This window comes from Solanum lycopersicum, chromosome 1 (assembly GCF_036512215.1).
Source record: "Solanum lycopersicum chromosome 1, SLM_r2.1".
Classification (NCBI taxonomy): domain Eukaryota; kingdom Viridiplantae; phylum Streptophyta; class Magnoliopsida; order Solanales; family Solanaceae; genus Solanum; species Solanum lycopersicum.
In genome coordinates this window covers 2,297,569-2,414,571 of record NC_090800.1, presented here as the reverse complement: position 1 = coordinate 2,414,571, position 117,003 = coordinate 2,297,569, and the positions used below count along the sequence as shown (strand labels likewise).

Below are 117,003 nucleotides of genomic sequence, written 5' to 3'. Positions count from 1 at the left end.
TTTTCAAGTGTCGGAGCCACACAGGTTTAGTACCCTACTCCTGAGTGTTCAGGATCCAACACGCACTTATCGAAATTTTTGAAGAAACCAAGCAAGATAGATTATTATACCTCAACTCTTGAGGGCTCGGGGAATTGAGAAAGGCAGCTTGAATCCTTTTGCAATCAACCAAATAAGTGAAACCATAAGCTAAGTTCTTCAATGTAGCATCATGCAGTTCTGCTGAGGAAGTTGCAGTTGCATCTGTGGAAAAGAAGACTCTGAACCCTCTAATAAATGCCTCTCTGGCTGTGGTCTCACAGCACACATTGGTCATTACTCCAGTCACTATTACCTCCTTTATCCCCATTTCCAACAGTTTCTCCTCTAAGTTTGTATCTGCAAAGGTATGCAAATATAGTCCTTATAAAATTACCTTTTCAGTAGATAAGGTTAAATTCAAGTCTAATATTTGCTCGTATCTTGAATAACTTTACATACAAAACATTAGATTGTGATCTAACATGTACAATAACTTACAAAATATAAGATTGAGACTTGTATTCAGTTTACTCAAAAAAATATCCTTAGATGGTAGTTTAAAAGGTCCATAAGATTATTTGCTAAAAGAGTAAATGGTCAATAACACACATTAACTATCAATTTTCTCATGAGTTACGTCAACTATTCATTGTTCTCTTTATCTACCTAAGTTGTCGCTCTTTGTATTAAAAGACGCGTGGATGTTGAGTTGGCCAAATATTATTTCCATAAAACAACACGCGCATGTAACTCAACTCATTATCTAAGTGTGTTTAATACAAAAGAAATTTAAGTAGATAAATAGAAGAGTGAAGGGTCAAAAACACACCTGAAATATCCCAATAATTCGATTTTCCTACTTAAACTATTTGTTTTCACTTTTCCTACCTGAAGTATCACCAAATATTTACCAAAACAGACCTCAACTATTTGTTGTTCCTTGTCCTACCTGAACAATAGTGATATTTTAAGTATGAAAAAAGAGAACAACTTGTAGTTAAAATGTGTTTTGATAAACATTTGGTGATAGTTCATATATAAAATTAATGAAACTCGAAAAAAACAAATACTTCATGTGTGTTTTTAAACCTTTCACTTTAAATAGAACAATATCTAGTTGAGATCTCAGATTGGCATAATACATAAGCATGTCATTTATCTTGACCTCAGTTAGCATCTACGTTCCATAACTTTCTATGCGCACAAGTAGACACTAAAAAACTTATATAAAATTGAATAAATAGACACATGTGGTACGACATAATACAAATCAATTTCCATGTAAGACGAGTGTATTTCACGTGAATTACACTCTAGGATACACGTATCTAGGACGAGCGTAGTAGGATGTATATATCTATTTGTTCAATATTATACAAGTTCAAACGTCTTACTCATCAAAGCTCAAAGTTGGAGGACTACATTCATATTTTATGCCAATGAAATTCACAAAATGTAATAGTTTAACTATGCTTTTGACAACTCTTAGCTAAAACAAGCTAAAATTTCACAAAAAAATGACTGTAACTGAAAAAAAAAAAAAAAGTACCTCTGAAGGCACTGTAAGTGTGTTTTTCGACCACCAAATCACCGTCTCTCCGATCTAACTCCGGTATAAGTTCAGCTTCAACGGTTCCATCTCTGATAATATCACCGTTCCACCACTCGTACATCATGCCGTAATCGTCCGGTGACTTATGACAGTGGCGCGTGAATATCACCGGCACGGAATTCCGCCGGCAGAGATCGATTGTGGTTTTGATTGCTGGTAGAATCGGTTTACCCATGGAGTAGAAGTAGTTCTGCATATCAATCACCAATAGAACAGCGGATTTTGGATCTGGATCTCGTTTTCGCGTCTCGAATTTTTTGTATGATGATGAAGAAGCCATTGTTAAAGAGAATTTTGGTGCTCTAAAACAGGGGAAGTGAGTTTTATCCACTTTCTAGTTTCCACTGCCTTCTACAAGGAACAAACAAAAAGGCAATTATACCTAAACTATCGACTAACTATCGTAAATGATATGCAATATCCTTTGTTATCGTGTTTCTATAGTTCAAAAACTAAATCGTATAAAAGATTCTAACAGAAGACTAAATAAAAACACATAGTGCAATCTTATTTATCCATACGATGTCATTGAATCAGTGGATAAAATTATCACACGTGTATTTATGTTATTATAAAGGATATATATATACTCTAATTTTTAGACGACATGTCTTTAAAGTTTGACGAAAGATATCTGCATATCATTTACATTAGTTCAGGCTATATTTATCCTTTTTTTCTCTTTCTACGTGCTAGTGATGTTTCATTTATTTATTTGAATACTTTTGTACATGAACTCAATAATGTACGAATTTTTTATTTGAATTATCATCTATTATTTATTAGAAATATCTTAATTATTCGTTGTTCTCTATCATTGTTTAGGTGGAATTTCTTACCTATAACTATTTATTAAAATACATTTCTAAGTATCCATTTTCTCATTTCTTATCTGAATTGCATCATTGTTTAGGTAGGGAAGATGAGTAATTGATAATTTATATGTATTTTGACTAATAGTTGATATACTTTTTATGTGATATATTTTGAAGTTTTAAGTTCAAACAAATCTATTTTTGCCATAAGTTTTTTATATATATCTTTTAAATTGTCAATTATTTTCATTTAATAGTACTTTTTAGTTTTACGTAGTTTACAATATATAAATTTCATTTTTTTTAAAAAAAATGAAAATTTCATAAGCATATTCTAGGTCAAAACTGAAATTGTTTGACTTTCGAAAAATAAAAAAGTGTCATATACATTGAAATAAAATAGTAGTTCATGCACTCGATAGTTCAAATCCAAATCTCACATCTCTTAAAATAGATAGTAAAATCTTTGTACACAATATCCTCGTCAGAATTAATTGATGAAATTATACTATATATATATATATATATATATATATATTTTGAATGAAATTAACATTTAATTTAAAATAAAGGTAAATATAATTAACCTATATTTGTTGCTAATAGAACATTTTAGTACACTTTGCTCTTCCTAAATGTTTTTGGACCAAACTATTAATGGTAGAGAGTGGTATTTTTATCCAAGTGTCTTTAGCCATGTGGTTTAACATGAAATTTATTAGGCATAATACATAAAAATATCCTTTAACTTGATTTTGAATTGCATTTATAACCTTTAACTTTGAGTGTACTCAAATAAACACTTAAACTTGTATAAAGTTGAACAAATAGATACACATATCCTACATGTCATTTTTTATCCTACGTAGTGTCTTACGTGTATTGTATTATGTATTTATTTATTTAAAAGTTGGATAGTTAAAGTGTTTGTTTGTGCATTATGAAAGTTGAAGGCCAAAGTAAAAATTTAAAACCAAATTTAAAATCCAAAATATATGTATTATGTCAATTTATTATATAGCAATTGAAAGCCAAAAGAGCAAGGATAGAAAATAGCAAATCAATGATTAAGGATAATAAGAGTCTTGTATTATGAATTTGCTTTGGTCCAAAAGCATGCTCTCAATACAATACAAATATATATGAATTTGCATTGTTGCAACATCTTGTCATAACATGAAAATTCAGACCTAAATAACAATAAACCATCACAGTTTATTGAATGGTTCTTGGATAATATTTCATATCCATCAAATTCTCTTTGTTATTATCTGCCAAAAATGGGTTATGGTGGTGTGATAACAGGGCATCATAATATCGCGCATGCCCGCGAACAAAACAAGCAAAAATAAATTTCAAATGAAGAAATTGTTGAGCCATAGGCTTACACAAGACCCCTCTGTTTGAACACCTCAAGCATTGAAACTCCAATTTTCGCGGGAGATTCACACACTGTAACTCCAGCTTCTTTTAGTGCCTTGATTTTGTCTTGGGCTGTTCCTTTTCCCCCCGATACAATAGCTGCGATTCAAAAAAATCAAGGATTAAACCATTTCTCTAGGCGTGACAGCAGGTAAACTGAAGCATCTTTTTATAGTTCATGCAATATTCAATCATCGACGTGATAATGCAGAAAAGCAACACAGTAGAAGAGCGACCATGCCCCTTCCTGGTAATTTCGAATGGGACGAGGGAAAGAGAATGAAGCCAGGTATCACACAAAAGTATCCTCAATAATTGTGGATATCAATAATTAGCAGATAGTTTCCATTTAGTATCAATAACAAGCAATTCTGATGCATTCTTTTACTTTTCTTCCATTATTTTTGGTTTGAGCGGCCATGGATATGGAAAACATAGTTCATTATTCAGATAGAATCCCGTCATATGACCTTCACCAAGTATAGATATATAAGAAATTCGACAACAAAACTTTTGATCGGACATTATAAAAGGACAAAAAATATGGAGGGGAGATTTTTTTAAAGGGCACATAGAACAACATAAACTAAACATGGAACATCCCCTAATACTTCTTTGTATGGAACTAGAATGGATTTAATAAATCCCAGATCGTTATGGTTCGCCCGGGGGTGGGGGATGTGGAGGGTGTAATCAAAAGTCAAAATATTTTACGAACAACAAGTACCTCCAGCATGACCCATTCGCCGTCCAGGTGGAGCAGTCAATCCAGCAATAAAAGCAACTACAGGCTTTTGAGTTCCACTTTCCTGTTGAGTAGCAAAATACATAAACAATAGTGAAAACTAAACATTATTCAGCACAGCTTAAAATGCTATCAACCTCAGAAACATGGCTACGAACTGGATGTTTAGAAAATTATGACATGATAATCTGACAAAAGTTCTGGATATCCTCTCAAAAATACAAGCAGCTAAAGGAGCATCTTGTCCTTACTTTGGGGCCACAACAAAACTCTTTTAAATTCCCATATACGAATCATAGAGCAGTGCCAGCAGATGCAGGATCAAAAGCGTAAATTAAAGACATGGATAATATCTGAAACACTGCTTTTTCGTGGAACGAAGGTCTGATGAACCACAAAACAAGATTCAACAAAAAGAGCCAGGCAAAGAAAGCGAAAATACATCTGGTCTAAGTGGTCTTAAGAATGTTCTCTTTTTCACAGGTCGAAGTCGAAAACATAAGGCGTAGAATTAGAATTCCACCACAAGAGGTACTTTATCCTTTTCAAGGGGAAGTTTCAAAATCCAAGTGGAGTATATAAGAAGTATAATAAGAAAAAGTCAGAGGGGAATCGACATTACAAATAAAAGTGGGACAACAATCTTCAGTCAAGAGAGTAATGAGCTTACTGGTAAATTTTACCCAGTTGGGAAGGTAAACCTATAACTAGGGAATATATTTTTGGGGAAAAAGTGACAGCTGAAAACATAATAGGTGTGAGTTTTTGGGACATGGGAAGGTCAAAGGTGTCGAATCTCGCATGCAGTTGTGGGACTGAAGCAAGAGATCAAGAAGAATGATAGAGGTGCAGTTCTTTTACTATTTTTACCTTGACAACAGGTACGGACATAACATACCTGCCAGAAGGAATTTTTGTACCTATTGGAACAACTACCATCTCACCCAGTTTCTTACAACACTGAATTTCACTAGATGGAGTACAGCCTTGACATGGATAACAACAGATCATGCTTGTCCAAAAGACGTTCTCTTTTGAAATAAAACAAAGATCAAATAACTTGTCAAAAAAGAAAAAATATATATTGCACTCCTATTCTACAAGACTTATCTGGCCATGAAATAAAAAACTAAAATAAATATACTGCCTAAATTTGATCAATTGTGGAATTTTGATAAATAAACTATCACTAATAAATATTTCAACAAGTAAGATTAAACTTTAGTAGAGACAAAATATAACCCCTATACCGCATTCCCTGACTGATAAATGTCCTTACCCAACATCAAAACATGCCTCATTTAAATTTTATAGTGCCATATTTGAAAGAAATTATAATATTACTCTTGACTGTATGGCACTAAAAATACAGATTGGACTCTATCATAACAATTTTCCAAACCGAGATGGAGAGAAATTCACATCACCACAAAAGAACTAAACAAGCGGTCTTACACAATAGTTTAAACCAGAATTGTGGAATACTTTTTTCCGACATAGGTATTAAATCATCACGAACCTTTATGAGGGCTGCAGCATCTTCTTCTGCTGTGCCACCAATTTCACCAATAAGAACAATACCTGGCAAACAAGCACGTGTATTTAGATAGGATGTTCTTAATCTTCTTTCAAGATGATGCATTGATCTTCTAACTTATGTTATCACCTCATTCCCAATTCCATACAAATGGACTCTCTATAGTTCAAGTCTAGGAAAAGCAGGCACATTTGTGAAACGAACAAATTTCAATAAAGAGTAGAGACTAAAGTAAGTAAAAAGTCTAAAGGTCCAACAACGATATTGACAGAAGGAAGTATCCATTTCTGGAGACGGTTAATCAGATAAGAAACTGCAAACAGTTCTTTCCTCGGTTGGATACTTGGTGGAAGGTCACCAAGGTAAATGGCAAGAAATTTGTGTTCTTCCCATTTTTTGGTGGCTTGGCAGGCCCATCTCCATTGATAGAAGCCCTTTAGCAAATTTTCTCTTACAAAGTTTTGCTGTTTACTACACTGTTGCACTATGGCAGTAATAAATTTTAAGTAACTTAGAAATCTGATAATTCTTAAATAGATTAATATCTTTTATTGTCGTCTATTAGTACAAGTTCACCACAAACACACAGAAGAAAAAAATGCCATTGTTATCATGTTCTACACTAAGCTTATCTAAATTAATCCTTCAGTAAGATTTACCTTCTGTTTGTGGATCAGCAATAAATTTCTCTAAGCAATCAACAAAGTTTGTACCATTGAAAGGATCACCACCGATCCCTACACAGGTTGATTGCCCAAGGCCAACAGCAGTAGTTTGGAAAACCTAGAAATCACAGAACAATAAAAGAATAAATCAGAAAAAAGAAAAGAGAAATTCACAACCAAACTTTAGTGTATAGCAAGCAAATATTAACACCAAAGAACATATATAAAGTAGATACTATTCCTCAGGATTCAGATCTGATCGTTCCCAGTGACATATTTTAAGAGGAAATATCTAATTTATATGAGACGCAGGAACCAGATTCAAGAAAAAACTTTCTGACTTCTATATCTTCCCAACATTCATGGTGTCAAGGCGCATATACAAATTCATAATTCAATGATAAGAACTTCAAATCTCATCACTGAAAAAAAAACGTAAAAAAATAACAAATTAACCTGTGTATAGCTAACACATAACAACAGTATAATTGAGTCAGAAAGTATATTCAAGGATTGATTTTCTTCCTAGATATAGCAAGCCTATTAGCATTTCAAAAATTAAACTTCTAGGATCAATGTGGTTAAAGGGGAAAGCCATAGAAATGCAACAACAATAACAACACACCTAGTGTATTACCCTACCTTATGAAGGCAGAGATCCATAGAAATACATCAAGTAAAAAACAGAAAAGGTCTACAAATGTGGTGTTACAATGAACAGGTAGGGTTTTGAAAAAAGGAAATATTTAATTGAATCCTTTTCTCGCCAGATGTATTCATGAGAATCTTCTAAGCGTCAAAATCTTTAGTGGCTCGCCATAAATATGTAAAAATTTAAACAAGTTTTATGGACCACATGTTTCCAGGGAATAAATCTTACTGCTTCATATGTCAGTGTGCCAGATCGAGAAACAATTCCGATACGTCCTGGTTTGTGAATGTATCCAGGCATAATACCAATTTTGCACTCTCCTGGTTTTATGATACCTGGACAATTCGGACCAATCAGCCGAGTTCTTGATTGCTTCTTAAGAGCAGCTTTTACACGAACCTGTATTGCATGGGGAAAAAAAAAACAAAGAAAACAAGCTAGTGAGAAAATAACGAGTGAAAACAGAAAGGTGCAAGTTCACCTAACAAGCTTATCCCAATTGTAACATTTATAGAATCAACGCAAAAACAAAGGAAAGAAGCACCCGCCCAACCCCCCCCCCCCAACCCCCAAAAAAAAAACTCATTTGGGGGTTTTCCCACTATACCTTATCTTTTTGTTGGATCGAACAGCTCACAACTAGAGTTTCAACCCATGTAATAGTGCTAGTGCTACAATTCAAGTATATTCTCATCCATTTAGGTCCAAAGTTTACTATTACACGAACTACCAGGAATGTGATACAGTGATCCAGTTGTCATTTCCATCTTGATGCATTCATTACCTTGGAATGCAGTTCCCAGGCTACAAGATCTCAATATTGTTGACTTAAAACAAGCTTGTTGAAAAATAGCTGGAAGACTTATGTAACTATGTAGGCATAATATGGAATATCCATTTTGAAAAGCATATTATGAAAGAAAAGAAACGCAGATCATGACTAATTTTCAGCAGAATCTCTAGAAGATCTAATGACCGAAACTTCAATTATAAGATTACTCTGTCCTCGAATTACTCATCCAAAGCTCAAAACATTTGACGCAACAAAAGCAGGAATTGACACTTGGTAGATAGCATAAAACAAATATTACAAATGTCTTATGGCCAACACATTTCTTTTTAAATCTTGAATGGACAATCTCAGGCTAAATAATATTATTAAAATCTGACCAAAAGGTTCTTTTAGAATTTAAAAGGTACATTTTAAGGGCTCTAACCCCTTGAATCATTTCATTTCTGCCAATGGAGAAAAATATCGTTCTTGACTATGACAATAAATAAATAACAAGAATCGTACAAATGTCTGACATATAATACACAAGCAAAAAAACGAGTAGCCTAATAAACAAAATGGAAGGAAGGTGAATGTGAATGCTAACGTGAGAAGTTTCTTTTCATTTTGACTGTAGATTTAAGCCCATATGCTCACTTTAACACATCCTTCATACCTTTAATGATTTGTAGCTTTTATTAATACTCTTTATTGTTGATCCTTAAAGTTGCGGCAGTTGTCTAGTTTCTAATTCATTCACCCCTTCCCACATTTAATAGATGAACACTTCTGTGCTGGTCATTGATGCATTTAGTCATCAGAAAAGATTTTGCTCAACTACTTACAGTTACACATGTATGAGTCTTTTCTTCCACTTCATGCTTGGATCTTTATCCCAATGTATTTTTTCTTTATTGGGGGGAGGGATTGAAAAGTTACTTCACAGACCAATAGAACAGCTTTCATCTATGAGATACTTTCTCAAAAACTCACTGAAAAAATATGATTCACTAAGAAATCCCTCTTCCTAAAGGGATAAGGATCAAAAGTGAGAATATTCCTTTAGCCATTTCTAATCAAAATGTTTTAACAACTGTTTTGAACTTCATATATTTAAAGATATAAATTACTCATTCGATTTCATTTACGTGTCTTAGTTTGTTTGGGCACGAAATTTAAGAAGCGGTGTACAATTCTCCAACCTATAATGAGGGGAAAACGAGAAAATTCCAATAGAAAGGATTTGTATCTTACCATATCATGCTGAGGAATTCCCTCTGTAATGCAAACAATTAAGTCCAATTCAGCCTCCAAACCCTCCATAATAGCAGCTGCAGCAAAAGGAGGAGGTACATAGATCACTGAAGCATTAGCTTTCGTCTCTGCTTTTGCCTCTTCAACAGTGTTGAAGACAGGAAGACCTAAGTGTTCTGTTCCACCCTTCTTGGGTGTCACTCCACCAACCTATTTAACCAAATGAAAGTCAAAATGAGAAACAGAAATTATCTCTTTTCAGATGCCTAACATAATGCCAAAAGAAAAAAAAAAGAGCAAATCTATAATGAAAACAAGAACAAAACTTTCCAAATAAGTTTTACTAAAGAGTAGACTTTTTTCAATAGGAGCATATCATACAGAAATTAGCATTTTCTTCATAGGATACAAATAGAGAAAGAACACAACATAGAAATGAATGCAAATACTTGTTCAAATGAAATCAACTTGATGGCTGCAAATAGCGACAAACTCTAAAAAAATTCGCAGCATTACTGGCAGTGACAATTTTAAGGAAAATTCAGAAAACAAAATATGTAGAGAAGACCTTGAAGACACAAGGAGTTCAAAACATCCGAAAAGAACCTTTTTGGGTAATGGTGTCATGTAAGTTGGCTTACCCACCTCAACTATACCACCAGGTATCGTTATCTGACACATACCAGATATAGTATCCCCCAATATATAGATACGACATATAGGAATATATTACCACCATAGTCTACTACTACCGGGAATTGAAGCCTAGTTTCTCATGATTTTCACCACCTCATTGACCACAAGGACATACCTTTGGGTGCACATCATACAAAAACTTAACATGAGTATTAGCAAAAGAACTATTATACTAACATATGCAATAACTATAAAAGCAGACATATAGGGGGGAATATACCAGCATTTACTACCTCTACCGAGAAATGAAGCCTAGTTTCTCGTGATTTTCACCCACCTCATTGACCACACAATGACATACCATTGGGTGCACATCATACAAGGACTTTTAACATGAGTATGAGCAACAGAACCATTATGCCAACATATCAGTAACTCTAAAAGAAGCAAAACACGCATACCACTGTTATCAACAAAAAAAAAATTACAGCCTAACTTAACACAAGCAGTAGTAGCTATTCCACCTCTCAAACTCATGATATACAGATCATATGGAAACAACTTCTCCATTATACCATTTGTAAACATATACAAATGATTATACTAAATACAGATGTATAGTACGATGCATCTACTAGTCTAATATTTTGGATCCACATCTATTACCAGAAAAAAGCATCACTTACCATTTTGGTGCCATACTCGATGGCCTGCTCGGTATGGAAGGTACCGTTCTTCCCTGTAATGCCTTGACAGATGACACGTGTGTTCTTATCAACGAACACAGCCGGCGGAGGCGGCGCCGATCCAAACAGTCTGTTCTGAGCAGCGAGTGTTGGATTGCTAGAACTCAGCTTTTTTGACAGATTTGCGATCAGTTTGGTCGCTTGGCGAGCCATTTGATCGATGATTCACCTGTATCTCTACTAAATCCTCTCTATTTCTCGGCGACTTACAGAGGATTTTCCGGTGGCGTTCGGTTTGTAGTGTAAAAAGCTTGAGAGCGGCAAAAGTATGAGGAAAAGTCTTCTGAATCAGAAAAGTATGAAAGGGCGAGCGAGGAATGTTCGTCGGATTCGGGCCGGAAGTGATGGGTCACGTCAAATCGGGTCATGCATTCGGATCAACCCAAAATCATCAAAAATCAAATTTATCATCGATAATGATTGTGGAGTGGAAAGTACTCCGTCATCCTTAACCTAGAGGTCTTAGGGAAGAAAAGAACTTTCCGGCTCCAATGTGGGACTTCCAAGCGCGAAACTAAATTTAGCCGGGGTCCAATGTGAGTATCCAAAATCAGATGAAAAATTAATAAATAAAATAAAATTATCGAATTGAGATAGCATAATAAATAATTTAACTTTGTATATGCATTTAATAAATTTGTAAAAGATTTATTTCATTTCAAACTAGCATAATACATAAACGTCTCATTTAACTTTGCATATGCATTTAACAAGTGTGTTAGGAGTATTTAATTTGGTCTCAATATAAGATGAAATTAATGGATATCAATTTTTTGTGGGGAATATTTTGTTGTTACCAAATTTGGAGAGTAGTTTCACAAAATTCGTTGACTTAATTATGATTATAATATTTGTTATGTAATATAATCTTAACCTTTAAAAATTAAATAGAATACATGTCTCTTATCTAAATTTATACTTGATAGAATGAAGAAAAAATGTAATGGAGATAAATTGTGAAATTCTTTTGAGTTTTAGAATCTCCAGCGATCGGATAGGCGGAGATGGTACTAGACCCGTCGGAGAAGGTGGTATACCATCTAAATGAAGCAAGCAATTGGGGGGAACTATTATTGTTTTAAGTTAAAATGAAAGATATGTGGATCGATTTCTTTCTTCCGACCTTGTCAACAAGGTAGACCGAAATGAATGTGCTTCCAACATTAACAATTCCAATAATAACAGAGGAAAAAAGCAAGGCACTGGGCTTGAATAGTATAGTCTGAAATAGAACAGACGCGTAAATATAATAGCGTTGATTCCAGTGAATTACTAAAAGACTTGTAATAACACACCAATCACAAATAGCAGAATGCTAGAAGGCTTTAACAAACATCAGTTCACCAAAAGCACCAAAAATCCAACAAGACACCACGTATAACGTGATCTTAGAATTATTCATATGAACGTTCAACATTTTCTTTATTATAAAGAAAGATATTTTACTCTCTACTGTTTCTCGTAATAGAAAATAGCTAAAGAATTATCTATATTTACAACAATGCGAAATCCTAATCCTATATTATTAGACTAAAGTTTTTATTAGTTGATTTCTTCTCCTAATGCATGAAGGACATGGGTTTAAAAAAATCGAACATACCGATAAATCGAATCGAAAAAATGTTATTGGGGTATTGTTATTGTGTTATTGATTTATTGGGGTTTAATGAGTTTATAAAAATAATTTATTAGGTTATTGGTTCGGCATCAGTTTTTACTATTGGATTATTGGTAAATCGATAACCCAATAAAATGGTAATAATTTATTATTTTGCCCTTCCTAATTATTAATATTAATACTTTAATATATAATTAAACACTATAACTATATCAAATTATTAGAACTCTACCAACTTCACCGTATGCCATTTTACTAGCTTTTACTATTTACTCAAAACCTAAAGATTAAAGTAAGGGGTTCACAATTGAAGCTATTTGATTTTAGTTTTAGTTTTAGCTTTAGTGTTGGACTAGTTTATTTTAGTTTTAGTTTGTAATTGTAGGTTGTAGCATTTGCAAGTTTGTGAAGGTTCATAATTTGATTAACATAAAAAATTACATACTATGTTTTGGCGATAACATGTAATTATAACCTTCGAACTATATATTCTCTTATTGATGTAATTTCTCATTATCTTTCTTGTTTCACTATATCAAAACATCTAGAGAAGTGAAAAGACATATAATATTTCACGGGCATTTTCTTATTGGATAAATCGAAATCGAACTGATAATGATTAAAAATCGGTACATCGAAAACCGATAAAGAATATCTTATTGGTTTGTTATTGGATTAGCATATTTAAAAACCAAAAACCGATAATCCGAACCGAACCGACCGGTGCACGCCCCTAATCAAGGATATATATATATATATATATATATATATATATATATATAGGACAACATTACCCCTCTAAACGTTTTTTTTAATATTGTATTTGTTTTTATATATAATAAAATAATACCTTTTTTTTCTAGCCGTCCATTTTGAAAAACAAAAGAAAAAAAAGTACAAATTTAAATAAACAAAAATAGTAAATGAATTTTTTTAAAAATTAATTTCTGAAAAAGGTAGTTGCCGATTTTGGTGTTTGATTTTTTTTTTGGGGGGATTTTGAAATTGGTGAGTTTGATTTTGGAATCTCCGGTGATGGGACGGGCGGAGATGGTTGTAGGCCCGTCGGAGAAGGCGGTGGCGGTGTTGGCATATCATCTGAATGATGCAATCAATTGGTGGGACGATGTGAACAGATCTCTTGATTGGCAAAACCGTATATTCCATGTCCTTGCTGTTCTCTACGGCGTTGTCGCCGTCGTTGCTCTTGTAAATTCTGTCTCTCTATCTTTACGTCTCAGCGTTTGAGTTTTGAATTTTATGAGTTAATTTTAACATAATTGTTATGTTGATTGGGATAAGAGAGGTTCCATCAGGTGGTAAGCATCCTTCCTTGTGAACTAGAAGAAAGGAGGTCTAGGAGGTAAGTTGTTGTCATGTTAGTATGATGTGACAGGTTCGAGCTGTGTAAATAGGCTTTTTGCATCCAATAGACCTATGTGGTTCAGTGCATAGTAGGAGCTTAGTATAGAAGAAAGGAGGTCGTCTAGACGGTAAAGATGTTGTCATGTTAGTAGGATGTGACAGGTTTGAGCTGTGTAAATAGGCTTTTTGCATCCAATAGAGCTTTGTGGTTCAGTGCATAGCAGGAGCTTAGTATACTGGGCTGCTCTTTTTATATTGTTATGTTGATTGGTAAAGTAAGATTGGGCTCATATATGTGTTGGAGATGTATGAAGAATCTGAATATTTGTTTTATGTTGCTTGTTAGTTGTTTGAATTGAATGTCATGTGCATCATGTAACTCCAAACTTTGATGTTTTCGTCAAGGGAAGAATTCTAGGTGGAACTTTTGAATTTGAGGCATTTTAGACTTGTTTTTGATGGTCCTTGAAACGGGGATAGATAACTCATAGAGTATGCATCAAGCTTTCAAGGGGCGCTTACTAGAACTATCACTCAGCAGAGCTTTAGTTTCGGCTCATATCAGTGTTTTAGACGGCAAAAGGCAACAAGGGTCTGCCTTGCCATAAGGCGAGGCGACCGGCGAGGCACTCACCTTTTTGAAGTGTGGCACCAATTAATACCAAAAAATTAAAATATTGAATTGCATATGTAAATAATAAAAATCTCAATAGCAATAACATATTAGCAAATAGTTTAATTCAAAACTAAAAATAGATAGTACATACTATAATTCTAGAACATGAATGAGAAAAAAACAAAACAAAAGTCAAAACAGAGGTAGAAGTGACTCTGAAGTCCGAAGAAGAAGGAAAAAGAAACCAAAAAAGAAGAAGTTTGAAGAAGAAAAGAAGAAACATGTCTTGGTTGGACTTTCGAGTAGCCGGAAAAGTTTGCCTGGTCGTCGAAGGAGTCTAATCGTAAGCCCTAAAATTACCTTTTAACTTTTAAAATCCTAAATTGGTAGTCTTTTTTTAAGAATATACAAAAGGTGACGCCTTTCTTGCTTTTCTTGCATCTCACCTCTCGCCTTTTGTCGCCATGGCTCGCTTCGCCACAAAGTTAAAAGGCGATGAGGGGTCGCCTCGCCTCTCGCCATTGGCGACGAGGCGATCGCCTTTCGCAACACTGGCTCATATGGATAGGGATAGGAAAAAGAGAGATTTTCGTCGTTTTGGGATCATTCGGATAAACACAGTAATTTGCGAAAGTGGAGTATTCTATAGTTATAGTAGATTAATACACAATTTGTTCAAGAGACAATTGCTTCTTAACCGGAAAATACTTGCTTAAATAGATATATCAAATAGGAATTGTCTTTATATGATTTCGTATAGACACTTGAAAGTTATTAAAACTGAAATTTGAAACTAAAAAGGGAAGTTGTTGAAGTAGGTAAAACTTTTAAAGGATTGCATCTTTTCCTCCCTGAAAGTTCATGATTATTATTTCCGGTATGGCGGGTGTTGTTGTTGGTGTTCAGGTGTTTAGTCATGGCAAAACTATTATATGTTTCCAGGGAGAATATGCACTTATAGTATGTATATTTTTGGCAAAAGTTGAAATTGTCTAATTTCCACTAATTGGTTTATGTATGCAAAAAAGAGGGGGCACATGGCCTGGAGTTTGAAATTTAAATTTTGCCAATTGGTTTGTTTGTGTCTCATTGATTGATTTTGGTATACTTGTTTAAATTTTCATGCATGTTCTTGCGCATTGGATGATCATATTGTTATTCAGTTATTGCTCTACAAAATTATTATTACCAGTACCAATACTTCAATTTATGTGCGGCTCTGGAATTTGTTTCTTACTTTGCAACTTGGCAATCAGGTACAATTAATTCGCATTCAAATGAGAGTTCCTGAATATGGCTGGACCACTCAAAAAGTCTTCCACTTTCTCAATTTCTTTGTGAATGGAGGTCAGTATCTTTCTTTTCTTTACTTCTAATTATTTTTTGAACATCCTGATGGGAAGTTCCATTACACATGCTTTTCAAATGATTGTTCCTGTACACTCCACTTTGTTTTGACGTGTTGTCTTTGTTATTTAACTGTGTCTTCATGTTCTTGGCAGTTCGCTCGCTAGTTTTTACATTTCGTCGGGATGTTCAGAAGTTGCACCCGGAGGTTAAGCAACAGAGTATCTTGATGTTTTTTGTCTTTACACTCCTTTAATTTTTAACGCTTTATACTACATTTTTGCAGATTGTGCAACATATTATGCTTGATATGCCAAGTCTTGCATTCTTCACAACTTATGCTCTGCTAGTATTATTCTGGGCTGAGATATACTACCAGGTTCTTGTGGTCTGTCTCAGTTTTGTGTAGATATATATCTTCTCAAGGTTAACATATTTGTTTTTTCCATGACAGGCACGTGCTGTGTCCACGGATGGGCTTAGACCTAGTTTCTTCACAATCAACGGAGTGGTTTATGCTATTCAGGTAAATATGTGACAGTTATGCAATACTTATATAACCTGCTTGTTTCAATTTATTTGTCTTTCTTTCCTTTTTGGTCCATTTCAAAAGAATGCCTTGGCAGGCGCATCAATTTATTTTGGTGCTTGCTAGAAATAAACTCTGGTCTGGGAGTTTTGACATCAATATATTTCTAAAAGTGACAACAAGTTTCATCTGATCAGAATTTTTCTCAACATTCTTAAACATGTCGTTCATAGGGTACTTCACTCAGTACCCCGGCCATCCTCTCCAACTCCCAAACGTTAAGGATACCCTCCACCTGAGCATCAGCAATTACTACAATTTTCCCTTCTTAAGGGTATTCTATTAGCAGAAATGAGAGCACAGTGCCTAATATTTCACAAAATGCTGAGACCACTCATAAATCTTAGGGATATATCAAACGAAGTGTCATTGATAAGGAAATATGTTTCTGTCATTTGGAGATACTTTATCAAGACTACATTTTGTTTGATGAGATGTTCAGTGCCGCAGTTAGACATGTAACTTTATGTTTTCTCATGAAACTGTTGCATGAAACATGTGAGACAAGGGTTTACTCTTTTAAATTGCTGTACCTATTTGGTGGATGTTCATTGCTGATTTTCTTTGTTTCTTATATATCTTGCAGATTATATTATGGCTGATAATGTGGTGGAAACCTATTCGAGTACTCTTCATCTTATCCAAGATGTTTTTTGCAGGTTCTTGTTTTAGATTTAACTTATTTTTAGTATTGCATGGATCTGTTGCGAAGTATTAACATAATGTACTTGCAGGTGTATCCCTATTTGCAGCATTGGGGTTTCTCCTCTACGGTGGAAGGTAAAATTTGATTTTTAGTATCAGTCACTTTGTCACTGACAGGAATTACCGAATGTACATTTGTTAAATCGCATACAGAATGGGTATAAATCAAGCACATAAGCATAAAGCTTAGCACTTGTTTCTATCGTTCGTTAAAGGATGTTTTATCTTCTGATTCGTTGCTATTCTTAACACTTCTTTAGAAGGTAGAGATGGATATGTAGTCAATTGTTGTTTGCTTTGATCAAAAGCCAATTTTTTTGGACGAAAAGGTGATCTGCTTCCTAGCCTATACATCCACAGATCTAAACCTTCACGAGATGACTTCTGTTGTGTCCTAAGCGTCACCATTTTCTGAAATTAAGTATCTTGTATATTGGCATGTATCTTATGCGATCATCGGTTACTTTCAGTAACCTGTACTTCATTAGTTTGATATTTGATACCAGGAGCACACATTGACAAAGAGGACATAAGTAAGAAGAAGATGTAGAAGGAAGGAGGGAAAAGAAGGAGGGGGCGGGGAGTGAAGAAGGAAAATGAAAGAAACATACCCTAATATGGTGAATTAGAGAAGAGAGGAGCAAAAGATTGAAAATTGGAACCTTCGAGAAATGAATGGAGAGCTCATTAGGAGGAGAGATGAGTGGAGGAGTTTCCCATTCTTGACCAACTATTTTGACAATGCAACCATTAACCTCTGTTTTGCCCTTGTCGCATTCGACACCTGCTATATCGATCATTTTTATCCTCCTAGCTAAAAAGTGGAAGATTCCCCATTGAAGTCTTCCCTCATCTCTAAAGAGTACTCTAGAGTGAAGTTCCTAATACATAGGAAAAGAAATTGGCAGGTGCTAGATTGAATGAACGCAGCAACCACGGCAGTAATAGATGACAAACATATAAAAGAGTAAAATATCTTCAATTACACTTACTTTTAGTGAAAGTTCATGTGACCTTTTATTGCCCTGCCTAATGAAAGTTCAAAAGTCTTCTCAAGCATTATCTTAGTTTGTCGGCACGGTCGTACAAAGATGCATAGTGTTGTTGAACGTGCTGCTTAAAAATAAAATTAGTAATTTAAATATTAAGATACTGCAAAAAAAGTTCTTACAGCACTGCGTATAGCACATGTTTGTTTAGTTTGTGGATTGACCTTTGCTATATCACACTTGAGTACATTGTTTACTCTTATGTTTGAATAATTGGGTCCCTGCAACTTGTATGTCATTCATATTCATCCTTCAATATCACCTTACTGTTTGGCTTGATATTCTTTCACTTTCTTCCAGGCTTTTTCTTATGTTACAGCGGTTTCCAGTAGAATCAAGAGGGAGACGCAAGAAGCTGCAGGAGGTATGTTATTAGTACTTCTCTTTCTTGGTATTTCATTCTTATTAGGTCTTTTGACTTCTCCGGCATTTTGGCTTCTGTAGGTTGGTTATGTCACGACAATATGTTTTTCATGCTTCCTCATTAGATGCATTATGGTAAGTCCATATTCCTCGTGAACTAAACATTTTTTAGCTGATCATAACTAACCCATGTTTGTAGTGTGTCAATGATATCTATATTTTGCTTTAGATGGTTTCTTTTTTGTCTAAAACCTTTCTTGATACAATAAGTTACTCTTAGCTGAGATGCGTGAAAGCTGGGCCAGACACCCTTTTTTCCGGAAAAAAAAAAGTCTTAGCTGATGCATTGATTTTCTTTCTATAGGGCATCTTTCTCAAATTTTTTCCTTTCTATCTATAGGGCATAAAGCCTCTTTGGTTATTCTATATGGCTTAATGGTTAGTCACTCTATTATTATCTTTGCTACAGATGTGCTTCAATGCATTTGATAAAGCTGCAGATCTTGATGTTTTGTATCATCCTATTTTGAATTTGATATATTACCTGGTGAGTTCCATATCACTGAACTTCTATTAGTACTTCTTTAGGTAAAATATTGGTTGCTGCGCCATAATCAAAAGAAGTATTGGCAGTCAGTATATTTTATATAATTATTGCCAAATCACGATAAATTGGATAATTCACATGATATTTCAGCTTGTGGCATCTTACAATCAGTTTTATGCGCCAAAATTCTGTTTGGCTCCTTTTCTATGTAGCCTTTTGAGTTGGGATGGGGGTTTCTTACTTGTGCCATGAACTCAGGTTTCTTTCTCTTCGTTTGACATTTTGTTTAAATTGAAAATTGGATTCAAAATCTTAAGATTATGGTGAAATATTTGAGACACAGGGAGTGGAAATCATGTTCTGAAATTATAGCATGGTTATTATTTTGGCACATACATAAACAGACACTTAAACTTGGCCTCAACGGGCATGTAAGCATTGCAACTTTGAGAAAGCACATCTAGACACCTCAACTAAACATTCCAACTCATCCCCACTCTATATCTTGTGGACACTCTGATGTGGCTCATAAATTTTGGAGGTGTCTAGATGATCATTTTGTAAGTCGGAGTGTTCAACTGACACAATGGAGACGAGTTGAGGTGTCGTGTGTGCATACTCAAAGTTGGAGTGGTTACTTGCCAGTTGAGGCCAATTTTGAGTGTCTGTTTATGTATTATGCCTATTATTTCACTTGATCGTGTCCTATCCAAACCTTAGTTTCATCCAAATTTCAAATCATGAGTATATACTTAGACATGGTGTTTTTTACTTTGCGCTTTGGGGGGTAGAAAGTGGAGAAAATGGAGTAATATTTTTCTGTATGTTTTGAGACTAAGCAAACTTTTTAACCTCTTCGCAGTTAGTGGAGATACTGCCTTCTTCTCTTGTCCTTTTTATTTTAAGGAAGTTGCCTCCAAAGCGAGGGATCACACAATACCACCCTATTCACTAATACATTAAGAGGGTAGATAATGATGAAAATCAGGCTCCGGGATCAGGTATTAAGTAAGTTGGCTTTTACCTGGATGTGATTTGCAAGCAAGAAATACGAGAGGAGTGATAATGTAAATTGAAGTATGGTTCGTCTATACTGAAATATCCGTCTGTCCTCACACTAGGCAGATTGTAGCTCTGTTTTGTACCACTAGTTATAGAAGGAATTGTGAAGTATCTTACGACCTTTAGTGTATTATTTCGCCTTTGTATGTGTCAGATTTCAATTGAATTCATTATTTCTCCTGAAACTTCACGTTGTTCTCAGTTCGTGTTCTGTAATCATTTGGGTCGGTTATGAGTTAGTTAGCAAGATCAATATTTGTTCTTGTATCCTGTATGATTCATAGTAGACAATGTTTTACTGATTCATCGAACGAGTAAAGATTTCATGGTACATACCTGAGACAGAAATGTTGTGGTTCGATCTCGTTTATGTACAGTCGTGCTTGCTGAGTTCTCGATTATCGATCGAAAATATAGCTTGGTTGAATGGCTGGATATATGTCCTTTTTGTTCTTTTAGCAATTCTGCATTTCCAATATTTGTTTGCAAGGCATTTCTGACTGTTAGTTATTAGTAGAAAGGTTGTTGATAATTTGATCATTTCTGGGTAATGATTTTGCCTTTAATTTTTGTGACTGTCTTTAAGTTAAGATTGCACTTGATTAGGGATTTGAGACCCCCAACAACTTCGACATATTTCGTGTAATTTTACGAGTACGGTATTATCTGTCTGAACAATGTAGAGTGTACATAAATATTATCTTTTATTTGAAATTTGCGTTTGTTTACGAGTACAAAATATAACTCCAAGTTCAAATTTTTGTAAGATTTCGAATTTCATGTTATTATTTCAATATTTTTTAAAGGGATAATGCCCAAGTACCCCCTCAACCTATGCCTGAAATCTCAAAGACACACTTATATTATACTAAGGTCCTATTACCTCCCTGAACTTATTTTATTAATAATTTTTTACCCCTTTTCGACCTACGTATCACTATCTTGTGGGTCCAACGATGGTTGACTTTTTTAAAAAAACTAGTGCCACGTAGGCTAAAAAAGGGTAGAAAATTACTTATAAAATAAGTTCAGGGGGTAATAGGACCTTAGTATAGTATAAGTGTGTCTCTGGAATTTCAGACATAGATTGAGGGGTACATGTGCATTTTCCCTTTTTTAAATTAGAGAACTTAGACTCATAAGTTTATGTTTTATAAAAAAAATAAAAATATAAATTATGCTCTGACGTGAAGATATTGTTGGTATCATGTGGAAGAATATCTAATTACTAATACTATTGTTGATTTGTTGGATTATGAATTACTATAAAATTATGTGTATTTGAAAATTTTGAAATAACATGTAATCGCAATATTGATTTATAAACGGATCATGGAGATATGTTAATAATTATGTGTCATAGAAGTTAGAATATTTCGATATTTTATTTATAAATCATGATTTATTTATTTGGTAAGATTGTATGAAAATTGAGAAAGTTTGGTAATTTTCATAAGTTATGAAGTTTTCATGTTTATGAGAAGAAATACGAACTTAATTTTTTTTATAGCCATATAAATATTATAATTTATATTTAATATTAGTAATTCGGAAGTTTTATAACCAAATAATCACTATGATAGATTCAAAATTACAAATTTTACTTTTTTTGTGTATCAAATTTGTATTGACCCAAATTATATAATATGAACAATAATGGAGAAAGGATAACTTACTAGTGTTTTTTTCCTTCGATTCTAAATATTTATATTAGAACACGACTAATTTGGACATAGGTTATTAGTTGGTGTGGTGTATGTTAAGATGCATGCATCTTTATTCTTTGCTAGTTTAATTTAATTTTCTAATTTGAATATGATAAGATAAAAGGATTTCTCACTTTTTTTTAAAAAAAAATAATGTGACATTTTTTTTAAAAATAAAATAAAATTGTTTGGTAGGACATCTTTATTAGGAAACCCTTCATGAATTTTCCACTAAAAGAAAGTAAGGACCACAACTCAGAGTGGATTTACACAAGGAAAAAAGTTATAATTATATATATATATATATATATATATATATAATAATAATAATAATAATTGTACTATATAACCAAAAAGATTGTTTTTATTTTAATTTTTTATATATAAAAAATAATTTTGAAGATCAATTGAGAGAGACACTTAATGGAATAAATTCATTCGATTATAATTTTTATGAAAAAATTATCTAAAATAATTAAATTTTTTTCTGTTATATATCACATGAATCTTTGTCTTAATATATATAATGTATTTTTCGTTTTGATCTACTTCGAAAGAACATAACTTTTTATATTTTTTAAAAATAAAAATAACTAGAACCTTCTCATAATTCTATCTATACCTTTACAAATGAGATGATTCACAAATATACAAAATTTAAGACTTATTTTGAGTCTTAATTCTTTTTTTAAAAAATCTTTCATAAATTATGTGCATGCAATAGTTAAATGTATAATATAAAATGTGACAAAATCTAGTATGATTTTAGTCGAAATTCAAGTTAGTGTTTTTGTTTTTGTTTTATCATAAATGTATAATATGCTTTTGGCAAAAAAATTCCTTGGATTTTTAAATATAATTTTAGATGTTAAATAATATAAGCACTCTTCATTCACTTTTACGATTTCATTATATAAAAAATAATTACATTGTATATAATATAAGTAAAAGTGAAAAAAGAAAGTATAATTATTACGAATTTAGTAATTATATACATGGACGAAGCCACCTTATGCATAGGGTTTGTCTGGTATACATTCTTCGTTAGAAAATTATATGACATATTAAAGTTATATACTTACCTATTACAAATGAATTTACTTTTACATATTTTCAATATAATTTTATAAAATTTAAATATATTTTTTATTCGTTCATCAAATTTCTGATTTCGCCGCCATCAAAACCGCTCCAATATTTTTCTTGATTTTCCTCCTTTCAATTACCGGCCACCCACTCAAAAGACAAAATATTAAAAAGGTCAACATCTATATTAATTACTAATACTATATTTTTGTGGCCACTCAAAAGACTACTTATAAAAAGTAAAATAGGGTCAACATCTATATTAATTTAATATATTTATGTGGTTATTGCTAGTTTATATGTTAACAAGAAAAAAATTCCCAACTTTAGTACACAACTTTCCACATAGTATACAAAGACAAAATGATCTCTTATAATCACTTATAAATTAAATCAAACGAAAATAATTTTATTAATTTTTTTATAAAAAAAATAACAATAATATACCAATCTAGTCTTGCTAGGGTTTGAACAAGCTGATGCATATACAGTCTTACTCCTATCTTATAATTATACAGAGATTATTTCATGCGTCTTACTCCTATCTTATAATGATACGGAGATTATTTCTGATAAATTCATCGAGACCATGTATTAATTGTTAATTAGATGTTTTTTACCATTGGATATGCTTAATCTCATAGTATATCCATTTTTCATAAAAGTATAAAGTTTGTGCACATTCTTTTGACACATGTCTACAAAGGTTGTACTAATAACTAAGTTGATTATAATTTTCTTGCAACTAAAGAGGCATATGTTATATGATTGGACAGCAATTCCACTAAGCTAATGGAGGGATAAATTTGTCTTATTGCTTTTTTAATATTTTAGGTTTTGATTTATTTAAATCATATATATATATATATATATATATATATATATATATTCACCTATTTTGATATGATTATATTAATATTGTATCTACGGTGTTCTGCTCGTGAGGAGAAGAATGCTAAAAAGTGGAGTCCTTTTATTGGTGAGAGTTCAGCATTTGAAAATTTAGAAAAAAAAGTCGGAATTTAAAATCTATGAATTCGTGATTTTTATCTCGTTAAAGTTATTGAACTTGAATTTAATAAGTTCAAAAAAATTCAAAAAATATGAATATAAGACTGCAACTAATGCTTTTGAGTTCAGCCGAACTTATAGTCGAAATACTACTCCGATACTATTCATGAAAATTTTGAACAAAATTCGTACTTTTTTTAAGTCTCCCATTTTAACATGACGCATCTTGAATAAAGAAAACTAAAACAAACATGTTAAAAAGAGATAACTATAAATATATTGAAATAGTGAATTTAATAATCTCCTCCCTTGAGGAAGGCCATGTTGTGGCAATACTACAAGGTGAAATTATTCTAAAAATTAGCATTTACAAAAATAAGTAATTATTTTCTTATGAATATATATAATCGAATCATAATACATATATCGATCAACAGAAATAAAAAAAAAACATAATATAAGCAATCCTAAAACACTTTTTGGAGAAAGAGGGTTTCGTCGATAGGGTATAAATTTTATTTATTTCACTTCTTTTATCGATTTTCTATCGAATATATTTAAATTAAGTTATAAAGAAAATAAAGTATGTCATATATTTTATTGCATTCCACAAATTTTTCTCCTTCTTTTTGTCTTTTGGAGAAAGACGAGCATAACCTACTAATTTAGTCGTTTTAAAATATTTATCGTATTTTAAAAAATATTTAATCATTTTATTTTTACTTATATCTTAAAAATAATCTCTTCATTTAATATTAAATATCATATATTAAGGTAAGATGGCGAAAGCTAATGGAAAGAAATGTGTAAGAAAAAACATATCTACTATCGAAGTCGAATATGATTAATCAGTAACTAGGGACAAGATACAAACTATAGAGGGTCAAGTCGTATACAAATCGAAGTGACACGGAGTTGGAAGACAATGCCAGTATATTAGTTCATCTTGATCAAAGGTCGAGATCTCCATTAATTTGATTATTTTGCTTATCTTTACTTTTGAGGTAATTTCAAGTTTAAGTTGATTCTCGAGGTTAATTACCCACTAATAAATAAGTTTTCTTGACGAAATTTGGATATTTTTTTGTATTTGTCAAATTAAAATTTTGTTACTAAATCCACTTAATACAAATATTATATTATTAACTCAATTTATTATCAAATAATACTCGATCTCCTTCTATGATTTGGATTACAACTCAAAATTGTTATCTCACTACTAGAAATAGAGGTTTTTTCCACAGTGAAATAAATTTATAACATAAAATATAATTTTTTTATTTATTTTTCATCGAACAAGCTCATACGAAAACATATACATGCCATAAGACTACCCAACTCTCTTACCCTATCTATAGTGGAGTCACTTATACTTAACGATTGTCAACCTAACACCTTTTGTTGAATAATTACACTCTGTAGTCAGGGGAAAATATTTTTTTTAATATGTATATATTATAGAATTTCACTCCTTAATTTCTACGTAATTTTACTTTTTTATATTTAATATCTCTTAATTAAAATTTTAGCTCTGTCATCGATCTTTTCCAAACTTCTTGAAAGGTCAATGGACTATTACATTAAATTACCTTTTTCAATTTAATTAAGAGTTACCTAATTATCGCAATTTTTATTAATATTATATAATTCATACTTTTATAAAAATACTAAAAAAAGTATATATAATATTCAAAGAAAAAAATTGCCCATTACTGTAGAAATAAAATATTGATTAGACAGATGGCTTCCAAATCGAAACAAAGTAAAGTGGAAAAACTAAAGGCTGAAAGCAACATAATATTTTTTTTTTAAAAAAATAAATTAATATATATAGCACAAAAGTAATATGAAGTGTATTTTATTATTTTAATTTTTGATTAATCAATTATTTAATTATTTAGGTTTTTCCTTTTTTGGATTTATATAGACCACAAAAAAATTCTAAAACTATTCCACCAATAATAAGTCAAAATTGGATGTCTTACTATGTTTCTAATTTCAAAAATTCAGCATTTACAATATTGTTACTACGACGTGGAGTTCAGAGCCTAAAGGGTGAAAAATATTAACAAAAATTTTAAAATGGTATATGAATTTTTTTTAGCTAAAACGATAAAATCACTCACGAAGCAGCAATTTTATTAGCGGAAAAAGCAAAATCAATTATGTGCCCACGATAAAAGTTAACAGGTAAAGTGCAAATCGAGCAAAAAAAATATGTAAAACATTTATAAAACGGGCACATTTGTGATTCTGAATTTTTAAAATAAATCATATTTTTCATGAACGCTTGTTAAGACCTTAGCTATGGATCAAGTTCGTCCCGCGAGAAAAACGAGCGCATTTTTAAGTTCAAAAAAACCCCAAAGCAGGTAAATGCATCTTTTATTGATTTTTTTGTATTATAATTCATGTATTTTTTGTGATCCGAAATTTCCGTCATTTACAATTAGGAAATTTTTTTAAAACTAATGATGAATCTTGTGGCTGCAGTATCATAATTTAGATTCAAATATCTAAGTTGTTTTATTGCTAATATTAATTTAATCTACTAATCAATTTCACATTTGAGGAAATGAATCTCATTTGTGGACATAAGCTATAAAACAAAATGTAAAACATGTCAACTTTTTTTTATAATGATATTCTAAACATTATTTTATAAGTATTTTAATTATAAAATAATGATTCACATACAATACTTTTTTATGTTGTCTTATATATCATAAGGAAAGGAGTTTCATATATATTTTTAATTTTACAATTTAGAATTAATATATTCTTTCTCTGTTAGAAAAACATTGATGCATTCTTTGTTAGAAAAGTGGCTTGTATTTATTTTTATTATAATAAAAATGACTTATATATATATATATATATTATTACATAAATGATTATGTTTTCTAAGATTTTAAATTATAAAAGGTGATTTAATGTCAGAAAAATTAGAAGAAATTAAAGAGGGTGAAAAGTAATTAAAAGGAATATGAGGACTAGGGTTAATTACAAACCACAATCAAATTATAATCATTTAATACTTTGGATAAAATTTTAAATTAATTTATCTTGCATTCATTTGATTAAAAGTTTTTATTAATTAATAATAAAATTATTTATTTCACTATTTATACTATTAATAGTAGGATAATGATTATTTCATATACATATAGTGGGATAATTGATCTCATTAAATATTCCTATGAATGAGATAATTTTTTGGTTCAATTAATCTCCCATACCAAATGACAATAACTTGACTGTGGTGGAAAACTAAATTCTAATTTATCTTCATCTTATTTTTAATAAATAAAATTTTTGTTTTGTTTATTTTTATTTGTCTATTTTAATATTTTTTTAAAATATTATTTTAATTTTATATTAATTTTAATACACTTAGGCCTTAACATCAATTATTTTTAGAACGTTCATTGAGACTGTATTCTTCAACACATCTCATCTTCGTGTTAATTTTTGTAGCCCCCATTCCCATCTCCTCATACATATAACATTTGTTGATGACATATAAGTGTCTTAGAATAATATTTTCTTGTTTACAAATAGTTTCAACAAATTTTTTATATTTCTCGAGTCGTTGTGTGATCACTTAAGGTAGCAACATTTTCCAAACTTTGAATCAGAAGTGTCTAATATAATACTTTCTACGTCCCAAAATAAGCAAGACAAATTTTTCTAATGTACTTTCAACCACACACTTATACCCCATTTTCTTAATAATATTTCATTTCAAGAAACGTTTGTTAAATATGAGTATAATTTAATATACATTTATATTTCTTGATTCCTTAATTAGACATGATGATTTTTGCTCAAATAACACTTATTTAAGATGATAAAATTAGAATATAAATATAATTTATCATCTATTCAGAGATCCGTCGATATATTAATTTTTTTTTTTAAAAAAACCTTTTCATGTCAGTGGCGTAGCCACATACTATCAAGGGTGTTCAATTGGACACCCTTCGTCAGAAAAAAAAATTAGCATATATATAAGTAAATTGATAAACGAAAAGATTAAATAACCTATTTTAAACACTCTTAATATAACAAATCGTTATTTCTAGACACCCTTTAAGAAATTTCTGACTCCGCCACTCTTCGAACCCTCATCCCCTTTTCCCCAACTATATATATTATAATAATTGCCCACAAACTCTTAGTGCTAAAAAGCTATAATCATTTAATATTGTCCACCCCAAAATTGTTCTAATACCTACCAAAATACGTCACAAAAAAAAAAAACCACAAAAACACCTCTTTAAATTCCATTCATTCCCCCATTGGCCTAAAGAAAGAAAAAAAAAAGTTTTAAAAAACATTGTCCACACATTGTTAGAAATCGAGAAAAATTCAAAGCATATAGTATAAACTATGTCTAGTGAAAAATCTATTCTTGAATACTCCAATTTAGCCAACAACAATAATCCAAATTTCTATTTGATGTCACAAAATTGGTGGTCACAAGTAGACAATAATACAATTTTTCATCCAATTTCTACTAATTCATCTTTGTCTTCATGTAATACAAATAGAAGTTCATCATGTGAAGAAGATGTTATATCTATTTCTAATAATAATAATAATAATGGAAATAGTGTAACAAATAATAATAATAATAATAATAATCTTCATCAATATCAATTTCTACTTGGTGTTGATGAGATTAATAATAGTTCTTTGATTAGTGGAGAAAATATTGCTGCTAATTCTCATGATCACAATCAACATATTTGGAGCCAACTTCTCTTGTGAGTTTTCATTATCTCTATATCTATCTCTATCTCTATCTCTTTTACGATAATTATTTGTAACTGATCATAATAAATAGTAAATTAAAGTCGATTATGTACCTGAAACAATTTTATTTCATATTATTCTGTCATACCCATACTCGAGTCGTCTCGTTTTATTATAATTACATGTTAATATAAAGTCGATTATGTACTTGAAACTACTCTATTTCATATTGTTTTTTGTTAGACAAATCATTATGATTATGTTATAATTACTTGATTCACCTTGTTTTATGTCTTAATTTAACTTTGGCACAATATTTAATTACATTAAGTGAACTTATAATATCGTGTGCTTTTTTATTAATGATTTGTATATATAACACATATGTTCTTAAATCATATCATTTCTATAAGGAATTATAGCATTATTAAGGCAAAAAAAAAAGAATGTTGGAATTAAAACTTATTAAATGTAGAAAGGTATATTCTTTTTGCATGCAAATTTTAAATTATTTAATTTTGTGCACACAATGGTTAGTGTAAAGAAAACTTGTACTCTATTGTATATTCGGTAGCGGAATCAGAAATTTTATTTAAAAAATTTAAAATATGAAGAAGTAAATACAAAAAGAAAAAATCAAAAGAATTTGACATCTACTTATATATAACTCTAAATACACTTTCCACTAAAAAGGGTCGAATGAACTCCTTATTCTTACTTGACCCCGTCGTTGACTATATTTATCTTGTCGGGGTATAGGGAGTGTTAATAATTAGTAGAAGAGAAATTTTAGTTTACCACTTATCTCAAACCTAATTTGTTTTTTTAGATACCTGATATATAAAAAGTAAGATCATCGTTGAAAGTGGAGCACTAATATATAATAAATATAATAAAATGAGTTTTTGAAATTTTTCATCGATTGCCACTATATTCATGTTAATGTCTGATTAATTTGAATTTGTGCACAACTATTCGGAAACGACTCCCTATAGCTACCAAAAAAAAATTCCATACTCAAAACTCAAAGTCGTAACCTCTCTTTCTCTATTTGTTTTCTCAATGGAAACTAGTCATTTTTAAAACACTTCATACATAGTTAGGGAATAACATTTATGTAAAACCCAACAAGTATAGTTACATGTTGTATAATTTTGATGTATATATAATCACATATCATGTATAATTTTTACTTTTTGTATATTTTCTTACTCATTTGAATCAATTAATTAAATATGCAGAAGCAACTCTACTACTAGTGGATCAAGTGGGAGCATTAATACTAAAAATCTATTGGAAAACAATATGGAGATGAGTTTATTAGATCATGGATCAACAACAACCTTAACCACCTCTAAATCTTGTTTTGATCAAAATCAATTAGCTAATAATCATGATGATGATGATGATTATACATTTCATCCTTATAGTAATCTTCTTGGAAGGCCACTAAATTATTATACAAATAATAATAATAATAATGATGATATGGACTCTATGTTTCCAATGAGAAGTGATCAAATTGCTCATCATGAAGAAGTGGATAATTCAAGAAACTTGGCTAGTATTTGTTTTGGTGATTATTTAAACAATAAGCCATTGGTGGACTTTAAACCAAGTCTCAAAACTTTGAATTTGGGACAACATAAGAAGAATGGACTCCAACAACCTTATATAGTAAGAACACTCTTTCTCTCTCTCTCTCTCTCTAAAATTATATTACTTTAATGAAACTGGTACTTTCGCTGTTTCAATTTATGTGACACTTTTTATTTTTCGAGTGTCAGATATTTTAAGTTTGACTGACAATTTGTGCAATTTTCAAACTTTTTAAATGAAGTTTATGTATTTATAAATACGTAAAAAGTATTATAAGTCACAATAATTGATAATTCATAAAATGTGTGAAAAATTTACGATCAAAGATAGACTTGTTTGAATCTCATCTAAGAAAAATGTCACGTAAATTGAGACGGAGGATATTAAAGACACATTATTTGGATAAAAGAAAAAATGTTAGTACAAGTTTTAGGGTAGAAACACTAAAACAACACTAATTAGTGACAGGCAACATCTATTGCTGAATTATGAAATGCATCACTAATCTATTTAATCATGAATTATAAAAAAAAAAAAAAAGTTATCTACGAGCTATTTAGCGATGAATTGCATACGTATTTAATTATGTTTCTTAGTATAAATAATAAAGGATTTTTGCGTTTAAAAAGTGTAATTTGGAAATTATGTTAAAATTAGACGTAATAACAGTCTCATACGGAAAGACGATAATGTAAATCTACATATATACATAAGACCTAAGGTGAATTGTTGTATGGCTCTTCCACGAATCGCACTTCACACATAAATAGGCTAAAATTTAGTGCATCATACTGTCTTTTTACTGAAGTTTTGAGTTAAAAACCAATATTTTCATAAAGTTATTTATTTTCCTTTTTTACCCCTATAAAGTTTCATTTACTCAAACTAATAGTTTTAAGTTAAAAAACAATATTTTCATAAAGTTATTTATTTTCCTTTTTTACCCCTATAAAGTTTCATTTACTCAAACTAATACTACTTGTTTTTGTTCAAAGAGCAAGTCTAGGGTTACACTATCAACATGCAACACATTGAAGAGATGCAATGGAAGATCACAAGAATATAATAATCCAATTGATGGAAAAAAGAGGAAATTAGAAGATAATTTAGAAACTAATTCAAAAAGGCAAAAGAATGAAAATTCTGATGTCACATCTACAAAGGTATGAGTAAAATAAATGTCTTAGTTTTGATATTATTTCGATTTTAATACTATATGTTATTTTCAACGTTTTATTTGTTATTGCAATTTATTTTTTCTCTTAGTTGATTTCATATTTGATTCTTATTACGTATGAATCAAGAGTCTATTGAAAACAGTCCCGATCTCTATCTTCACGAGATAGGGTAAGACTACGTATCACTACGTATCGTATCTTCTTATATCCCACTTGATGAATTGCAATGTGTATGTAGTTAAAGATTTGATATTATTTAATTCCTATTAAATTATTTTTCGTATACATATATTGTAAAACCATAATATTAATAACACAAGGTACCATTCATATTTTTATATACTTTATTTCTGTTTTTATATATAATAAATTAAAACAATTGTTCTCTATTCTCTATTTTAATTTGTATAAAGTTCTATTTTTATTTATTATATAGTTTTTATAATAACTATTTGATGATTTATAGACACAAATTCCAAAAGTGAAACTTGCAGACAAAGTTACAGCTCTCCAACAAATTGTCTCTCCATTTGGAAAGGTTAGTTTTTTTTTTTTCATCCTAAAATTTCGTATTCAATCAAACAATCCCCGAAATTTAATTATACTATTAAATAAATCAAAAAATAATTATTTATTAACTCAAGGGAGAAATTTATATATTTTTTTAAAATAAATGATTTAAACAATTCTCTTCAAGAATATATTAATATATTATCATATGTAAAATGAAAAAAAAAAAACAAGTGGCCATATTCCACCCCATTTTAATACTTTTCTTTTTTTTGCTATTTTTATGTTCATTGTTACTAATAATAAAAAATTAATGTACTAAATACATAAGACAAATTATATATATATATATATATATATATATATATATATATATATTTTTGTGCGGATTTTAAAATTAATTTATATATTATTATAATTAATATTATCAGTATTGTTATTATTTTAATTCGAGTATTAATTATTTTTAATCGAAAAAATTGTTCTTATTTGTGTATAGACTGATACGGCATCTGTTTTGTGGGAAACAATCAACTATGTTAGATTCTTACAAGAGCAAATACAGGTATAATTTAATTTAGATCACAAATTTAAATATTAAATATATACGATACACATTAATTTTATTAATTGACATCAATTATCGAGAAAAATTTTCATATGTTTGTCTCATGAAAAGAGTAGTCTGATAATTGAAAAGAATTTTATTATGTTTGTTCGATGAAAAAGAAAGAATTAACTCATCACGTGAAAGGATATGTTGAAAACATAATTCAGTCGAAAAATATATGTTTTATATTAGGGAAAAAATTTAAATATATCTCGAAATTATTGTATATGATATGTAGATATTCTCCGTCATACTTTTGGGACATTGATGTCCCTGCCGTCCAAAAACTAAATCGTATATGCCCTTCATTCTAACGGAAGACTAAATAGGGACACGTGTCACAATCTCATCCATCGATCCGATGTCTAAATAGGGACACGTGGCACAATCTCATCCATCGATCCGATGTCTAAATAGGGACACATGTCACAATCTCATCCATTGATCCGATGTCTAAATAGGGACACGTGGCACAATCTCATCCATCGATCCTATGTCGGTTCGGTGGATAAGATTATGACACGTGTATGTCCGTTAGTATAAAGGGCATATATACTCTAGTTTTTGGACGACAGGGGCGCCAATGTCCCAAAAGTATGATAAAGATTATCTCCATACCATTTGTGATAGTTCAAAGATATATTTATCATTTTTTCCTTTATAATATATAATTAAATTTTTTTACGTAAGATGATCACACACGTCAAATATTTCATTTCCCTTATGCTTAATTCATATACTATATAATATGAGGTTTTCATTTACTTTTTTTCTCTTTTGTATCCTATGCAGCTACTAAGCCATGCCTACATGAAGAGCAATACATGCAAGGTGAGCTATTTAACAATTTTAAATACAAGTATTAAAAATGTAAACATCTTGTAAATTAATTATTATTTTGGTTAATCATATGAAATTAATATGATAAGTATTTTATAAGTAAATTCTAATAATTTTCAAAAAATAGCAAACTCTTTGCTTAATTACATAACATATAGCAATATTTTGATTTTTAAACATATCAAAATACATTTTATCCGAGTCCATAATAGTAGTGAAATATATTATATTCATACGCCATAATAAGTATATTCATGCATATATAATATTTTTACTATACTATACTATACCAAATAAAATTCTCAAAAATATGTTGATTTTTTGTTCTTAATTTTTTTAGATTCTTGTGTAGTGTAAATATCCATAATATTATAATATAATGAAATAGTGGGAAAATGCATAAGTATCCCCCAATTTATTCCGAAATTTCAGAGACATAATTATACTATACTAAGACCTATTACCCTCTGAACCTATTTTATATTTTTTTACCTCTTTTCGACCTACGTGATACTATCTTGTGGGCCCAGCGCGTGTTAACATTTTTTTTCAAGCTAGTGTCACGTAGGCCGAAAAAGGGTAGAAAATTATTTATAAAATATGTTCAGATGGTAATAGGACCATAAGATAGTATAAGTGTGTCACTGTGATTTCGGACATAAATTCGGAGATATTTATGTATTTTTCCTAAAATAGTAAAAATATTTATTATGCAAAGTTAATTCTAACAATTTTTTTTTAAATTTTTTTTGATAATTTAGGAAAGGTATTGGGGAGGATTTGATAGAAAAGAAATTGATTTGAGGAGCAAAGGACTTTGTTTAGTTCCCATTTCATGTACCCCTCAAATATATCATGAGACTAATAATGGATCTGATTATTTAATCCCGTCATATAGAGGGTGTTTGTATAGATAATTTATTAAGTATTTAAGTTAATATTATATCGTCAGTGTAACGAATTTTTATATACTATGATCAGATTATGTAAGTGATATTTATAGCTAGGTAAGGTTCTTTAAAATGTAAGTTCATTATGTTATCTTGAAAATGAATTAGATTAATTAATTATTTGTTATGGTTATGACAAGTAAAGTTGATGATAGTGATTTTTTTTTTATAATAACGATATATATAACTTAAATTTAATGTATGATTCGCAAATGTATTCGATTTCCTTTTAATGTTTTGTGGTGGATGTGATACGAAAAAGGAGTATGTATAAGTTTTATGAGAAAATAGAAATTACTTAGCAAAAGCGAATTCAAAATTGAAAACTTATGAATTTCAACACTGATTTCAAGTTTCATTATATTGTAAAATTAGGTTTCACTGGACTCTCGATATATATATATATATATATATATATATATATATATATATCTGTTATTCATCGCTTGTGCAAAATTTTTTGGAATTGTTTTTTGAGATGTATATGTTATACATATTCCTAGATCATGGAATATGTTGGGTACAATCTAGTCAAATTTTTATCTCGTTATTATCGAAATAATTCAAATATATTAATGACCTAAAATCAAAATCAAACAGAATTTTTAAATCTTTTTTTAAGTAAAGTTTTAATAGTCAATTTTATTCATTTTTTCTCAATTAATAATATAATCACTTCATTTAATCTTTTATTGAGACACAATACTCCAAATTTATTAAAAAAAATTTACAATAATTCTTTCTTCTTATATGAAAATTTCACTTTTCTACTAATAATCTTCAATATATTGCGCTATCAAGTCATTTAAAAAATTAAATATATATAATTATTCATGAAACACGATATATAATTTAAAAAATCAGTCACACACCAAAAAATTAAAATAAAAATATATACTCAAAGGTACATCATATGCAATCTTTCTTGGACAAAAGTTAATGACAATAGAGATATAAAAACAAATTTTACATTATTAAATTATTTAAAAGATAATTATACGTAACTGTTCATAACTAACAATAAATAAAATTAGCTACTTAAAAAAAATTATTAAAAAAATTATATTGAAGTCTTTTTTTGACAAAAGTAATTGACTAGCATACGTTACAATATATACAAAAAATTAAACGTCAATGAGACCGTCCAATCGTTGACTTGAAAATAGGTCTTTTTTGGCAACATCCAGAAAAAGTCACTTAAAATATTAACGGGATATTTGATTCGTGAATAAAGTTATCTCGAGATTATAAATTTAAGATTATAATTTTTAGATAAATTTATATTCACCTGAGAGGTAGGATAAAATAATGGAAAAATTATATGAAATACACAGCTCATTACAACAAAAATGACCATTAGCAGCATTTAATTCTTAATTGTTGCTAAATATGTATTTTTAGCAGCAATTGTCACTCTTTGTATATGTCCCTAAAGCCTTTACCAATACTGGTTCTAATGACACTTAACTAATGTCGGTAAAGACTTTAGCACTCTTTATTAGTGTCAATATTTAATGCCGCTAAAAGTTATTTTTGTTGTAGTGGGCTTAAGATGTCGTAATCTCGAAAATATCCTATCATTTAAAAAAATTATAAAAATTTCCTCTCGTATATGTCCATCTCCTCTCGGATATATCTCTATCTTCTGTCGGATACATACTTATCTGCTTTTGGATACATCCCTCCTTTGCAATGTATCGGGCAACCGAAAAATGTATCCGACAGCAATGAAAAATTTACAATTTTTGTAATTGGGAAAAGTTCTGAGATATGATGTAATTAGCCTCCAAACGTATAGGATTTTTGTACTTTATATTAAAATAATATCAAGTTGAACGAGATAAGATGAATATTTATAATTAAGGCTGACATTAAATGTATATGTTGACATTAAAGACAAACAAAGAGAATGGCATAGCAAAGCTATTTCGACGAAATATTTTTTTCCATAATATTCTCACGTATATACAATGATGTAATATAAATTTTAACAAAGAAATACGAAAATTGATATAATTGATCCCAACTTATTTAGAAATTGAGAGTAATTATCATTATACACCAATTTTGAATTACAAGATGAATAATTTTATTATATATAAACCTAAAAATATCGCAATATCGTCCATATCATGTGTATATTTGTAATACAAAGTTACAACTTTTAAGTAATCACACTATCAATTAGTTATAAATTTTGTCATTAATTCATTGCTAAATTTCTTAGAGTTTATCAAAAAAAAATTATAATTTATTATTAAATAATACTAAGAACAAATTTAATTATTTAATTATAAAATTTATCTATCGTTAATTTTGATTAACCCTATTGGGCTTCCTCCTATGATAGACATATATGTCCTTTATTAAGTGGATTGTCATCAAAATGACCAGAAAGAGCAATTTGTTATTTTTTTTCTTTTAATATATTTAATTGTTCGATAAAAAATAATTAGATCTAAAATATATTAATTATACATAGTATATATTAAAATAAATATATTTCTTGGTCAAATTAATTAACTACAGGTGCATCATCATTTTGTAAGTGTAATCTTTTTTTCTTTTTTCTTTTTTGATTTTAATAAAAAATTATTGTTGTTTTTTTAATTTTGAAAAATTCATAGATAATCTATTCATGAATCTCTCTCTTTAACCATCTACACATAAATATAGAATGAATTTTATCTGCCAAGTTTTATTTATTCTTTTGGGTTTATATATATATATATATATATATATATATATATATATATATATATATTGGTTGTACGATGTAATTGTAACTTTCGTACTATACTTTAATTATACAATTTCTTATTATATTTCTTGTTTTACTATATCAAAACATCTACCGCTGATTTGCTAGTCTCATTGTATTGCATCAAATTGTTAGATAAGTGAGAAATCATTTAATTATTTTACGAGTATTTTCTTATTGGGTGAACCGAAGACTGAACCGTTAATGACCAAAATCCAGTAAATCAAAAATCGATAAAGAATATCTTAGTGATTTGTTATTGATTTGGCATATTTAAAAACAATAAACAGAACTGGTAATACATAAAATCGAACCGAACCAACAAATATTCGGTCTTACTTATTTAAATTGAGCACCTTTAACACACAACAATAAATTGTAGTTTTCTTTTAAGTACTCTTGAACATTTTTCATTTGACTTGAAAATGTATTCACCTTCTTGTTGTTAGATATATAAGACAAATTGAAGGTCACTTTAATAAAGTTGGATAAACAAGATATTAATTCCAAAAATTGCATTTCAGAATCTTGGGTGGTCCTTCACCACTAATTACTTGTTTAGGTAAATTAATCTTTTAGTTCTTTCATCTATATTTTTACTAATTATTTTGCATAATAGTAATTGCTTTGGCAAAATAGTGTTAGGTTTTATAGATTATCACTTCGTAGAATTTATCTCTAAGTCTTGTTGATTGTGCTTGTTATATAGCACTGTCACACAGTATCTAAAAGACGAATTTCCACTTTACCCCATTATCTAATTATAATTTGATATGTGATATTATCGTTAATTATCATGTCTCCTTGAATTTTAATCCAAAATACTTGAAGTTTTTTTTCTCTTAATGCATCGATCTCCACTTCCACGTTCGCGACATGCATCATGTCAATGAGCTTAAATTTCAATGTGCTATATATATGTCTTAGTTTGCTTAACATGAAACATATAACACGTCTCTTCAATTAATACTATATCATCTGAGACTAACATACACCACAACACTTCATCTTAAATATGTCGTGTCAAATCATTCATCACTAAGGTAAAAAAAAGTTGACCTTAGTGCAAGCCCATCACGACCAGAAAGTGTTATGAGTCTTCTCCAACTGCTCATCTCAGATTTTAATATATCGTACATGTCCTTAATAGTCCTAATGTAAGCCACATACACGTACACCTCTATACTCCAAACATCTCCGGAGGACGACATTCCCAAGGACTTTATCATGTCTTTTTAAGGTCAATAAACATTGCGTGTAAATCCTTCTTGCTGTCTTTATAATTACCTTATACTGATTCAATAATCTCTCTGTAAGACATATCTGACATTTTAAATTGAACGTTCGATATAAATTCGAATTATTTTTCAAAGAGAGACACGCCTCTCCTCGTCTTTATCTTAATCACCTTTTTCATACTTTCATAACTGATTTAAAATCTCGATATCCATATAATTATTACAATTTCAAATATTACAATTATTGGTGTACAATTCATGCACCATAGTACTCCATCTCCATTCCTCTAATATTTAACCATCGTAAATATAACATTAAACAACTCAATCAACCACTATACATGCCTCACTTGCATTCTTCCAAAAGTCCAATCTATTATTTTTTAAAAAATAATCAAACATAGCAAAAACAAAAAACAAAATGGTCCAAATTCAAGTATATATATAAATAATTTAAAAACTAAAATAAAAAGATATAATTTATTAGATCTTTGCAAACTATATGGCCTAGTATTTTCTGGTGTATTGTTAGGATCGAATTCACACACACTTGATGAATGAAGAACACAAGAATTTTAGAGAGAAAGAGATGAGAAATCTAGAGAGAAATTAATATTTCGTGATAACACCCTGTGAGTAAACTTTCACAATAGTGGGGTATATATATTAATTATTCAGAGTATTTTGGATTGCAGAGAACATTAATATATGACTATACATCAAATTTTAATCAGGCTTCACAACCTAACGGTTTTTTTTACAATAATAATTAATAAAAGTCTATGTGACAAGTTGAGATGTCATTGTTACATTCTTTTCTTCAAATGAATAACCAATATAAAGCCTTTGCCATAATAAAAGCTGGAAATCAACTTGTTTCTTCTATTCTTTTAGAATGGAAAGTCACAATCATAAGATTCAACTAAATCATATAAACTAGTGACATGTCACAATAGTTAATGTAACTTTTGATAAGTAAAAACATGTTGCTAACCCCCCCCCCCCCCTTGAAATAGGGTGGGTCAAAATCAAATTCGAAAAAAAATTATTGATTTATCAGTAATATAAGTTATTGGCTTCGTAATTATTTTTTTTTGGTCATGAAGTTATCGATTCTTAACGGTTTTGAGATTTTTTCTTAACGAGTTAATTGATAACTCGATAGTAAATTAAATAATTATATTTATATCTTCTGTGTATAAAGTCCTTCGCTTAAAGTTTAGTTTCCTATTTTTATTTCTAACTGTCTCAAACTCTTGGTTATTCTATAATGTAAAAGTGTTTGCTTTTGAGCAAAATACAATTTGTGAACTCATGTGCATGTTTCATTTGTTTTTTTCACCTTGTTTCTAAGTGAATTTCAATGATTTATTTTTTTTTTGTGTAAAATTTAAATGGTTAAACCAATAACGATCAATAAACGATAGACCAATATCAGAATGCACTACATCAAAAATGATCTTTAGCGGCAAGTAAGACAATAGCTCGATTGCCGCTAAATATGTAGCACTCTTTGTATATGTCCATAAAGCCTTTAGCGACATTGGATCTGATGATAAATAACTAATGTCGGTAAAAACTTTAGCACTCTTTGTTAATGTGTCTATCTATAGCGTCAAAATTTATTTTTATTGTAGTAATGATTCTATAACAATTTAGTATCTCTATAAATCGATAACCAATAAATCAAATCGATGATAGTCTTACCTTAAAAAATATTAATTTATTATTGTTCTTGTATTTCTGTGTAGATAGATTTTTTAATCTGATGCTAAAAGGGTAAATTTTTAACTGATTATTTAATTTAATTTGTTGAGAATAAAAGTGGATGCTAAAAGTGCAAATTTAGGTCATTTTCGAGGTTAATTTAGTAACCATTATAATTTTTGTTAAAGTATGTGACTTTTAGCACGATTTAAATATTTTTTAAAATGAATTTAACAATTATCATAATTATGAATAAATAATTTTCGTTGAAGATTATAACTTTTAACGGCATTAGAAATCACCTAATGTACAATAGTCAAAATTTAATTTTGCCGATAGATACTTTTATATATCAACAATTTTTACTGACGTTAAAAATCTTTTATTATTATCGCTAAAAATCATATTAGCTTCATCTTTTGTCAGTAATTTCTATTTCTTGTGTATGCGTCTCTACCAGTGAAATATCACTTTTCAGACTTAATATATAAATTTCACTATATATCAACTAAATTCATATGCGCGCTTTGCGGAGGCGACACTCTCAATTTATTTTTTTTCATTTTTAAGAATTGAAACTCGAGACTTTTGAATAAAAGCGGAGAAATATAGATTAAAGAAAAGTCCATTATAATCATTCCATTGATTGCTCTAATGTTCTTGCATGTCTTGACCATGCATGATGATGATTTGGTTGTCATTTTACATTATAAATTCAACCTATTTTCTTGCTAACTTTTAGTAACTTTATAGAAAATACCAATTATTTAATTTTATGCCTTCTTAAGATAAAGTATGATTGTTACATACTAATAATTTATTTATTTATTAAAATTCTAAGTGGTTGGATTAGGTCTTTTTAGTGGGTCATATATATGATTGTGATATCCACTTTCTTTATATTATATAATATATAACATTCTTAACCTTTTTTATTCCTTTGATGGGACTCTCCCACCATAACACAAGCTTCTTGTTGGTTAATTTATATACATTATAACTATTTCAAGATTCTCTTCTATTTTTCCTCTTCCTCGGATAATAACGATAGTAATATATTCAGTATAATTTATGTACTAATTTAGAAATTTATGATGAGTTTCTACGGACGTTATCTTTATTTTTATGGGTTAAAAAGTTATTTTCGACAGACAAATTTCTTCATCGGCCTTAATTAATTAAAGTGTGATTGGTGAATTTAGTAGGTGTTTGATATCTTTTTTGAAAAATATATACTTGAAGATGAAGTTGAAAAATAATATTTGAAAATTAAAGTTATATTTGAACTCTCACGCATTTAGAAAAAATATTATTTTTTCATTGAAATATGTTTAGTGGCTATTTTCGCAGATATTTTGATTGAATCATTGAAAAAATAGTACTACTGTTTTAATACGAAAAAGGTCCTATTCCCTCCTGAACTTATTTTTTTTGTAATTTTATACAACTTTTGTCTTAAGTGACACGCTCCGTGACTCCACACAATTGAGATGTGTGGGAGATATTTGGATGTCACGTAAGCGAAAAAGATGCTCAAATTTATAATTTTAAAGGACAAATAAAAAATATATAAATCATAATTTTATGGTTTAAAAATATAAATATTTAGAAATATATATTCTCAATTATTAATTTTAATTTGTGTATTATGGGAGGGGGGTGGGTCATGGAACTTCAGTAGACCCATTCTTATCCAACAATGGAAAATATGTCCTATTTTATGAGGCGAAATTCGAATTTTTGAAAATAAAAATCTTAAATTATAATGAAATATGTGATCGTTTTATTTGGTCAGAAAATTTAAAAATCTGTAATATTTTTTAATTTAAATAAAACCATATCTTTTTTTTTCATTTTTAGTTAATAGTGTAATATTTTTTTAAATTTTAAATAAATCAATTTTTTTTCATTTTTAGTTAATAGATAATAAAATTAAAATGGTAAAAATATTCAAAAGAATAAAATAATATAGGTAAAATGTCATTCTGGTCAAATTCCGATCATATTTTCTGACCAAAAAATTTATATATATATATATATATATTTGTTACAAATTACAATAAGAAAACAAAAAAATTGAAGCAAAAGTCATCCTTCTATCTTGGAGAACGTAATATAATTTTGTAACTGATGAGGTATGTGACTCACTAAATTTAGTCGGTGTGTTTGATATTTTTTTGACGTTCGATTAATTTAAATTCGTATAAAAAATTTTATTTTAAAAAAAAATAATATTTTTTATTTATATTAATTTCATATCTAAAATTCAATTGCGATAAAAGAACAAAAGAAGTATGTAAACATATGATATGTTACTTGCATTATTTACTCATATATGAATAATTCATTAAATTGTTTTGTTCTTTATACTATTAATGATTCCACAAAAATATATAGCCTCCTCAATTAAGTGAAATTTCTTAAAATATAAATTTAAATTTTAATAAGAAATTATTAAGTTCAATCGAATCAGACATTAATTCGATTTTTTGTTTCTTCTGTTTTTTCGTTTTAAAAAATTTATGTCGATAAAAAAAAAAGATTAGAAACAGAAAATAGACAAGAATATTTCTCAGGCTCCACATAACATATCTTAAGAAAAAACTCATGTGAGTTCAATGACATAAAGTGGAAAATGAAAATAGACAAAAAAATTTATATATAATATATGCATTTGGAATATTTATTTTTGACTATTAGCTAATTAAATAAAAAAATTTATTAAAATATAAGGAAAAATATTCTATATATAGTTTGCACTGCTAAAAATAGGCTTTTTTCATTACGAATTAATAAATAATTTATGTTATAAAATATAATTCCTCTACTCCCCCCCCCACCCCTCCCCCCCCACCCCTTCATTTTTCAGCTGATTATCTCAATGAAAAAATAATGGCGGAAAATAGATTTTCGCTGAAATGCTTAAAAGTTTTTTTTTTTTTGAAAAATATTATTCCAAATTTGCGTGAATGATCGTCACAACTCTTCAAATACTATTCAGTCTAATTAGATATGTCACTGAAACAAAGTGATTCTGTTTTGTCTCTCTTTTCTTTTCAGATTTCGAGAATGAGTCGGTCGATCCTAACATCAGAGCCGGACGACGAAGCCTCCTCCTCAGATAAGGATGTCTCTGGCGCTCAGAGGCGGAGCCACCTTGTAAGAAGGGGATTTATTCGATTTCCCTTTGACGAAAAATTATATTATCTAGACATAGTTAAAATAATTTTATATGTATATATAATAGATATCGAACCTCCTTCAACTACTTCATGTGTCTATTTTACAAATTTTGAACCCCCTTATTAAAAATTTTGGCTCCGCCTTTGCCGACGCTACTCGTCCAGTAAGAAGAACTTTTCTATTATGATTTTTTTGACGAGTTCGATCAAGAGGGACAAAAGAGAGATGCTTTCTATCGAGTTCGATCAGGAGGGACAAAAGAGAGATGCTTTCTATCGATCAAAAACATATATCGCCTCCATACTCTCACGATCCGCAAAAATATGCAATAAACATGATTGAATCAAAGGTCTTAAATATGATTTTCGTCTTTCATTTGGATGTGTTTCTCCGTTAAATAATTTTTAAATAACATATATTTAAATTAATCGAGACCTCAATACGAATACCAGACATCAAAAATAACAAAAAGGTGACGAAGGAAGGGTTTTTGGCATGAAGTGATTAGAAGGATACGAAATGAGAGAAAGAGAAGCAAGTTGGTGGGCCCAATCCGACGTCGTATATGGACACGTTAAGGGTTGTGGGCTCCATTGACAGCACCATCATCTTCCTCTCCTAACCCCCTTCCTCCGTCATACGATATTCGAAATTCACTGACCTGACTAATCTACATTATTAAAAATTCTCATTAATTTTTTTTTATTTTTGAGATGGTTCGATTTAATTTTTCTTTTTTGTTTAACTTATGAATCTTTTTATAACGTACAATTTAACGATTTCTTTAAATCAAAGGAAAAACAGGATTTTACGATCTAAGATTTTATAAATTTGATCAAATCTATGAGAAAGCATTAGAGAATTTAGTTTAATGTTGTCCGAAAGAATAATTTTCAAAGACTAAATTTTCACAATTTAAAATTGACAAGAAAATAAAATGATGAAAAGTTTTCTTGTTTAGCGACAATTGAGTAAATGTCATTGTTTTCGAAGTAGCTAAGCCTTAAACGATTTTTATATGGAGTGTTGATAATAAATATGTATATTTATTGTTGTCGATATATATAATATAGCGAAAATTATATTGTTGATGCTAAATAACGTCGCAATTTTTATTTATTTATTAGAGTGTTGCATAAATTAGCTGAAATTTGTATTGTATAAGCTCATTTAAAGAAAACTCGTTTCGTATGAGAATTATTTTAATTTTCAAAACTCGAACCTAAAATTTATAATTAAGGATAAAAAAATTTATCATATATCTCACTTTGATGGTCCCTTCCTCTACTTCCACCTCTTCCCCTTTTGAGAATTTTTTTAAAAAAGAAATCCTTTTGTGCAAATTTTGTAAAAAAAAATTAATTTTAATAGGAAAATTGTTTTAAGTCATCAACTTTTGCTATAAAATTGATTAACTTATATTTGCCTCAAAATTGATTTAAAACATACAAAAAATATATGAGAAAATTATGATAAAACAAAAAAATGCTACCTATTTTTCAAGAATATATCGAGCTTTAAGTTAATTGTAGTTATAATTATTTTGTCTATTTAGAATTCATTAATAATTTTTACAATTTATATCATTATATTATTATACTGCGTATAATTAAATCGTAAATCATACTACCCCTAAAAAAATTTTAAAAAGTTTAAGTCCCCAACCTCTTTTGGTTATTAATTGTTTTTTTAGTTTTACAATCTCTTAATGATAATAATTATTTCTAAATCATTATTCACCACATAAACAATTTATTTCATTATACAATTTGTATAGTTAATGTCCCCTAATCTCTATATAACAATCCTTAAATTAGTATTCACCATATAATAATATTTATTTATGTATTATTAAAAATAATTTATTTATTTTATAAATTATACTCTTTTATAATCAAATGATAAATCATATCATCCCTAAACATAATCTTTAAAAGTTTTTTTCCCTTTTTTGATAATTAATTACCTTTTCATTTTTTTCAATCTTTACATTATAATCCTTGAATTATATTCTCCACTAACTAATTCATTTCATTATATATACTCCCCCTGTAGTTATATATTATAAATGAAAAAAAAGAGATAAATATACCTTTAAACTGTCGTAAATGGTATGCAAATACTCGTTGTCATATTTTTGGGATATTGGTGCTCCCGTCGTCCAAAAACTAGAGCATATATACCTTTTATACTAATGGACATACACATATCATAATCTTATCCACCGATCCGACATTTATTAAATATCGAATCGACAGATAAAATTGTGTCACTTGTCCCTATTTAGCATTCCGTTAGAGTAACGACATATATGCTCTTTTCAGACGACAAAGACACCAATATCCCAAAAATATGACAAAGGGTTATCTGCATATCATTTACGATAGCTCGAGGTATATTTATTATTTTTCCCTATTATAAACCACACTATCCCTAAACTTACCCTCTCAAAGTTATGATTCCCTCTTTTGACATTTATGTTATCTTCTTTCTCTTTTTTTTTTTTTTTGGCATTTAGACTTGGGATATAGGTGGTATAAATGAGATTGAAAAATAGTTATAGAGAGAGAAGAAAACCAAAAAAAAAATAAAAAAAATAATAATAAAAAAAAAATATATATATATATATGACACCTAGAAGAAACATAGAAGAAAAAACCTCATTGGCATCTTTTTAGAAAAAATTTCATTTATAGCAAGTAGCTCTCTCACCATGGGATAATTCTTAGCTCTCTCTTTTTTTTCCTCTCACTCTCACTCACTCATTCACTCATTTTCATTAGCTCAAAAAAAAAAAGTTTTGCTAATTAATTAGCAATAATTTTATTTTTTTATTTTTGTTTTTGAAGATAAGGTTTGTAAGGGGAATTATTTTTTCTTGAATTCATTTTTTTTTGGGTGAATTCAAGAAAAATGTCAGGAGAACCTTCATCAATTATGTTTCTTGCAATGAGAGAAGAACAACAACAACAGCAACAACAACAACAACACGAAGTTCTTCTTCTTCAACAACAACAACAACAACAACAACATGGCGAACCGCCTTCTTCATCAACAATTCAATCACAACAAGCAACAAAAAAGAGAAGAAATCAGCCTGGAACACCAAGCAAGTATCTTTTATATATATATATATATACTAAAAGTTTTTTTTTAATAAAAAATAATTTTTAAAAAAGGGGGTTTGAATTTTTCCTTTTTCCTTTTTTTTCATGAAAAAAAGAAGGTGATTTGATAGTAAATTCAACTTTACAAAGAAGAAAAAAGAAACCCTAGTCAATCTTTGAAAGGGAATTCATGAGTTTTATGCAAAGGAATTAAAAAAAAAACTTCACTCATTTTTTGATCTAATTTTTATATCTTGTTCAGACTCTTTAAAAGTACTACTACCAATTCATATCGAATCCTCAAAAAGCTACTCATTTTTTGAAGATTTGTTATAGTGGCGGCGCTATTTTTTAAAGAATTCCAGCAACATAAATTTTCTAGATATATGTTACTCGAAATCTTCAAATCAATTTTTGAAGAATTTGATATATTTATGTCAAACTTTTTTTTTTTGGTTACGGTGGCGGCGCTATTTTTTAAAGAATTTCAGCAATATAAATTTTCTAGATATATGCTGCTCGAAATCTTCAACTATTGAAATTTTTAAAGAACTTGATACATTTATTCCAAATATTTATTAAAGGGTTCGAACAACAACCTAACAACATAAATTTTCTAAATATATCCTGCTCGAAATCTTCAACAACAAAAATAGTTAGAGTGTAATTTGTTGAATTAACCCTCTAAAACCTTAACCTTTTTTTTTTAATCAATTCGATACACATATGACAACATTTTTTTCTTTAAAGTATCTGAACAACATAAATTAATTCCTATTATTTGTTTTTTTTTTTTCAGATCCAGATGCAGAAATAATAGCACTATCTCCCAAGACCCTAATGGCAACAAATAGGTTTGTATGTGAGGTATGCAACAAAGGTTTTCAAAGAGAACAAAATTTACAACTACATAGAAGAGGACATAATTTGCCTTGGAAATTAAAACAAAAGAGTACAAAAGAGGTTAAGAGAAAAGTTTATTTGTGCCCTGAGCCAAGTTGTGTACATCATGAACCTTCAAGAGCACTTGGTGATCTTACTGGGATTAAGAAACATTATTCAAGAAAACATGGTGAAAAAAAATACAAGTGTGAGAAATGTTCCAAGAAGTATGCTGTCCAATCTGATTGGAAAGCTCATACTAAGACTTGCGGTACGCGCGAATATCGATGTGATTGTGGCACCCTTTTCTCAAGGTATGTAGTGATCGTCTCGTCTTAATGTTTTATATGCTGATATGTGGTTGTGGCACCCTTTTATGTATGTAGTAATCGTCTCGTCTAAAAGTTTATGTATTTATATGTGATTGTGGCATCCTTTTCTCAAGGTATGTAGCGATCGTCTCGTCTAAAAGTTTATATGCTGGTATGTGATTGTGACACCCTTTTATGTATGTAGTAATCGTCTCGACTAAGAGTTTATGTGTTTATATGTGATTGTGGCACCCTTTTCTCAAGGTATGTAGCGATCGTCTCGTTTAAAAGTTTATATGTTGGTATGTGATTGTGACACCCTTTTCTTAAGGTATGTAGTAATCGTCTCGTCTAAATGTTTATGTGCTGATATGTGATTGTAGCACCATCTTTTTCAAATTATGTATGTAGTAATCGTCTCGTTTAAAAATTTAAGTGTTGATATGTGATTTGTGACACTTTTTTTATGATATGCAGTAATCGTTTTGTGTAAAAATTTAAATGAAAGGACATACATATATATATATATATATATATATATATATATATATATATATATAGAGAGAGAGAGAGAGAGAGAGAGAGATAAAAAATGAGGTTTTTTTTTACCCCCATTTTGGTACTAATAAACAATCATGTGATATAGTATTAACTGTCTCGTTTAAAAGTTTTAATTTATTGATATGATGAATATGAATAATATAAGTTTTTTTTAAAAAATAAATTAATTTATGGATATCTATTTTGGTTCTACTTAACAATCATGTGATTGTGGCACCTCTCTTTCTCAAAGTTTGTGTATATATTAGTCATTTCATCTGAAAAATTAAATCGTACGGTAGATAGAGTTCAAGAATACGTCATCACAAAAATCGTGCGAAATGTGATAGGAATTTATACGAAAAAAATCGCAAATTTCTAATAGTAAAAAAAGGGTTTCTTGATTCCTGTTTGTTTTGTATACTTACGATTTGTGCTACTAAAATCAATTTTGTGATACATACGATCATTTCGTTTAAAAGTTTAAATTGTTAGTGAAAAATATTACGATCGAGGTTAAATTTTTTTTTTAATTTTTTTTTTTTGAATTATGGCTACACACCCAATTTTGATACTAATAATGATGAGGATTATAATAGCTCAAGTGAAAATATATAGCTATTGACTATCTTCTTTGATTTTAGGGCTTTTAGATTCCCCAAAAGTGATAAAAGTTTTTTTAAAAAAAATACTTTTAATTAATGAAAAAAGTTATTTCCAGCTTTTCCAACAGTTACATATTCTTTTTGGACTATCAATTTATTTTTTTTATTTTACCTTTTTGTCTTTTTTCTAATAGGTTTTGTTTTTGTCTTTGGATCTTTTTATTTGCTTGTACTACTACTAAAGTATTATTATTATTTTTATCTCAATTTATATTCATATTTTTCATTACCCCTTTTTTCAAAAAAAAAATAGAGAATTTCTCGCTATTTTACCAAATTTTTCATCGCGTATTTTTTTTAGTGTTGGTTATTGTAGAAATAACGTGGGAAAATCATGTTTTATCAGACGATTCTCCCATTGAATGGTTTTGTTTAATTGCTTCTTAAATTTTCTGTCAAGTTAAATTGTGTGAAAACTTAAATTGAGACGGAAAAATAATAGAAAATAATTATAATGGTACAAATGAAGTAATACTTATTTTTTATTTTTTTTATTTTTAAATCTGAATTTTTCAGTCATTTTTTTTCCTAGGAATTATCGTCCTTTAGCCGTTACTGCTATCTGTTTTTTCTTATTCACGTGTTGCTATGCCATGTAATTTTATTATTATTTTTTTTGTCTTTTTTTCAATTTTTTTTTGTTTGTTTTTTTGTCTGAGTTGTATAGATGCTTTTAAATGTTTTTTTTTAGAGTTCTTTCAACCACACCCCTTTTCATGATAATGTTTTATTTTATCGTCGATATGATTCGGTGAATGAAGTCGTTTTCTATTTTAATTAGAATTTTAGAGATTAAATTTGAGTATAGAAAAAAATTTAAGGTTTTATTTGGTGCAAATTCGAAATAGTGGACTCTATTACAGGGCTGACATGGAAAATTAAAAAAATAATATTTTATTTATATTTTTAAATTAAATTAATTATTATCTTAGAATTTTCTCCTTTTTTTCACAATCACTATTATTTTTTCAATGAAATTTCACTATCATATGTGGTATTTTCGATAAGCTAAAATGGTCTCATACTTCTGATTTTATAAAGTTTTTTTTTTTTTGAATATCGGATTTGTATATTGTAGTCGAACTTCATTATTTCATAAGGATAGAACTAAAGGTTCGTGTATTTGATTCGCCGTTCTTAGACTCTATTTGTATATGTAATTGTTATTGAAGTTGATATAAACGTTTTTTCCATTATTGATTATATGTTTGTATTATTATTATTTGATTCTTAATTGTCATAATCATCTAAGTATGGGACCACTTTGTACAAAATTGTATTATTCAACTCATTTTCAAGTCCATATTTGTGTTTATTATTGACGTTTTTGGTAAGTTTCAATGGTGTAATCAATTGTCTAAAAAAAAATTCTACTCTCTACTTGACTAAAACATTCTTTTCACAAGACTCTACTTCTTTAATAAATAGTCCAAGTCTAGATTCATTATTTTTCTTTTTGAATTGATCATAATATATATATATATAAAATACGATATACTGACAGTATATATAACTTAAATATGCAGGCGTGACAGTTTCATCACTCATAGAGCCTTTTGTGATGCATTGGCACAAGAAAGTGCAAGAAATCCACCAAGTTTGAGTAGCATTGGGAGTCATTTATATGGAAGTAGCAACAACAATAGTATAAGTTTAGGCGGCCTCTCGAAATTAAATTCCCAAATTCCAGATCATCATGAAATGCTTCATTTCGGAGGTAGCAATAACAACAACAACAACACTAGTGGTGGGGCCCACCACCATCATCATCAGAACCAGTTTGATAACAATAACAACAACAACCTCATTGGCTCGTCAACTTTTCGTCCTTCAACTTCCTTTTTCCAACTTCCAGCAGATCAAACAAGTCATCAAGATTACGGGGTGATCAATAATAACAAATCATCAATCCATGGACTAATGCAACTTCCCAATCTCCACAACAACAACGCGAGTGTTGCTACTGGTTCTTCTAGCATGTTTAACCTGAATTTCTTCCAGAATAACAACAACAACAACAACATCGTTGATAATGATCATAATAACACTATTTCTGGAGGTCTTGGTGGATTATTACTTCCTAGTCCTCATCAATTTAGCAACAACACTAGCGGTGAAGGTTCAAATAATTCATCGAACATTTTCTCAAGTGGTACCATTCTGAACGATCATCACCATCATCATCATCATCATATGAGTTCATCGATTCCTTCTCTTTATGTCTCCTCATCACCAGCCCCACCTATGTCAGCCACCGCTCTCCTTCAAAAAGCGGCTCAGATGGGTTCTACTACTAGTTGCAACAATAGTAGTACTAGTGTTTCATTGCTTAAAGCATTTGGCTCTGTTGCTGGTGTTGGTGCTGGTGTTGGTGGTTCATCGTCTAGCATGACAAAATCTGATCTTCATCCACCGCCAGCTGTCAATTTTGGCGGCGTTTTCGGCCATGAGGACCCTATGGGAGCTGGAAATCATCTTCATGACCTAGTTGTTAATGCTTACGGTGAGTACTAATGCTTGAAATATATGATTATCTCGTCGAAATATTAAAATATTTTTATTTATTTAATAATATCTTCATTACAACCTTCTTACGCGCTAGTCTAATTCTTTTTCTACAACCCCAAAACATGAAACATTTGATAAAATTACAAATAGACACTTTTCAACTCCTGAAATTAAAAAAATAATCATTATCATCGTCATAGATTTTGAAATTCCATTTCTAACAATGGAATTTCAAGCTCGATGACATTGACCATTTTTTTTTAAATCATAAGGGTTAAAAATGGCTAGACCTCGTTATTACTATTGAAAATTTGTTCATGTTTTTTATATGATTCAAGTACGTATGAATTCGTAAAAATACTCTTAATATATACTAAATATCTCATTTATTTAATACTTAATTATATTTTCAACATACGTTACAGGTCCACAAGACCAGAATCAAGACTATGGAGGAGTGGTAGGAGGGTACAATACCAACAACAACAACAAGATGAATAGTTATGATCAACCACCACCACAAAAGAAGCAAATGATTAGTAAACCCTTTTCAATGGACATTGGGATGGGTGAAGAAGCTAATAGGTTGACAAGAGATTTTCTTGGAGTTGGAGAAATTGTGAGAACTATGAGTGGTGGTGGTGGAGGATTTAGTAGCAGCCAACAACAAATGAGTTCATTGGATAATAATAATAATTTTGAGAGTAGAAAAAATCAAAGTCATCATCAACAACAACCTTTTGGAGGTGGCACTTTTCAATGAGTAAATAGAAGACATACATCCACCAAAAAGTACAGGTAATATTAAAATAATATTATTTTTTCTATTTCATTTTACGTGTTTTAATTTGATTGATTACTTGTGAAACTTTTACATATAAAAAATTATGAATTTAAATGTTTTTATATGTGATAGGATGAATGAGATATTTTCATTCTGTTTCATTTTACGTGTCTGAATTTGACTGATTACTTGCAGAACTTTTACATATAAAGATTTGTGAATTGAGATGTTTTTTATATGTAGTGGGATGGATGAGATATTTTCATGTTTAAGCATAGTTGAGACATTGTTACTTTTATGTGTTTCATCTTAATGTGTTTTAATTTGACTGACCGTGAGATATTTTAAAATATTAAGAATCATCTTTTGAATCATGTGATTTTAGATTTTTGATATGGAGAGATATATGAGATATTTTCGTCCTTAAGCATGGTTAACATATTAGTGTGTATTTGTTTCATTTAGTGTGTTTTAATTTGATTGATTACGTACATAGTTTGAAGATATATATAAAAAAGGTTTTAAAATTAAAATTGTAAGTTTAAATTAAAAGTTATAACATGTGAAAGAAAAGGGTAAATAGTCGTAGATCTCAAAAAATGTGATGTATAGTCAGTCTACCATAATGCAAATAGTACTACTGACTGCTTATACGACTCGAACCTTGTGACATATAAGACATGAACAGATAATTTTATCATTGCCTCAAAACTCCTTTTTATAAAAGACTCAATATGTATACAGTATCAAAAATAATTTTAAAATCTTATGATTTTAAACCTATCGTATATGTGATTTTTTGAATACTAGTTCTTTCCTTTGGTATAAATATGCCTGTCTGAGTGTCAATCTGTATGTCTGTTACTTTCCTTTTGGCTGCAATTTATTGTTTTTTTTTTGGTTGAATAGTTTTTCTTTTGTCTAATTCTGTAGATTATACTTCAGAGCACACCATTTTCAAAAGTACTTTATAACTACTCTATTAAATAATCAATTTATCTAATATTTTTTATTAAAAAAAGTAATATATATATACACACTGTTATATCGTTAAAGATTCTGGTGAAATGATAAGTATGTTTTAGATTGAGTATTTGGATATCGAATAGTTTTTGGTAGGAAATGTTTTATCTTTTATTCTAGAATAGAACTTTCGATGTGAATCTGAATTAGTGAGATCGATATCAAATAATAGATATCTAACACGGAGCGAAAAAACAAAAAAACAGATTTCAGAATATGTGGGGAGTGAAGGTCACATGTACATGTATAGATAATTATATTCCTTTGTTGTTTACATGTCTTGTCCCTCTCCAATTGCCCCCTATTGTGCTGTTTTTCTTCATGTGAATGCATGTACTAAGTCACGGGGTGCTGCCTTATTGGATACTCTAATAGTAATATATAATATATGAAATAGTTTTTTTATCGGTATAATTATGATTCTTAGCTACATGTTAGAAGAAAAGAGAGGTGAGAGGGATTGGAGAGAGGTGAGTGATACTGGAACAGGAAGGAGAAAGACGGGAGAGAGATGGGGCAGAGGGTAGAAAGATGGGAGAGAGAGAGAGAGGGCAGAGAGATGGGGCAGAGAGAGGAGAAAGACGGGATAGAGAGAGGGCAGAGAGGGGAGAGAGATGGGGCAGAGAGTAGAAAGACGGGAGAGAAATGGGGCAGAGAGAGAGGGAACAGAGAGGGGAGAGACGGAAATCATCCTTTTAAGATTTTATTTGTCAGATTATAATAAATTTATTATTATTATTTGCTTATTTATTTGTTCTGAATAATTTAATTTGATTTATACATGAGTGTCGAATAATGGATGGTTGAACTGAATTTAAGCAAATTCAAAAAAGTTGATAAGTTGATAAATAGATGAGTCAGCGACCCCTAAGAGTTACTAGTGTTAAGATGATTTAGGTTAAAATGGACTAAATAAGAAGTAATACCCTAATACGTCGATCTCTTACCAACGTTCTTTTTTTAATTTTGTATCGACTCAAGTATTGAATATGATGAATTTGACAAGAACAAATTGTTTGAGTTTTTGTATTTGCTAATTATTAGCCTATTCAAATTTAAACGAGTTGAACGCGTCATATTGTATCATCTGTATTTTTCAAAACACCTCATATTCTCTTTTTCACCAACCTATACCCCTAGCATTCCACTTCCACCTCTCATCGTATTTGTTTATATTTTATATAAATAATTTTTAAATAGTATTTTTTGTTAAGTATTAAATAAAAAACATCTTATTTTCTTGAAAAACATTTTCCTTTGAACGGAAACACACCAATAATCCTCTATTGCTTGTAGATTTAACACATTGTTAATTATTATTATTATTATTATTATTATTATTTTGTTAATGAAATTTTATGGATATTTTTGCAGGGATCCATGAAAAGGTTTTTAGCTGTAGATTAATGAAGAAGTTCTCTAGAAGATTTTTGCTGGAAATTAGAAATACTTTTATTTCTAGAGATAAACCTTAATTAGAAAAAAAAAAAAAGAAAAAAAAAAGACAAACAAAACTTTGGGAGTTTTTTAATATTTTCTTTAGTTGTTGAATTTCTTTTTTGTTTTTTTTTTTATTTTGGTTGGATAGGCCAAGATACAAGTATTAACTGCACAAAATTATTAGAACTTTAAACTTTGTTTATCTGATGATAGATTTATATAAATAGTTCTTTAATTATAGGTTTTACATGTTTAACTGTGTAATTATTTAGTAGAAAGTTAAGTACGAACAAAGATTTGTGTATCTGTTAACGCAATGAAATTCTCTAGAAAATTACTATAGAGAAATTTATCGAAATTAATTATGTTTCTAGTGGAGACATAATTTAGAGAGAAACATAATTCAATTTTCACGAATTAAATGTTAATTAAGAAAAAAAACATAATTCAATTCTCATGAACTTAATATCCTAATTGATCAATCATATTTATCTCTGAAACATATAAAAGAGAGACACATAATTTAAAGTAATAATTTCTATCACAAATATCGCAAATATGATTAATATATAAGCATGATATTTTGAGTGTCTTTTGATATTCGACTTTTTCCTTCCAACACTTTGTTTAGTTAGTTTAAATATAATATTTATTTTGATTTGTTATTTAAATTTTATTATATCGTATTATTAACTCATTGTTAGGTAGTAATGAAAAGTATCATTTGTGTAGCGATCGACTTGGTGTGATTGTATTATTACCATAATTTTTTCCTTTCATTTTTGTCTTTACTTAATTATTTAACAATTCTATGTTTTCATTTACCCTTTTTTTTTTTTTATATTAGCTCTACCATAAACCTTTTTTTTAATATAAATTTATTCTTCAAATTATCGATGATAATCTAATTAAACATTATATTTATTTAAAAAATATAATACAATACATTATCAAAACAATACGTAACGTTACCATACAATAAAGAAAGACTACAAGTTGTTCCTCTCTAAATTCGTGAATTCAATAACAAACAGACACACTCAATTTACGTATGATGTCTTATACGATAATTTGTGTCCTAATCATGTCTTATACGACACGTGTGTCTACTTATTTTATTATTTATATACACTCAAAATTAAATATATAACTATCATTTTAAACAAGAGAGACATATAATTTAAGTAACAATTTCTATCACAAATATCGCAAATCTAAGTAATATATAAACATGATATTTTGAGTGTCCTTTGATATTCGACTCTTTCCTTCCAAACACGTTGTTTAGTTAGTTTAAATATAATATTTATTTAAATTTATTATTTAAATTTTATTATATCGTATTGTTAACTCATCATTCGGTAATAATGAAAAGTATCATTTGTGTAGCGATCGACTTGGTGTGATCGTATTATTATCTTAATTTTTTTCTTTACTTAATTATTTAACAATTCTATGTTCTCATTTACCCTTTTTTTTTATAGTAGCTCTACCATAAACTTTATTTTTTTTTATAAATATAGATTTATTCTTCAAATTATCGATGATAATCTAATTAAACATTATATTTATTTTTTTTAAAATACAATACATTATTAAAACAATACGTAACGTTACCATACAATAAAGAAAGACTACAAGTTGTTCTTCTCTAAATTCGTGAATTCAATAACAAATAGACACACTCAGTCTACGTATGATGTCTTACACGATAATTTGTGTCCTAATCATGTCTTATACGACACATGTGTCTATTTATTTAATTATTCATACACACTCAAAATTAAAGATATAAATATCATTTTAAACAAGAGTAAAAGACGTATTTATATATTATGCCTAATTGAATCGAAGATACTTTGTAAGCTTATGCATTATTTACAAATCACAATGATATAATATAAATATTGAAGAAAAATTTATAATATTTAATATGATTTATCATTGTAAACAACCTGGCAGATCCACAAATATTTGGTAGATTACATCCAACCAAATGCAAGTAGCTGCATGGCTCATCCAAAAAGCCATATAAACACATATAATAATAATAATAATAATAATAATAATAATAATAATAATAATAATAATATTATAGTATATGATATATACATCAAGTGGACCTAATACTTAACACGTTTTATATATATATATAATATATAATGAAAACTACATTTGATATATGTCAAGTGGACCTTCTATTTGTGTAGGGCTTCCAATCACCCTCATGTATAGATAATTAAATTATTATCGGAATTTATGGCGGGATGAATAGAATTTCTCCGTTTTTAGTCTCTTAAATGAATAAATTTTAATAGGAAGCATCTTTTTTTTTAATAGGCTTGCTTTATACATGATAAATTCAGATCGGTTGCTATTGAAGAAACGTATAATTATTTAATCTAAAAGATTAATTTGTTAGAAATCAGAATATATATTTTTATTTATTAAATTATATTAATTCTCTTGCCATCGAAATTACAAAGTGAACAACAAACACCGAATTAAAAAAAAAAGTAATTGAAAATTATAATATAGTATAAATTACTATTAGCTAAGCTAGGTAATTTTCATGGAATATTTGGACATAACTACACACAACATAGACAACAAATATATGCTTGAGATACATTATGTTTCACGTTATGATATTCGAGGAATATTTGTTATAAAGTTTAGGTTGTGTTTGGTATGGTGAAAAATATTTTTAAAACTTTTTTAATGTTTGATCATTATAAAAAATTGAATTTTTTTTTCTTAAAAATGATTTTTCTAACAAAAATAAGAAAAATAAGTTATACAAATAACATTCCGGATTAACTGTATTTTCACTCTTCAATACTCCTCACCTTCACTCTCACATTCGTAAAAAGCAGTGGTTCCTCCCGTTCTATTTCTACGATAAATGTGTAGGACCTCCGACACATATTCAGTTCTATTCAAGCTAAATAATCACAATCCCTATCATCATCGATCTTCGCCTTTGTACTTTTATAGTAGTTATCTAAATTATATATAAATAATTTTAAATTGTTATTTTTTTATTGATCATGCTAAGAAAAATACGTAACTAGTTCACTTATATAGTTATCTTCTAAAAAAAGGTTCTATAAAAAAAACATTTATTTTCCTTTGCCGAATATTCTCCATCCAATATTTGGGATCAATGACCATTATACTAGTCACTAGTAGTTATTAGTATATTTATTTGGGTTAATGCACAAGTATCCCCTCAACCTATAACCGAAATCTCAGTAACACACTTATACTATACTAATGTCCTATTACCTTCCTGAACTTATTTAATTAATAATTTTCTATCCCTTTTCGTCCTACGTGACACTATCTAGTGGGCCCAACGCTGGTTGATTTTTTCTCAAGCTAGTGCCACGTAGGTCGAAAAGGGGTAGAAAATTACTTATAAAATAAGTTCAGGGTAATAGGACCTTAGTATTGTATAAGTGTATCTCTGAGATTTCGTGCATAGGTTGAGGGGGTACTTGTGCATTTTCCCTATTTATTTTATTTATTTGTTTCTATTCTTTTCACTCATGTGCTTATTGATTGACTTGAAGGAAAAGAGAGACTATCGAGATTGAGAAGGGAAGGAAAGAAGTGAGCGAGATTTGAAAGAGAGAATTGAGAGAGGGGATAAATACATATTGTATTCGTTTTATTAAGTGTATATAATTTGTATTAACAGATATAATTGTATCAAGTTATATCATGTTGTATCAACAAATAAATTGTATCAAGTCTTTGTCTTCCTTGTGTATTTACTTTGTATCAATGAATACAATTGCATCATTGTATATATTCTATGTGTATTCATTTTATGTAAATTGTATCAACAAATATAATTATATCAAGTGCACAACGAATATAACGTATTAAGTGTGAACGAAAACACTTGTATTAAGTGTATACATTTTGTATCACATGTTATATACTCTTTTTAGAATATGATTGATATAATATTACATCTCTCCTTCGTTCATGCATACTAAAATTTTGAATATGAAATCGAATAGATAGAAGGAAGAAGAGAGGTTTCCATCATTTCTCGCCAAATTTGTTTCGGGAGAGAGATAGAAAGGAAGGGGACGAGAAAGGGAGATTGAGGCGAGGGTTAAGGGAGTAACTCGTGTATGTTAATATAATATTACATGTCTCCTTTGTTCAAGCATACTTAGAATTTGAATTTGAAATCGAATAGACAAAAGGAAGAAGGGAAGTTTCCGTCATCTCTCGCCAAATTTGTTTCCGGCGAGAGATAGAAATGAAGGGGACGAGAAAGGGAGAGAGGGGAGATCGAGACGAGAGCTAAGGGACTAAATCGTATTTGTTAATACTTTGAGGGCCTTACTAGCATTTATTTCTAGATTTTTTCACCACCTTCTTCTTCTTCTTCCCCAATTTTTTCAATTGCTCTCTGTTTACTACTATGGACCTTCTACTTCCGATTCCGGCGAGACTTTCTACATTTTCACGCGCCGCCGTGTGTACTTTTTCTCCGGAGAATCCTTTCAATTCCAACTCATTTTCATGCAGGAAGGTTAGATTTAGAGTGAGTTGTAGTACGAAGCCTGTGCGAGTGGAAACGAACTCAAATTTCAACAGAAGAGATGGTAATAACTGTGAAGTGAATCGTGAAGATGATGATACAGGGGAGGCAGGCGGTCTGAAGAATGTGTGGGAAGAGACGGAGTTTGTGGAGGTGTTTGGAATTGGAAGCAGGAAAGACGCTCTGCTTGAGTTCTGCTTGGCTTCACCTTATCTTTCTCCGGCGTTGAGATTTTGGTATGCTTTCTGAATGTACCTTTTAATTCCGATTATTGTCAATGTAGGGTTATAGCCGTGCATATACACTATCCTGCTCAGGCTCCACTTGTAGGATTGTTTTAGCCTGTTTGGCCATGCTTTTGAAGTTTTTGTTTGAAAAAAGTACTTTTAGAGATTATCTCTTTTTAATTAGCTAATCAATTTTGAAAAGCATTTTTAAAACCAATATTAGAGCATCAATTTGTGATTTGCCAACAACATACTCAATGTAATCTTGCTTGTGGTGTGGGAAGGTAGAGTGTTTGCAGACCTTATCCCTACCTCTGAGAGGTAAAGAGGTTGTATCCGACAGACCCTCGACGGAAGGAAAAACATTTCAAAGAAGGTCGAAAAAAGAAATAGTGGAAGTGAAGGACCTTAGTAAAATACGATGGTGTGATTTTGCCAAGGTTCTAAAAGTGATTAGGGAGAAAACCTACTTTTTTCAGCTTCTAAAAAACACTTATACTAGTACTGCAAATCACTTGCTTTTTTTCCTAGAAGCTTGGATCAACACCTTAACTTTATAAAATAAGCATTTTTGGCTTCCTAGAGGCTTGTTCAAACAGGCTATTAGTTTTGATTGTGGTTCGGGATATAGTTAAGTAATGGATGAGAAGTTAGCTTGATGGAGAAAATATCCCATCAAAGTTTTGAAAGTTAAATACTTTAACGAAATTTTGATTCTTGAAAGCTGTGAAAATGGGGTGGAAGTGGAATGGTGTTTACATTTTGCGTGTTCCATGATGGAAATAGTTCCATAATTGGACCGAAGGGAGTGGTAAATACAATAGATAGTTTATGCATCCTCTTATCTTTAAGTCATGCGATATAAACTGGGGGTGCTAAAGTCTGCGTTTTGATGCTATATATACATTTATCCATTGTACCTTCCTATAGCAGTTAGTATACTATACCTATTCCTGTACTTGCTTCAGAATTACATTTGTCTGATACATGATTTACATGTAAGGTTAGTGTCAATTCATTACTTTCATGGCCTTACCACCCTTGTTTTAGCATTAAGAAGTTCAATGTTGTGAGGAACTTCCCATATACTAAGGAACACTAGTATGAACTAAATTTGACCTGCTTCTTGCCCTAACATACACCAGTTGTCCAATAAGTAGCAAAGGAGAGAAGTAGTACTTACCCGTTCAACAAAAAAGTAGCAAATGAGAAAAATATGCAGTTTTTCTACTTATTTTTGTCATAGTGATGGTTCACTTTTCTAGCCTCATTAGCATTCTGTTAGTTGGATGTTGGGATTAAATGGATTGAGTTTCATTGTATAATGGCAATAGTTGTGAAAGGGGAGGAATGCCAATGGACCAGAGTGCAAAGTGCATGAAACTCTTTGCAATCCAACAAGTGACGCGTGAAGCGAGTTGAGCCTTGTAGAGATGATATAAATTGGGTCATTGCTGAAAATATTAGTAGTTCTTGGACAGCTGGAAGAGAAGAAATGTACGAGCATTTGATGTGAAGTACCCAAATCATAATATAGGAAAAAGAATGTTCTTCTAGTTCCATTCATTTTGGTGCAAGGAAGCAATTTCTATTGGAATCTCTATTTAGTCATGTTTTTAGGAGGATCCTTGTGCATTTTATGACATTTTTTGAATTATCGAAAAAAGTAAAAAATTGCTCCTTTTTTTTAGATAAGTAACAAGATAAATTGACTTCATTTTTTCCTAGAACGTAATGCTTTCTCAAAGCTACTCGGTGAAACATAATATGCAGTATTAATTTCTGAAATGTTGCCGATGTTCTTGTGATGTTATGTACAGGAATGTTCTCGTGAAAGACTCTGAGAAGGTGCTATTACAAGAGAAAGTGCCTATAGAAGGTGAAATGTTTTATTTTGTTGTTTTTCTTTTCTGTTCTCCCTCTTCCATCTTCTTGCTCAAAATAGTATCTACCTTCATTCTTCTTGATATGGAAGTTGTCTGGGGACTAGGTGGTTGTTTTCAAGCACTTAATGAGAAGAAAAGTAAAAGTTGCTACTCAGTTGCGTTCATCGTAATTATATAGCTACCCCACGTATATCACCTACTCTTACATTGCGGGGTAGCATCTTTATTATGGGGGAGCTGATGAGATGGTTTGCTATTGAGTGGGTAATGCTGAGAACTGTGAAAGAAAATATGTTTAGGCTGGGTTTTTAGAAGACGGAGGAGGAGATGCAGGGCATGTAAAGTTGCACCTTTAGCACTGATATGGACCATATGGAGAGAGAGGAACAAGAGATCTTTTGATGAAATAGAAGATGTTGTACACTTGAGAAATAGCCTCTTTTTCCTTAGTTTTTTCTGGTGCACCCATGAAGTTACTATTTATATAGATGATCGGGTGGCTTTCGTAGGAAATCATTTATTTTTGAATGATTTTTTACTTGTTGGTAATACCTTTGTATACGTAAGTTAATGCTCTTTTGTTTATAATAACCTTACTTCATCTGGAAAAAAATAGTTATCCCACATGGGTTATGCAAGAGTTCTCAAAGAAGTTAATAAACATCTTGAGCAATTCCAGTCAATGCCTTAAGGTGGTGGGTTGGATGCTTAGATTCTTCCCCATGCCAAGAGATCCTTATGCAGCTTTAAAATTTCTTGATACCTTTTAAGATGAGTCATGAGCCAAGCTCTAAGATTGTCCAACTACTGTTCTTGTCTATCTTATTCTTTGCTGCCTCCTCCCCTTCTATCTGTTATGAACTTTAAGCTTTTCTCGTAACTTCTTTTGCAGATGTTTCTTCAAGAATTGTGGAAGTTCCATCAGCAATAAATTCATGTTCCAAAGCAGTTATACTTGTTTGTACATTCCTCAACTCTTATCCCTAAGATCTCCTTTTATTACCAGTGATTATTGAGTAAAGGTACTATCTAATGTGAATTTAATGAAAACACTCACTTGGATGGGTAACATAGGACGGTGTTCCTTTGTTTTCCGCTAAGGCAGACATGAGTAGTGGACAAGAGTCAGGGAATGCGTAGATGGTCATGAATAAGATCACGGACCAAGGATTTGCTCTGTTCTTGAACAAAATCATGTGTCTATATCTTCAGTTTTAGTATCTAGTACTTCCCGGCTTATTGTGAAAGTAACTTCAGCATCTATATAGAGGGTTTAAGTGTTGTTGTATTAGAATGGCATTAGAGCAAACACATGCATGATATGCAGGGGCTTCAATGATTTTCTACTGCTTAGACTTCATCATTAGGTTTATATGGATATCTAAGAAATCATATCTGAAATATGTCCAACATTGCAGCAGATGAGTAACAAAGTGGTGAAAGGAGAGAAACATTAGGAATCTTTCCTTGATTTCTTCCTTAAGGTTTGCAGAAGCTGCAGCATTAGAAACTGATGTTATAAATCTTAGAACATGTTTCAAAGAGTAAGCAATATGACTTATATGATTTACTGTACTTCCTCCTATCTCTCTAAGTTAACAAGTGCCGTTTTAAACCTACAAGAATTTTGGAACATGTGCTGTAGTCATAACCTGATCAATCCTCCAATTTGAGTTGCTGAGAGGTACCTTGATAAACCACTGAACCAAGCTCTGGCATAACTTAAGTCACAAGCTACACAACGCTACTATGACCAACAATGCTTGAACTATTAAGCTCTATATTGTTGCTTTTGAATGTCTCTAGCTACAATGCTACTTTATGTTCAGGGTCAAAACTTTCTTGTGAAGAAATGTGGATGATTTCTACCATAAGAGACCTCAAGTTTTTGTAGCTAAAGAGACAGAAATCTGTTTTGCCTCTGATTTACCTTTTGCTTTCAAATAGAGGCTGTCCTATAGAACAGTTTGATAGATAAGTCAGAATTGTATTTTTTCGAATTTTTGAGAGTATTTAATGAAACCATTAGCAAAATAAGAACGGAAGAAGTTGAATTGGCTTCACTTAGTAATGATGAAGTCAAATGAAATATTTGTCTAGAGTCTTACAACTTTTAATTGGGGGCAGTAACTTCTTTGAGAAACTATGCCTGTGCTAGTATGAAAGGAAATGAAATCTAGAAGATTTGTAAAGAAAACATTTTCTTTTTTCACCATCTCAATTTACGTTGCTTTAATTGTATATTCTTTTTAGCCAAAATTGTTGTTTTCCTTGTTGCTTCTTTAGGTGGCTAGTGCAGCTTATGGCACCGATCATGTCCCAGCACTTGATATTATAAGGAAATTAAAGTCCAGAAATGGACTAGCGGTCGGCATCATTCTGAAACCTTTCAGCTTTGAAGGACGAAGGCGCTATGATGAGGTATTATACTTTTGTTTTGGGAAATGATGCTGCTGAATAGATCTTTTTGTGGAAGGATATTAGGCGAAAAAATGCAAACAACAAAGTTGATTCATGATGGAAGCAATTTTATTTTTAAATCCTCATTGGTTGTAAAGAATACGAGCCATTGACAATGTTGTATGGACTAAGCAGTTTGTTGTTCTACTTTAAAGTAATGAAGATACTCGAGATACACATATTGTATATGTCATACCTGTCAAAACATTGATAACCTATTGAGATGGTGTTTTATTTAATGTGTTCATGCATAAACAACTTGAAGTCATAAACACGGTGTACTATATTGTAGGTCATATGCTATGGTGGTATAGGTAGGCAAGAACATCTAAGGATATAGCCGTAGTGCACCATGCGTATGTTATCTAATGGGGAAAACTGACCAATGCTTTCCCATTTTCGGATTAAAACAGATCAATATACAACAGACATGCCACCTTTATCAATAATAATTTTTTTTAAGATGATCAATAATAGTATTCCAGTTAGACCTACTGATTCACAAAAAAAAAGAAGAAAAGAAACATGGTAGACCTACAAATGGCTTTAGGTTCCGTTTTATTTCATTTTACTTCTATCTTTATCTTTGATGGAATGGAGGACATTTCTAGAAGTTCAAGAAAGTTGGGGTTTATTTATGTTGAAGTTACATTAGGCACTATTAAAGATGTTTGTGTTTGGAATTTGATTTTCCTTAGTTGAATTTCAGTTTTCGAATGCTTTTCACAATATTACCAGCCTTGTCTTTGACCAATATTCTTGATGGTTCATCCTACTTACAGGTCACAGATTTGATTGACAAACTTCAAAAGCATGCAACTGTTTGTATAGGTCAGTTGAACTTCACATATTACAGTATAAGCTTATCTGCAGCTCATACAAATTTGCCGATACTAATATCATAGGGGAGGTCCTTGCTTCTACACTGTTATTTTAGTGCACCCTCATCCATTAGAAGTTTTAACGAGCACATGTCTACTTTGTCATTACTTTAATTACGTGCTGTTAAAGCTTTGCATGACTACAAGTGTCATTGAGATCAATTAAATTGATTATTTGTGAAAATTAACAGTTTTGCCAGTAATGGTTCAGCTATTCTGGAATACCTTTAATTCGTGAATGCATAATATGACGTTTTTTTTGAAGATTGGGTGTTGTTTGTAGAGAATCATACCTTTTTTAGGTTTTACTGGGTATTCTTGTATGCGGGTGTTTTTATGCCCAAACTTCTAACAAAAAATTTTACTTTATAGAAAGAAGAGTCTGTTAGCAACTCTGCCATAGTTCCCAGATTGTGATGTTTTTTAATTTGGGTTTGCAGTTATTGACACTGATGGTCTTCTCAAGAAAGATCTTTTAACTCTGGATGAAGCTTTGAAGACTTCATATAATGCTGTTCTAATGGCTGTTAATGCCATTTCAATTCTTATGTCTGTAAGTTGTTTTTTTCTCCAATAAGTCTCTTGATTCTTTTTTCCTCTCTTTTCCTTTTCTTCTTTTTTCTGCTTTCTGGCTCTTGTTTTCTTAGTGCCTTGTACAACTTTTGATTAATGAATTTATCTAATATCTGTCTGTCTGTAAACTTGCAACAATAACAGGAGGACCACATAAAGCTTCTAGATGCGACAGATTGTGGTACAAAAGAACTGAGTGGTCCAGAGCTAATAAAAGTAAGAACTATAATCTTGTTTTACGTAGTAAGTTGAATTGCTGATAACATAGATTTTATTTGGAGTGTGTCATCTCTAGTAGTTCTTATCCTTGGAAATCGCGGTTATGTACAACTTAGTAAATTTTCTTTGCTCTAGAGGCAATACTTTTGGTTGTCTTTCAACTTTTGTTAAGGTTGAAAATTGCACCTTCTGTTAGTTCTTAGAAAAGGAGTCGCTTTATAGGAGTTTAGATGATTTCATGAAAAAAATAAGAGATGAGATAAATTTTTTTGGAAGAATAGAAAGAAGGAAGAAAAAATTGAAGAAAAGGAGAAGAAGATTCATAAGGAGGAGAAAGAACAGAAAGTAAATTCATTCACCTTGTATTCAGACAACAACAACAAAATACGCAGTGTAGTCCCACAAGTGGGGAGACAGTAACTTCATTCATCTTGCATTCAGACAAATTATTAATTCTTATTGGTGAGCAGAAGAAGAAATTAGTGGATGTTAAAGTAATATACTCTATATAAAAAAATGGACCATTTCAATCCAAAAGTTCTTAAATTGGATCCCTCTCTCATGAAATTTGAAGATTCTGTTGCGGAACTTCATACTTTTTTTTAATTTTTTTGTCTGCTCAAATTAAAGGCTAAAGTGATTATTTACAGATTCTTGAAAGCTACAAAGAGGCAAAAACTGGATTCGGAGCTGGCTACAATGTCGAAACTTCAATTCTGCGAGCTGTATATGACTGCCCGTTCCTTGGTTTGGGAGTGAAGGTCAGAAATAGTTCAACTATTTGTCAGATTATATGCTTTCGGTTCCCATCCATCCACACACTTACAGCTAGTAATTCCTGCTTTGGACTTATGACTTCAATCAAGTTTATTATATCCTTTTAATTTAATCACTTTTCACTAGATTTATTGAAGGTATTTCCTGTAAGCTAGTATGGTTTCTCTCTCTATCTGACTCTCTCTCTCTAGACCTTGTGGTCTTCTGACCTCCATTTTGACGCCTTTATCCTCTTTGCTTATGTTCTTTCTTAGGGGTCAAATGGTGTGGTTATATGCATCATTGCTAGTTCAGGTGTTGTAAATTCCAGTGATGTGCGTAGCATCTTGCGCACGTTTCGCCAAACTACTGGATGTAATGGAGACATTGTGATATCAATTGTCCAGGAAGCCAATTTGGAGCCAAATTTAATAGTTACTACTGTAGTGACATGTGGGTAAGTTGTTAAATGAATGCTGAGCCAAAATCTATCCTCATCTTTTTGTTAAGAGTAGTTATATTTGTTTCATGAGATCTATCTTGTTTAGGACTTGCTACTCTCTAAATATATTTTTTCCTCTAATTTGCTTATGGCACTTCATGAATGCGCATTATATGAATTGATCTCCTTAATATAGGGTAGGGGTGGCAATCACCTGGGATGTGTGGGTGGTGGGATGATGATGATTGTGGACTGAGCTGTAATTGTTCTGTACAAGATGGTTAAGAGAGTAACTTATCAAAGGGACAACAACAACATAACCAGTGTTATCCCATAGGTGGGGTCTTGGAAGGGTAGAGTGTACGCAGAGCTTACTCCTCCCTCGTGGGGGTAGAGAGGTTGTTTTAGAAAGATCTTAGCTCAGGTAACACATATCGAAGTAGTTTGAAAAAAATATACATAAGTAAAGAGGACATAACAAATAATAGGGGAAGACGTTATAGAGCATTCAAAAAACAAGGAATAGTAACAATAGGCAATAGCCATATAAATGCGATAACTGAAGCACATGAATTAACGGGTAGTAACAGAAATCGTAGGACAAGAAACTACGAGAGTCTGTCTTTGGTCATTTTACCGCATATTGGTTTTAAGAACACACCATATCTGACATATATAACTATATTGAAGCTCTGATTTTTCCTTGGTGCTTTGGTTTAAAAAAAAAAAAAAGTTTCCGGCAAAATATATTTTATGTGCGTACTGACTAATCATTGAATGTCTAGTGCCTGCTATTGGTTGATATCAAGATACTGGAATTGTATCCTCTTGCCTTTTTGGTTTTGTTCGAGTGCCTGTATACTGTGTGTTTCTTTCTGTCTGGTTCTATTATTTGTTGGCACACTATTCACTTCAGATGTTTTATCAAATGATTTGCTATAGAGTTTAACCTGTTCTTTTAGCGAATTTGCACTACTATCTAAAATCCTAATTCTTGAGTATTTATTATTCATAGGTACGCTACACAGGAACCATCTGAAAAAAGTAGCTTATTTTCTAGACTAGCGCAACATATTCCTTTCATTTTTAATATCCTTAAGAAGCCAGATCCACCACTTCTAACTGCCAAAGAGAGTGAAATTGATGAGAGTCCAGAAACTTCTGATATGGCAGAATTTGTTTCTATGGATAATACACCTGAGGATATGTCCATCTATTCTGGGGAACTGCCGGCATTATTTCCTACCAATGGTGAAGAAACATCCTTTTTGAGGTCTTTTTCTACTCTTTTAGAACTATCTAAGTTCACCTTTGCTTAAATCATTCTTGGACGACTTATTGTGCTTGCTCTTAGAGAAAGTTTGTTGCTATGCAGAGATTATAATAATGTCTCTGATGAAAGGAAGATTGAACTGTCAAATTCTGATGTTGCAACTGAAGGTACATAATTATTTTCATGCAGTAGCATCTTGACATGAATGCAAGAAATATTCATCAATTGCAATAAGATGAAAGTGGACAACAAAGATATGAGCTTATAATGGAATAGTGAAATCCTGACCAGATTGAATTTTGCAGCACCTCTTGTTTTCAAAAGAGAGCTGCTCACAAGATGGAATCCGGGTCCAGGAAAAGACACTTCAGAAGGCTTAGCTGCAGAAGGGACTGAAAACTCGGAAGGCAAAAACACGGTTGACAATACCAGCACCTACAAACTTCCAGTTGGTGTAAAGCATAAAGAACAGTTGCAAACTAGTGCAGGTTCCTCAAACTCAAGAAGTTCAGGGAGGAAATCTGAAGAAAGTAAAGTTGCACAGCCTAGAGATATCTCAAATCTATCTCAGGATGAAGTAGATGAAGATTACAGCGAAATTATTTCAGATGTTTACAACTCCAACCTTCCCTTAGTTGAAAAAAGCTACGCCAGTGGCCCAAAAAGGAAAGGAGTTCTGTCTACTCGGGCAGCCTCTATGCTGGTAAATAGCCTCTCTTTTTTATTGTTACTATTATTTTATTATCACCAAGTGTAACAACTTTACAAAGCCAAAGCTCACTATCACACCAGCTGTATAACCTTACTCCAATTAACTAGAAAAGTAAAGACTGTACTATATGTCTAGTTCTAATTGTAGCTCTCACGTTACTTACAGGAGCTATTTCTCTTGCTATTCGATCTGGCATCGTACTCTTTTTCTAAACAATCCTTTGGTTTTGCATTTGTGTTTTGGTGCTTGTCCATCGTTTAAGCTGCAGGACATGGCACCAGAGCCATTTCCTCCTCCCTCCACCTCAAATTTATTCATGTATAGAGGAAGCTAGACATCTTAGTGTGTTGAATGGTTGTATGACAAGGTAGAATTATGTTGGAGAGTTTTGACGCAAAGTTAAATTTATTTTTATCATCATACTCAGGAAGCTGAACGGGATTCAAAAAAGAAGTGGATCCCTGTAGTTGAAATGAAATACAGGGGAGGTATATACAGAGGTCGCATTGAAGGAGGCCTCCCAGAAGGAAAGGTACTTTGATCTATCTATTACAGTCTCAGAAAACCTGTTTTCTGGGTTACTTTTTTTTAACTACGTGCAGTGCAAAACAGTTTTTTTTTTCCGAAGTATTATGAACCATCTTTTTGAATATTTTTAACATAAAATTTTATGATTTGTAGTGCTTTTAATATACTTTAGCAGTACGTAAATTTATTTTCAAAAAAATCGTTATCTTAATTCACTCTGTAACTTAGATGCATTGACCTTCATGCTATGAACCATGCCGCTCAACATTGGGATGATGAGTATATTTTTTTTCTCGTGTTTGTCTGGATGAAGTGAATTTTGAATTTTATAGGGCTGCCTGTCTCTTGAAGATGGAAGCAAATACGATGGTATGTGGCGCTACGGGAAGAAGTCAGGATTGGGTACATTTTACTTCAATAACGGTGATACTTATCGGGGTTCATGGAGAGATGATCTCATGCATGGAAAGGTACTAATAATCCTTAAGTGCTTTTCAGAGTTTGATAGTTCTCTATTAATTTACTATACAAAAACTAGTGTGCGTGCACTTCTGCTGCGTGTTATCAGCTTCTCATTCTATATTTCCTGTTGTTTCAGAAAGTTGTAGTATTTCAATATGTCATGGATTCCCTCAGTTAATGAAAATTTTCTGTTTCCTTTATTAAAAAAGAACACCATGGATAGTGAGACACCTTTTCGAAATATACCAACCAGCATGCAAAAGAGCTTCCTAGGCACGCACGTGGTCTATAGTAGAAAAAGAACCCGAGAGCTTTTTAAGAATGTGGAAACTCGTTTGTGCATTAGAAGAGCGTGTTGGTTTTTGGTCAAACATTTTACCTACTATATTTACGTTTTGGAAGACTGGGTGCTCTCTTTGAAGGACCATGTTTGAGATTATCCACTTTCTGTATATAAATACTCCCATTTAAATCAGTAAATTTTTTACTTCATCAAAAAACAAGCCAACTATCCAAATTATTCCGATTAATTGCTTTTCAAGCATCAATTGAGTTGAACTTGATAACAATTGTTTTCAAGAATTCTGAAGTATTTTGGAGAAATACTTTGTATTTGTGGCATCTTTCGTGTAACTTCTGGATCTGTACAGATTCATCCATGCTTGGTTTCATAATGAGAATTTGCGAAGCTGATTCTTTGAGAATGGTAACAGTTATTATAAACTCCAGCAGAAAGGCAGTGATGGGTGCCATATTTACAAACACAAGACAGCTCCATGGCACCCTTGATTCTTCTTTCAAGGATTCTAAAGCTTCCAAAATTGATACTGAATGATCTGTATAATTTTCATTACACCAAAAGTGAAAAAATAAAATACAATTCAACTCGGATCTTTTGGGAAGAATTATATCTATTCCGAAACATCTAGAGTTTCTTTCCTTCCGGATGGTCCCCCATATGCATGTAGGAATTATTCTCCATCTACTCGTGGCTGATACATCTGCCTGAACTGTTCCAACATGACCAACAACTCACTAGTTGATCTTGGCATTATCCATTCAACGCCTATCAATTTAGGAAGATCTGACTTAGCTAGCTAGTGATGAAATCTTCGTTTATCATTCTATTCTCTTGGAACAACGAGCCTAAATGTATAAATTGTTTGCATCTTGGCACCGCAATCCTATATAGTCTTTTTTACCTCAACGTGGCTCTTCTCATGCTTACTAAGCTTGCAGTGCATATATTCAGTCATACACTACTTGTCCTAAAACCACTACTCTCAGAAATGATTATCCATAGTTCAATTTTTTGGTCGACAACCTTGTTGATTTCGTCAATTAACTTACTATGGTCAGCAAATAGCATGCATCATGAGACCTCATCTTGTGTTGTGTTGAACAAGTAGGGATTCAATGTCGATCCCTATTGTAGACAACTATTATGGGAACTCCTTTGTATCTCCTACTACTGTTCTCATTCTAGTGACAATTCCTTTGTGTTTCGGTATATGATAGTTTATTTAGCAATGTTCAAATAAAAATTTGTAGATGCCGTGCATATCACTTGTCAAGCAGATTTTGCACACTCTCCTTTCTCTGGAAAAAGTTTGCATCATCCTAGCTGTCATTGTCTAAACAAATAACACTCTTTAACTATATATAGGGATGGTTTTACTTTCATACTGGGGATCGATGGTTTGCGAACTTCTGGAAGGGAAAGGCTAATGGAGAAGCCCGTTTCTATTCCAAACTTGGTGATGTTTTCTTTGGTCACTTTAAAGATGGATTGCGCCATGGTCAATTTCTCTGTATCAACATTGATGGGACGAGGTATGTTTGTTTAGTTCTCGGTTTTCTAATTCAGACATCGTTTTTACACATTAAAATACAAACGCTGAACTGGAATTTAAAGTTGGATTAACTCAGAAATAATGTTTATTTCCTACTTGAACCATCTCAAATCTTACATCTTTTGAAGTTCCTAGGCTTGCATACGACTTAAATATCTGCAGTACATCTGTCTGTCATAAAAACATAGTTAAGGCTCCATAGTTCTTCCAATTATAAACCTAGGATATAAGGTGAAGAGGTCCATGCTAATACCAGCGGATTGCAGAAATTTATCTCATCCTTCACTCCTTAAACTCCCGTCCGTTCCAAATGTGCTACTTTGTGTTTTTATTTTCCAGAATTTGACACACGTTTCATTCTGCATATTACATGAACTAGTTCTCAGATATCTGCATATAAATTTCATTTAAAATTGGGAATAGTGCAATGCTTAGACACTCGATATTGATATGCAATGGCTGTGGGTTTTAGTATGAGCCAGACTATTCTTCTAATAGATACCTATATGACCAATGTATCAAGCACCCTGTTAGGTTACTAACTCATTACATGTCTGAGAGGTCGATGAACCACCAGCCTTGGCACCACCTGAACCAAGTTGGTTGTACATCGGGTTTCACTTTTTTTTACCGGTAGTGCTAGCTGAATTTTGATCTCTTCGACTCGTTGTGACCAAGAAGCTTGTACACTAATCGATCTTCATGATTTCTGGGCTCTTCTATGATGCTTACACGAGTACTCTTTTGCTATTGTTAATTAAGTACACTTCTTTTGTTATTAATGTAATCCTCATGTTCTATTAGGAGTATAGAGGAATGGGATGAAGGCCTTCTTCAAAGCCGAAAGAATTTGGATTCTGATGCAGAAACCGGGTAGACTGTCTATCGTATCTGTAAAAATATACGATCCTTCGTACATTCTTGGTGTACTAGAGAAACAAATGGCAGAAATATATCAAGCAGGGGCGGGCGGATGCCTATTACGAAGAGTTTTCTTCAATCAGCTTCAATGATCATAACAAAACTATGCTGTAGCAGTAGCAGCAGCTCAGAGTATTATATGAACATCCTCTAAGCATTTGGTTCTTTATTTGACTGGTGAAATCCAATTTGAAAATCTCCAATTCTAACAGATCTTGTATATTATGTAAATAGTAATTTAAAGTTATCTTTTTACATCTAGGGGCATTAGCTCTTGTTGATTTTTATTTTAGGGTATGCCCGAAATTCCAGACATACATTTATACTATTCTAAGGTTCTATTACCTCTGAGCTTATTTATAAATAATCTTTTATTTCTTTTCGGCCTTCGTGACACTATCAACCAAATAGTTTGAAAAGATTGTCAACACGTGTTGGGCCTCAGAAGATAGTGCCACGTAGGTCGAAAAAAGTCAAAATTATTTATAAAATAAGTTCGGGGGTTAATAGGACCTTAGTACAATATATGTGTGCTTATGAGATTTTGGGCATATGGGGGTACTTATACATTTTTTCTATTATTTATTACTCCCTCTGTCCACAATTGTTTGGCAGGTATACTAAAAATAGATGTCCAAGATTAATTGTCAATTTAAATAATCAAGAAATAATTAGTCATCTTTTTTCCAAATTTGCCCTTAATGATAATGTAGTTCAATTGGGAAGTTAGGTAGACTTTTGATATTCTTGATAGGGTTATATTAGTCAAATTACACATTGTATTAAATTTTTCTTCAGGGGTGTGCATGACTTTAACATGACAAATAATTATGGACGGAGAGAGTATTTTTATTTGGAGCACCTTGTGTATTTTGGAGTTTCATGTTCTTAATTCTTATCGAAACAGAGTCGATAGCATATAATTCGAAAAATTCATGGACTAATAATACTCGTGAAAACAAATATATTCCTGAATTTTTATTTCGTGACATACAAATTTCAGAACAAAAAAAAACGTTTGTCATTTGAAAATAGTGGGTATTTTTTTTCCATTCAATAAGAATTACGCGATTATTTCAAATTTTTCATGTGTTAGTACATGAATTTTACGATGATATGAATTTCCTACACTTACAAAAACTATACAAAACCTTGTGTAATGACTTGGAGAAACAATATCTATAGCCTCACTATAATTCACGCCACTTGCTTAGCATTTAGGGGTCACCCAATCAGATTTTCTCCGTTTTTCGTGTATATTAGTACATAAACTTTTGGTGATATGTATTTCGGATACTTTTGTTTACAAAAATTATACAAATCCTCCATAATTACTTCGGAAAACATTACATATAACTTCACCATAATTTACGTAAGTTATATTTTTTTATATAAGAAAACAACATAAAGTTGCACATATGTATATTAAGAAAAAAAAATTAGCACTACCTGTTAAATAAAATTTTAAATAACAAAAAAACAAATAAATTTTAGAAAAAATATCTAATAATATTTTTGAAAAGAATATTCAGAATAAAAATCATTTTCTCATTCCAAGTTTAAAATTTGTCACTATGTATATCTTGTTTTGTCAAACTTTATGGGAACAAAATGTCTTTACTATTATGTGGATTTTAATGAAGAAAAAACAAAAAGAAAAATTATCTAAAATAAATAAGGTTGTAATTTTTTTTAGCGAAGTCGATTGACACTCCTTGAACAAAAGTGATATCGATATATTAATAGGCTCATCGAGTTTTTTCAACAAACAAAATAAGGCCCAGGGTAGTACGAATTTTTTATTTTCCATTCAGTCACATTAGAGCTACGACTAAATCTGAATCACGCACTGAAGAGCTCATTCGAGAGTAGTGTTCTTAACAAGATTTTCTCCGTACCAAAAATAATCGAACTCGAGACCTTTGTCAAGACTGAAACAGCCGCACCACTATACCACAATCCATATCGATTCACGATTCTATCAATTTGTGTTAAATAGTTCATAACTAATATAAATATATTTAAAAATAATTCTATCATAAAATTGTCATTAGATAATATGTGGCAAACTTTTTTTTTTTCTTTTGAGTGAAGTGTGTTACAATAATTTCAAATATTTGTGTTAACTATATATAGCTAAGTCATATATATATATATATATAGTTATTGAATTAAATTCACCAGCTCATTTAATTGAATATTTGCATTCAGAAGCATTAATTGATATAGCTCCAGGATTAGGGTTCTTAATTAATATGGAGAAATGACTATTCAAAGAGATCGTGAATGGATCTACAGTGTAATTTATGAATTTACGTAAATTTAAAATTTTTATTTTACTTACATTTTTATACGTATATTAGAAATCTTGCCCCAATGAATATCGCTTATTCCATATTACTTTTTCTGTTAATTTATTATAATAATTTATAAACTTTAAATTCCGAATTTAATTGCCCTTAAAACAACATATCACACCAATCAATTACCTCAACAAGAATTCAATGAATTTATTGAATATTAAATAGTAGTACTCCCCAAAGTTTATTTATTATATTAAATTTAAAATATAGTTAAAATTGTACTGGAAATATATTTTAATTAAACGTGAAAATTTAAGTCAAGAGCCCATCTGTAATTAAATCTTGGATGCATTTTCCTATGAGGTCCTTCAATGCCTTACAATTATTAATAATAATAATAATAAAAAACTTACAAACTGTACTAATAGTTTTTATTATAATTTTATTTATTTTTTCATTAATTGTTTTAATTAAAACTCTACTTTAATTTACTTCTAATATCAGGTAGAGAGCAAATTGGATTCACTACATCACGTGCCATTGACATACTATCACGTGAATACATTATCCTCTTTATTGTTGATTTTCGGAATCGGAAATGATGTATTTCTGGTGTATCATTTATTGAGTTCACGATAATAAAAAAGAAGAATCGACAAAGGAGTGGATAATTTCATTTTTGCATTGTAATAATTTTACTAGTACGAGTCACTTTATACGAATAAAGATATTGCAGAAGACAAAATTAATTTTTATATATATATATATATATATATCAAAATATATAAAATCTCAAAAAAACATGTGAAAAGTGTGCTTGCATAAATAATATTGTATGTCAAACTTAAAATAAATTTATAATTTCGAAGGCAAATTCTTGTAATTTCAATAACATTGTATTGGTCTAAAGATATTTATAAAGTAATTAAATTTGTAAAATAATATGAACTTAGATTAAGAAAAATAGATAATATTTTCTTCAAAAAAACAATATTTTTAGTGAAAGTAGAAAAAATAAATTTCATAAATAACACTCTAAATATGTTCCTTCGAATCAAACACATCCCAAAATTCGTGTCATTCTATCAACTTGAAAAATTAGATAAATTCGTAAAAAAGAAATTATAATTCTGAAATAACTTTATCCGCAAAACAAACGTTTCCTTTGTTTTATTTATTTATTTATTTTGTCAACATTAATTGTTCAATGTCAAAGCAACATATTCATTTCTTAGAAATGAAGAATTGAATTATACAACTTTTCATCTATATATATCTATAGTAACCAAATTGAATAATAAAAATTAACTTTGACCCGTAATTTCCTATTTTAGTTTTAAAAAAATAGTAATTTTTTTTTAAATAGTTACATTAAGATATATATAGATAATTATTGGACTAATTTTGCTTTTCAATTCCCCTTCTTTTCACGTTTTCTTTCTAGAGGACTAAAGAAAAATATATAAAATATCAATTAACTGACGAACCATGATTATGATAAAGTGATAAATACTAGAGGTCTCGGGTTTGAGTATCTCAGGTATAGAGTTGTCTTTGTTGGGGATCATTCTACCTTCAATGTAGGACTTTTCAGCGCGAATCCAAATTTTAATCGAACTTCAATATGATCTCATGAATATCGAACACCAGACGAAAATAAAAAAAAATAAATTAAACCCTTTCTTTTAGGTAGAGTACTGGCACTCCATTTTTTTAATGTAAAAATCTATTAATAGTAAAAAACATTAAAAGTCTATAATTAATTATGGCAAAAAATATTGCATCTCTAGCAACAATATTTGACATAAGAACATGTATCATAATAATTTTTATTGACTAATATGAAAATATGTATTAAATCTTGGTTGTGAAATAATTGTATTTCTAACGTGATATTACTTAAAAGAGGATTAATGATTTACTAATCAAAGAAAAAATTGTCCATCAATTAATTTGAGAGACTACAATTATTGTTTAATTACACTATTGTTATTGTTGACTTTGACTACAAAAGGAAAAATTAATTATTACTATAGTTTTTGGAAAATAATTTTTTTTGAGAAAATCAATATTATTAAGTTGTTTCTTGTGTTGCATACATTATGTTTATCATAATGATATTTAGGATATATAGACTTTTTCGAATCGTATGAACGTAAAATACTTTATGTATCAGACTATCTCTTTTTTTTTTTATCATATATATATAAAAGTAATTTGTAGAATTTCAAGTTAAGTCGTAGATATTTTCAATGTCCAATTTGTATATTGAGTTGTAAAGGTTCTTGATTGGTACCGTCTTGGTAAGAATGTCTATCAATTGATCGATTTTTTGACTTCACAAATAAAAATTAAATAATTTTATCTTTGAATTTTTTTTATGATAAAAATGTCAATAAAATAAAAATCATCTTACAAAATCTGATTCAACACGTTTTCCACAATACGTCAACAATACAAATTATATATTTAACTCAATTAATAATACTTATTTAACTCAATTATTAATACTCCATAAATCATTTGGACCATTTAAAGGTTCGACATCATTATTCCCCCATCTTTTAGTCTTTCGAATCTTTGATCATATATTAAAATACAAAGAATTTTTTTTAAAAAATTTGGGATATCTACTTTTTCACGTATCAGCAATCGTCTACTTTTAGTCGATGAATAATTTTAGATTTTTAAAGTTGTAAGATGAGATTTTATGCAACTTCAATACTAAGGCAACATTGATTAATTTCTTTTCAAGAATTGTAAAGTATGCAACATATATGTTTTTTATTTGACTATCAATTGCGTAAGCTTTAATATTACTTATATATATATATATACATTTCCAATAGAAAATTTAATTACACAATTTAGCTCCCAACTTCCTCTAGACTTTAATACAAACTTGTATACATGCATTCATCTATATTTATTGATAAAAATCCATAAATTGTGAAGACAAACATGACCTTGATGAGGTGAGGAATAAGAAAAAAAAAATGGATAAGAAAACCGACTATATAATATACGTAGTTTTATAGGTGGGATATAAGGAAGATAGAGTATAGGCAGGTGTATCTTTATATAAAGATAGGAAAAATTATTCTCGAAAACTCGTAGACGTATGTATATCATCAATTTAATTTCTAGATGATTTTAATAACATAAGGTGATATAAATTTTTAGTTGGGGAAAAAAAAACTAAATGCTTTTGTCATGACCATTAATTTCATTTAGAATCTTGAGCTTTTGAATATTTAGTCATACTTGACTATATGTGTATGAATGATACAATTAATAATATATACATACACACAACCCCCCACCCCCACCCCACCCCACCCCACCCCACCCCTAAAAAAAGTTCAACTATCTTTTTTTTAATTACATGGTAAAAACGAGTTAAATCATTTATCCATATTTTATACATACATATCCTAGATGAGCAAGTTGAACACGAGTCGGTTGATGGGTGAGTCGATTAAAATATGAATGAATAAAACTAGAATATAAATCTGCATCTATTTTTTTTTTTTACTTAAAAAACATATTTTATATTAATTAATTTGTTATAAAGTTTAATTTTTTTTTGGGGGTGGGGGAGGGGGGTGAGGAGGGGTAGGGTAGCAAGTAGGCATTTGAATTATTTTTTTTTCTTGATTTTCATTAAAATTGACAGCTAATTAGTATTAATTCATAATCAAAATATGTGAACTCTTAACATAATAAGTTCAACAAATATATTAAGCTTGCAATAAATACTATTCAATACTAAACTTGAAAATTAAGTTGGGATGATAAATACAATAAAATTAAATAATGATAATAAGTAGGTGACATAAAAGTATTTTCATAAATTTAAAACCATTACTTATTATATATATATATTTTTAAAAAGTCTCTTTTTTTTCTTTCCCTTTCAATTCTTTTCCTTAAAAATAATAGAGAAAAAAATAATTTTGTTTTTTTTTCTTTGTAATGTTATGTTTATACAATTAATATTTACTAAAAATACCCATATACACAAAAAAAAAAAAAATTGTTGGTTGCTTCTAATTTCTTGCTCCAAAGGGTCCACATTTAAAAAATTTGTTTTTATTTCCAAAATAGTGTAAATATAGCCCTTTAAGAATTATTTTTTCGAATAATGTTAGACACGATTTTAATGTATGTTCATAAATTGTGCAATATTGAAAACAAAATATCATATTGTCGTTTAACATTTGCAATAATTTATAAAATTTTAGACAGTTATCTAACATCTTTTCAAATATTTTCAATTTATTTTAAAAAAAGAAGAATTTATTAGATCGTTGTCTACAAGATCAATAAATTTTTTTTAAAAATCATTTAGTAATTGGTACTACCTAGAAAGTAGATACCGATGAAAATCTTACATTAAAAATAAGTAGCGTAATGCATAAAATTACACGATCTATTTTTAAATAAATTGGTCTCTAATTTTTACTTTTCAGCGATTAAACTAGTTTCTAGTAGGATCATAAGTTCTTTTAAGAATTAAGATTATGTCCAAACTTATAAATTATTATATTATGATATAATTACTAAGAACATAAATTAAAGATTAGTGCAACATTGGGTCAAAAGTGCAAATGAGGCATAATGCTCTCATTCATTTTCTTAACTAAATATACAAAAGCCCATCATAAGTATCTCATGAATTTATTATAGATATTGAAATTAATAAGTATGTAGTTGGATTTGTTAGAAAATTTAGTTTTGAGCTTTAAAGGCCACAATGTCTTTTTCTACTCTTTATTTGAATGGTTGTTACGAATTGTATCATAATATATCGTATTTTATTATTTTAATAAATATAATATTTGGTAGATTATATCGTTTTTCGTCGTTATTATATCAATCATTTATAATTTCAACGATAAACCTACAACAAAAATGAGTACGTGATAGAGCTACTATGAAAAGGTAGAATAAAAGAGAAAATACGATTATTAAATAATAAATAACGACAAAATATTAAAGTGACAGTGGAATCACACCAAATAGATCGTTACATAAAATGAGTTTTTTCATCGTTACATAACATTATAATCTAAGTAATAACCAAAACAAAATATAATATAATACAACTAATAACAACCACCCAAACAATATAGTATTAGTGATGAAAGTTACCTTTTTCTTTTATATATATATATATATAGTTCGATCAACTAATTTATTGATCTGGTCGAAATAGATATTGTGTATTAGTGTATATAATATGTATATTTAGTAAAAGTATAACACAATCTATACTATTTTGTAAACTAGTTGGTCGAAGTGATTAGGAGCGTAATTATCCTTTTTTTGTTGTTATATATGTTTGTATACATGTACAATGTACATATTATATGCCTTATATATACATGTATTTATGTTTTATATGCCTTATATATACATGTATTTATGTTTTATATGCCTTATATATACATGTATGTATGTTGTATGTATGTATATATTTCACCACACCGACTCTATTAAGCAATGAATGAAAGACCTCTCTCCACCCCCCCAACCACCCCCTACCCCACCCCCAACCCACCCCCTACCCCCACCCCCACCCCACCCCCCTTTACACTGCATGCACTAATTAGTTGTAATTGCAATATTTACTCCAATTTTCCTTTTTCTGCAAACTTTCTTGGGATTTTTCCAACAATTAATACATTTTCTGCCTCTCTATTTACAACTATCTATTGTACTGTTCCTTCTTCAATTCAATTAAATTCCTATTAAAGACTCTTCTCTCTTTTTCTCCCCCCCCCCCACCCCACCCCACCCCCTACAATTGTAATTTAATTAACTTTTAATGTAATCCCATTTCTACCCTCTAAAGTTTCCTTTATATATAATGAGGTTTTGCAAGTCCAAAAGTTCATAATCATCATCAACAACTTGTTGAAAATCATTTTTTTCTAACATTGTGGAGCTACAAGAAATCATTTTTAAGGTACAAACACTTACTCACAACTCTTGTCAAGAATGATCATACAGGAACACGGTAGCAGAGTCAGAAATTTCACTGAAAATTAACGAAAAGGGTGTTCAGTTGATCGTTCTTGGATAATTATACTTTTGTCCAAGGATTATTTTGTGTTTGACATGACAAAAGGGGTGTAGAAAAATCTTTTTTTTTCCTCATGTTAAAATGAAAGAGTTATGATTCTTGATATATACTATTTTTGTTAAACATTTTCTTATGTTTTGTTGTTGTTGTTGTTGTTTGATTTCAGGATTTTTCAAATAACAAAAAAAAAATGAGTAGAAGGAATGGAAATGGTCCTAAACTTGACTTGAGGTTGAATTTATCACCACCAAGGGTTGTTAACCATCAGGACCAACACCAGCACCAGTACCAGTACCACATTGATCAACAAGAGTCGTTATCGCCTAATAGATCATTGGCAACATCACCAACAAGCTCATGTGTGTCCTCAGAGGATTCGCCATCTCATCAACGCCGCGATCCTAATAGCCCTGAAACAACAACATCCATGGTGCTAGTTGGATGTCCAAGGTGTATGATGTATGTCATGTTAGCTGAGGTTGATCCAAGATGCCCTAAATGCAAAAGCACTTGTTTGCTTGATGTAATTCATGAATCCAACAATTGTACTACTAGGAGAAGGATCACTTAAAACTTTTTTTGTCAATCATTTCAAGAACCCCCTACCCCCCACCCCCCACCCCTACCCCTGTTTTCCCCTGTTTGTTTTTAGTTTTCTATAAATAGCACTATTTGAGCTCCATTTTGACTTTGAAATTTTAGCCATATGATGAAAATTAGAAATGGGGATTTGGAGCTTAATTTACTATTTTGTTTGTTAATCCATTCCATGTGGCGTTGTTTGACCTGGCTCGCTATTTAAAGTAGAACTTTTGGTCTAAAACAATATGATTGAGAATTGTTTCATTAAGGTTAAAAGTGAAATTTTAAAGTTAAATTATTTTTTCTTATGATAAAATAATTTTTTTTTTTTTAAATAGACTAAAAAAAAATGTGTGTTTGATTCCTTTTGTAGTAGTTGTGGGGTTAGTGAGTTTTGAGGAATGTTACATTTTTTTTTTTTTTGCAGAAGAAGAGAAGACTTTGTAAATGGACCAACTAAAAGTGTCCACATTTTTCTTATGAAAAAAAAGAAAAAGAGAAAATATATTAGGTGAAAAATTTCATTCATTTACAATGACTTTTTAGTTATTGTCCAATTAGAGCATGACACATTAGCATTGTAAGTTGATCTTAATTTGTCAATTATTAATCTCTTGAAAAGGAAAATGTTAGTTTAACAAGCAATTTAGAAACTTTTAATTATTTTTTGGGATAATGCACAAGTATTTCCTCAATTTATGTCCGAAATCTTAGAGACATACTAAATTTATTAATAATTTTCTATCATTTTTTGGCCTACGTAACACCATCTTGTGGGCCTAACGCTGATTGACTTTTTTTTCAAGATAGTGTCACGTAGGTTGAAAAGGGGTAGAAAATTAGTTATAAAATAAATTCAGGGGGTAAAGGACCTTAGTATAGTATAAGTGTGTCTCTGTGATTTCGGACATAAATTGAGAAGGTACTTGTGCATTTTCCTTTTTTTTTGTTTAGTATAGAAAAAAAAATAGAGGTATTGCAACTTCTCTTTGGCAAAGTAGAGTGCAAAAGGACATTCTTGTAAACTTTGACCCTCTAATATAATGTGGTCGCAATCGTGTTAGAAGGGTCAGATTTTATCGTAACATTTTTAAAAAATTCGAGTAATATAGACAAAATTATAATTTTTCTTTGAATAGAATGGCTAATATTTGGGAGTTTTAATAACTATACCACTAATGGCTTTTGTTTTCCTCTTGGGCATATTGTAAAGTGAATTACACTTTGAGAATTGACTTGATGAATTGACCACTAAGACAGAGAATTCCTAGTGTATTTTGTTCATCAAATTTTTTATGTAGGCTAAGGTTCGAGTCATCTAAAGTAATAATAACAATGTCATAGTACTATTATGTACGTCACCATAAATTGAGTTGGGATGGAGAAGAATATTTATTCGAAATTGAGCTCTGAAATAAAACGAAAAATCTCAAAATTTAAAAGAAGATATCAAACGTCGAATTTAAGAAAGAGAAAAAGGAACATGGTGTGTATTAAGAGGATATATTAAAGGGTTTAATTCAAAGTAGTTCAAAGACTAAATTGTTATAAATCCAAATAATCAATGTGATGATACATAGGCTATGTATATGTATGTGATGTTTTAATTATTTAGGTAAAGACCTAGAATAATATATAGACGTGTCTTTTAATTTGACATTAACTATTATCCATGTCTTTCAATTTTAAATTTGTGCAGATAAACATTTAAATTTGTATAAACATAAACAGATATACACACTCGTCCTACATGATAATAATAAAAATCAGTTCGAGTGAATTGTCATGTTGGACGTGTGTGTCTAGCTGTTCCACTTTATATTGTTATCCAAATTGAAAGACATGAATATCAACTAAAAATCACATTAAAAAACACGTTTATTTATTAACGACGTTTATATTAATGCATTAGAAGGAAAAAAAAGGGTAATATTGGTAACTTGAAATATGTTGAGGTTGGGTAGTTAGAGCATTAAAAAAAACAATAGGATAGCAATTATATTTCATATATATTTGATTGAGAGAACAATTAATAAAATCAAATAAATGCAAATAGTAATTGAGACAGTTGAGAATAATGAGGCCTTTACGTCATATGATAAATACAAATTAAATGTTTGTGTTCATCTTCTACTAGACTACTACCATATTCAATTAAACCTTCTTTTAATTTTTTGTTGGAAAAAATAATATATAATTATTATTTATATCGAAAATAATCTTTTCATCTCGTACGCTTTTTTTTTTTCAACTTCATTTATGGTATCAATTTGATATGTCATTATTAGTGAGTTTTTATTTTGATTCCTGTGATATTTGACTCGTCATAAATATATGTTTTTTGTAACTTAATATAAAATACATTATATTTGAATTGTTATAAAGTTATATTACTCTCAAATATAGAGTAATTGCACAAACCTAACTACCTTTTTTCAAATTCATTTATGGTATCAATTTGGTATGTCATTATTAGTGAGTTATTATTTTGATTCTTGCGATATGTAACTCGTCATATTTAATTTTTAATTAATTAAAATATGTGTTTTTTATACCTTAATATAAACTATATCATATTTGATTTGTTTTAAAGTTATATTACTAATATAGAGTAATTGCACAAACCTAACAATCTTTTTTCAAATTCATTTATGGTGTCAATTTGGTATGTCATTATTAGTGAGTTATTATTTTGATTCTTGCAATATGTGACTAATTATATAATTTTTAATTAATTAAAATATATATTTTTTATACCTTAATTTAAAGTATATTATATTTGATTTGTTTTAGAGTTATATTACTCCCAAATATAGAGTAATTGATAAAACCTAACTACCTTTTTTCAAATTCATTTATGGTATCAATTTGATATGTCATTATTAGTGAATTCTTATTTTGATTCCTGCGATATTTGATTCGTCGTATATAATTTTTAATTGATTAAAATATGTGTTTTTTGTACCTTAATATAAAATATATTATATTCAAATTGTTTTAAAGTTATATTCCTCTCAAATATTGAGTAATTGCACAAACCTATCTTTTTTTCAAATTCATTTATGGTATTAATTTGGTATGTCATTATTAGTGAGTACTTATTTTGATTCCTGCGATATTTGATTGGTCGTATATAATTTTTAATTAATTAAAATATGTGTTTTTTGTACCTTAATATAAAGTATATTATATTTGATTTGTTTCAAAGTTATATTACTCTCAAACATAGAGTAATTGCACAAACCTAACTACCTTTTTTCAAATTCATTTATGGTATCAATTTAGTATGTCATTACTAGTGAGTTTTTATTTAATTAATTTTTTTTTTTACCTTAGTATAAAGTATATTATATTTGATTTATTTGAAAGTTATATTACTGTCAAATATAGAGTAATTGCACAAACCTAACATAATAAGTGGATATTAAAGTGATACTGACAATTAATAGTCATAGTAAATTGTAGATATATTTTTATAAGCAAAGACATCAAATGAACACAATTTAATTAATTATAGGTGAAATGTATTTGTCAAATACTCTGACTCAATTAATGGAATTTTCTTTAGTCAGTGTAAAAAATATTGCACATTTATATATTTAATATTTTTTTTAATTCTTTATTAGTTGTCCATTTTTTTAATACTTTTTAATAAATTGTAAATAAGTAAAAATTATGATTTTACTAATTTATTTTTTAAAATTATTTTAGAACTTTACAAACTTATTTTTCATATAAGGGTAAAATAAAAAATAATAATTAACTCTGTCTTGATAATTTTGTAAATTCACAAATAATTTAAGATAACTATTTTTGTAATGTGTACAATGAATATGGGACTGAGTAAGTACCACTTCAACTTTTAAATGCATATTTTTTAAATTTTTTTTTAATTGTCCACAAATATTTATGACTAATCTGAAATCATAAAAATAAAATTAAACTTTTTATAAAATCAAGGAAATATCACTAAATAAAAATCAGAATTATCAATAATACTATTATTAGCTTAGTAATAAATTATTTTTCATTTTTAATTTCCTTTTTGGCTTATTTTTAAACATTTTCCTCGCTAAATGACCTATTATTAATAAAAATATTTAATTATCTCTTGATTTTGTATATTAAATCAATTTAAGATCATTATTTTAGTAATGCGTATAACTAATATGAGACTAACACCAGATCACAATAAGAAATTTATTCACTTTGTATCAAATTAAATATCATCACATAGATCACAACAGAAGAAACATACTTAAAACCAGAATTATCAATAATTAAATAACCAAATAAAATACAATTAGCCCTTTTATTTTATTTTTTTTGTAATTTCCTTTTTAGTTTATTTTAAAATATTCTTTTCACTAAATAACCTATTTTATTGCCTTTCCAAAATAGGACATTTTTCCTTCCTTCCATGCTACCTTATTCAATTCTGAATTTAACTCTCTTTCACCTTTTTCCCACCCCTTATTTAACTCATACACATGCAAAGCTCCATTTATTTCCCCTTCCCTTTAAATTGCAATCCTCTCATCTAGCTATATTTAAAGTATATTTGAAAATATTCTTAATTTTAATTAAAATAATGCATTTTGTAAACGGTTAGGTGGAGGAATTAGTTAATGTTGTGTCGTTGTTGTAATACTATCAGTATTAGTGATCTCACAATTCAATAGGAATCCTGGCTGGCAACGCTTAGGTGGAGGAATTAGTTTTAGTTGACTGACCACATTATTAAAAATTTAGATCGTTAACTTTTGAGGATATTTTGTGGTCTTTTAGGATAACGACGGGAAAAGTTTTTATCTCAAAAAGTAACAGAGGGTATAAGTGGTATATTTCGCATAATTCAAAAATAATTTTGATCATTTTTCTGTTTATTTTTTAATATTTAGACTTGCCCCTAACGAGCTTAAGGTCTTTAGAAATTTAATTTTCCTGAGCATAACTTATAAAATATTACGATACAAACATATAAATTTACTTGTCAATAGATGATACGTGATCAAAGAAGAAATCAAAATGGGGGGCAAATTTAGCATTATCTTAGATGATTTCATTTAATTTCTCTAAGTCTTAGTGAATTGAATTATGATATGATGTACGTATTGATGAGAGATAACAAATAACTCGTCAAATAATTAATCGATGTACATATAAATTGCTTCAAACATCATGATTATTTTAAAAACACAAAATTTAATCGATATGTACATTCTAATATCATGTAAAAATATAAAACTAGTTAGATATAATCACAAATTGATTCGGACACCATTATAAACAAAAATAAAATGTTAAGATAGAATTAATTCAAACATAAAAAAAAAAATAGCCAAAAATTACAAAACTCCATCCTCTCACTTTTAATTGAACAAAAACAAAAGAGAAGAAAGGCAGGTTTGGATATAGCTGGTTGCACCATCAATATCATGACGTACATCATTTAGTGAGTATGAATTTAGTAATATGATGTGATACGTGATGAGACTGTTTCACATTTATTCAGAAATTTCGAGTTTAAATTGAATAAAATTATGTTGGAAACGTTGTTATCAGATGGACGTTACCGTGCATAATCAATATTTAGTTGGAGCTTTGATCTAGACTCCAAACACCAAATGAAAAAACCAAAAAAAAAAAAAACTGAAAACTTAAAACATGAAACACCAAAATAGTAGGGTAATGGGGATGTATGAAGCATTCCGCGTTTGTAGGATCCAGGGAAGAGCTAAACCTCAAGTCGTATGATATAGGCACATCAGTAGAGGTAACACGACAAGATGTACCACGGTATATATCAATTAACTGAAAACATAACCCTAGATAAGATTAGGGTAAGAGGAAGGTTATTTAGGTAATTGAGTGTTATCGCGCGCTTCTCGTGGGACATGTAAGGGACTAATAGTCTCCTCTCCACTTCTCTTTGTTAGTAGTATTATTTAGTAATTTGTGTAGTTTTCTTTTTTTCGGTGTTTGTTACTATTTGTTGTTTCATTTGTTTTGTATCCTCTTATTTTGTCTTCTTATATATCTTTGCGACTTGCTATATGTTTTTCTTTTTTTAAAAAAAATTTAAAGTCGAGAGTCTATCAAAAAACAACCTTCCAATCTACTAAGGTAAAAATAAAATCTATATACATTTTATCCTCTCCAGACTTTACTTATAAAATTACACTGAATATTTTAATATCGTCATAGTGATTAACTCCACGAATCGAACCTATAGATCATACGAAAACGACTTTCATATACATAAGCAAGATGGTAGTAGTGAACAACATACAACAAGCAACTGTATGCTTATGTAAATCAAATAATAGAAAACTCATCATATTGTTGACACATAAACATACTCTTATTCCCCAACTTCCCACCAGTTTTTTTTTAATGATAGAGCTAATAATACCTCTCGTGAAATTAATCGTGATACATAAAAACTGAGGCAAACATCACGATTATAAAAAAATTATTTTTTTAAAAAAAGAACTTCTTGTTGGATGTTACTTATTTTGACTAAAAAACAAGCCTTTGATATTCCAATAAATCATGTAATACTTTTTGATGGATACTATGTTAATTCTATATATGGATGCAAATATTATGTCTAAGCTAAAATTCTTATTACTTTGTTTTTCATTATATATGTGATTTCAACAAACATTGACGTAATTGGAGGTCTAAAGGAATTTTTTTAATTTTAGGCCTAAAATATAAACAAACTTTGTATACGTATTTATTTTAAAAATAGTTTTTATACTATTTTGATAAAATTATTAGTATTTAATATTTTTTTTAGGTTATTAGTTTTAGGTAAGATTTTATCAACTCAATGTTAAAAAACATTATTCAGTGAGGCAATTATTTTATGAAATGTTAACATAATTGTATAAGTAATAAGTTGATAAATGTTAAATAAAGACAAGAGTTAGAACCATAGAATCTTTTTCAAGAAATTGATAGAGGTAGACTGAAGAAATATTGGAGACGGGATAGAGGTGATTTGACAAGACATGACATAACTTTAGCTTACATAAGCATACTAGTAGTTGTAGCGGTACTCTTATAGTTTTTTAATCTTCGATTTCTATTACTATGTATTATTTATTGTACAGTAAATCAGTTTAATTTAAATAATCACACTTTAATATATCAAGACAAACATGTGATATATATTTACGATAAATCACTTTTAACTTAAATAATTACCTATAGATAGGGTTTTATAACACCTCCCTCTCTCTCGCCATCCCAATCAACTACATCATAAAAAAAAATCGCAGAATATGACAATTGTATTTTATATTTAATGTATTTGTATTTCATATCAACTGTATTTGTATTATATATCAAATATATATGTATTTAATATTAATCTTATTTTGCCAATTATATTTGTTGATATAAATTGTGTTTGTATACAATTGATACAATTATTTTTGTATATGATACAAATCAATATACTCGTGATAAAACTTGATATAACGAATACAATATGCAGTGATCCTCTTTGTCAAACGTATTATGTATCAATTGTATTTAATGAAAATATAGGTGAGAGATTTAGATTTTATATCAATTGTAGTCAGACAACTATATTTGTTTTTTATCAATTGTATTTTTATTTTATATTAATTGTATTCGTGATATAATTAATACAACATGTATTCATCATATGTCCTCTCTCTATCTTATCTGCTCTCTCCTCCTAATATGTAGCTAAATACAATATTTTGATACAGTTTTTTTCATTTTGGTACAAACATTTGTATCAATTGTATTCGTGGTATATACAACCTAGTACCATGAATACAACATTATTTAACCTCTCTAGCCTCTCTCTTTTCTCTCCTAGATTTCTCTTCCATCTCTCCTCCCTCTCTTAATCTTGCTCGTCTTTCTCCTTCCTCTCCTAGTCTCTCTCCTCCCCCAAACATGTAGTTACGATTGGTAACTTAGTAAATATAATTATAGATCTTTAATTAAGCTCAAACTATAATCATTTTAAAGATTAAATTACGCACCTGTACAAACATATGATATGTATATATGATATACAACAATAGTTTAAATAATTACAATCCGAACCTATAGCTAGAATTTTATAGCAAATTCATCTCTCCTCCCATTGTCCCCTTCCCCTCCCCTATCTCTCTCTCCATCCCAAACAGCTGCAGCATAAAAAAAAACATTCCACATAATATGAGAATTGTATTTCGTATTATGTATCAATTGTATTTATATTATGTATTCATTGTATACGTATTTTATATTAATTGTAGTATGAAAATTTGTATTCTACCAAATGTATTTGTCGATATAAATTGTGTTGATTAATGCAATATGATACGATCATATTTTTCTTATACAAATCAATTGTATTTGTCATAAAACTTGATATAATGAATACAATATGTATTCATCCTCCTTATCAAATGTATTATGTATCAATTGTATTTTATCAAATATATCTAAGAGATTTGTATTTTATATCAATTGTATTCAAACAAATATATTTGATTTTTTTATCAACTATATTTTTATATTATGTATCAATTGTATTTATGATACAACGAATACAATATGTATTCATTCTCTCTCCTTTCTCTCTTGATCTCGCTTGCCTCTAATATCCCTCTCTCGATCTCGCACGTCTCTCACCTCGTAATATATATGTAACTAAATATAATATATTTTTTTATACAACTATATTCACTTTTATACAAAACGATTGTATTAATTCTATTCACGATCGATGATCCAACATGATACAACTAATACAACAGGTTCTCAACCTCTCTCGCATCTCCCTCAAATCTCGGTTGTCTCTCTCCTCTCCTAAACATGTAGCTACAATTCGTAACTAAGCAAACTGTAATTATAGATCTCTAATTACGCTCAAATTATAGTCAATTTAAAGAGTTTCCCCCTTTTTCTTTGTTTTGGTTATGAATTATGAACTTAATAAGTTCATTGAATATCACATATGTCAAATGAAATGATACATGTATATCAATCAAAACTTAAAATAGACAATTCATGAATCAAAATACTATTATCTATTTTCATGCCTTGTCATTTCTTTGCCAAGCAATAATGCAATATGCTTTTTAACACATTCCCAATTCATATTGTTTGATTTTTATTGCCTCTATATCATATCTTATTCCATTTGGAACAACTTTTTATATTCCATTTTTTTAACTTTCTTCTCTTTCCAAGTCTTTTTTTCTTTCATGATTTTCAAGAAAGTTATCTCTCACTCTTTATGCCTTTTATATTCTTTGTATGCATCTTTTTAGATTGATTTCTTTTTTCTTTTTATCTTTTTTTATTACTCTTTTAGTCTTAAATTACTTTATCATATTTTCTTTTCGAGGGTTAAATTATTTAAATTTTGATTAATATTTGAAAATGTATACTTTTATATCAGATTGATATGGAAGATTTGCATCATATAGTACTATTTTTTGTAATTTTTTGAATATTTAAACTCAAATTAATTTAATTCAATTTAGCTTTGAAGATTGATTAAATTGATTTTCAAAAAGCAAATCATAAGAAGTATTTTGAGACGAATTGAGTAAAAAGGTGACGAGTGTAATGCACTAAAGCTTTTGGCTATGTGTGGGGTTCAGGAAAAAGCTGAACCACAAAACGTTGAATCGCACTCCATATATTTCTGCAACAGATTATTTTCATGACTATCAATGCTCTGTTCTCGAAAACTGTGAGATCTTTTAGACAGTTGCATTTTCCAATCGACTACCAATCATATACCTAAATTAATATAGCTCTGAAGATTGATCAAACTAGATTTCGAAAAAATAAAATGTCACAAGTATTTCGTGACGAATGAAGTAAAAAAGCGGTAAATTTGATGCACTCAAGTTTTTGCTATGCGTGGAAAAAGCCGAACCATGAAGGGTATATTATACACAATCGTAAACCCTTATATTTATGCAACGGACTATTTTTATAAATCGAACAATGAATACAACTTTTTCAGTTACGTCGAGACTCCTCGAAAATTGTGAGATTTTTTTTTTAGCAATTGCATTTTCCTACCCACTACCAATCATATATCTATTTTATCCCCTTTTTATACTTTTGCCCCTTCTATTCCCTTCTGCCTCTCTTGAACCCTCCATTCGATTTTTCAAGAATATCTCAGTGTGGGTTTTTTTCTTCTTTTTGTCGATCAAATCGATATTTGTATAAACCCCAAAGAATCATCTGAAGCATCAATCAGCCATGACGCTTGGTTCAGGAGGATCTAGTGTTGTGGGTGAGTTCAATTTTTTGAAAACCCCATAACCCCTTTTGTTTCTTTTTTTTTTTTGATCTTTATTATGATTTTCATGATTTTCCCTTCAAATCTGGTTATGGGTTTGTTTTTTTATGCATGTTTTGTATTTGATGTGTTTATTGGCTTGTGGGTTTTAATCAAATGTCTTAGTTGTTGTTGATTAGGACTTTTTGTATAGTTGTTTTCACTGTGGAACTGCCTTGTTAATTGATTCGATTAGATAACAAGTTTGATGGGGTGAATTATTTTGCAAATTTGACAATGATTGTAGCATCAAGATGGTTTTTTTTTTATTCCTTTTGTGGGTTTTGATTCATGAATGTGGAGCTCAATCAATGTATAGATTTATGAATGTGGAGTTCAATCAATGTGTTTGATGTGTTCTTTGGCTTGTGGGAGTTTAATCTGTGGTTCTCTAATTATGATTAACTAGGAAGTAGTCTCTGTTGTGTGTTCGGTTTTGTTTTTGCTTGTTTTCAAATTAGCTGCATTCAATTACTTCCAACAACATATCCACTGAAATCCCACAGGTGGGGTCTGGGGAGGGTAGAGTGTACGCAGACCTTACTACCTCGTGGAGGTAGAGACGTTGTTTCCGAAATACCTATGACAATTATTGTGTCATCAAGATGAGTTTTTTAAATCCTCTTTTGTGCTTTAGATTCTTGAATATGGAGGTAGATGTTATGGTTTGGAAAGTTGTGTTTTCAGAGAGTTTTCGGTCTATTGAGAAAACCCAAGCTATTTATATGGTCTTCCAGATCTAATGCCTTCAATGAAAGACAGTGATGACTATTTCTTTGGTTTCATATATCCAAATACATGAGGGTTTATGCCTTGCAGTTTGGTGGAAATTAATGTTGTTACTTTGCTTGTATCCTAATCCCTGTTTTTTGTCATATGTTGGTTATAGTTTTTAGAGTTTCTGGTCAATCTACTGCAACTTGCTAAGTTGTGGATCGATTGCTCTTTGGAAAATATGGCTTACACATCTCTGTTCTGCCTTTCTTTATATCATGGAACTGTGATTTAGAACTAATGCTCAATTTAACGTCAGTTTGAAGAAGAACAAGATGATGATGATTTAGGCTTCTCTGCCCATTCATGCACAGATAGGGTAGTTGCAGGACTAACTTAATTTCCAAAGCTTCAATAGTTGCACAAACCACTATCCCTTTTGCTGCATCGTGGTGGTCACTGTTCCGTTTTTTATGCAAACAGCAACCACTATGCCTCAATACCGAGCTAGTTGCAATTGTCTATATGAATCCTTACTATCCATGTCACTCCATTTTGATCCATCTCAAACCAATATTCAGTAATTTAGGTTCTCAAAAGCCAGAAGTTCTCTATATTTCTACTGGCTTATAAAACTTACACAAGGTCAAAAGATTCCCAGCAACCCGTAGACCTAAAGTCAGCATACCATTGACTGTTTGATGTGCTAGTTCATGTTCGAATGGGTTCTTAACTTAGTGCACCTGGGATTTTTTACTATAATCTTTTTACCTTGGAGTGAAATGCGTAACAATGTCATTGTTCTTTTTTCCATTTAGATTCTACAATCTTGTTCTATTTAGATTCTACAATCTTGTTTGGAGTTTGAAGCTTTTACCCAGCTCTGGTCTTTATTTTCTTTATGAAGATTTCACTAACCAAAATTTCAATTTCTTTTCAGTCCCTCGCAATTTCAGATTACTGGAGGAACTTGAACGTGGGGAGAAGGGTATTGGAGATGGGACAGTGAGCTATGGTATGGATGATGGAGATGATATTTATATGCGTTCTTGGACTGGCACCATTATTGGTCCTCACAATGTACGGGTTCTTTTCTCTTTTTTACTTCCTACCATCTCTTTATTTGGATATAACAAATAACATGAAATGCATATCCTAGAAATTGTTTCTACTTATTCGATCATTTCTTCAATATGTCCCTTAAGCATGAAATCCACTTAGCTTTGTTTCACAGAGGAATGCATGAAGACATGAACTGCCACTTTTCTACTTAGAATTTATATACTCCCTTTGTTTGTCAGACTGTTAAACCTGTGCTAATGGGTTGATGAATTTCCTGGACTACAGATTTGCTTGTCCACTAGTCCTAAGAGTGTTACTTTATATGCAATTTGATGGTTCCTATGTCTTTCACATTTAAAGACTAACTTACTTCTTTTCCAGTCTGTGCATGAAGGCCGTATTTATCAGTTGAAGCTATTTTGCGACAAGGATTATCCGGAGAAGCCACCAAGTGTGCGTTTCCACTCTCGAGTTAACATGACATGTGTCAACCATGAGACAGGAGTGGTAAGCAACACATTGCTGTAATGCTTGAATCGTAGCTCTTGTTATCAAGCAATTATTATGTGACAATTTGCATCTTCAGAATCGTCGCTCATATGCTAAAAATAATTTAATTATCTGAACTTTTGTCATCCGTGGTTGAATTCAACACTGCAAGTATATTTTTAATGGTATTACATGTAGAATGGAACTTGTAAAAACAAAAGTGGAGCAACACCAGATACCCTCATAGGATTCGTATCCAACAGGAGGTACTAACTAAATGCTTTATTCACTGGAATAAAAAGATGTTCCTTGAAATGCAGACAAAGTCTCTATCAAAAAGTTGTAGTAGTCTGAGTAGTAGGTAGGTGTGGCTCTTGTTGTTGAATATTCCAAATTAGTTTCAATGGTATTTTTGCTCCCAAAATTCTCAACAACGTTCTTTCAAGATTACCTTTCTCCTTAATGCATGTTGCTACGATGTTTTGTTCCAACAACTTTTTGTGTCTGCAGCTTAAGATCTTGGATAACATTCTATTTCTTTGGTAGATGGTGTTTGCATGATTGTGAAAGTTAGAACTGTTGACAAATATGAAGCCACTAGCAAAATGGTGCTTAAGATTCGTCACATTAAAGATGCTTTAAAATTCTGCAATAATATTAGTTCTGTGATGTTTTGTATACTGTCCAAATGTAATATGTTTTTGTTGTTGTTTATAGTGGCATGCCTGTCTTTTCAATCAGTAAATCGTTGTTGACAATTCCCTCCATCGTATAAAATGTGCAGGTGGAGCCAAAAAAGTTTGCTTTGCTTGCAAATTGGCAGCGAGAGTACACTATGGAAGACATACTGACTCAACTGAAAAAGGAAATGGCTTCTCCCCACAACCGTAAGCTAGTTCAGCCACCCGAAGGCACCTGTTTCTAGTGTTAAGGGCAATAACATATAGGTCTTGTCAACTATGTGCTAAATTGTACCGCTGTGTTGTCACGTTGGGAATTAAAATGTAAAGGGGTTGAATGCCTGAAGAGGCTTTTCTCCTCTTACCTCACAATTGTGTACCCCCTTCTACTTTTCGTTTTCTAAACTCTCGTCTATGCTTGCTGCTGTTTGATTAATGGATCTGGTTCTTGTGCTATCCCAATCATCGTCAATCGCTTCTTTTGCTGTCTGAATCATCTTTGTCCTTGGTGTTTTCATCCTTTGTCTTGGCATGTTGCACAACAGATAGTTGATACTCCTGCAGTTTTTCCATCTTTGTTAACAAAGAAAGGAGGAGAGTTTCGTTCATTTGGAGTGAAATGAACGATAACTCTTTAAATTCTGCAGTTGATTTGGACTAGTTCTCGATTTGTTCATGTCATCCTATGTAGGGGTGATATTGGTTGTTATTCTTTTTCTATCGTTTCAATTATACTGAATACATCGTTGTTGTAGGAACCAACTATTCCCTACACTAAATTCAAAATGGTGTTGGCACCTTTTTTCGAACAGCTAACTAGAAACACATTTCTTTTTACCTATGTCTCGATGGAACAAAGTTATTCGATATTTATGTCCTAGGGCTATTAATTTGGTTGGCATTTATTCAAAATTATATTTGGTTGAACAAAGTATGGGACCAAGGAATATTAATTCTGAAGAGGTGCTTTTATATCAAGCTAAGTTGGTAAAAGTGTTAATAGGAACAATTCTAAATAATTCTTTTTATCCTTTCTTGTACATTGTTAGGTAAAAATTGGATAAAATAAATGCATTAAAACAGGTTAATTTTACTCAAAAATACCCTTTTTTTACCATTTTGTATTAGCACCTCTAAAACAAAATAGAGTATAAATAGAGAGTAGTATCTATTGCAAAGTCGGAAATTTATATAATAGAATTCAAGACGGGATAGATCTGTATACACACGCTCACCTTATTCTATTCAAACCTCACTGTATGAAATTACACTGGATATATTGCTATTGTTGTCGTTCCGTACACATTTTCTCATTTTATTAAACAACTTAACCATAGCATGGATCAAGACCCCCATTTGAAGAAGATTTCTCCTAGGGAAGTTGGTAAAATTCACAACTTGTCTAGTTTCAATGTGAAATATTTCCTTTTTTTTTTCTACAAAGATCATATCTAAGCCCATAAAAACCTTTCGATTTCTGCTAATTCTCTTCTTGTTGTACCATGTACATGACGATAGCAGTGGAGTGCAGATCGGTAGACTTGAACCTTGTTCCTACATGACCTGATCAATTCAATTTAAGAAATACTGACAATTTCAAAATTATGCCACTGTTGAGACTAGAGAAACACAGATATTTCATCATCAATAAAAGCAGCCCAGAAAATTCGTTACATATGCTTGTGTAATCCAGTTGAACGCGGTGAAAATGGCGAAAAAGGCCAGAACAATGCATAAGATGGTGAAAATGTCAACAAGAAAAAGGACCAAACTTTGCTATGTGTGTTAAAAACTCAATAGTTATACACTGTTGCATTGCAATTGCCTTTTGCCAACATCTGAGATTTACAACATTTTTAGCAAATATAGCTGCATCAAGTTAAACTAATGTTTACTCATTTAAGAGAACATGATAAACTCAAACAAGTACTATTTAAACCATGGTTACTCACCATGCTTAAAGAGGGACTCTCTCTTGGCCTTCTTGTGAGGTGCAACAGCAGGGCTACTGGTTTGGCACCTAATAACACAACGGATCAACCATCCTTGAAGCTTCAATACAGTCCCTAGGCGGAGTTAACCAATTGTATCGTTTTCTCAAACCTACATTTTCCAATTCCTGTTGGAATTTTATCCCTCGTTTCCCAGCTTGTTAGAAGTTATTTGGTAGATTAGATCCCGTCAGAGTTACATTTGAGGTGATATTTCTTCCATCTTGCCTATTCTGTGACTACCATCAAGCACATCGAACTTACTTTGCGAGGCACGTCAGCATATCCTTGTGCTCTTGCTCTTCTTTCCCAGAGGCTCTACTGCAGTCTGAGTAGATCCTGTGTGATACGGAACTTTGAACCTCCTATAAATAAAAATACAAACTTCGATTTTAAAAAACAATGAAAAATAGAGGCAAATAAGCAGAAAAAAGAGTCTGCATCAGTAGTTGGAGAAGAATAAATGAAGTTCAGGGTGGAGAAACAGTAGAAGAAGACGGGAAAAAGATGGAGTAATCAGAGTAGAAGAAGAGGTGATGATGTCATTTTACAACCTTATGTTGCATGATCCAGATTGATTATGTATTGATAATTATAATGTACTGGTAACACATTTAAGATATGGCATAGGACTCAACGAAATTCAGCTATTTACTCCACGCGTTTTCGTTAGACAACTCTATTATCTCCGGATCAAGTGTATTTTGAACACATCACATACCAGTCTGAGATTAGGATACAATTTATTTATTCCTAACAGGCTAACACTAGTGTTTAGTTGCCATCGTTGAGTTTAGAACCTTTAATAAACTGCTTCTCTTTTGGGTGGCATCACGTAACCATACATGAAAAGGGAATTGGGTGGATTTTTTCCATGATCCAATTAGCTTTTCAGCCATTTCAGGTTAAGAAGAGGTGAAAGCCCGTTTAGCTCTACAACTCTATCAGAAAAGGGAGCAGGAACTCTCTTTTTCATCTTTTAAAACGGAAAGCATTATAATTTATGAATAATCAATTTGCAGTATCTCAAAGTCATGATTGGGCAAATATTGTGCAATATTTAGTTGGGAGTTTGTTTACTACTGGAAATAAGTAAGTGAGATTTCATTAAGACATCCAGTAGATGCAACGATACAAAGGAGGATCTGTTAGCTCAGTAAGAACAAAAAATTTATATAGCTAAGGAGCTGACAAAATCCAGGTAGTGATTTTAGTTATTTACAGGGGAAGAGTTAGCCCAGCTAAAAAGGTTAACCAAACAACTAGCCTTAAGCTTACAAATTGGATATCATTATATCCTTTTCCAAATTTCATGATATAGAAATATCAGTTAACTCATTTTTTCATCCTTCTGATCGAAGAAGAACTTTATTAAGAGACATTTCATAGAATAAACAATGTGGATGACAGAAAATGGTCGGATAACAGTTATTACTGCAGCTACCAAAATGAGTGGAGTATAGATTAAACATGGAACAGGAGAAAAGGGAAAAGTGAGTGTACCTATGATTTACTTGAGCAGTTTCTTCACCTTCTGCAGAAAGTTTATCTGAGCTTTGACACACCTAGTTTCAGTGCTCAGAAATCGATTAACCTTCCTTCAGGAAACTTATCAATCCAGCAATTAGTCCTGTAGGTAATAAAAAAAAGTTACTGTTCGAATTAGAAAGATCTTCCGAGGAAAACATTAGCCTTGCCAGAAACTCAATCAAACAAATGTAAAGATATGCTAGATAGAAGTTTCAAAGTTTTTCTGGATCTAGTAACTTTGGTCGCTTCAAAAGTTAAGAAAAGGTACTTAGCGAAAACAGCTTGATACTTCCACAGCAAACAACAGAGAAATTTGATTTCCTAGGACGAATTGGAATGGACAGCGCATATTATGAAACTGAGGACGACATAATACACTGCATATTATATAACAAACAACAACAACAAACCCTTTATAATGCCACGAGTGGGGTTTATGCAGACCTGACCCCTACCTTTGTGGGGTAGGGAGGCTGTTTCCGATAGACCATCAGCTCAAAAAAGGAGTATGAGAAACTACATATTATATAAGAACAAAAGAAAAACAAAATTCTCACAATTAAATGCTTACTTCACTGTAGCTTGGTGATTAACTGCAAAAGTCAAGTCAACAGATCTTTCAGATCAGAGTGCAAAGAGAAGGTAAAAATAACAAGGAAAAGATGAGTACAAGTAAGAGTAACCACAACACCCGTATAGAAATAGATGAATATAGATCGAAGATCTTTCTCTTACATTTATACTCTACATAATAATGCAAGAGCTACAATAACAACATACCCAGTGTAGTCCCATAAAGTGGGGTAAAGTGCAAGAGCTACTAAAGCTTGGTAAATACCTCATAACCTGTCGAGGTCAATAATATATTCATATTGACATGTCATGACTTGCATTTAGAACTTCAGTTGAGCACTATTGACTTGTAGCAGCTGCGGAACATGAATAGTCTTGCCTGACTAGGTCAGCCAGTCAATAATCACCAATAGTCCTTACATGAGCATGTTCCGTGAGAGAAATGGTGGAAGCGGTTAATATCACGAATAACTATTTCTCGGTTTGTAACAATTGACGCCAGCTTCATAAATTCATGGCAATCTCCACAGATGCAAAGATTTTTAAAGATCCTGATAGTGCTGTTCCTACTGCTGCTCATGAGAGCAAATGCAAGAGCTAGCCTTTCACTATGATGTGAAAGGTTGTCTATCTTTTCTTTGTCAGAGACATTATGAAGCACATAGTTTGTGTTTGGAATATATCCTGCGGCAGTAATTCTCGAAGTCAGCTCCTCCAACTTTTTATGGATATCCTTTAACCTAGGATGTGAAGCATCCTGAGATAAGAAGACATGAACTTGATTATCAATCTCAATCCAGCTACAACCAGGTTCCTTTTTGACACCCTGCCTGGACATTAGTGCTCTAACCGTCGAAACATCAGCCCATCTACCCTTTGATGCATATATATTGGACAACAATATATAACTTGACTCTGCTTTTGGATCAATTTCGAAAAGTGTGTTTGCAGCTTTCTCAGCCAATTCCACATTCCCATGAGCCTTGCAGACTCCAAGAACAGTCTCCCATATCAAGGCATCAGGAGCAAGCGCCATACCCTCAATGAAGTGTTCCATTTCAGTAAATTTGCCTGCACGGCCAAGGATATCAACCATACAAGCATAATGTTCTATTGAAGGAGTGATACCAAAACCATTTTTTATTGAGTCAAAATGCCTTCTTCCTTCTTTGACCAGGCCCAGATGGCTGCATGCAGAGAGGACAGCAATAAACGTAATCCCATCAGGCGGAATACCTTCACTTAACATGGTTCTAAATGTTTTCAATGCTTCTTCATCTAGTCCATGTTGGGAGTAGGCATATATAATTGTGTTCCACAACACTGTATCACTAGATTCCATGCTCTGAAATAGAGACTCGGCATCTTTGATACACCCAGATTTTGCATACATGTCAATCAACGCACTAGCTACATACATATCACTGAACTGCCCAGACTTCATTACCACGGAATGCAACTGCCGCCCATTGTCTAGGCTGGCTATACGTGAACAACCTTTTAGACAGCTAGCAAGAGTGAACTCATTGGGTTTAATAGCTTCCCTTTGCATCTGATTGAAGCATCGGAAAGCCTTTTCTCCTTGATCAGACTGCGCATAACCTGAAATGACCACTGTCCAAGTGAAGACGTCTTTTTCACTCAATCTATAAAAGATCAATTCTGCATCATCCAACTGCCCACACTTGGCATACATATCAACCAGAGCAGTTCCTACATATATATTGCCACCAAGGTCAGCTTTAACTACATGGGCATGCACTTGTTTCCCTAGACTGGCATCTAAGAGGCTTGCACAAGATCTCAAATTGCTGATGAGCGTGTAAATATTTGGCTTCAAACCTTCAACAAGCAACTGCCTGAAGATTTTAGGCCCTTCATAAGAAGTTTCATTATCGTGGAATCCAGACAAAAGTGAGTTCCACGAAATTATATCCCTATTACTCAAAGAAGAAAATATACGATACCCATCCAAAACTGAACCAAATTTCATGTACATTGCAATCAATGCATTACAGACACACTCTTCTGAGTCAAAACCAAATTTGTAAACACAAGCATGAATACTTTTGCAACACCTTATATCCACCGAATCAGCCGCTGCACTAACAACACTAGCCAGCGTAAATTGATTAGGCCTCAAACCTGAATGCATCATCAAGCAAAAAAGATGAATAGCTTCTCTCTTCTGTCCTTGCTGATCGAGTCCGCTGATCATTGCAGTCCATGCCACAATGTCATGATTTTTGGTCCTTAAAAACACTTTCAGGGCATCATCTTGAAGACCACATTTGTTATACATATCTAGAAGACTACAGCTTGTAAAATCATCAATTTCAGACCCAATTTTGACCAACATTGAGTGGATAACTTGACCAGCTTTCAGATTAACTGAATTCGCACAACCCTTTAAAATGGTAGATAGGGTATAATTACTAAACCTCATCTCTGAATCCGACATCTTCAAAAACAATTTTAGAGCCTCCTCTCCTTGACCAGCCTGCACATACCCATTAAGTAAAACATTCCACGATACTGAATTCTGCTCCGGCATGGAAAAGAAAACTTTAACAGCCGATTCTAATTCACAACATTTAGCATACAAATCAACAAGAGCAGAACCAACATAAACATCTGAAAAGGCTGCACCTTTAACAACTACAGCATGTAGTTGTTTCCCAAACTCCAAATCTAAACACATTGAACAACCCTTTAAAACTGTTGCCAAAGTGAACTCATTAGGCCTAATATCTTCTCCCTTCATATCACAGAATAAACAAATCCCTTTACTTCCATAACCTTGAGCTATAAACCCTGCTATCAACGCTGTCCACGACACAACATCTCTGCTTGGAATTAAATCAAACACATTCTCCGCGAAAACTAAATCCCCACATTTCGAATAGAAATTAATCAAAGAAACCCATAAATATGAATCTGGTTCAACCCCACTCCTTATCATTTCACCATGTAAAGCTTTACCTTCCTTCAAACATAACTTACCAGCATAATCTTTAAACATTTCAGAATACCATTTAATCCCCCTTTTCTTCTCCTTAATCAAAAACCCACCATCGCCCTTTTCAACTAACCCCTTCTCAACACCATATTTCAACTCTTTAGCACTCAACCTCCTACCCCCATCAGAATCTTGAAAGATTGTTTTTTTTTCAACTAACCTCTTCTTAGCACCATATTTCAACTGTTTAGTACTCAACCTCCTACCCCCATCAGAATCTTGAAAGATTGTTTCTTTTTCAACTGTTGGGGTTTCTACTACTTGTACTACAGCAGTAAATGAGAAACAGCTACGAATAGATGTAAAGAATGGAACTTTACCTAGTTGAGGTTCATTGGGACATATTATCAAACGAGTTCTAGGCATATGATAAAAACTTGAAAAAATACCTCTAATAAACGGTGGATTACGCATATGTACTGAGAGAAAATCGAGTTCCATCAATCAAGAACACATACAGAAAGTAATAATTAGCAGAGAGGATGAGATAAAGGAGAAGAATTGGTGAAGAGGGAAGAAAGTTGAAAAAAAACATAACATTTTGGGATTTTTTATTTTTTTGAAAAATAAATAAATTTGGACTAAGACCTATTTATTAATAAAAAAAAATCATTCAAAACTTAAAGGCTAAAAAAGCCCAATAAATAATCTAACAAAAGAAACTTAAATTACATATATGTCGTTGTTTTGATATGAAATTACAATCTATCTCGATTAAGTTTATAATTACATTAATTTCTTAAAATAAAAAAATGAATACAATAATTAAAGCTCGAATACATTAATATATAGTTGGAATGTATTAAATACTGGCTCGTATACATTAATATGTAGTTCGAATACATTAAAAACTAGCTCGAATACATAATATATAGTTCGGATACGTTAAATAATGAATCACATACATTAATATGTAGCTCGAATACAATAAAGAAATAAGAAATTTTGGAAATTTTTAAAAGTAATGGGAATTGATAAAAATAGGTGAAATAAAATGTGTGTATTTCTGTAATTTTACCAAAAAATAATTTGTCTTTGTATAAAGCGAGAGAGAATGGCAGAAGAGAATTGAGAGAGAGACTAAGGAGGGAGAAGAGGGGGTGATGACTGAAAAAGACAAGAGAAGAAAAGATAAGAGAGCGAGATTTGGGGAGAGAGGAGAGAAGTGAGAAAAAGGAATGTAATTGTAGCTAGAAGTAAGTTTCGAATTATAATTAATGCAAATTGTGATTATATTAGTTAATTAACTAGTATATGTTTGCTTAACCGCGTAATTTCCCCTTCTATTAATCAATCCATATTGAGTGAATATATTTTTTTGTAGTATTTAAATGTATAAAGTACAGAAGATCTCATTCATTTGAGTTAATTACATCCTATTCCGGAAGTTTCACCAATTGCAAAAAAAAATAAATCTTTCATCACTCTCGACGATGGTGGTGAAGGATATCTTGGAGAGGGTGGTTGCTTTGGTGGTGGTGGAAAAATAAAGTTGATTTGGGTAAAAGAAATGGTTATATTATTAAGTGAGTGGGGTCGAGTTAAAATTGGGCAATTTACGTAAAATTAGACAATTTTAATTAATTTGAGATTTTCCATCCAAGGAGGGGTATATGTATTAATTTATTGACGGCGGGGGTAAAAATAACTTATTTTTAACGGTAAAGGTAAAGTCAAATAACAAAACAAAGTTGAGGGCTAATTTTGACCCTTTTCCCTCTAAAATAATATTGTGAATTTTTAGCTACAACATTTTGCATTGTGTTACTTTTAATTAGAAATTTTGTTTTTATTTACTTTTCATTTGATTTGATATTAAAAAATTCTTAATTGAAATATTTTCTTCTCACCGAATCTGCAAAAAGTAGTTTCGATCAAAGATTTTTACTTCTAAATTTTAAGGAAAATGCACAAGTATTTCCAAACCTATGCTCTAAATTTCAGACACACTTATATTCTATTAAGGTCCTATTACCTCCCAAAACTTATTTTATAAATAATTTTCAACTCCTTTTCGACCTACATGACACTGTCATTGAAAATTTATCAGCACACATGGGACCAGAAGGCAGTGCAACGTAAGCCGAAAAGGGATAAATGGTGGGGGGGGGGGGTTAGTAGGATCTTAGGATAGTATAAGTGTGCCACTAAGATTTTGGAAATTGGTTGGAGGTACTTGTGCATTTTTCCGAATTTTAATAATGGAAAACGAAATTCGAGTAATAGAGATCAAAACTGGTCCATTAATAACGTTAATTATTAGTTTTAAATATAAAATTGCTTATTCAAAACACGAATTAAAGTTAGTCAAATCCTATGAAGTATTCATTGTTTAATGATAAATTTCAATCTTTGACTATAGAGCATTTTGGACACTCATCGTAATTAATCGAGCTCCATCTCGAAATACCAGCATCACATGGAAAACACATAGTCCATTAAAAGCGTTTATTATTAGTTTTGATTACAGAATTGCTTATTCAAAACACGAACTAAAGTTCGTCCCTGGGCTCGTTCCTCTCGATAAAATAGAAGGACAGCCGGTGTTGAAGCTCCGCTCTCCTTTGGATATCAGGAAGGAGAGGGCGTTCTAATTCCGGAACCAGAATATTCAGTATTTAATGAACAGGTCAATCTTTGACTATAGAGCATTCTGGATATTCATCGTAATTAATCGAGCCTAATCTCAAAATACTAACATTATATGTAAAACGCTTAATCCATTAAAAGCGTTAATTATTAGTTTTGATTACAAAATTGCTTATTCAAAATGCAAAATAAAGTTAGTTAAATCCTATGAAGTATTCATTGTTTAATGAGCAATGTTGATTTTCGATCTTTGACTATGGAATATTCTAGACACTCATTGTAATTAATCGAGCCTAATCTCAAAATATTAACATTACATGTAAAATGTGTAGTCCATTAAAAGCGTTAATTATTAGTTTTGATCATAAAATTACTTATTCAAAACACGAATTAAAGTTAGTTAGTATACATTATTTAATGAACAGCGTCAATTTTTAATTTTTGATATGAAGCATTGTGGACACTCATCGTAATTAATCGAACCTCGTCTCAAAATACCAACATTACATGAATAACACGTAGTATATTAAAAGCGTTAATTAATAGCTTTGATTTTAAATTGCTTATTCAAAACACGAATTAAAGTTAGTCAAATCCTATAAAGTATTCGTTGTTTAATGAACAATGTCGATTTTCAATCTTTGACTATAGAACATTCTGGACACTCATCGTAATTAATTGAGTCCCATCTCAAAATACCAACATCACATGAAAAACAAGTAGTTCAATAAAAGCGTTAATTATTAGTTTGGATTACAAAATTACTTATTCAAAACATGAATTAAAGTTAGTCAAATCCTATGAAGTATTCATTGTTTAATGAACAATGTCGATTTTCAATATTTGACTATAGAACATTCTGGACACTCATCATAATTAATTGAGCCTCATCTCGAAATACCAACATCACATGAAAATCTCACTATCCATTAAAATCGTTAATTATTAGCTTGGATTATAAAATTGCTTATTCAAAACACGAATTAAAACTCGTCAGTATTCATTATTTCATGAAAAATTTCAATTTTCAATCTTTGATTGTAGAACATTCTAGATACTCATCGTAATTAATCGAGCCTCATCTCAAAATACTAACATTAAGTGTAAAATGCGTAGTCCATTAAAAAGTTAATTATTAATTTTGGTTATTCATAACTCGAATTAAAATCGGTCAAATTTTAATATGAATATCAAACACTCGGAGCGTAACTCCTCTTTTTTTTCTTCTTCTATATATATAGAGAGATCACCTCTTTAACCCTACCATCCCAAAATCCCCAATTCACTTAGCTTTTTGATCATCTCGATCATGGCTTTCTCCGGCATTGTCACCCCACCACCTCCACCGTTCGCCGCCGGGAAAAAACCTGTTTTCGTCCGTTCGGTTTGGGCGAACAATCTGGAGTCTGAGTTTTCGTTGATCCGTGGCTTGGTCGACCGTTTTCCTTTTGTTTCAATGGATACAGAGTTCCCTGGTCTGATATATCGGTCGGATATACGTGCTAAGAACCCAATTGAGCTCTACAACAATCTGAAATCGAATGTTGATGCTCTTAAGCTGATTCAGGTGGGTATCACTCTGACTGATGTGTACGGTAACCTGCCGGACTTTGGCTGTGGTTATGGTTTCATCTGGGAGTTCAACTTCCGTGATTTTGATGTGTTGCATGATGATCATGCACCGGAATCCATTGAGTTGCTCCGTGATCACGGGATGAATTTTAAGAAGACGCGTGCTCGTGGTGCTGATACCACAAGGTTTGCTGAATTGATGATGTCCTCTGGGCTGCTTTGCAATGAAGCTGTTTCTTATGTGACATTTCACAGTGCTTATGATTTTGGCTACCTGATCAAGGTTATTACTGGCTGTAACCTGCCAGGTGGGTTGACAGAGTTTCTGAAGTTGATGAAGGTGTTTTTTGGTAAAAGGGTTTATGATGTGAAGTATATGATGATGTTTTTCCCGTATCTTCATGGCGGATTGGACCGGGTTGCTGAAACTCTCATGCTGAATCGCGTAGTTGGGAATAGCCATCAGGCTGGCTCAGATAGCTTGTTGACTTGGCATGTGTTTCAAAAGGTGAAGCAGGTCTACTTAGCGGACAATGAGGCTCACACCGAGAAGTTTGGTGGTATTCTCTTTGGGTTAGAGGTTCTTTCTCCCTAGATGTAGTGTTCTAATTTCAGAAATGCTGTACAATCCTTTACTTAATTGAAAGGAGTTTCATTTTGGTTAATGTTATGTCCCTAAACATATATGTCTGCATGACTTTAACTCAATAAAAAACGTAAGGGTGGTCATGAAGCTTTTGAGTACTGCTAGTTCACCTGTTAAACCCAACTTTACTTTTCAAACTAGAAGTTGTTGTTTATTTAGATCAGTGAGGTAAATTTGGAATCTTTACATGTTAAATCAACACTAAAATTAATCAGTCCTTAGACTACTTCATTCATTGAATACAAAGAGTGGGATCATCAGATTTCTGGTCTAGTGGGTTTAAACCACAACGAAAATCTGAGTTTGATTCCCCATAATTACATCGTAGGCTTTTTCTTTGTTTCAAAATTTTTGTGTTCCTATAGGGAATTGAAAATCAGAACATCCTTGTGGTTCAGCTAAAAATTCAGAGAAGAAGCTTGCATATCAAAATGTTTAGTGCTAGACTGTATTGATAGTTCAATGTTTTGTAAATATTCAAGATTGGAGTGTGAGGGAGTAGAAGGATGTGCATAATTTTGACAGTCATGGTGAGTGATTTGTTACTATTTGTCTTTAGATGAGCTATTGAATACTAGACAAGAATCTGCTTAAGTAAACCTTGTTGTGATGGTTGTTCAGAATTCACATCAAACATGGTGATACAGTTATAAATCGTGGTAATTTATGCTGTGCATCCAATTTCTTCAACCTGAATATATGGTTTAATTGCATCAACAAGATACATTGGAGAACATTAGATGTTGATTAGAGCTATGAATTTATTAGTCCTAGATGAGTTCACTTAGTGGTTCAAAGAGTAGAATTAGTGAATTTGTGAAGTTTCGTTTGTGTACAAGATTTGTGTTTCTTGTGAGGACTTAATGTTCATGCTTAGCCAAATGAAATTGAGAGAAGTAGCTGAAATTTGAAATGTGAATGTTCAACGAGATGAGCTGTGATGTAAGATTAGAGTTTTTGGCTCTTGATGGTTTGGAAGTATTAGCTGTGATATCTTGACAATAATGGGTCGGTTACAGTGGTTTGTCTTTATATAAGTAGTTGATTATCGATAATCATCTCTTAAATATTGTTTGTTGCAGAAGTGGTTCTAATAACATTTAAATGCATCATTTAAAGTTGTGATGTGGTTGAGCTGGTTACAAGTAGTTTGGAAGTAATGATTTTACTTAGTTGGTGAGAGTTCTTTTGTGACAAATGAGTTTTCGTATTTAATTTTCTTGGTGATTGAGAAAGTGGTTGAAGTAGTGTTTGGAATCGAGAATCGAGCAAAAGTGGGAAATGAAAAAAAGTGACAAGGGCTCACTTCATCGAAGTGAGAAGTGTGAAGTGAAGCACACACTTTTTTTTCAAACAAAGCACTATTTAGTATAAAAATAAAAATATTAAATATGCATAGATACATGATTAAGCACTCAAATCCTCCGGGCTGGCCCAGTGGTTTATGCTTGAGACTTCCATATTGGAGGTCTCATGTCTGAAACCCCTTGCCAGCGAAAGCAAGGGGTTTGACTTTTGGGTCGAGCTCGTCGCATCGAGCTTGCCTAGTGCTGGTTACCTCTCTTGTGGGTTTGCGAGCTATTACATAGGAGTGCACACCAAAGGGTAGCGATGGTAGCAACTGTCGATTGTCCTTGCCATAAAAAAATGATCAAGATCTCACCCAAAGGATAGTGGCAATGAGTTTCCCTTGTCATTTAAAAAATGATCAAGAACTCAATAGACTTAACATATTAAGTAAATCTTTCAATTCTTAGATAAAAAAGTAAATAATAGATACTAGAAATAAATATTTGATAAGAAAATACAACTTGCTACAAGCAAAAACAAAACAATGACAAGAACTCAATAGGCGTAACATATTAAGCAATACTTTCAAATCTTAGATAAAAAAGTAAATAATAGATCTAGAAATAGGCATTGAAGAAGAAAATACAACTTCCTATGAGCAAAAACAGAACAATGACTGTCACAAAACAGGGCAACAAAACAAAAATAGAGCATACACAGTAGCATTACAAATAGAGGAATCTTAAATTAGAAGAAATAACAAGAGAGTTGTCAGAATAAGAATAGGTAAATATAATCCTACTTAAAGAGAACAGGAAAAGAAGAGCCAATATAAATATTTTTATAAAGATTCCAGCCGCAGTCGACAAAGGAGGGAAAATGGTAAAATTTACGTGAGTATTTTTACTGAAATAAAAAAAAATCTTGGCTAGCGCTTATCTCTAAAATCGAGTTTTTTTAGCTTTATAATTAATAAGCACACTTATCGATTTTTGGAAAAAAGCGCATGCGCCTTCACTATTGCGTCACTTTAAGGCATTAGAGTGACAACCTATTGCTTCGCTTCTGGCTTTAAGCAAACGCTTCAACGTTTTTTACAACACTGGGTTGGAGCCAACCCATTGGACCAACGTGGGATGATGGTCTTACTCTTTACTTTACTCCGTTTGAATACTAGATTTAGTTCGCTTACGTAAAACTCTAACTAGTGTACTAAAATACAAATCCCATGTCAATTGAGTCATTTTTAACACACTTTTGGAATCTAAACTTGGGAATATAATGATTTATTAGATTGAACCACTGAGAGACATAAGTGTGCTAACAAACTTGGTATATGAGATTTTGCCTCGTAGGAATTAAGATGAAATTGTCCGTTGTATTGACTCATCTACTTAATTGTATTTTGGTGATTTTTTCTAAATATGTGCTAATAATGTCTTTGAAATGTTTCAGTGGAGAATGTAATCTTGGAATGTTTTGCTTTGGTGTCAAATAACACCAAAGCTAAATGTTCCAAGTCCACATTTCCACCGAAACATTTCAAAGACATCATGTATTAGCACATAATTAGAAGAGAAATAAATCAAATTGCTTTTCTTATCACCAAAATACAATTATAAGTATATGATCCAATACAAAATCTCATATAACAAGTTCGTTGATACACATATGCTTCAATGGCTTATATTTAATACAATAGTTTGAGTTCTAAGTCAACTGAACTAAATCTAGTGTTTAAATGGAGTAAAGTAAGATCATCATCTTCGAGTTTTGTACTGTACGTTAGCCCAAATGATTGGCTCCAGACCAATTTCTCGGTTACCAATTAAAAATATGACTATAAAACTCATTGTTACGAAAACTTTTATCTACAAAGTTACATGTAATTGATTAGCACTAGTTAATGCATATTGACAAATGCTACAATTATCCTTGCAAAGGGGCACTTGAGCCCTTGATGCGCTTGCTTTAAAACATGTTGAGCGCTTCGCCTCGCTTAATGTGCTTCAATATTGTCATCTAGGTTCTAAAATATACTTTTCCTTGTCAATGAACTTCTTCTAAAGAGACGACACTAAACAATTGATATTTCACTTTATCGTAATTATTTTTCGTTTTCTTTGCTCATATATTTTCATTCATGCTTATAAGTTATTAGTCTTAGACTAAGCATATATATTTGTATTTTTCTCCCTTTGTGCCTTTTTTCTTTAAAGTCCACACTTATTTGCACTTAAAGCCCAATAGACCTTAGAGCTTTTTTGTACTTTTCGCTTTTGATAACACACTTTATCCTTGCTAAATCGAGGAAACTGATTCACTTCAACTCCCCCCCCCCCTCCCCCCCCACAACTACTTTTACGTAAGCATTGTATGGTGATATCTTGATTTGGAGCCAAAATGGAATGGTTAAAGATGACTCATAGAGCTCATTTGGATTAGCTGATTGTAAATAGCTGATAAGTTTTAAGTATTGAACTGTTTTTCTAAATAAGTCGTTACGTATTTAGATAGAATCACTAATAATCAGTTGACGTGTTGAAATTTATCAATATAATCTTGATACTTCAACAAATTCCATCTTAATTTGGGAACGTAGTTATGACTTTTAACGACAATTTCGTAACTAAGGGACATGAATCAAATCTTTATAAATGTGCTTACAACAACCTATTCTCTTTGGTCGTTAAATCCATTTTTTGCTCAACATTATTGACGAGATAATATCCCGTCTTAAAAAGCACAATAACCAGTTGTTAAAAATGAATTAATCTATAAAAAAGAGATGCTACTATTTCCTTCCTTTCTTTTACTCCAAAGTCCAACCCACCCCTCAAAAGAAACCCTTAGGCTTTAATATAAACACACAGTTTAAAAGAACTAGTCATCTGCTCTGTCCCAACATGTTCATCTGTAATTGTTATCTAAAGTATCACCTTAGTTGGCATCCATTGTTCATATCAGAGTTTCTTCTCAAGATAAGGTTAGAAACTTACCCTTTTTGTATGTTTAATTTTGGATCAAGTTAATAAGGTTATGATTGCACTTGCAAGTATATGGATGTTGTTTTTTTCTTTCATGATGGTTGATCAAGAATTTGCGTCATTATCTATTTCAATTTTTCCTAATATGGATTTAGGATTTTTTAAAATTGTTATCAAAAGTATCACCTTAGTCAGCATCCATTGTTCATATCAGAGTTTCTTCTCAAGATAAGGTTAGAAACTTACCCTTTTTGTATGTTTAATTTTGGTTGAAGTTAATAAGGTTATAATTGCACTTGCAAGTATATGGATGTTGGTTTTTTCTTTCATGATGGTTGATCAGGAATTTGCGTCATTATCTATTTCAATTTTTCCTATATGTTTTAGGATTTTTTTTAAATTTTCTTAACCTGAGCTAACGAAACAAAAAATTATGGCATGGTCGATTTCAATGTGCAATTCCTATATATAATCATCTTTATTTTGTTCCACTGCTTTCGATTTGTGTTATTATTTTGCTTTCTCCTTGATAATGACCAGGAGGAAGGCCATCCCATTAAAGAGCAAGGAAGAAAGTTTTAAACTCTTTCTCTTTTTAAGAAATAACAATTTGCAGAATAATTTTCCTGTTCCTAAACCAATTTGAGAACAAATTGCAGTCATCACCTTTATCAACATTGGAGTCATCATTCAATTCTTTTAATGTGAAGAAACGTGATGGTATACATACTTCTTGTCATTGATATTTTCTTCATCTGAATTTATCCCTTTTCACTTTATAAATGGTTCATTTGGCTATTCAACTGCCGCTTTTGCTGTAGATCCTCTTTATCATCAGACATCAGCTTAGTTGATGAAGGTGGTGCAAAGGATTGCCGTCTCCTTTTTGGTTCATTTGAGGTACCCTGGGAAGTCTGTAGCAGAAGCAATTCCACATGATATAGATCAGAGTTTATTGATATATGTGTTGCTAAAGGTTTGTGCTTTGGAATTGTATGTGGTTTTGAGTTATTCTTTCATTTAGATGCTGGAAGGTTCTTTTATGTGATCTACTATCAATTGATTGTTAATAGGCCTTCTCTGTTAGTATAGAATGTGTTGAAGAAATGATGTTGAATATGCCCAAGAAGGATGAGACATCGCCCCGTCTGAGGCATATATTTGTCAAATTGGTGGAGAGATGCCGGTGCCAGCTGGAACAGATTCCACCAGAACAAACTTTTGAGTCATTCAGCCTAAATATGGATGTTGATGCATTTGACAATTGTAGAGCCTGATCCTATGGATCGTGATGATGATGGAAGAAGTTTGTCAGATCAAGGCTCTCACAGTGTTGATCAAATTTCTTCAAACCAACAGGAGATGGAGAACACTTCACTTTTTGTTTCTTTCAACACTAATTTTAAGTTGACGTCCCTGAAAATAAAACAACTGAAAGTTGGTGTTTTTTTTGTTTGGTTTCCCACCCGGTGTCTAGCACCCACATTGGAAGTCCCACATTGGGTGGGGTATGACAGTGAACCATTTACTTTTCCCGATGCTGAGGATGATGACAGATTTGATGATTAACTGTTTTTTGGACCAGGATTTTCTTCACATTTCCTGGGCTGGTGAAAGGTAAGCTTCCGTAGGAATACCACAAGGAATTGTAACTTTTCCAATCCTCCTCTCTCCAGTAGCCTTGATATGAAGATGGATCACCAGTAAAATCTTAGAGAACAGAGAGTGGAGAAGCAGAATCTGAAATTGCTTTCACCAAAGCTTTCGACACTGATCTATCACATGGCTTTGCTCCTCCAAAGAATCTCATGTTACTACTACTTCCAGAAAATAGAACACTATGTAACAGGTTATTTCCAGAAGATTGTCATTATCAACCTAAAATCTTGTGAAGCTGTTTCTTTGAGCCTAGTCACTTTTACGAGTCTGTTATGAGCTGACTACCTTAGAAAAATATTATGATTGCTTGTATTCTTTTGCCTTAGTGCCCTGGAAGGAGAGGAAAGCAAATCCCAGGTTAGATAACTATTATGGCCATCCACCCAAGAGGTTAGTTGGAGGCATCAATAGAGAGCATTATGGTTGAAGGAGGGGGACTTCAATACTAAATTCTTTCACAGGGGAGCAGTAGCAAATAGAAGCGATGTGAGAAAGGAGGAAGTGGTAGAGGGGGCAGTTGTAGATTATTATGAAATATTGCTTAAAGAAAAAGTGGATTGGGAGCCTACTATTGGGAGTTTAGGGTTCAGTCTAATCGTACGGGAGGTGAATGGTTGGAGAGGGCAATGGAGGAGCAAGAGGGAAAAAGAGTGGTGGAGTGTTGAGCATGTCACAAAGCTCGGGCCCAAATGGTTTCTCTTTGGCTTTTATTAGCATTGCTGGAATACAGTCAAAATAAATGTGATGAATTCTATTGCTGAGTTCCAACATAGTAGTAAATTTGAAAAGAGTTAGAATGCCTCGTTCAATGGTATCATCCCTAAAATGGGAGTGAGCTACAAGCGCAATGGATTATAAGACTTAAGTGTTGGCTGAGATCGTTTCTTCACAAATTGCTTTTGTGGAGGGCAAACGGATTTTGTATGCAGTGTTGGTGGCGAACAAAGTGATGGATTCAAAGATAAAGCAGGGAGTACTTGGTGTGTTGTGCAAACTTGATCTTGAAAAGGCATACGATCATGTGAATCGGAAAAATTCAGGACTCCATTATGCTTCAAATGTGATTTGGGGAGAAGCGAAGGAAATGAATCTACTTTTGTGTTTCTTTGGTGAGAGTTTGGAGCTATTTCAGCTTGGGATGATGATAGTGAATTTCCTGGGACCTTTTGATGGCAATGCATTTAGTGATGTTGGGAAGTTAAGCACACTTGTCTCTTAACCTCGCCAGGTTTCTTCCTCTTCTCCTCTTCTCAAATCTTGTCTATTTATGCTTGTGGTTCTGCAATCTAGATTCCTCCAAGTGTAAATTTTAACCCTCAGGCCCACAGTTGATCAAGTATGATTTATACAGATTAAATTCTCCTGCAGGGACCAGGCCCTATTCTCCGCACCATTGGCTGTTCTTTTAATTTTCTGTTGCGCCTGTTACTTTTTTGGGTGGGTGCGTGGCTGTTGTGGCTGTTTGGTACTATTGGTGCTAATAAGTAGTTGTTTATGTTGAAAATAAATAATACCTGATTGAGAACTTTTGTGGAACTGATGAGTAGTATTAATCCCTTTTTCTTTAGGCTGAAATGGAGAGAATAAGCTTGAATTTTGAAAGTGGGTGTTTAGTACCAGGCTGTATTGATAGGTCAATGTCTTGTGCTATTCAAGATTGAAGTGTTCTGAATTCTGAGGGAGACGAATAATGCACATAATTTTGACAGTGGTCAGTTACTATTTGTCTTGAGATATGAGCAGTTGAATACTAGAGAAGAATCTCATTAAATAGACTTTGTTGTGATGGTTCAGAATTCACATTAAGTATGGTCACACAACTATAAATTCTGGTAATTCATCTTGTGCGTCCAATTTGTTTAATCTGATACATATGGTTTGTTTGTATCAATAAGATAAGTTGGAGAATGTTAGATGTTGATTAGTACTAGTTTTGTTGTAGTTCTTGTTTTTGAACTATAGTATTGTTTATTCTTGATTTCAATAGCATGTTGTTTATTGATTGTTGCTATTCTGTTGTTGTTATTGTTAGATCTTGATTAGAGCTATGAATTTAGTAGTCCTAGATGAATTACACTTAGTGATACAAAGAGTAGAATTGTTGAATCTGTGAAATTCAGTCTGTGTACAGGATTAGTGTGTCCTGTAAGGACTTGGGGGTCATTTGGTTAAAAAACAAGTCAGGAATTCTAATATAGGGATTATTAATACAGAGATTGTAATGTAGAGATTATTTTTTATCAGGTGTTTGGTCTAATGTATTAAAAGTTGTACCCTTGCTTTCTTAACAGAATAACAACATCATGTTGCCTGGAAAGAGTATTTTGGTGAATGAATCTTTTAATACAAACATGTATGATTAAATGGAGACTCAGATATGGCGGAGGAATAATTAACAAGTAAAGAAGAGGACAAAAAAAAAACCCAAATCACCAAAGCCACCACAATGTTCCTTCGACCCGAATAAACACAAAAAGCAATGAGATACAAACAACAAAATCAACTAAAACAAACAAACACCCAATTGGTGCCCAAGATCATAGTGGGGTTGTCTGTTGAAGTAGAACAATGAGCAATAAAGATAGAAATGGGTTGTCTTCAGAGTTGAAGTGGAAGTATGTTATGGAGGATGACTCACTGGACAGGGTTAGTTTAGTCTTTTAGGTGATTTATCCCCGTGTAGCTAATACTAGGATTAGTTATTCCATGTTGACTTCCGTATAAGTCAACCAAATATAGAACTTACTAATACAAAGTTTGTACTGTGATTAATTTCTGCAATACGTCGAACCAAACGTCCCCTTAGTGTCTTTGTTAAAAAAACGCTCCCTTAGTGTCCATGCTTAAACAAGTGAAATGGAGAGATTAATGGAGATTTGAAGGGTGATTTTCAGTGACGAGATGTGTTGTTAGATTGGATTGTTTATATCGTGATGGTTTGGAAGTAGTAGCTGTGTAAGGTTGACAATGATGGGACAGTTACAATGGTTTGTCTTCAAGCAGTTGATTATAGATGAGGGTCTCTTAAATATAGTTTGTTGCAGAGGTGGTTCAAAATTCATTTAAAAGCTTCATTTAAAGTTGTGATGTGGTTGAGCTGGTTAGTGGTAATTTGGAAGTGTGATGTCAACTTGGTTGATGATAGTTCCTTTGTAATGGATGAGTTGTTGCAGTCAATTTTTTGGTGATGGAGAAATCAGTCACGAGCCAACCCTTTGGTCAATGTAGCTTTGGAAACTCGCGAATGATGGGCTCACTCTTTACTTTTCTCCACTCATGTACTGGACCTAGTTCGTTTGACATAGGCCTCAAACTAGTAAATTAGAACACATGTCTCCCAACCCTTGCTAATTGAGCATAATCATCTTTTATCACACTTTTGGAATCTAAACCTGGGGATGTAATGGTTTCTGGCCATCTGCTGTTAAAAGTTTGTACTTTGATATAATTATGAATGAATTACATTTGTTGGTGACAGATTCTGATTTTGGTGAGTCGATTTCAAACTGCAATGTTGAATTTTTATTAAAATACATTTTTGCTAGGTCTTCTTGTCTACTAGAAGGACATAGATGTGACTTTTTGCTAGGTCTTCTTGTCTACTAGAACAGTGACATAGGTGTGACTTAGCAAAGATGGCAATTCTTTAAGTGCTTCTAGACTATTTCATAAGTTTTGACTTCTACATATACTAATAGTGAATTGCCATGTCCCTAGTCTTCAACAAAGCGCACGTGTGACAAAGACAACTCTCTCACAATCTTGCACAACTTACTCACGATCTTGCTATGCCAAATTTGCTAAACTAAGCCTTTTTATTGTAGAGAACTTGATTATTCGGGCTCTGTTTTTACCATAAATTTTGGTTCCAGAATTTGAAATACTACGTGGAGATACATTTTAATTAACTGCTTGTCTGTCAAATTGGTCCAATATTTCAACTTAAAATTTGAAGTTTGAATTATACATTCTAGGAGTTTTCAGGTTTTCACTCACAGAACTTCAACTTTGTTTCCATGTCCAAACACAACTTCAACTTCTAAATACCCTTTTCAACTTCAAATGCTACTTCCTTTGCTTTTTCCAAATCTCAACCAGATCATGTTCAAAAGCCTACTTACTGTATATTAGGGAAACATACAGGTCAAACATTTTACATTTTTGTTCTTAAATAATAGCTAGTGAAAAATGTTGTAATGAGGTGAGTATATGGTTCATCTTTTTTCTGTAGTATATATTTGACTAGTAGATATCTGGTTATCTTATTTGGATATGTACTTTGAAATTAGAGGATTACAACTATCTCAAATTGGATATATTTATCTTTTTGTTGGTTGGTTTTGTGACAATTTCACTTCGATTTAAACAAAGAGGTCAGTATTTAATTCATTATAATATTCTTTAATGCATTAATGATTTTATTTAAGAAGTTACTCCTTTTGCCCCATTTTATATGACAACAACCGATAGGACGCTAAACATATGCTACTAAAAGAATAAGGGATGTGATGAAGCAATAGTAAGGAAGTATGTTAAGGTTTAAATTTGATTTGTTAAATAATTTTGAATTGTTAGAACTTATGGAAGTTATAATTTGA

At 31.0% G+C, this 117,003-nt stretch overlaps 9 protein-coding genes and 1 non-coding gene across 14 annotated transcripts in view; 7 read left to right on the top strand and 3 right to left on the bottom strand.

Moving 5' to 3' along the window:
- Positions 1–2,096, bottom strand: part of LOC101252316 (nicotinamidase 2) — a 3,146-nt gene extending 1,050 nt beyond the window's left edge. Inside the window, exons 1-2 of the mRNA XM_004228509.5 lie at positions 1,571–2,096; positions 111–378 (exon numbers count right to left, since the gene is read on the bottom strand). Coding sequence (XP_004228557.1) covers positions 111–378; positions 1,571–1,913 — 611 coding nt within the window. The 5' untranslated portion in view covers positions 1,914–2,096. The remainder of the gene's footprint in view (positions 1–110; positions 379–1,570) is intronic.
- A 1,633-nt stretch (positions 2,097–3,729) lies between these two features.
- SCOA (succinyl-CoA ligase alpha 1 subunit) lies at positions 3,730–11,146 on the bottom strand. Its single transcript, NM_001247348.2, is given in 7 exon segments — positions 3,730–3,969; positions 4,598–4,679; positions 6,135–6,196; positions 6,812–6,935; positions 7,698–7,868; positions 9,496–9,705; positions 10,818–11,146. Coding segments are annotated over 7 exon segments (999 nt in total). The 5' UTR covers positions 11,031–11,146; the 3' UTR covers positions 3,730–3,832.
- A 2,214-nt stretch (positions 11,147–13,360) lies between these two features.
- Positions 13,361–20,486, top strand: LOC101252618 (tobamovirus multiplication protein 3). The gene is made up of 11 exons (XM_010317070.4): positions 13,361–13,704; positions 15,733–15,823; positions 15,979–16,031; positions 16,110–16,202; positions 16,278–16,349; positions 16,999–17,071; positions 17,147–17,192; positions 18,467–18,530; positions 18,611–18,664; positions 18,999–19,076; positions 19,939–20,486. The coding sequence occupies exons 1-11, from the start codon at positions 13,531–13,533 to the stop codon at positions 20,029–20,031; spliced, it is 891 nt and encodes a 296-aa protein (XP_010315372.2). The 5' UTR covers positions 13,361–13,530; the 3' UTR covers positions 20,032–20,486.
- Positions 20,487–28,120: 7,634 nt separating this feature from the next.
- Positions 28,121–34,503, top strand: LOC101252913 (transcription factor bHLH112). Its single transcript, XM_004228511.5, has 7 exons — positions 28,121–28,710; positions 29,941–30,376; positions 31,294–31,461; positions 31,943–32,014; positions 32,486–32,551; positions 33,389–33,427; positions 34,198–34,503. The coding sequence occupies exons 1-7, from the start codon at positions 28,334–28,336 to the stop codon at positions 34,351–34,353; spliced, it is 1,314 nt and encodes a 437-aa protein (XP_004228559.2). The 5' UTR covers positions 28,121–28,333; the 3' UTR covers positions 34,354–34,503.
- An 11,112-nt stretch (positions 34,504–45,615) lies between these two features.
- Positions 45,616–54,773, top strand: LOC101253219 (protein indeterminate-domain 4, chloroplastic-like). Of its 2 annotated transcripts, none has more exons than XM_069296049.1 (5): positions 45,616–46,384; positions 47,182–47,578; positions 50,307–51,283; positions 51,714–52,086; positions 54,470–54,773. In XM_069296049.1, the coding sequence occupies exons 1-4, from the start codon at positions 46,189–46,191 to the stop codon at positions 52,049–52,051; spliced, it is 1,908 nt and encodes a 635-aa protein (XP_069152150.1). In that variant the 5' UTR covers positions 45,616–46,188; the 3' UTR covers positions 52,052–52,086; positions 54,470–54,773. The 2 variants fall into 2 exon arrangements, with proteins under 2 accessions (XP_069152150.1, XP_069152153.1); XM_069296052.1 differs by having other exon boundaries at positions 45,848–46,388.
- A 4,117-nt stretch (positions 54,774–58,890) lies between these two features.
- Positions 58,891–72,669, top strand: LOC101258779 (protein ACCUMULATION AND REPLICATION OF CHLOROPLASTS 3, chloroplastic). Its single transcript, XM_004228851.5, has 16 exons — positions 58,891–59,335; positions 61,147–61,205; positions 62,105–62,169; positions 63,499–63,633; positions 64,455–64,503; positions 64,994–65,106; positions 65,271–65,342; positions 65,996–66,106; positions 66,377–66,558; positions 67,559–67,816; positions 67,919–67,983; positions 68,122–68,519; positions 68,956–69,060; positions 69,389–69,526; positions 71,185–71,351; positions 72,176–72,669. The coding sequence occupies exons 1-16, from the start codon at positions 58,980–58,982 to the stop codon at positions 72,246–72,248; spliced, it is 2,346 nt and encodes a 781-aa protein (XP_004228899.2). The 5' UTR covers positions 58,891–58,979; the 3' UTR covers positions 72,249–72,669.
- A 7,781-nt stretch (positions 72,670–80,450) lies between these two features.
- Positions 80,451–81,448, top strand: LOC101253518 (uncharacterized). The gene is made up of 2 exons (XR_011220267.1): positions 80,451–80,566; positions 80,850–81,448. It is a non-coding gene; the product is annotated as an uncharacterized protein (transcript).
- A 9,932-nt stretch (positions 81,449–91,380) lies between these two features.
- UEV1C (ubiquitin-conjugating enzyme E2 variant 1C) lies at positions 91,381–95,038 on the top strand. Its single transcript, NM_001319950.1, is given in 4 exon segments — positions 91,381–91,559; positions 93,259–93,398; positions 93,762–93,887; positions 94,654–95,038. Coding segments are annotated over 4 exon segments (441 nt in total). The 5' UTR covers positions 91,381–91,525; the 3' UTR covers positions 94,795–95,038.
- Positions 95,039–95,693: 655 nt separating this feature from the next.
- LOC101259070 (pentatricopeptide repeat-containing protein At1g11290, chloroplastic-like) lies at positions 95,694–102,270 on the bottom strand. 4 transcript variants are annotated; one of them, XM_069296043.1, is made up of 4 exons: positions 98,909–102,264; positions 98,044–98,170; positions 96,502–96,905; positions 95,694–96,112 (listed from the first exon to the last, which is right to left on the bottom strand). In XM_069296043.1, the coding sequence occupies exon 1, from the start codon at positions 102,101–102,103 to the stop codon at positions 99,047–99,049; it is 3,057 nt and encodes a 1,018-aa protein (XP_069152144.1). In that variant the 5' UTR covers positions 102,104–102,264; the 3' UTR covers positions 95,694–96,112; positions 96,502–96,905; positions 98,044–98,170; positions 98,909–99,046. The 4 variants fall into 4 exon arrangements, with proteins under 4 accessions (XP_069152144.1, XP_019069391.1, XP_010315403.1 ...); XM_019213846.3 differs by lacking the exon at positions 95,694–96,112 and adding an exon at positions 98,642–98,663 and having other exon boundaries at positions 96,300–96,905; XM_010317101.4 differs by lacking the exon at positions 95,694–96,112 and having other exon boundaries at positions 96,300–96,905; positions 98,909–102,270.
- Positions 102,271–105,473: 3,203 nt separating this feature from the next.
- On the top strand, positions 105,474–106,488 carry LOC101254325 (probable CCR4-associated factor 1 homolog 11). The gene has a single exon (XM_004228515.5). It carries the CDS (start codon positions 105,561–105,563, stop codon positions 106,416–106,418), a length of 858 nt encoding a protein of 285 aa, XP_004228563.1. The 5' UTR covers positions 105,474–105,560; the 3' UTR covers positions 106,419–106,488.
- Positions 106,489–117,003: the final 10,515 nt, after the last annotated feature.

Bases quoted from the DNA above. Each gene is read 5' to 3' on its own strand.
- LOC101254325 (XM_004228515.5), top strand. From the start codon at position 105,561: ATGGCTTTCTCCGGCATTGTCACCCCACCACCTCCACCGTTCGCCGCC.
- LOC101253219 (XM_069296049.1), top strand. From the start codon at position 46,189: ATGTCAGGAGAACCTTCATCAATTATGTTTCTTGCAATGAGAGAAGAA. The intron at 46,385-47,181 runs GCAAGTATCTTT...TTTTTTTTTCAG, and splicing joins AAATCAGCCTGGAACACCAA to ATCCAGATGCAGAAATAATA. The intron at 47,579-50,306 runs GTATGTAGTGAT...TTAAATATGCAG, and splicing joins TGTGGCACCCTTTTCTCAAG to GCGTGACAGTTTCATCACTC.
- LOC101252618 (XM_010317070.4), top strand. From the start codon at position 13,531: ATGGGACGGGCGGAGATGGTTGTAGGCCCGTCGGAGAAGGCGGTGGCG. The intron at 17,072-17,146 runs GTTCTTGTTTTA...ATGTACTTGCAG, and splicing joins ATCCAAGATGTTTTTTGCAG to GTGTATCCCTATTTGCAGCA. The intron at 18,665-18,998 runs GTAAGTCCATAT...TCTTTGCTACAG, and splicing joins TCCTCATTAGATGCATTATG to ATGTGCTTCAATGCATTTGA.
- LOC101252913 (XM_004228511.5), top strand. From the start codon at position 28,334: ATGTCTAGTGAAAAATCTATTCTTGAATACTCCAATTTAGCCAACAAC. The intron at 30,377-31,293 runs GTAAGAACACTC...TTTTGTTCAAAG, and splicing joins GACTCCAACAACCTTATATA to AGCAAGTCTAGGGTTACACT. The intron at 32,015-32,485 runs GTTAGTTTTTTT...ATTTGTGTATAG, and splicing joins TTGTCTCTCCATTTGGAAAG to ACTGATACGGCATCTGTTTT.
- LOC101258779 (XM_004228851.5), top strand. From the start codon at position 58,980: ATGGACCTTCTACTTCCGATTCCGGCGAGACTTTCTACATTTTCACGC. The intron at 64,504-64,993 runs GTCAGTTGAACT...TTGGGTTTGCAG, and splicing joins GCATGCAACTGTTTGTATAG to TTATTGACACTGATGGTCTT. The intron at 65,343-65,995 runs GTAAGAACTATA...GATTATTTACAG, and splicing joins GTGGTCCAGAGCTAATAAAA to ATTCTTGAAAGCTACAAAGA.
- LOC101259070 (XM_010317101.4), bottom strand. From the start codon at position 102,103: ATGGAACTCGATTTTCTCTCAGTACATATGCGTAATCCACCGTTTATT.